Source organism: Phodopus roborovskii, unplaced genomic scaffold (genome assembly GCF_943737965.1).
Source record: "Phodopus roborovskii unplaced genomic scaffold, PHOROB, whole genome shotgun sequence".
In the NCBI taxonomy this organism is placed as follows: domain Eukaryota; kingdom Metazoa; phylum Chordata; class Mammalia; order Rodentia; family Cricetidae; genus Phodopus; species Phodopus roborovskii.
Window position 1 is genome coordinate 9,196,017 of NW_026126525.1, and position 144,179 is coordinate 9,340,195.

The 144,179-nt window shown below is 40.5% G+C and overlaps 2 protein-coding genes across 3 annotated transcripts; one reads left to right on the forward strand and one right to left on the reverse strand.

Moving 5' to 3' along the window:
• Positions 1 to 12,562: 12,562 nt before the first annotated feature.
• Paqr3 (progestin and adipoQ receptor family member 3) lies at positions 12,563 to 36,768 on the forward strand. Of its 2 annotated transcripts, none has more exons than XM_051198313.1 (7): positions 12,563 to 12,922; positions 15,804 to 15,966; positions 20,487 to 20,642; positions 22,520 to 22,717; positions 24,879 to 24,969; positions 28,511 to 28,659; positions 36,351 to 36,768. In XM_051198313.1, the coding sequence occupies exons 1-6, from the start codon at positions 12,738 to 12,740 to the stop codon at positions 28,651 to 28,653; spliced, it is 936 nt and encodes a 311-aa protein (XP_051054270.1). In that variant the 5' UTR covers positions 12,563 to 12,737; the 3' UTR covers positions 28,654 to 28,659; positions 36,351 to 36,768. The 2 variants fall into 2 exon arrangements, with proteins under 2 accessions (XP_051054270.1, XP_051054269.1); XM_051198312.1 differs by lacking the exon at positions 36,351 to 36,768 and adding an exon at positions 30,353 to 31,161.
• On the reverse strand, positions 35,127 to 117,769 carry Bmp2k (BMP2 inducible kinase). The gene is made up of 15 exons (XM_051198311.1): positions 117,533 to 117,769; positions 91,908 to 92,026; positions 88,263 to 88,368; positions 81,783 to 81,925; positions 80,318 to 80,439; positions 78,126 to 78,207; positions 76,476 to 76,608; positions 72,541 to 72,644; positions 70,568 to 70,647; positions 68,906 to 69,066; positions 65,495 to 65,727; positions 63,892 to 63,990; positions 62,428 to 62,630; positions 58,241 to 58,398; positions 35,127 to 37,748 (listed from the first exon to the last, which is right to left on the reverse strand). Exons 1-15 carry the CDS (start codon positions 117,702 to 117,704, stop codon positions 36,379 to 36,381), a joined length of 3,285 nt encoding a protein of 1,094 aa, XP_051054268.1. The 5' UTR covers positions 117,705 to 117,769; the 3' UTR covers positions 35,127 to 36,378.
• Positions 117,770 to 144,179: the final 26,410 nt, after the last annotated feature.

Genomic DNA, 144,179 nt, shown 5'->3' on the forward strand with positions numbered 1-144,179 from the left:
ACTACCACTGCTTCGCTTTCTCAGTTTCAGACTAGCAGTAGTGACAGCCCACAAATGCCCCTGCATCACCAGGTAATCTGGACACACGCTGACACAAAGTTGGGCCAACTGCATTCCTCACTAGGTAGGTACATTTCCCTAAGTTTCTGATTATCTAGCCATGCCATCCCTGCTCTTGCCTGGCTTTAAAAAGTCCATTTAGACTCCAAAGACTGCTGAACCACATTCCCACTGTGATCTGCGGTGTTTGTGGTGGCATATGAGTTTAAGACGTGTTGCCTTTGTTTTTGCTGTGGAATATTTGTTTAATGATGCATGGATGTGTAGCATTCTTTTGTGTTGCATTTGTTTAACTCTGTGAAGCTATGCTAATTTGCCTGGCTGAAACACCTGATTGGTCTATTAAAGCACTGAACAGCCAATCCCCAGGCAGGAGAAAGACAGGTGGGGCTATCGGATCGGGCAGACAGAATAAATAGGAGGGTAAATCTAGGCTCCAGAAAACAGCAAGATGTGAGAAAAGAGGTAAGATGGGGTGCCTGCCACCCAGCTACACAGCTAGCCCTGGAGTAAGAAGGAAAGGGAGCTATATAGAATAAAAAAAGAAAAAGCCCAGAGGTAAAAACATAGTTAAAAAGAAACAATACAATTTAAGTTAGCAAAACTAGCTAGAAACTATTCAAGCTAAGGCCAAGGATCCATAAGTAAGAATGTCTCCATGTATTTATTTGGGGGCTGGGTGTCCACCACCAAGGAGTAAAAAAATAAAACCAACTATGGGTGTCTGTAAATCACTCTTGACCTGTGATCTTGGACATTTTTCCATGTTGGAATTTGTTTAGGATTTTAAGTTTGTAGGTAGAGACCTTGTTACTAATCAAATGTGATTATTAAAAATAACAACATATCAATTGGATCAAATTAAGAAACACAATTTGTTCACTTACTAGAAGTAAATAGTTGTTTGTTTGTATTCATTACCAAGAAATAAGGAGTTTCGAAAAAAAAGATAATTTTGCATCCAAAAAGTCAACATTTTTGTTTTCTTTATATTAATATTGATCTCTAACTATAGGAAGGCCCATTGACAGACTGCACCAACTGTTGTTGAATATTTGACCTCACTAGCTTTGTTTAACTTATTCTTTCCAGTCTCTTAAATCACAGGGATCTCCTCAGACTTGTACAAATTTATCAATGAACTTTGGAAATTTATTCATCAGAAAACTTAAAAGGCCACAGCAGTAGGAACTGAACACCTTTTCTATAGCTGATGCTTGGTGTATGTTTTCATTTACTATTACAAGTCATTGAGTTGCTTGGAATGATGTTCATTTAACAGATGAAAAAAAGCAAAGCCCCTCTTTATAGCTGGTAAAAGTGATATTTGTCAGATTTTGGTATAGAACGCATGTTCCCTCTTTGATACTGGAAAACCCTAGTAAGTATTGACTATGAGTGTAAAATGAAGGTAGATTTGAGGCTGGAATCTGATGCTACCAAGACAAGTACCATAATAAAGAAACATATAAATTAAAAGACAAGGTCTCTTTCCTTGGCACAGACTGGCCTGGAACTCACAGAAATCTTCCTGTCTGAAGCTCCCAAACTCTGGGATTACAGGATAAATTAACACACCTGGTTTAGGGAACAAAAGTTTTTTAATCACTTAGTGTAGCTTTCTGATTAACTCAAACTGTGTTTATCATTTGTGAGGGAACTTAATGCTGAAAGTTGGGCCATTTGGAGATTAAATATCATTGTACAATGTGCGTACATCATTTATGATGCATAAGACCTCCCTGCTGCTCTAATAACATGTCACAATAAAAGGCACAACTCTTGGAGTGATGAAAGAGCTTAGCATACACAAGCTTTACTGATTCCTGCTCTGTGCTGTGTTTCAGTGTAAAATGTCCCCAGATGACGGGCTGTGACTTGTTAGATTAGATAAACCCTCTCCTCTGGAAGTTAATTTTGGTCACGGTGTTTATCATAGTAACAGAGGTCAAACTAAGTAAACCCAGACTCAACAATGAAGAGGTGGTGGTCCACACCTACAATCCTAGCACTCAGAAGACTGGGACAAGGGTATCAGGAGCTTGAGGGTGGCCTGAGACAACACAGCACAGCACTGTAGTGTGAAATAAAGTGTAACAAAGAAAAATGAGCAGAGAAGCACTGCTGCACAGCATGGGAACACACACACACACATACACACACACACATATATATATACACGCACAAATATACATATATATGCACATACATACAAGCATGTATGTATGTGTATATATACACACATGCATACACACACATTATATATACATACACAAATATACATAAATGTACACACATACATATGTACACACACACACACACATATATATATATATATATATATATATATATATATAAAATATCATCTCAAAAGCAGATCAACAGAGTGGCAGGGGGCAGATCTGTAATGCCAGCACTCAGAAGGCTGAAGAAGGAAGATCATGCATTTCAAGAGACCCTAGGCTCCATAGCAAAACTCCTGACACAACTAACAAGCAATAATAATAATTTCTTAAAACAGACAAAACTTGTAATGGGGCCACTTACACAGAATAGACTAGTTTGGGAGCATCCTCAAGACTGGAAACCAGCTATTACCCTTTCATCTTTTATACTTGTGACTGTGCTTATACTGTAAATAATTTATGAATAAGTATAAAGACCACTTCTCTTGACTAAAGGTCCTTTCAGTATCAATACTCTGTATTTCATAAAGATGACATTTGTATAGATATGGCATTGGCCTACATAACTTGACCCTCAAAATTAACCCTGTGAACTAAGCCCTGTGAGGTAGCCCCCTTATTACACTATTATTATTAAGACACTATGAATACAGAGTACAGGCAGTATATTGAAAACAATACATGATAAACACTAAGCAACATACCTAACAGGCCCATCAGAGTAACAGTAGATTAATCAACTGAAATTTTAAAAGCAGGAGTCCTGTACAGATGTATTTCAAGTTCTGAAATACAACTGCCAACCCAGATTAGTATATCTAGTTGAGCTATCTGTCATAACTGAAGGAAAAATTAAAACTTTCTATAGCAAAAATAGGCTAGAGGGATTTATGACCACTAAGCCAAATCTACAGAAAACAATTGAATGAATCCTTCAGACCAAATGAGAAAATCAAATCCATGCATGAAAGAATAAAAATAAAACCTAAACCTCAACAAAATATTAGGAATCAATACATGACTCTTCAATAATGACTTTCAAAATTAATGATGTCAAATCTCCAATCAGAAAACACACACTAGTAAAAGCAGGGATCATGTAACTGCTGCCTTCAAGAAATGTTCATCACTGCAAAAGATAGATAGAACCTGAGGATGAATGGATGGGAAAGTGCATCCCAGGCAGAGAGGCTCAAAATCAGGCAGGTGTCACTGTTCTAATATCTGACAAAATAGACTTCAAACCAAAACTGATGAGAGATAAAAGTAGTCACTTTATATTGGTTAAGAAAATAATCCATCAAGAGGATGTTACAATTCTAAACATACATGCTCTGAGCACATCTAATAAAACAAGAACTATTAGATGGAAAGACACAGGTTAGCCCTAATACAGAAGTACTGTGTGACTTCAGTACACCACTCTCACCAAAAGAATGAAATGTGGTAATTAAATGACAACAAATGGATTTAACAGACACCTACAGGACATTCCACTGAGCTGCTGTGGGGTCCACATTGCTTCAGCATCCCATGGAACTGTCTCTAAAATAGAGCATTATTAAGACATAAAACAAGAATCAACAAATATAGGAAAATTAAAATAATACTCTATATCCTACCTAAGCATGATGGTGTAAGACTAAAAGTCAACAGTTACAAAACCTTAGAACATACATAAACTCATAGAGATTAAGTAACGCACTATTGAAAGACTAAGAGGTCATTGGTGAATTCAAGAATTAAAAAAAAAATCCTAAAAGGAAGTAAATTTGAAGGCTAAGCATATCAAAAGGTATGGAATAGAATCAAAGCAGTAAACAAGCCAAACTCCAGATGAATACATAGAAAGAAACTGTTACAATCAGAAAAGAAATTAACGAACTGGAAGCAAATAAATAATATAAGTAATCAATGAGCAAGCGGTTGATTCTTCAAAAAGTGAACAAGCCAAGTGTGGTGGTGCACACCTTTAATTCCAGCACTTGGGAGGCAGAGTCATGTGAATCTCTATGAGTTCCAAACTAGCCTAGTCTATAGAGAGAGCTCCAGGACAGCCAGGGTTATAGCAAGAAACCCAGTCTCAAAAAAACCAAGGGGTTGAGGGGAGAAAAAGTACAGAAACACTTAGTCAAACTAACCAAAAGAAAGAGAAGACTCAAATTAATATATTAAAGACAAGAGGTAGCCATTAAAACAGATGCCATAGATATTCAGAATATATAAACAGATACTCCAATAAGCTGGGACTTTTTAGAGAATTGAACACATTTTTAAGCACATATGACCTACCAAAATTAAACCAAGATTAGATAAACAATTTAGACAGATTTATAATAAACAATGGGGCAGAGTTAAAATTAAGCCAACTTCAAACAGTTTGGCCTCAGATTGATTCAATGTGAATTTTCACCTTAAAAGAAGAGTTAACACCAAATGCCTCTCAAGTCATTCACAAATAGAAAAGGATGGAATCAACAATGCTTTTGACAAAGCTATGGTTACACTGACCTAAAACAATGACCCAATAAAAACAAAAGCTACACACTGGTTTCCCTGATCAACTTAATGCAAAGATTCCCAAGAAAATACTTACACACCAAATTCAAGAAAATATCAAAAATGTCTTTCACCATAATAAAACTGGATTTACCCCCAGAGATGTAAAGCCGTTTTGGTATATGCAAGTCAATACATGTCTTATATGTTGTGTGTGTGTGTGTGTGTGTGTGTGTGTGTGTGTGTCACATCACATATATATATATGTGTGTGTGTGTGTGTATATACATATATATATGTATATATACATACATATATATATATATATATATATATTTCTGTTCTCAAGAACAGAAATCACATGGTCATTTCAATAGATACAGAAATGCTTTTAACAAAATCCAACATACCATCACATTAAAAGCCCTAAAGAAACTATGAATAGAAGGAGCATATCTCAACATAATAAGAGGCTCTATATGCCAAACCTACAGTCAACATCGTATTAAATGGGGAATATCTCAAAGCACTTCTACTAAAATCAAGAGTTAGAGAAAAGTTTGCTTGCTTTCTCCCCTTTTATTCAAAACAGTACTTGAAGTCTTATCTACAAGATAAGACAAGAAGTGGAAATGAAAAGGATACATATAGAGAAAGAAGAAGCCAAAGTATCTTTTTGAAGATGATATGATCCTCATGGCAAAGCCAGCTTCCCTCCCTCTGGTGGACCATCTCACAGCCCCTTTCTAACACATCCCCATTCCTTTGGGTCAGCTGCCAATACCTAGAAACAGGTTCTGTCTATCTAGGACCCCTGTGAACTAATAACAGAGTCTCAGATGCACCCCCTGCAGACAACCCACAGCCACCATATTTTCTTAAGACCCAGAAAAGGCAACAGAAATCACTGGATAAATACAAGACCAGATACCAACATCTAGAATTATAATTATTCCCAAACCCAGATGCCAGTGCAAAACATAACTAATAATATCCAAGATAATATGCCTCTATGAGAGCCCAGCAAGCATACCACAGTAGACGCTGCGAAATGTAATTTAGCTGCAGCACAAGAGAAGGACTTCAAAACTGTTATTATGGATAAGATAAAGCACATTGAAGAATGTGTGAATAAATTTGTTAATTAAATCTATGAAAACAAACAGTGGAATGAAATGAAGAAAACAGTACAAGACAATCAAGGAGGGACTAGAATCCATGAAGAAGATTGAGACTGAGGTAAAACTGGAAAAGAAAAATTTAGGAACTTAAACAGGAACCTCAGAGGCAAGCCTCACCAACAGAATACAAGAGATGGAGGAGAGAATTTCAGGCACTGAAGACAAGATAGAAGAAATTGATACCTTGGTTAAATAAATAAATACTCCAGGCACAAAACATCCAAGAAATCTGGAACACTATGAAAAGACCAGATCTATGGATAATAGAGGAGGGAGAAGAAGAAAAAACAAAACACCTGAGTCAGAAGCACAGAAAATATTTTCAACAAAATCATAGAAGAAAATTTCCCTAATCTAAAAAGGAGTGCCTGTGAAGGTGCAAGAAGCAAACAGAACACCAAGCAGACTAAACCAGAAATGAAATCCCCAAAACATAATAATCAAAACATTAAACATATAGAAGAAAAAGTCTTAAAGCTGCAAGAGAAAAAAGACCAACTAGCATATAAAGACAGAGCTATTAAAATAGCCTCTGGCTTCTCAATGGAGATTTGAAAAGCCAGAAGGACCTGGACAGATGTTCCATAGATTGTAAGAGACCACAGACACCAACACAGACCACTATACTCAGCAAAACTTTCAACCACAATAGATGAGAAACAAAAAACAAAAACAAAGAACAAAGTCAGGTGGTAACTATTTACAAATCCTGCACTAGGAAAACTTCAACTGGAAGAAATTAACCATACTCAAGAAAGCATAAAGAATAAATAATCCCAGACAAGCAAATCAAAAGAGGGAGGAAAAAGCCCCATACCCCAACAACAAAATAACAGGAATCCACAAGCACTGATCATCTATAATTTGCAACATCAGTGTTGTCAATTCACCAATGAAAAGACACAGACTAACAGGCTGAATTAAAAAATGGGATCCATCCTCCTGCTGCATCCAAGAATTACACCTTAACATCAAGAATAGACATCATGTCATGGTAAATGATAAAATTCAAATGGACCCAATAACCAAGCTGGTGTATCCACTTTAATATCTGACTTCAAACAAAAGCTAATCAAAAGAGATAGCGAAAGGCACTACATACTCAAGTAAAACACCCACCAAGAGGATATTGCAATTCTAAACATGTATGCAGCAAGCACAGGGCACCCGTATTCATAAAACACTACTACTGCTAAAATCACATAGTGATAGTGGGTGACTTCAATACCTCCCTCATGCCATATACATGTCATCCAGACAAAAACTGAACAGTGAAATGCAGAAGCTTACTGATATCAGAAGCCAAATAGACCTAACAGATATTTATAGAACATTCCACATACACACAAAAGACTATACCTTCTTCTCAGCACTTCATGGAACTTTTTCCAAAAGTGACCACATAGTTGGATACAAATCAAGCCTAAACAGATTCAAGAAAATTGAAATAATTCCCTGTACCCTGTCAGACCACCACATACTAACGCTGGATATGAACAACACAACAGAAAGCTTACAAATTCATGGAAACTGAACAACTTACTACTGAATGAAAAATGGGTCAAGAAAGAAACTTAAAACATTTTAGACTTGAATGAAAATGAAAACACAAGATACCCAAACTTATGGGGCATGATGAAAGTGGTTCTAAGAATCAGTTCATAGCACTATGTGCCTACATTAAAATATATGTGTATATGTCTTTGAGAGATCACAAATTAGTCACTTGGCAGGTCACCTGAACACACTATAACAAAAGAAAGAAATAACACTAAAAGGAGTGGAGAGCAAGAAATAAACTCAGGGCTGAAATCAATAAAATAGAAACAAAAAATAATGCAAAGGATCAATGACACTAAGAGTTGGTTTTCTGAGAAAAGCCAGTAAGAGTGACAAACTCTTAGCCAAATTAACTGTTTTAGTGTTTCTATTGCTGTCATGAAACATCACTCCTAAATGCAAAGGTGGAGAGGAAAGCGTTTATTTGGCTTACACTTCCATGTCATAGTCCATTATTGAAGGAAGTCAGGACAGAAACTCAAACAGGGCAGAAACTCAAGCAGGGCAGGAACCTGGAGACAGGAGATGAGGCAGAATCCGTGGAGGGTGCCTCTTACTGACTTGCTCTGTATGGCTTGCTCAACCTGCTTTGTTATAGAACCTGGATCCACCAGCCCATGGACTGCACCACCCACAATGGGCTGGGTCCTTCATGTCAATCACTAGTTGAGAAAATGCTCTACAGCTAGATCGTATGAAGATATTTTTTCAGTTGAGGTTCCTTCCTCTCTGATGACTCTAGCTTGTGTCAAGTTGACATAAAACCAGCCAAGACCTTACCTAAAAGGCAAAGAGAGAAAATCCAAATTAGAAAAATTAGAGATGAAAGGGGGGGATGTAACAACAGATACCAAGAAAATCCATAGAGACTCACAAGGACATACTTTAAACCCTGTACTCTTCCAAATTGGAAAACCTAAAAGAAACAAATAATTTATCAATACATGCCACCTACCAAAGTTAAATCAAGATGATATAAGTAATTTAAACAAATCCCTAGTGAAATAGAAGCAGTAATTAAACGTCTACTAAACAAATAGAGCCCAGGACCAGAGGTTTTAGTGCAGAATTCTACCAGACTTTCAAAGAAGAATGCATTCCAATACTCCTCAAACTATTCCACAAAACAGAAACAAAGGGACATTGCCAAATTCTTTTTATGAGGCCAGAGTTACCCTGATACCCAAACCACACAAAGGTCCAACAAAGAAAGAGAATTACAGACCAATCTCCCATATGAACATAGATGCAAATGGGTTGGTTTTAGTTACTTAGGGTTGGGTATGGAAGGTAATGCTTAGACTTGGGTTTGTCTTTTGGATAGAAATAGGATATGGTTGGGGAAGGTATGGTTAGATGGATATAGGTAGATTACCCTATCTCCTTGTGAATTAGTATTATACAGCTTACATTGTTATATTTCTTATTTGTGGTAAGCTATGTAAAATTAAGTTTATATTCCCTTCCCGGAAGAATGGTATATTATATTTTGTCATATTGTGTGAAATTTCCACTTATGATGTTTTATGCACATTATTCTTTCCATATTCTATATATGTATACTTTTGCTTGTATTCAAGACATTTTGTATATTGATACAATTTGGGATATTTATCATGCTGCCCTTTATAGTTCTACCTCTTGTCTAGACATTTCTACTCTACCTCTATTTTAGGGATTGATATGTATGTATATGTACATAGTTATATTGTCTAGGTATTTGTCCCTGCTTTACTCAGGGAAGTTTCAATCAGTTTTTTAGCTAAGTTCCTGAGTATTACAGATTTTTTTCACTCATGTTTCCTTTACCTATGAGATTATTCGGACATAGATGCTTAATCTTCAATCACTTCATAGACATGCAGAACATGACATTTAAATATTTTAATATTAGTATTCTGTTCACATGAGACACTGTTGCTCCTAACAGCACCGTGCACTCTCCCGAAAATATGTTGGACACTGTTGTTACTCCTGCTGGAGTCCATTCTCGCCTCAGCTAATGGCCTCTTGGGCAAAGAATTGCCCCCACCTTGACCACTGATTTGGACATGCAGTCCTATATGCTTGCAGGAGACAAATATAGAAGACTGCTGGGCCTTGCCAAGTCAGGGTAAGACAGCCATTCTACCTCCCTGCTGTTGTTGTGGTCTGTCAAGTACTCTAGGCCTTAGCCAAAACTGGGTGTACCAACGTTGCTGTGAGACCTTGGCTGACCATCCAGGTAGCTTGCTGTTTCTGTCCTCGCTGCACCTTTTGGAAGTTGCCCATCTGCACTTTCTGTCTACCCTAGTATCATTATTTTCCTTCTCATGTCTTGATGAGGTTGAAGATTAAAGTATCACAACTATTATTCTCTCTTCCCAGTTAGATATATTAGGTACTAGACTTACATTTTCCAGCTTAGGACAACTCTATTGTAAACTCCCTTATGCCTTCACTCTAGGACTAGATATGTAGGTCATTTTGTTCTCAATTTTCCTTTTCTTAGAGCACACTTGTTATTCACTGTTTTGTATATAGTTTTGTATCAAGCCTAAATCTTTTCTTTAGACTAAAAGGGGAATTGTAGTAGGATATTCACTTTGTCTCCTTCTGTGGCACTGACCACGCCCATTGGGGGTGGAGCCAGGGACAGAAGTGACCTGTGGAAGGAGGTCTGAAGAGGAGCCCTCTTGCTGGTGGGACGTAGCAAGGAGAGCATCCCGTGGAAAATGCTGGTGTTCATCTGTCTAGGTTGTAAGTTATTTCTCCCTGAGTAAACATCTATTCGGCCTATTTGTTTATCCTGATCCATATTAAACCGCAATAGTAAAGTATTGGGGAATTGAATACAAGAATACATCAAAAAGATCATTCACATTATATTGGAAGGTGCTCTGCATGCTATCAAAGGAGAAAAGCAAACAACAACTCAGCTCCAATCTACAGTGGTGACTGACATGGAAGATGTGTTAACACAATAGTCGCACACTTGTGCGAGTAACCAACCAACATCTGGATGGATTTAAGGTCACTTCAGTAGATGGAACCCATCTAACACACTCAGGTGTCAAAAAAACCAAATCAAATAAAAGATTACTACTAAAAGAATGTAGCAATTAAGTGACTCCCAATGGCATTTTGCTATACTCATAGATCAGTGTCTAACTTAGCCATCATCAGAGAAGTTTCCTTCTGCAGAAGATGGGAACAAATATGACTCACAATTGGACAATGTGCAGAGAGTAAGAGAGCTTGTAACACTTCCTAAGCAAGATGTCTCCATGATGTCTCTTCCCTCGGCCTCAGGGAACACCGTGGAAGATTGTAAAAGCCCGTGGGAATGGAGGACACAGCACCACAGACATGCATATGAACTCACAGACTGGCAGCACACAAAGTTTTCCACCAGACTGGGTACTAGATGCCTGTTCTGTTTTGTTTTCTAATAAGAAAGAGAAAGAAGGGGTGTGGATTTGGATGGAAGGGGAGGAGGATCTGGGAGAAGTACGGGAACCTTAATCAGAATATATTATATGAAAAATCTATTTTCAATAAAATAGGGGGAAAGACTTTTTTAATCTATTTATTTATTTAGAGATAGGGTCTCGCTATGTAGACTGGAACTGGAACTCACTTGTAGGCTGGCCTGGAACTCCCAGAGATATGCCTCTCTCTCAACCTCCCACATACTGGGTTTAAAGGTATGTGCCACCATGCTGGGCAAAACAAACTGTCAAAGAAGAAACAGCCTACAGCATGGGAGGAATCCTTTACCTTTTACTGAAAATAGAGCAAGGCATGGAATTCAAAAAGTGAGGAGGTGGAGATAATCTGAGAGTAGATGGAGCAGATGAAAATGTGATCAGAATATGTTGTATGAAAAAAAATATTTTCAATTTTTAAAAGTACCATGGTTATTCTACAAAAAAAGAAAGAAAGGAAGAAAGAAAGAAAGAAAGAAAGAAAGAAAGAAAGAAAGAAAAGAAATCAGAGTTAGACAGTTTGGACTAAAATCCACTTTTTTGGATTTCATGATTGGTGGTATCAGGCAGTCCTAGCAGTCTATGAGTTCAAGGTCAACCTGGTCTACAGAGCTAGTTCCAGAACAGCTGGGGCTGTTTCGAAGAGAAACCCTGTCCCAAAAACAAACAAACAAACAATTAGTCTCTTTCCCCATTGATAAAGTTTCTCACCAATAACATATGTATTTAAATTTTCATGATCTTCCCCTCAATACAAAGATAACTACCAAAGGCGACTCTCACTCAATAGTGACTGTCCCTGAAGACCTGACCAGATCTCTGACCTCTTTCAAAAGTACTTTAAAGACAGCTTTCAAGTTTAACCTTGCCATTATAAAATAATTCCTGTTTATGACTGTCCCAGTGTTTGAGTATATGGTTAGATATTTGTATGAATTGCTATGAGATGCATCTTATCTTGTTCTAAATAAGACTTTAAATTGTTAATAAAGTTAGTATAAGAAAATAATGTACCTAGTTGTAAAAAGGAAAAGAAAGAACACCCCAAAGGTCCCTTCCATGTTCATCTCTCCAATAATACACTACCCAGATACTTTCGAATCTTGATATTTAAAATGTAGTAAATATTACTTCTAATGAAAAATTTTTTTACCTGCAGCTAAGGAGAGCAGATTTGGCCGGGCCAGGGACGGGCCAGGTAAATTTGGGCAATGGCAGATCTGGCAGAAGGTTAGGGCCAGGGTCAAGACAGCTGAAAGGTTGGGATTAGCGGCTGAACCATTGGAAGATTGGAGAGGGGATGGGGCCAAGGGGGGAGCGAGCTGGCTTGGAGGGCGGGGCTAGGGGCGGGCCGGGTAGAAGGCTGGAGACAGGGGCGGGTCCGGAAGGAGCGAGGCTCTGAGGAGCTGGGCACCTAGCTGGGCGGTGCTAGAGGCGGACCGGCAGGTGAAGGAGGAACTAGGGCAGGCACAGCCGGGTAAAGGGCGGGGCAATGGGTGGGTTCCGCTGGTTAAGGCCGAAAGAAGGGCGAGCCCACTGGGTGAGGGGCGGAGCGCTAGTGCCCGATGGGGGCGGGGCTGGGGCGGAGCCACACGGCGCGCTGACGTCAGAGCAGGCTGCGACGCCGGCGGTGGGCCAGATCCGAGGCGGTGGTGTGTAGCGGGGCCGGGTCTGGGCAGCCGCGGGCCGGTGCACCTGGCCCAGCATCGGCGGCTCCGGGGCGGGGGCGCCAGCGGCGAGGCCCCCTCCCCGGGGAGGCGGGACCGAGCCGGCGCCGGAGAATCATGCATCAGAAGCTGCTGAGGAGCGCGCACTACATCGAGCTGGGCAGCTACCAGTACTGGCCGGTCCTGGTGCCCCGCGGCATCCGCCTGTACACCTATGAACAGATCCCCGTGTCCCTTAAAGATAACCCCTACATCACAGACGGCTACCGGGCCTACCTGCCTTCCAGGCTGTGTATCAAAAGGTACAGTGGCTGCTCTGTGCGTGCGGCGCGTCCTCTCCTCCCCTCAAGCTTTTTGTCTGGTCTCCCCGCCTTTCTCCGCTTTCCTCTGTGCGCATCATTTCCTCACCTCTGGGCCCTTTCATCTGCTGCCCTAGCTCTCCTCTGGGGGTCCTTGATCTACGAGATAATGATACTAACAGTGGTCATCGCTGCCTTCTCCCGTAGCCCTTTGCTGTTTACAAAACGCTTTTACATCTTGTATCCCAATTGGGGATGCGGGTTGGTGTCTACCCCACTGACAGTGGCCGAACCTTACTTGGCTTTTGAGTATGCCTGAGCTTTGTGACTAGACCAGCACTGTGGGAATTCAGTCGTATTGGCCAGATAAATGTCCGTATAATAGCAGGCAAGTCCAGGTTGCTGTGCGTATGAATGAGGAAAGCCTTGACTCCTCCAGTCATCTAGCAGATGCGTGTGGAGCCTCTACTAGGTGGCAGGCACTATACCAGATCCTGCAGGAGGCAGGCATGACCCTGGTTCCCATGAAGCTACTATAGCCGAGCATGAGTGGCAGACACTAACGAGATAATTACACTATTACATAGTAGTCATTGTGGAAAATGCTGTGTAGGAAAAGCCCTGTGGCAAAGAAAGCTGAAAGGGTGCAGCCAGTCTCCAAGAGAACACTTTGGAAATATCTGGATTTGTCGTTTTAGGTCATTAAAACTAGAGTCCCAAAAGCCTCTTTAAAACCAAAAAAATAAACAAAAACTCAAATAAAAAATGTGCTTTTAGTTTTTAGAGTAGCCTTCTGTCAGAATTCGCTATATATACTAAAGTCATCACGCTAGCAGAAGTCCAGTACAGCACTCCAGGCCCCTGGACTGGGGCAAACCCTACTTCCAAAATGTGGGTTGTTGGATATTGATCTTCCCCATACAGCCTTTCCACATTCTGTTTCCTTTTGTGCTACCTGAAGGTATCACTGTTACTTCAATGGATGACCACTTAGATGTCACAATTTGACTCTTAATTTCCCAGTGCCTCTTGTACATAATTGCATAAGAAATCAGAGATAGGCCCTGCTCTGGAGGTGGAGAAGGGCAGGCCTGCAGTGAACTGCTGTAAATATTTTGTGCCTGCCTAGCAGTGGTCCACTGTATTCTGATGTCTTTTGAGTCTAAATCTCAAGGCCATAAAATGTTAGATCTTGAATTGTTGAGTCAGACACAAGTTAACAAGCCCAACTCTTAGCAGCTTGTGAAATTTGAGCAAGTATTAACCTGTTGATTTTGAAGATAAACAGAATTTATGGGTGCCTAGCTTTTCTGGCAATAATAGTTTAGCCTTTAATGGGGATATTCTTTCTACAATATCGATCTTATTATCCAGGTTGGGTCTTTCAACTTTCAAGAGTCCCCAGGGCAGATTGTACCTATGAAGAGAGGTTTGATGTGTGCATCTGTTCTATCTGCAATCTGTTCCTGGGAAGGGATGCGGTTAGAATGTGTTTAGTTAATCAGGTTATACTGGGTTTCATAAAATGAAAACTTCTGAGGCAATAGGCAGAACGTAGTGTTGATTGCCAAAACAGTCCTATAATTAGATGCTTCTAGAACATTCTTTTAGTTCCTCCCCCAATTACAGATAGTCTTTGTGTCTGATGATAAGCAAGATAAAGTCTGTGTTTCCAGACACAAGGTATACTTTATTCCTGATCACTTGAGACTTCACTGTGTTTTGCCTTCATAAAAATAAGGGTGTGAGAATCATGAGGACTGATGCAAATGCCTAGTGGTATGTTTGTGCTATTAAGGACTTCTGATTCAGAGCCTGAGGAGGTGGCTCAGTACTCAAGAGCTTTGGCCACCCTCCAAAAGTACTTGCCTTTGATTTCTAGCACCCACATGGCAGCATACAATCATCTGTAACTCAACTTCCAGGGGATTTGATGCCTTCTAGGCTCTGCAGGTACCGGGCTCATGTGTGGTACACAGACATATATCCAGGTGAAACACCCATAGACATGAAATAAGAATAATTCAACCTTATCCCCCCCCCAAAAAAAAAACCTGATTCATTCGCAGTCAAGGCCTTTGTCTAACAAAAGAAACGATTTTTCTGAGACGTGCAAGAGTATTTAAATCTCCAATCATGTTATCACCTTATAAAAAAGAAAAGCCATTTCCCAAAATGGATATGGAGCTGAAGAAAGCAGCAACATCTAACAAAACGCCTTTCTTTATAGATGAAACCAAGGCCTGGTCAGGGTAATAGATTTTCTACCAGCGTGTGCTTCCAAGACATCTTAAGAGGACAAATAGTACCTTCACATAAAGTCACCTCCTACTGTTCCTAAAAGGAATGAACTCATGCCACCTGGAAACAGATTTCAGAACTTGCATAGCAAAATGCTCTGGCATGCCTGCCTGTCTTCAGGACCTTTTCAGTGGGTTAATCTGTGTGTATTTTGCTTCTCCTGGATGCACTGAACTCTCTCTGTGTGTGTGTGTGTGTGTGTGTGTGTGTGTGTGTGTGTGTGTGTTTAACAAGTGCTTAAAGATATTATACTGCTGAGCCATATCTCTGATAACTAACTGCCCCTGACAGTTTTCTAGCTAATGTCCAGTGTTTGTCTGCACACTTCATTTCTGTAGAAAGTGAGGAATCTGAGCAAGGGCTCAGCTTAGAAAAGTGATGCAGTAGGAGGAAAGAAATAGTAAGAACACTAAGAGTTGAACACCAAAAGCTGTAGGACCCTGAATTAGTGCAAATTAAGTGATACTTGTAATCTTAGAAAGGCATGGGTGGGGCTGAGGCTAAGTAGCCCCTGGATCCCTAACCTTAGAATGCTGGCACTGAGAGCCATGTGAATCTGAACGGATGTTTGTTTACTTTATAGTTTGTTTATTCTATCCAATGAGACGGTAAACATCTGGAGTCATCTGCTGGGTTTCTTTCTCTTCTTCACCCTGGGAATATATGACATGACATCCGTGCTGCCTTCAGCAAGTGCGTCCAGAGAAGATTTTGTAATTTGCTCCATTTGTCTTTTCTGTTTCCAGGTGAGTCATGTCACAAACACTGTCCAAGGTGAAGAGAACTTTTGTCAGGCATGCTTGGGCGGGTGACTTTACTTCAGACCCACCACTTTGAAGAATCCTGGAGGGTACATGGGACAACTTATTTGTTTTTTGAGCACAAGCACAAAAGCTGTTGCTCTCATAGATCTAGAAGTTATTATTACACCATGTTTGAAATCCACTACATTTCAAAGATGGTGGGAACTGTTTGTGTTTTTATTTTTTCTCTCTCCTGTACCCACACCCTCTTGAGCCAGAGCCTTATTGTGTAGCCCAAGCCTCCCTCCTCATGAAATGCCAGGATTGTAGACACGTATGCCTTGCTTTTTTATCTTTGTAGACATCTTGTTTGTAAGATCAACACTAGGATATGAGTTTGCCTGTACTAGGATCTATAGAAATACCTTTAAATTTAACATTTAATTTTCAAACAGATAATTTATTTATTTTATATTGAAAATAGACTTTTGTAGTTGGGTAGTGGTGATGTATATTTTTAATGCCAGCACTCCGGATTCAGAGTTTGAGGCCAGTCTGGTCTACAGAGCGAGCTCCAGGACAGCCAGGGTTACACAGAGAAACCCTGCTTCAAAAGGCAACAACAACAAAATTGATTTTTGTTTATACAATATATTCTGATCACCATGTCCCCTCCTTCATCACCCAGATCTTTCCCAATGCCCAACGTATTCAACTTCATGCCTCCTTTTTCTCTCTTTAAAAACAGTCAAATAAGCAAAGGAACGAGAAAATAACAAAACAATCAAGGAGAGGAAAAAAGCAAAATAAGCTCATACACATGCTCACACAAGTGGAGAACCCATAAAAACCATAATATATAAGCGAAAGACCAGTAAGGTTTTAAAAAAAGTAATGCCCAAACAAAGTATTATAAGACAAAAAAAAAAAAAAATCTCCAAAAACAACCATTGAGTTCATTTTGTGTTGGCATCTGCTACCGGGCATGGGGGCTGCCTTTAAGTGTTTTTTGTATATCTAGACAGACTCCTCTGGAGAAAACTAATTTTTCCTTTGTGAGTGTTGTGAACTGGAGGTAGCTTCTGGGTTAGGAATGGGAGAACATATCTACATCTTCTCAGTGCTAGGACTTCATGTGGCTTAGGCCTGTGCAGGCTGCCAGAGTGCCAGAGTCTCTGTAAGTTTATATGTGCATCAGTCCTGTTGTGTCTGAAAGACAGACAGTGCTTCCCTGGTGTCCTCCATCCCCTCTGGCTCTTATTTCTCAGGGCTCCCTGAAACCTGAGGAAAGGGATTTGATGGAGACATCCCATTTAGAACTGGGTGTTCCAAGGTCTCTCACTCTCTGTGTATTGTCTAGTTGTGAGTCTCTGTACTTGTTCCAATGTATTTCAGGAGGAAGCTTCTCTGATGATGGCTGAGCAAATCACTAATGTATGAGTACAGCAGAATGTTGTTGTTAGGAGTAATTGTATGGCTGCGTTCTTTAAACAGAAGAGTAGTATATGACTTTTCCCCCTATGTCTATGACCACTCGGGCAGTGTCAGGTATGGGTTCCATATGATGGAGTCTGCCTCAGATGGCGGTATCTGAAGTCCAATCAGATACCTGTCAATTACTCCCAACACTTTTAAGCTCTGCTGATTGCACTAGCATATCATATAGACAGAGCACTGCTAGAAAATGAAGTATTCAAACAGACCATTTTAAAGCATGAAATAAATGTAAGCCATACGTACACTGACATTTTGATAATAACAAAAATACAGAACACAGAACAACATGAAAATGGAAAGAAAAGAGTCACACCACATTTCCTCCCGGCAGTTACTGTCAGCACCCTGCACAGGAACCTGTTCTGCCCAGCTGGAAAAGAGATCCTAGGAACTAACCACATAGATGCTCTCACTACATCTCGTGTTTCAGAACCTTGTCATTTTGCTCAAAACTTTGGTCCTAAAGGGAAACATATGAGAAACATCTCTAATTTTCTTTTTAGTAATTTCAATTTTAGTGTAACAAATACTTATTTAATGTCCCTATATACTTTTAGGCCCTGTAATACTGGGAGTAATACTCCAGCAGCAATATGTAAGGCTGAATAGAATAAGCATTCAGCGAGATCAAGTCATGTATGCGAGAGGGCAGAAAAGTCAATCTGGGCATTTAAACAGAAAAACTGCTATGTAGAGGCCCAAAAGCAACAGACACCTAGTGCTTTCCTGACTTGGAAGTGTTTGTCTTTCCATTTGAACCCTGGGATAGTAGAGGAGGAAGGAAAGGCAGGCAATAGATAGACACCAAACCATGGCATACTTTCTTATCCTGACAATGTGCTGATACATGTTTGATGTTCACTGTAATCATCTTCCCACTTGGATAGTGCAACGTGCCATGGGGTGCTTTCCACTTGACCTGAAACATAGCAAATATGCCAAAAAAGTTTAATCTTGCAAGGAACCCTTAAGAGCATACACCTCTTCAAACAGAACATACAAAATAGAGGTTTCCCTTTTAAAACTTGGAGTGCTTTATCGACATAATTTTCTTTCCCTTTTGATACCATAGTTTTTCTCCCTCAGACTCTCCTTTCCACGATGAGATAAAGTTTATTACTGATTTTCATAATCACACTATCAGCTACTGTATACTCACATGGAAATTCAAGCAGATACAAGTTTATGAAGGAAAGCAAGTCACTTGGAACCCACTTCCACAGGCAGCCACATTTGACATTGCTGTTGGGATAGACAGACAGCGTGCACACATGGCTGCCTCATATCTTCCTTTCTGCCTGTCCACTGAGTACTTTTAAGCAAGGTCACTTCTGCTGGCTGTTTGCATCATTCTCTGTGACAGTGAGATCCTTCTCTCACTCAGTGAGTTCCACCGAGATGCTCTCCAGGTGTATGGCATGTAAGCACAGGGGCAGCAAGAGAATGCAGCCAAGCTGGTCCATGTAATTGTGACGGCGGGTGAACTAAATGTGTGCTTTTAAGCGTGTCATTATTGATCATGGACACAAAGTCTATGCAAGCTGGTTAGGCTTGCTTAACCAACAAATAACTGGATGTGCGTTTTACTGTCTTGGCAGCCAGCTGCTCAGCACACATCTGTCAGTTGGCCATACTTCATAACAGTTCTGTCTTCTCCACCCCCACTGTCATTGACTTCATAAACTCGTTGTTGTTCCCCATGGCCATGTTGGTAACCTCTCAGCTGGTCTCGTCTAACCCTCTGTAAAGGTGTTCTCCATGCCTAAGTTAAAACACCTTGTTGTGTGGTCACTTTAATTATGGCATGAAGAAAGCTACATTCCATTCTTTAGTGGTTTCCTAATTTTCATTATATGACTTGTCTTTATGGACCCCTTTCCCTGAAAAACGTACGGACTTTTTTTAATGACCCCTGATGAACGCCAGCTGAATGTTGAGCTGCAACTCAAGAGTCAGCTCGTTCATGACGAGTTTTCCGCTCTGTTAGGTACACCTGCAGACACACTCCGTGTACCCACACAGCCAACTCCTGCTTTCCTGGTTTTTTTGTTTTTGTTTTGTTTTTTGGTTTTTTTTTTTGTTTTGTTTTGTTTTTGTTTGTTTTGTTTTTGTCTATACTGACTTCTCCTATAGAACATGTTATAAACAGTGTTTCTCCAAAACTTACCTTGAGAGTAGAAGAACACACAAAAGATACTTGATAGTCAGAGAGGCTCTGCCCTGCCTTATTCGTCCTCAGAGCCCCTGTCTACATCATCATCTTTGCTGTCAATCTGGAAAACATACACATTGTATTTTTTCACGGATATAATAAAGCCATATTTACTTCATAGTGGCACATACCTTTAAACCCAGCACCAGGGATACAGAGGCGGGGGACCTCTGAGTTCCAGGCCATCCTGGTTAACTTAGTGAGTTTCAGAACAATCAGGGCTGCATAGTGAGACTCTGTCTCGCAACAACAAGAAGAAAGCACATTATAGACTAGAATTATAGTAAGTTCATTTGATCAAAGTCTTTATCATGTGTACACATATGCACCACAGGTCCTTAGGACACATGTGTTACAGGGTCATTTAACATGTTATCAGTGGCCACTTCTAAGAAATATATTGAATGAGAGGGGCTTATATTTTTTGCAGCATACAATTCTATATCCTTTGATCTTTTTTAAGGAATGTATATTAATTCACGAATCAGAGTAACCTTAGGAGGCATTATGAAAGTATTTGTATTAAAACCCATTTTCAGTGTATAATTTTTTCCAATCTTTTGCTGTTTATTTACAGTTTATATTTTAAAATAATTATAATTTTTATATTTGTAGTGATTGTGGTCCCATTTTCCTGATGAACTCATGAAGCTTAGTAGCAGTTTGCCCTATGATGAGGTACAATTCAATGAGCTAAAATTCAAACTAAAGTGTCCCTAACTTGAAAGCCTGGCATCTCAGCCAGATCTCAGAAGAACATTTAGGATTTCTTTTTGTCTCACTTTGTTCTTAAGGTCTGCTTTTCTTTTTGTAGGTCTGTATGCTTTGCTCAGTGGGCTATCATCTTTTTTCCTGTCATCGGTCAGAAAAAACTTGTCGAAGATGGATGGCATTGGATTATGCAGGGATTTCTATTGGGATCCTGGGCTGCTATGTCTCTGGAGTATTTTATGCATTTTATTGTAATAATGTAAGTGTTTAGAACTTTCACACTCTACCTTTTATGTAGGATTTGGGTTTTCTTGCAGTGGTATAAATATACAAATGCACACTTGCCTTACAAATAGAAGAGTCTTGTTTGGGCACAAACTTCAATTTCAAAAGGCTCCTGTGATCTTTAATATCTACTACCAGTTCCATAGTGATTTTGTTAATTTTCTGGTGGAAAGGATGACAATAAGTATGGAGACATAGCACACAGAGAGTGTAGTGGTATGTGTATATACTCATGTAACTCAGCACAGAGAGGCGCAAGATCTCTATTTCCAGGCCAGGCCAAGCTACAGTGCACAACCCTGTCTCAAAACAGTGAAAGAGAGTTCCATCAACTTCACTCTCCTGTTACACTCCTGAACTTTTATTTTACTTTTCTCATCTGACCTCTTCTTCAGGAGCAGCATACCTGCTCAGAGTGTAGTTCTTTTCCCAGTGAACAAGCCTCCCCTCGCTGTATAGTGGGTCCACTCAGATGCAGGCCTCACCCTGGATTCTGGGAACACTGCAGCTCAGGAGTCTCTGTTAAGGTTGCTAAGCAGGGTCCTGGTCTCTACACAGTGAGAGAGAATTATTAGGGCATTTGGCTTATAAAACTGGTTTAAAGTCTTCCAGAGGACCAAACGTTCATCCCCAAAGCCACAAGTCAGCTCACTACAACCTGCCTCTATTTCTAGGGGCTCCTACATCCTCTTCTGACCTTTGTGGCATCAGGCATGCACATGGTGCACAGACATACATGCTGGCAAAACAAAAGACACATAAAATTTAAAAATAGATATATTTAAACTACCAAAGAAAAAGTCATAAATTAGGCTTGAGTATGTTAGGACCATTGTAAAATGCCAGTTTCTCAGGCCTACTTATATTATGACATAGTGTATAACTAATTATGTATGTAATTAAAGTGTAAATTGATTGGATTTTTACTAGAAAACTGTTCACGTTTACTCAGAAGTGCACAGCACTGTTCTGTGTACAATTCTGCATTCTTAAAGGAAAATATGGAAACGGGCTGTCAGGAAGGTTGTCATGTAACTGAGGAGGTTGTCATGCTGTCAGTCATACTTAAACTGCTGTTAGCCTGTGTACACACACACACACACACACACACACACACACACACACACACTCCATCCCAGCCCTGCCCTCTGTTTGAATGAACAGTGCTGATGTCTGTCTGACCTGCTTCCTCACGCCTCTTCTGAACTTTTGTCTCAATTGCCACCCTCTGGAGAGGGTTACAAGCCCCTGCCTCCACATGCCACGTTTATCCTGCTCTTTAGTAGCTCCCAGTGTGTTGGCCTGGTGGAGTTCAGGGTTAGTCTCCCTTTGAGCAGCCTCTTTCCAAACCTCCATGTCCAGTTCTGCCTCTTCTCCCGACACACTGTATGTGTGTTCCTCAAGCCCAACTTACATGTTGTCTCTTCCGCCAAGCATCTTTAGCAATCCTGGGTAACACTGACTGTTCTTGCTTCAATCGTTCACAACATTCTATTTGTGACTTAGTCACAGAGTTATCATTACACTATCATCATGTTCACAAGGCTGCCCCTCCCACAGTCTGAGCTCAGTCACTGGGAGAGGCCTTGCCAAAGCAGCCTTGAGCCTACAACATTTTCCTCATGCCTAGCATATAACAGGTACTCAGAAAATGCTTTTGTAAGAAGAAGTGAGTGTGGTCTTCTACTAGTTCACTTTTAGTTTTGGGTTGTCATCCTTTTCAGAACCTTAACATTGGTGTGGAACACTCCAGAAGGGGATGGAGAATCTTGTATGGACATTAAAGCCAAGTGAATAGAGCCTGTGATGTTTAGTGTAGAAGTCCAGATGACCGTCTTCCTTTCATTCTAGTATTGGCGTCAAGTATACTTGATCACCGTGCTCGCAATGATCCTGGCAGTGTTCTTCGCACAGATTCATCCCAATTACCTCACACAACAATGGCAGAGGCTCCGCCCTATCATCTTTTGTTCTGTTTCGGGGTATGGAGTGATCCCTACTCTCCACTGGGTTTGGCTCAACGGAGGAATCAGTGCTCCTATTGTACAGGTAGGCTGAGTATGGTCAGCCTTTTTTTTTTTTTTTTTTTTTTTTTTTGGTCTTTCATTTTCATTTCTCGGTGAAAATGGTGTAGTGAGGCTATGTGGTAGCTCTGAATCCTCTGGGAGAATGTTTTTAGATACATATTAAAACAGTTTTTACAACTATATAAATAAGCATACCTCTGAAAACTGTAAGTTAGTGTCTGCTCATTTCTGATGAGTCACTGTATGAAATAACATCATTCTTTTCCTGTCTCTGTATGTAAGTACACATGTCATTCTGGGGATGACTTCTGAGTTTGCAGTTCTGTCTGCTGTGCTAGTGATAGCACCATAGACAACATGGTCTCTCTTGAGGGTAAGAGATGAAGAATTGAGGAAGAATTTATGGTTGGACATGTTGAGCCATAGATATGTAAGGGATATAAATAAAAGTAGACATAGGGTTTGAATTGAGGATAGAGTTGGAGATGGGTGATAAATATTGACAGTAGCATCATATTGGTGGCTGGGACTGGAGGAATGTATTCAACCCACCAAGAAGAATAAGCTGAGAAGTAAAGGAAGAGCTGTTGTTTCTATTGGTTCATATCCTGTGGAGACAGGTTATATCCTAGAGGAAGAACTCCAGTAGGACTCCATCTTCCTGAAGACCATGGAAATGAATTTCTGTGTTCTTAGAAGTTCTTAGAAAAGGGTTCCAAGTGTGTGCCAGAGAAAGAAAGAGAAAGACACAGAGAGAGAGAGAAAGGCAGAGAGAAAGAGAGAGAGAGAGAGAGAGAGCTTGAAAATGTTTAATGTTAAGTAAATATGGCAAGAAAGCTGGTGTAAGTCTCAGCTGTCACAGTGCCCTCTGTTTGGACTTCAATGGAGTCTGTTGTCACTTCCAGGAGAATTAGTTGACTACAATAGGAAGGCCTGTCACTTCCAGGAGAATTAGTTGACTACAATAGGAAGGCAGTGATAAAATAGGTAGGCTTGCTTTCAGTGTGGCACAGGGGAAAACACCTGGAGAGAAAGGTGGTTTTGTGGCAGACTGAAGTGAGTGGCCTGGTGAATCATGGGAAAGTGGTACTTTTCCTAAGACTAGGAGGGCAATAGCTGTGATGAGCGAGGAGAGGCATAGCTGACCTACTATATAGGAAGACACCACTTTTCTGGTAATTTTGGGTCCCCAAGAATAAGATGATAGAATGAGAAACTGCTACCTACAATTTAATTCTAACTAGAGAAGGATGACTGGTAGATAATAGAGAAGTGACTGAATTCAGAAGTAGTAAATTACAGTTAGGATTATAAGTTTATAAGGATAAAAAGGACATAAATTTTAGAGTTAAAGGATTTTAGGAAAGTTTGAATATTCCTGTATGTCTAAGACCTAAGACAGAAAACAGGTGTGTAAGTTCTTAGAAACAGAGTTCTAGTAAGATCCCCGGTCATTCTAGTGAGGAGGCGAGGAGGCTCTCTTTGTTAAGCTGGGAAGAGACGCCCCACTAAAGATGAGATTTCCAGATGGGTTAAGCCTGACAGATGGTTAAAGGTTGTTCTAGAATGGTTAGAAATCGGAGACTGATGAACCTGAAGAATATATGGTTGTAGAAGGCCAAAGTCATTCTCACATACTTGAAAAGAGAAGTTGTCTTTAGTTCTTACACAAACTGCTCGTAAATTATGCAGGCTTGTAAGCCAGGTAAGGAACAGTACATATGTTTGAGCTCAGTAGAGCTGGGAGAACTTGGGTCCACACACCAGCAGTGAGATGAAGTGCTTCATATATTCATATAGCAATGCTCAGCGCATTGATCTGGGATGTGGGAAGCTGTTCTGTCTTGGGAAAGGCTGTTCATATCTGCCTTTAATCTCTGCTGATTCGGCTCTCGTACATGTGGCACTCTGTAAGCACTTTGTAGAGGAGCTGGCCAGTCTCAGGACTGTCACCAGTGTCAGGACTGTCACCAGTGTCAAAGCTCAAGCTCCATAGGTAGCTGAACCCTTAGACTATCACTACGCTCCATTGCTGTGGGCCTCTTCCCATGGAATAAGAGCAATAGACCATTATTATGGAGAACATCTCAGGATAGATGGGACTTAGCAGTCTTTAAATCCCACCTCAGCCCCAGATCTCAGTAGCACTGGGAAAATGTTAGCAGATACCCTTTGTTTTTCAGGACTTTGCACCCCGAGTAATTGTGATGTACGTTATCGCTCTTCTTGCTTTCCTGTTCTACATTTCCAAAGTTCCAGAACGGTACTTTCCAGGTAGGTCCCTGCTCAGCATGGTTTTGTAGCTTCCTTCTGAAAATACATTTGAAGTAAATTTAGATTGTTTCTCAGTATTGATTATAGAATGATTCTTCCATTGCTAAGCAATATCAATAACTTTTTCACCAGGCTTGGTGGCACACACCATTAGTCCCAGCACCCAGGAGGAAGAGGCAGGTGGATCTCTGTGAGTTTGAGGCCAGCTTGATCTGCAGAGTGAGTTCCAGGACAGCCAGGACTACACAGAGAAATCTTGTTTTACAAAACAACAAACAAAAGAAAACATAACTTCATAGACACTTCCTGCCACCCTCGCAGTATGATTTGGGTCCAGGGTCTGGGTTTGACACTATTGTACAGTTAGGAGTTTGTGACAGTGCTCATCACATTCCAAGGCTCATGTAGACTCCTGGTCCCTGATCAACATGAGGCACTACCTTTAGTTACCGTGCTCTTACTTACCAACTTGTTCTTAGTACTTTTCATATGCAGTGATGCAAGAGGCAAGAAACATAAGCCGCAAGGATACAAGGACAGTAAAAAGGAGACAGGTGTAGAGAAGATTTTCTGTATGTTGGGGCTTTATCTTTTATTTCAGTTGCCAGAAGGAAACCACTCCATAGTGAAAACACCACCATCAAAACTTTTATTATAGTATATTGTTACAATTGTTGTGTTTTAATCTCTTCCTGTATATGATTTGGAAATTAAACATAATTATCGGCAGTCATATAGGGAAGGAGGTATTTATAGGACTGAGTACTCTGAAGTGTTAGGCATCCTCGGAGGGCTCTTAGAATGTATCCTTAGGGGTTTGAGGAGCCTGTATGCCACACACAGTCTTCACAGTAACTCAGGGCTACCAATCTGGCTTGGCACTTGCTCACACCACTGCTAGAGTGAACACTCTCACTGCCCCCAAGGTCCTCAGGAGTCCCTCTCAGCAGGAGGAAGATGTCCCTTCTTCAGGCCAGCATTGAGGAGCTTTGGTGGAAAACACCTAGAAGTCACAGGGAATGGTGAGCAACCTTCTCCAACACAAGTCCTCTAGTGCACTGTGCAGTTAAATGGCCTGAGTTAGAAGCCACATTAGCCATTTACTGGTGGCACGTGCTCCAACGCACATCAGAGACAGAGCTGCAGTGTTCTGTCTCCTGTGGCTCCCATGAGGATGAGATGAAGATACCCCACACCCCAGAACAGCACAGTTCCAGATGGGCAGTAAGCACTCTGGGAATGATGGCACAGTCTTGGTCATGGAAGTAAAGGAGGAAGGTTAAAGGAAAGCGAAACGAAGTGCAATCAAGTATTAGCCTGACTCAAGAATAACGGTTAGAGAACTCACAACAGTGACTTCAGTTTGGAAGACTGGAGCAAGGAGCAGTTTCCATCTAGGCTGCAAATCTGTCTCCCCCCGCCCTTTCCTGGGTTAAAAATCACTTCCATGGTACTTGGTCAGGGGAGATACATGACCATACATGTAGTTTTCCCAGGCCAGAACATGTCTATTGTCTGGGTTTGCTGGTTTCTGACTTCTCAGCATGTGGGGAAAACTGGCATTCGTTGTAGGGGGTGGAGCTGTTCGCATTTTCCCCTAAGAGAAAGAACCACCTCTGTGATGAATTAGAGGCGGCATGGGACCCTCTTCCCATGCTTTGGAGAGGGAGACAGCCCAGAGGATGAGTCTGCAAGCATACCTCTGTGGACCTGGGTCTTCATCACTGATCTTTCAGTACAAATGGAATGCAGTGAGAACCGGAGTGTGTGATATCAGGACATGAGGACATAACCAGGACATAGCCCCATACTGAAAAACCACAACTTTGGTATATTTTCACTATTAATAATTCTTTTGAAGATTCTAGAGCTAGAGGTATATGTAACTCAGTGGTGGAGCACTTGCCTAGAGAGCACAAGACTCAGAGTTCAGTCCTGAGTACTGCAAACTAAATTAAAAATAATTACATTCATATATGATTCTATTTCTTTATTGCACACAAGTACAAACACTCCACACTATGGAAGGATGACCATATGGCTTTCCCTTAGCATTTTCAGTCAGCTGTTCAGAGTTCACTTGCAAAAGATTGTGTTACATACCTTTTCTCCATGGTGAGCTCAGGAGATGTAGCCCTGTAGCTGTGAGGCTGAGGGCAGGGACATCAGAGCAGAGGCGGCATGGGCACTAGGAAAGCTGAATCTTTGGAAAGGTGGTCTCTGATGTTAAGTATGTATCTTCTCCCATGTCTGAGAGAAACAAGGGCAGTGCAGACTGTGAATAGTGGGTAAGAAATTTAAAACTCTGGGGCTGGAGAGCTAGCTCAGCGGTTAAGAGCACTGGCTACTCTTCCAGGGTTCAATTCCCAGCACCCACATGACAGTTTACAACTCTCTGTAACTACTGTTCCAGGAGATCTGACAACTTCATACAGGTAAAACACCAATGTACATAAAATACAAATAAATTATAAAAAAAAAATTTAAAACTAAACGCAGCTCTAGTATACGCCTTGAATCCTAGCACTAGGATTCAGTACACACACACACACACACACACACACACACACACATATATATTAAATATATATATTGAATTCATATATATACATATATATATATTGTGTGTATGTATGATGAATCTAAAGGCTTCATTTGGAGTTGAGAAAGGCTAAGAGCCTACCCAGAAGGAATCCTGTTGACTCAGACTTTTAAGCCTGTCTTCTGAATTAAGGTTTCTAAGAAAAAGTGAGCTGAGAGGACATTTACACGACACCACCATAGCAGGACTTTAAGGAACAGCGGACAATTGTTCCGGTGCTGGTTTTTGTGACTAGAAAACATCAGGAAGCTTCCCTGTGTTGGTGACTAATTAGTCCTTCCTACCTGTGCAGAAGGGCTCTTAACAGATCCACGTCTAGCCATACACTGCTTCTGCGCTGGCAGATTCATATCTAAATCACACCCTCATCAATCCTGCCTTTCATACAGTATTTTCTGCCCGTTATACCAAATATGTTGAGATGTGGAAAACAAAATATCAAATTCATGAAATTAAATGTTCCATTAGTCTTTTTTTTCCACATTGATCATGCATGTGTGCGCTCCTGAGTGGGGGAGTGGGTACATGGCACAATGTTCCTGTAGCAGTCGGAGGATAGCTCTCAAGGGTCAGTTCCCATCGTGGGAACGCTCTCTTGTCCTGTGGATCTGAGGGACAGCAGGGTCCTTCAGGCTTGGTGGCAGGTGCCTTTACCCACTGAGCTGTTTCACTGGCCCCCACGTTACATTTTAAAAATGGTGTCTAAGGGCATATTATCCAAACACACATGATCTCTCCTAGAAATAGTAGGACATGGTATTTCTGAAATTCACTGAATTTCTGAAATTGCACATTTAAGAAGTAAAACCTGAAATGTGAGTTCCTCCTCTTAAATTATTTGAATCTGAATCTGTAGTCAGTCTAGCCAGAGGTAGAGTGTATTTTTCTCAGAAATACTCAAATAATACTGTCAGCCTTTGTTTCTACTCTCCGTTCCAGGACAGCTGAACTACCTCGGGTCAAGCCACCAGATCTGGCATGTCCTTGCAGTAGTGATGCTATACTGGTGGCATCAGTCAACGGTGTATGTCATGCAGTACAGACATAGCAAGCCTTGCCCTGACTATGTTTCACACCTGTAAATGCAGGTACGGCCACCTGGTGAATCTAATCATTAAGCAATACAAAGTGGGTTATTTTAGATTCCATTATTTCTAAGGTTCCTTTTTTTTTTGTTTTTTCCTTTTTCTTGTTTAACGAGTCATAATGCTTTATAAAAATAGAAAAATATATGTGGATCTGTAGTAAGAGCTGTGTTTGACCCTTGCAACTATGGTTTGCTCTTTGTACTGATGGTGAAAACTAGATGTGGTGAGACATCAACTTCCTGATAGTATCAGCGGATATGAAGTTACTCTAAAAACAGGGCTCATTCTACGTAAAACTAACTTCCTTTTCTTAAGAGTGGCTCCTGTCTGTTACATTGGAGGCATCCTGTATGCTCACCCTAATAGAAGACATTTTGATTAAATGAGCACATTTGTCTCTTCAGGCAAGGGTGTTACAGCCTGTGCTACTCCAAGCTAAGCAGTGCAGCTTGTGAGAAACTGGCCCTTGGATCATTCCCTTAGCCACTTTCTCCTCCCCTTAGGAACATTTGATTTTTTTAATTAATTATTTTTAATTTGCTAACAAAATTTTAATTCCTCCCCTGAGAAAGGTATTGAGAAGAGAAAATAAGCATGCATTGCTGTTTTTTAAAAAAAAAGATCATTAGATTGGAAACTATGGACAAGACTGAGCAACACATAATCAGCTACCTAATTTTATCCCAAATGTTATTTAATTCCTTATCATAATTGGATTCTTGACAGTGTATTTTGATTCCAGTTTTCCCAAAGAACTTTCACGTCTGACTCCAGCCCTAAGTTTCATGATGATGAGTTCAAAACTATATGGGTGCTACTTTGAAGGCCATGAGATCTGAGTGGCCCCGTCTTGACCTTGAAGTGAACCGTAAGCCTTAGAAGTCATGCAGATGTCTCATTTGATAGTGAGATTATTCTTTCACCGCTGCTCAAAGCCTGCTTATACTTGTACTAACATCTCATTGACAACTTAACGTGTATATAAATGCCATGTTCAATTCAGAGCTGAAGCAGTAGTCCTGTTAATAGTAGATCTTATAATCGAGTAACTTTTATTCCTTGATCTAAATGCATAAATTAAATCATTCATAGTATTCATAAAATCTTCTGTTGTTCATTGAAATATAAAGTATGACCTAAGTTTCTTAATAAGACTGACATAGTTTCAAGGAAGTGGAATTACCTAATAAATCGTAAAGTTTTTCTTGACATTGATGTTTATTCCCTCAGTGTACTTTCTCCATTCAGTATTAAGAAAATTGATATGCCTCATTTTATGCCTCTGCAGAGTGTTTCTTTCTAGTGTTGTGGTTTTGGAGTTTAAAATTTCCCATGTTGGTATGCCAGAAAAGAACTTTCTCCAGTGGGCTCAGTGAAGGCCACCATATAATAAGCACTGCTGTGATGGAGTGCTACTTTCAAAGTGGCTGTTGAACCTTAGGTCACAAACTCAATTCACATGCTAAACTTCAGATGATCTGGACATAATTTTTCAAAAAACACCCTTTATTGGTATATGTTATTTCTGAATACACATTTCATCATTTTGTCCAGAACAAATATACTAAGTTTTTAAAGTTAAAAAACGAGGAAAATCCAATAAAGTAATTTTAGGTGTGGAGCCATTTTTATTATGAACGCTTCTCCAAAAAAATCCAAGTCTTTTAAGTTTAATTTTTTTCTCTTTTTTCAGACAGGGTCCCACTCTATACCCCTGGGTGGGTCTGGAACTTGCTATGTAGACCAAGCTGGCCTTGTATTCATTGAGAGAGACCCACTTGCCTCTCCCTTCCAAATGCTGGGATTAAAGGCATGTGCTACTATGCCCAGCCCTATAAGTTTTACTTTCTTAAAATGTGCAATTTCTTTTTGTACGTGAATTCTGTAATAATTGTGTATGTATAACACATAAAAAGAGCATACTTTGACTAGGTCTGATTGTAGAGACGGTTATTCTGTGTTCTCTGAAAATGTTCAGTATTATAATTAAAACTATTGTCTTCATCTTTTATCTTTATATTGTATTTATTATAAAGGAATGAATGACTGTGGATTGTTGTCAACTATAAACACTTATGTATGTCAGCATTTATTGACTGACCATCTACTGTGTGCATAACACTACTGATAAAAATATCAATTATTCATATTAAAGAATATTTGACAACTGCTTAAACCTGAGTTTTATAATAATGTATATTTATTTTTGTTTTTATCAGTTTATTAAAATAGGTTGAAAATTATATTTCCAGCTACAGCATTTAAAAGAAAACAAAAGCAAGTCTCACTTTTACCTATGTACATACTATAAAAGCTAAGACTTTAAAAGTACATTTTAAAACTATCTCTGGCATAGAGTTGTAGTTAACGCAGTAGATAGTCTTCTTTCTCTATAAAGCCATTTTTAAACAGCAAGGCACTGGTCATCTTTGTTTTATACTGAGTGCAGTTTGGTAGCTGCCTGGCAAAGTATGCATATGTAAATAAATGGGGTTTACTAAATGTGTGATGCTTGTCATTCTTTGTTATACGTTACAGCTTTAAATCACATTTTAGTGTCCAATGATGCACCAGGGACCGTCACAGCTTATGATCCCAGTGGACAGAGTATCCACTTGAAGATTGTGCTTGATGAGTATAGAGCTGCCCATCCCTCCCTTGTTAGGCTGCCCCCTCCCCACCTGCCCCATATTAAATGCCAAGGGGCATGGCCTGCACTTGTGGGTCCCTGCCAGTTGCTGAGGAGGTCCCCATAAAACATTTGGTCTAAGTCACCTTAGCTGTGAGGGAAGGGGCAGAAGGGTCTTTGTACACATTATCACAGTTGCATTCACACTGAAAAGAACGCAGACACTATAGCACCCAGCCTGAGACTTGACTATATTTCTGTGGTGTGATGAATGATCTGGAACTGAAACTTACCCTTTAAAATTTTTTTCTGAAAGGAGAGAAATAACAGTAGGGCCCTCTGAGGAAAGTGAACTTCTTCTGTACCTTGCACAGCTTATGTGAAAAGCCACCAAGGCCCTCGTCCTGCCTGCTCTTCTAATGCAGCATGAAACTGCTGCCTGGCGTGCAGGTAATCTCAGCTCTGCCAGCCCCAGGCTCTCCTAACATCCAACAGCTTTAAAAGACTGTGCCGTCAGCATGAGTGTTAGCTGTGCGACAAGTGATGCTTGTGCCAGTTTCTCCAAACAGGAACTATTCAAAACAAACAGCTCAAATAGTACCATATGTTCCTCCTCGGAGAGATTAATCATAACCAAATCTAAACAGTGACTGCTTCCCACTGGCTACACTTCAAAACAAAAGTTCACTCATACCAAATGAAATGAACCCTGTTCAAAGTCTAAGAAACTGTCACAAGGCACCAATCCATACTCTAGATTGTGGAATACTGCATTCTAAGATAACACTGCAACTCTGTTGTCAATCTAATACACAGGCCATCTCTTTAATATGCCAAAGCCCCTTTTCTGATAGAGGCAGGAACTAAAATACTTAGATATTGCTAATGCTAACTGCTTTTTACAGCTGAAAAAAGAAGTTATAAGTGAAAACCTACGCCAGACAAGTTTGAATTAAAAAAGCACTCTAAGATCTTGTGTTCTGACCTTACAATCACTGCATGAGTGAAGGTGTGGCAACTATGCTATCAAATGTTCTTGTTGTACAAAAATGATGCCAGGTGCATTTTCTTACACCCTAAACCATGAACTATTTGGAAACAACTGAGACAGAAATGATGGTAACAATGAAAGAACTAAGTAGAAGTTTATAATGAAACTTTTAATGAGACAAATAACAATAATAATAAAAACTCCAAAGGCATTGATTATAAAGAATAAGCAATCCATTTGGAATTTATTGCATTTAAAGAAGGCAGATTATTAAAACAGTAGGTATGATAAATACAGTAAGAAAATAACTTTAAATCTCAAACAAAATAGTGAACAGAATTCAAGACTAAGCAATGTAATAAAGGCAATAAGGTAATAAAATTAGTGCTTACCTGGGTACAGGGGAAGCAACTCAATTCTATTTCATAAGTTTCCCAGCCACATTTGAGGACTTAAGTTACTTTAGCAAATATGTTTTATAACAATTAGGAAAGTAACTAAAGGTATAAATCTGTTTTTTTTTTTAAGATTAAAGTTATTAGTGGCACATAAAAGGCTTCATAAAATTCAAGTTTAACAAAAATGGAAGTGTAATCACAGAAAGTGCACTTAAAGCTGTTTGCCAGCAATCAAAAGGGAGCTTCCAGGCTGGAGGTGTAGCTCGGCACTAGAGTGCTTGTCTAGCACGTGCAAGGACCTGGGTCCAGTCCCCAGCACCACAGAAGAAAAAAACAAGTGGCTACTACTCCTTCTACTGGGCGACTTTTCATTCACAAAAAAAAAAAAAACACGCATTGTAATAAAATCAGTTCTCTTCTGAAAGTAGCACTGTGAATTTTAAAATTAAAAAAAATCTAAAACAGACCCAACCCTCTGTATTTTCATCTACTTCTTCCTTTTAGTGGCTTTTATAAACCCTCTCTAGGAGTGAATGTGCTTTAAGAAACAAAAACAATAAAAACCATGATTGCCATTTTAAAATTCACATTAATTCCCCACTAGAGAGCTGTGATGTGCATGTGCGTGTCTTTTTATCTTAGTAGAAAACACACTTAGTATAAAAGTTTTCCAACAGTCATTTACTATTATCACAGTAGACACGTCATCTCACAGTAGACTGTCAATTCAATTAACTAGACCTAAACTGATAACTAGTTTTGCTAAAAAGGAAAAAAAAAAAAAGAGGAAAAAACTGACAAAGTTCAATGCACATTTTACATACACTAAACAGATGTATCCAAAGTCCCCTAAGCCGTGATAGTAATGCACATTCAAACCTAGACCCAGCTGAGTGGCTGCCCCTCAACACCAGCACCAGAGAGTGGGCTCCACCAGCAAGATGACAACAGTAGTCCAGTAGTCAATCCTGGTTAAATGGCTGCAAGGTGCCCAGATCTGAGATCCAAGGGATTTCCTAACCATGCCCTACTAGACATTCCCAGGTTGGGAGGGGGGCACCCACTTCTTAATATTCTAGTCAGTTACTGGAAAATTTCTCCCAGCTTACAATAGACCTTTTCTCCAAATATATATATATATATATATATATATATATATATATATATATATATATATATATATATACCAACCAAGCAGCTTCTGTGTCTCGGCATCTACATTCTTCAATGCCATAAGCGATAATCTTTGAAATAGTAATGTTATTAAATAGTAAGCAAATATGGGCCACTCTTTCATAGATGATTCAGAGTTAAAAGCTTCTAAGAAACAGTTTTGGCCTCGGATCCTTTCGAGGTCTCTATATGACTTCCCTTTGATGTTCAAGTTTAACAGGTTTAGGACTACTCTGCATACTTAGAAGCACAGGACACACCCAAATGGCATTCCTTAAGCCAGAACTGGGCCATCCCAGGACAAAGCCAGCCTTTTGGTGAGTGCTATGTGCTAGAGCCTGTGCTTGGCAGCTTAATTCTCATAAGGGAATTAAGTCTCTAAGGCTCAGATGTCCGGAGACTAAAAGAGTGAAGTGGAAGTCTCCACATGTTAAGAAAACACCTCTAACATCAACACAAAGGAACTGGCCTACTGGATCTCCAGATAAATACTCCACCCATCCAATGAGCTGGTCTCCAAAGAGGAATGTCATCTGGCTGGGCTATAGTAGACATGTAAACATTTTAAGCTGTGGTAGAGTGGTTTCCTAAGAATTTATCCAGCATAAGCCAAAGAGGCTATGTCAGTGAATCACTTCAAATTCCTCAGTGCATTGAAAGTCAACTAAAACTACAATTTCATATTCACATCTCAGGAGATCACCAGTTCACAGACTGCCTTCTCAGTGAGTTAGTTCCTCTGTAGATACAAACCTAGTGTGCAGGTGTTGAGTATAGCATGTGTAATTAACTCTTCACTTTTAAAGGAAAGCATCGCTGAATCTGTGTTGTAGTTTGAAGGATCTACTACCATCTGTATTACCGATTGTTAATCAACCTGAGAACGACAAAAAGGTGCAGACACAGTCTCTGCCCGTGGCACAAGGTTCGAGGTGGTGACGTAATGCTGGGCGGCTGCCTGTTCACTTTTCACCTGACTGAGCTCACAGAAGAGAAGCAATAAAAATGACTGTGGCTTAGCTGGATATTCTGCTTCTTTCCAAGTTCCAAACTGTGAAAGTAGGCAAATAATTTATCCTATCAGGGTACTAAAATTAAGAGGTTTTAATAAGATTATTCATAAAAACCACTAATTGGAGACAAAGAGTTAATTTAAAGTATAGCTAAAGTTCCAACCCCTTTTTGTAAATAACTATTAATCTAGAAACTTCTAATGCTAATAGGGTTAAAGACAATTATAACTGAAGACAGAGACACATTAAGCACAGACAGTGTGTTCACATTAACTGATGTATAGCTTGCTACCATTAAACACGACTCCTACAAAACTTCAAGTTTCTAAATATGACTGGTGGTATTTTTTAAAAGGCAATTTGGTAGCTTGGTTCTTTTCACTAATGATGCAATCAGCTAGCAGAATTCAAGTCCCTAGTCCCATGATCTCATTCTTACATCACCAACAGTCTGGCTGTCGGTGCAGAGGGACTGGCATCAGGAGGCATGTGTCCCTGTAAGGCTGGTCAGTGTCACTAATGGAAACTGCCCCCCCCCTCTAAACCTGAGGGAAGGGACTGCTCATGACTCAGGAGTGTTGGATAAGGGTGGTGATGTAATAAAGTACAATAGTAAATGCAACATGATTTTACATTGTAAACATCTTAAAAATTGTAAGTTCCAGCTAGTTTTTCCTGAAGTTAAATTTCTATATGACCTCTGTCCTCCCACTTTTTATCAATATGCTTGCTTCATTAGGGACATGATGATAAAGATTTTGGCAAAAAATCCATTCAGAAACAACATATTCCTAAAGTACCAAATGTTGCTTTTCTGTCGACGTATAATTGTTTTACATTTTTCAAATGCCAGATATTTCTCTTTACATTTTTGTTCTAGGCTTCTATTAAGCATTCCATATTTTAAAAATCTGACAGATTAAAAATTGCATATATATTATCATATACATGATTTGATGTATATACCATAGAAGGGCTAAATTAATACATACATTATTTCATATAGTTTTCATTATAGAGTCCATTATTAATGGCACTTGTTTTTTTTTTAAATGCAACTGAGTTTTAGGCACAATAGTCAGTTACTTCTGGCTCTACGTTACAGGCAAGTGTATGAACTGAACAGCACATTCCAGGTCTCCTGGGTTTCCTCCTGGGTGCAAACATTCAGTCAGCCTGGCTTCATTTGCTGGACCTGGGGTGTGCACCTATGTGACATGATCCTAAGTGATAGGCTTTCCTGTCCCTCAGTGGCAACACACCTACGTTCCCAGGAAGCCCCACAGTTGTACAAAAGCCCTCAGAGCTTTCCACTTAGGACACCTCCTGCTTGAAGAAGGCATGTCCTCACTACCCTGTACAGACATTTGCATTTGGTTTTAAAAAATCACCTATAGTCATTAACCTGTAAGAGTGAAGGACATAAACAACTATACAAATAAATTTTCTTCCAGATTCATAAAACTATTCATACTTTTTTGAAACAGGAGTTATTGCCGAGTCCACCTGGAATATCTACTGTTTAGAAGGAAACGGAGCAGCACCAAATGGGTCTAATTCAACTGGTTGGGGCTGTTGAGACTCACGTGGTGCGACAAGTTCTGTAAAGGGTACGGCACCGAAGTCATCCATTCTCAACGCATCTGCACTATGGAATGACCCGTGCACTGAGTTCTGTCTTGGCCTCCCAGGCAAGATGGTATTGTGATCAACACGAATGTCGCTTAGGCCCTGATGGGATTGGTGCCACGACAAGTCTGAAGGGTGGAAAGGCTTGGCACCAAAGGGGTCCAGCAAGGTCTCCTCAGGCTGAAGGGCACTGCCCCTGTCTTTGCCATCGGTCAGTGCAACGCTGATGTTCTCCTTCGAGTCGGAAATGGTTAAAAACTCACTGCTGCTCTGCGAGTCTCTGCGGCCCACCTTCTTGTGTCTACGGGTCCTCTCCGGGGTGCGGTAGGGAGGCTTCAGGGGCTTCTTGGTGCTGGTGGGTGTGCCATGGTGGCGTTTTCCGTTGCTTTTGGACACGTCCTGCTTTGTGCGCCTCTGGCGAGAAGTCAGTTTCTGCAAGCTGCGCTGTTTGACTTTCTGCTGCTGACTCCCAGTTATTTCCTCGAAGGGCACGAGCCCAAAGACATCCTCCCTGCTCTCACTTCTACTCACTGACGTGGGAAACGGCTGAAAGGGAGTGGAACCAAACATATCTACACTTTTGGGCCGTGCAGGCAGCGGGCACGTGTCGGGCCCCGCTGCAGGCCAGTCTTGTACATTTACCTTCTTGTTGAAGGGTGCCTTGGAGAACACGTCAAAGTCCTCCTGCTCTGGAAATGGCTGCTGGGAGAGGTTCCTCCCGTTGCCCCTGTGCTGCTGCTGTGGAGCGCTCACCGCGAAGAAGGGAACAGCACCGAACACATCAAACTCCTGTCCAGGAGTCGGCGCAGCAGTTGGTGAACCGGCTGCGGAGAGGAGTGCCGGGTCAGGGGCTGGCCTCCGCCCCGCACCAGGCTCGCACTTGGCTTTAGCCTGTTCATACTCCGAGTCAGAGCTGTGTTTGTCCTCCTCTTCCTCATCTTCAGAGTCCATGAGCAGAGGCCTGTGACCCAGGTTCTCCGGCTCGGTGTCGTCATCATTAAAGTCCCCGTGCTCTCCCTGGGCGTCCTCATCTTCTTGTTCTTCTTCACTACTCTTAGGAGAAGGGGGGTCCGATTCAAAATCGCTTTCAGACTCGTCATGCCCCTTCTGCGCCTGACCGCGGACCGCGGGGTTCTCTGAGGTTCTCTTTACAGCCCGCTCGTCTTTACATAGTAGACTTGCGCTGCTATTTTTGGTATGGTTTGCAGTGACATTTTTTTGATTTGGAGAACGTTCAGTTTTCTTTTCAGGAGAACCTAAAGGTTCAAAGAAAAGTCATTACGGATTTCAGAGTTTCAATGTCCACTGGTACTAAGCATGTGACAACTACAGATCTCTCCAGTTCCCCTCCTGAGGAGAGCTGTTCCTTCTCTGACCTTGTCTTGGGTAGGTGGTTAGGCCCTGGAATGCAGGCAATGTGACATATGCTCATTTCCATAGGCTTGGCGTAGCCCCCCACTACAAAGAAACTGCATTCACAGCACCTGTTCGACAACAGGACCCTCAACAGGACAAGGACATTAACAATCTTTTCTACTGCCAAACCCTGTGACCCACTCTCCAGACACGGTTTCTCCTTACTGTACATATACAGTCTCTGCCTACCCACATGTCAGCATGCTGTTCTGTGTTACATCAGCACTCTGCTCTCTAAAATCAGGTATTTTATGTTGGTACCCATGTGTCTCACACAGACTGATCAGAGCTGAGAACCAACCCTGATCTGATCTGGCACAGCCACTATCAAAGACACTTAATGAGACTGTACCAAAGCTTCGTGCCTTCCAAGGCAGGCATATCTTTAACTAAGAAACCTTAGTTTATCTGAGAATAAGCTACTGGTCCTCAATTTGTACTGATCCAATTACACATACTTATCTCTCCCTCTCCTTATGACTAAGGGGTTTTTCCAACTACTGCGGACTGGAAATATACTATGTAGTCATAAAAACTAATTAGCTTCCGGTGGAGGAACTACTGCTTTCCATTATGCACACAGTGGCCTCTGGTCTCAGTTATTTCTTCTCTCCAAAGTCCACACTGTCTGTCACGTCTACAACCCTGTAGACCTCTTTCTTCCACTAACACCTTAAACACCTTAACTCCGTACGTCCCCAGAGTTCTACCTCAGCTGTTTCTCCCTCCATATTCTCTCAAGTTCTTAACTGTACAGTGACTGCCTTCTACACCAGTAGTTCTGGTTGACATTAGTCTTCTTAACTCAAATCTTAATCCTAAATTCCAGTCTGACATCTCTAGTACTTAGCTCCCGAGCCTATGCATCCTACCAGTATTTGAAAGGCGGGAATTTCAAGACACCGCCTCCCCTTTAGGATGTATTCATCTCCAGTTGCTTCTAAATTAACTGCACATCCACTTACACAGGCCCCTGGCCAGCAGACACCCAGGCCATCTCTGTAACCGGCTTTAGTTTCTTGGATCTACACCATCCTCTCTGGCGTATTCATTCCTGTATGAGCCCTCCAGGAGCCACTGGGCTTCCCAGTGTGCCTCCCCTCCTCAGTGCACACCTTCACCTCTCCCCACTATGTGGCCAGCACTCACAGGACTCGAGTGGCTCTGAAAACGTTCTGCTGTGCGCGTGCTCTGTCCTGCCATGTCTTTAGCTACAAACACCAAAGTCTTCTGTGATACTCTGTATTATACCCGCAGCCGGTCTCTAGTTCCTATGAAAACTCAGGAACTGAGAGCCACCCAGTTCCTGAAAACTTGGCATCAGGGTCAGGAACACAGCAGACTTGAGGAAGTCCAGAGAGCTTTGCTGTCTCAGCATCTCTCCTGCTCTGTAATACTGCACCTCAGTATGAAAGCCCTTCTACCTCCCCCACAAGCCACCTGATAGACTTGTGAACATAGCTGCACGAAAAGACCCACTCCATGTGACAGCCCTTCAAAACTACCCCTGACAGGTGCCCTCCACACTTGGTGCTTCTGAGGGACTCTTACAGCCCTTCATAGCAACCCAATCATTACTTGTCACATCTCACTGATTAACCTCTGTTTCCTAGCACTGTACACAACGGTTACTAAAATGACTGATAAGGTCAGCAACAATTATCTATATAAAGAAAAATGATGGAAATCAGTCACCATCTGGAGGCATTTTTAGCTCAGAATCAGTCACTTGCATTTTCTTATTACATTTAACAGCAAAGCACTTTACTATGTGCTATACACCTTTATGATGCATTAGCAAAAACTGCTGTCTGTTTTCAGGAGTTTGCACTTGTATTGTCAGTCCTCAAATTTTTCAGTATGTGCTCTAAAATCATAGTAGAGAGAATGTCTGCATAAACCTGCCACTGGCAGTCAGCAAAGGCCTCCCTAAGGAGAAAAAAGGACTGAAGCACGAAAGAGAGCCAACCAGGTGGAAGACAAGCTGCTAGCTGCTCCAGATAAAAAGCACTGGTACCATGAGGCTGTGAAAATGGGAATGTGTGACTAAATCATAGCGGGAAAGGAAGGCATGTGCTTTGTAAACTCAGTACTGGGGAGACAAAAGGCAGGTCCCTGGTACTCACTGGTTACAGGACAGTGAGAAACCGTGTCAAAAAGAAAGACAGAGGACAGAGAAACGGATGGAAAGACAACAGAAGAAAGGAAGAGGGTAGGTAGGACCAAGGGGGTAGTTCAGTGGGTAAGAGTACTTGCCACTAAGGAATGACAACCTGAGTTCAGCCCTGGGATCCCCAAGTTGGCCTCCACAGGGGGGCCATGACAAGTGTGTGCATACAAGCTCTTCAGATAACTAACTGTGGTGACATGTTAAAGTAGATGGGGCTTGAGAAATGGCACTCATGTTGTTCTCAGCCTCCACGTCGGGTGGAAGAATGAGACTTGAAAGAGAACGTGAGCTAGACGATGCTACTATTTACATGGAAAGAATGACTTGGAAGATATTCAAAGCATGGTTTGGAACCTCTGGGGTGCTTGTGAGGAAGCTGCGAAGACACAGGTTGTAATATGAATTTTAGTTTTGGCTGAAGGAAACAGACATGGAAGCTACTACTGTGTGGTACAGGGTGATGACAGAAAAAACTACAGGGTCACCACCTGACAGTGTGCAGAAGAAAAAGTTCCAAACAAGCCCGAGGGCACAAAACCAAACGTCAACCAAGAAAAAGCAGCTGCAGCCAAGGCAAGGTGAAAAGTAGCAGCCACACAGGAGCAGAAGCAGGTGAGTGGAATGCATGGACAAAGAGTGTGCTTCCAGGGCAGTGACAGCAGCTGAGCCCGTGGCATGGCTCTAAGAAGAGGGACGAAGACAGCCCTCAGGGTCTAGTCATCTTTCAGTTTGTTGATGAGGCAAAGAGTGACGGGTAGGGGGCAATGCAGAAAGCCACACTAGGTAATACTTCAAGACAGACACTGTCTTCTGCCTAGTCCTTAAAACTGGCAAAGGGCTGCCAATGTTGTCTGTTACCCTAACAACCAGGACCAGTCAGAGGCAGATGCTCACGTTGACTGTGCTCCCCATGAAGCATTTCTTTGATATTAAAAAAACAAAAGTGACTTTTATAGAGTAATGGTGAGATTTCCACGGATTTTTAGTAAAAACAAAATGCAGAGTCCCATTGGATTCTGACTCAACCCTCACTCAACGTTTTCTCAAATAAGACACCTAGGCCGCTCACAGGCAGCCATGATGTAGCTCATGCACTGCTCAGAATGAAACAGTGGTCTCAGGCAACCAAACCCATGGAAGAATGAATGTACCTGACATTCTGCCTTCATTTTTCCTCACCTGCAGTATGCTACACAACAGAATCTACTTTATGAAACCTATATACCCCAGATTTGCTGCTCTCTGCTTTCATGTACTTGTAACATGTCAACCTATATAAACAATTAGGAAACAAGTACTTGGATAAATCCACTTCCCAGCTCTTCTAGGAAACTCTCCAGCTCCAGGGAACTTAAGTTTATCCCCGGATGTCAGACACTGTTGGTAACCCCCCCCCCTTAAGATTTATTTTATATTGCATGTGTATGGGTGTTTTGGGTGTTCTGGCTATATGTTATATTTGTGCACCACATGTATATAGTCCTCAAGGAGGCTAGAAAAGGGCACCAGATTCCCCAGGTGGTTGTGAGACTCCATGTGGGTGATGGGGAATTGAACTCAGGTCTTTTGGAAAAGCAGCCAGTATTGTTAACCACTGAGCCATCTCTCCAGTTCCCTTTCTTAACAAAGCAAAAGAAGTAAAACCTGTTACCATCCTATTTTATTCAGGGGGTTAGAGTAGAACAGCTGTCATCCTGGCAGGATAGTTTTCTTAGCTCTTTGTTAATTATACATGGGGGAAAAATTATAATAAATGGCTAACGTGAAAGTGAAAGCTAGAAGTCCTTTTTCCCTTTTGTTCCCACAAGGAAAATGCATGAACCATGTTCTTCTGATGTACATGTGGGAAAACTAGGAACAGCTGAGGTGTTGTAATGATAGTTTGGATGTACATTCTTCCCCAGGAAACCACTTGAAAAGAGGCTTGGAAACAGTTGAGTAAAACAAGGGGAAAAAAAAAAAAAAAAGCAACAACAAATTTAAATCCCGTTTCAAAAGTAGCTCTGCACAGCTCTTTCCACTGAAGGTGTTTCTGTTGATTTGGTGTTGTCAGCTGAGGAAGGAGTGTCAGAAGGAAGAGGGGAAAGCAGCTGTACCCACTACACAGTCCGCAGGCACTGGGGAATACACAGTCATCTTAGTACAGAGTGGATTTGGGAAGCCAGAGTACTGGAAAGGAGCACTGGACAGCACCCTCCATATGGAGTATCAGCTGTGGTAAGAGTTGAGAGACAGATGAACTCTTTGTCATCGTCTGCAACAAGGAGCAAGTTAAATTACTTCACCCACCATACTCAATTACCTTCTAGTAACTTTTGTAGGCCAAATGAGAGGGAACGTATGAGACAGCAAGAAGTAAAGAAGCAATTCTTGGATAATTAAAAAAACAAAACACACAGGTCTACCAGAGAACTGATCAAAAATAAAAAGCAAACATATCTATATACCCATTCTGGAAACTACAACTCATCATTAAATATCTGTACGTGGGAGACAGCGTAAAAAAAAAGGGAAAGAAATGCTTTCAAAATGAATAGAAAGGCACACCCCCACATATGCCAACACTGGAAATGGCTTGCAACAACAGAAAAGTATTTGTCAAAATCCCTTTCCATCCTGGCATCCTTTAAATGGCTCCCCCACCCACCCCACATCCCCCCCACCACTACCCCCTCCGGTGTCTGCTCCTTTGCAAGCTACATGAGTCCAGAGCCGTCTGACCGGCTGTGAACCAGGTTGGAAGTGAGGCTTTGTGAACACATGAGGAGTTCCCCAGCGTCCACCTCTCTAGCCAGCACCAGCTTATGCAGTCAGACTTCTAGCACCACCTGCCGAGGAAAAGAAGCACCAGCTGCAAGTCCCAGCAATTATGGACAAGGTCAGTTTCCACAGCAGTAGCTACTCAGCAGCCTTTTCTGTGCAATAAGAGGATTTTACAAATAAAATGAATTTCAGGATCCCCTGGCTTTGGAGTTGCTAACTATTACCTCCTGCAGCTACTCAAACCCTGACACTCGAGGTTCTTATGAACAAGGAAAACATGTAGAACGTCCTCCTGAGTATCTTGTCACCTCTACATTAATGTATTACAGTAACACATCATCCATGCTACATGCATGGTTGTTTGGTGTGGTGAGAGTATGCCAGATACTTTGATATTTTTTAATCCACAGTGGGCTAAACCCAAGGGTACAGAGAGCCAACTGCATCTCACAGCTTTTAGCCCTATCCCATAGGCACGAAAACAGTTAAAAAAAAAAAGAAGTTAAAAAGAATAAAGCTGGTTAAAGCTGTATGCCATACAATGCCTTTATACACAATACACACACACACCTACATGGTAACTTCTGGCTAAAAGCTGCCTCAGCACATACAAACCATTTCTTTGCCTGAACACATTCCTCTAAAAAGGAAAAGAAAAAGAAAAATGCAGGTGCTGAAATAAATACAGAATCAGGACAATGCCTCAGGTATCCCTCTTATTTGCTTCTGGGAACAGATTGCTTCTTCCCAGTTGTTAGATTAAATAATACATATTTGATTTATTATGAAATTTAATCAGGATTATTTCACTGCTAAAGTTAATTTCCCAAGAGTATAGCCCAAATATGTTGTTTTTGGATTTCAATATCTCCTGTCATCATAATCTTCTAAGATTTGTGTTATTAATGTAAAAATGGCTGTTCTGAAGGAGGTGGGAGAAATATAACCCACGGTACTGACAGCACAAACACCCTGAGAATGTGGGTCTTCTCTCAGTTATACTGTTAGTAACTCACACGGTCGAATCTTTGATTTCATATACTGAGCAAATGACTTAATCTGGGGTCTAATTTTCCTCGTCCTGAACACTGCACAGTGGTGCCAAGAGCGCCCAGTCTAGACATTCTTTATTCTTGTTTTATGCCTGGGAACTTTGGCTAAAACCCTCAGGCTTTTGAGTATCTTTGCAAGATATATGTTGATCAGTAACAGTAAAGCAAGCTTAACAATGTGTGTTTAGATTTAATAAGCAAAATGGCAGAAGGAAATCTGTAGATACTTATTAGTAAATATCAGCAAAACAATCAATTGAGAGCTATTGTTTCAAATACTGTCTCCTAAATAAGAAAATAAGTAAAACTTGGTTGAAACATATTAAATAGCCTTTTAATTAAAAAATTAAAAATAGTGAATACATTAATATATTTCACATATCAGAAAGAAAAACATGAATTTTTAAGTTAGTTCAGATCCAAAGTAAGAAAGCTGTTCCTACTTTTAAGAAAGAATATTTTCAAGAATTCAACACTGTAGATTCAGTAATGAACCCTCTGCCTTTAGAGCCCAAAGCAAAACCATCAGCTTCCATGCATGTTCAAGACTACAGGAATTCTCTAATTACTAATGCTCAAGTGCAAAGAGCCTTACCTCTGAGACTTCAGAGGCACCTGGACTGCAGTGGGCTCTGGACACAATGCATGGGCAGAAATCTTTCTCTCCTGGTCTCCATTGTCAGAAATAAGAGAGTATGATCATTTTGTTAGGCTGGGTTTGAATCCCAGAAATTGGGGAAGTCACTCAGACCAAAAGCCTGAGAATGTGGTGACTAAGGTAAGCAGAGCAGATTTGGGTAAATGAGTAGGAACAAAAACCTAAATTTTAGTGTTAAATCTCTGATTAGTTTATAACATATCCTTTGGGGAATTCTAAATTAGTACACAAACCATGAGAGAGCCAGGAAAGTATTACTGGGCACACATCAAGAGAACAAGCACATAGCCAGTGATCACATCATACACAATAATTCTTCTTCATTAGCAGAAGGCGCTAAAGAAATAAATACCCTTTGAACACTATTATTTAGAGTTCCGGGTTAATCAGTAATTTACTTTGTTCACCTGTCAAATGTATTTATCAGTCTCTCATCTTTCATTGGGGATTAAAGTGAAGATGCATAGGAAATGTGGACAGCAGTTCTGGTACTTGTAGAGTTACTGTACCTAACTACCACATTCTGATGGTAGTAAGAACTGAGTAATAGAGTCAAGGAAGTGTTATTTGGTGCACCAGTTCTCTGTGTTATCTTTTAACTCCTTACCACTAAGGAGAGAGTCTGGAAGGTTTTCTATGATCTTTGCTAGGGATTTTTTTTTTCCTTCTCCATTTAACCACATCTTTAAAACTTATTTTCCATGTCAATGGATCACCATGCCCTTCCTATATTTTCAAAATATGTATCAGTACCACAAAAAAATTTCAATTCTTGAGCTTTCTCTTACATCTTTCCACTGTTTTGTAATCATGACTCTGCATCATAGCTTCAACTACTTCCTGAGAATTCACGATAACAAGGGCTTCCCAGAGCTTTAGTCCAGGCTCTCTTTACATAAGTAATGTGATAGCTACCACATATATTACAGCCACGGTGACTTCCCCTGCTGCAGACACTATCTTCAAACTCTGACCCATAAACCGTAAAATCAAACTACTGGTGGAGTAGCATCAGCAGCTTACCAACGCGTTACTAAGTACAACCAGAAGCTGGCCTGCCTGCTTCCACTCTGCCCTTTATGATACCATGCCAGAGCAGGGCAAGGGACTACTGTACTGGTCCTTGTTATTTCTGTTTTAACAAAGTGTTTTTGTTGAGCTGCACTTTATAGTCCTCCAAAGATTAAGTCTTTGTAGTATTTTATGTCTTTCAAAGATGGTCATTACTTGACTTCAAAGCTCATCACCTTAGCAACCCTTGAGACACTGTGCTCCTCTACGTATTCTGAAACATAGAAGCAAGAATTACTGGGTGGTTCTGAAAACAAGTTTATCTCACCAAACAGACGCAAGAACAGGAAATCACTAAAAGAATGTAGGAGCACAAATTGGACAATTCTGGGTTTGTAAGTTTTCACATAAGACAATTTCTGAATGTTCAAATTTCAAGGATACAGTCTTGCACAACCTAAATGAGAACTCTAACACCAAATCCAAATTTGGAGGCAATATCTATCACATCATCTCTTTGGCTAGATTTCTATACATTTGTTATAAGATTCTCTTAAATGTTTCATTCCTAGTTAATGAGTCCTGCAGAGTACATACTCTTAAATTCATAAACTAAACCAACAAGCACATCACTGACAAAGTCCCCTCTGTGTGGAGAAAAGACAGCCACATTCTGTCTACATTCCAACTTTACTCATTGGGTTTCCACTCAGAGGGCAAACAGTTGGTACACCTTTAATCATGTAAGAAGCTTCCAATGTAAAGCAAATTTTGTTTCAATGCTCTTTTCTTTGCTATCAGATTAGAGAGGATAAATGGCTTCAACTGCTATTGTAATTACATGCCGTCTGTTGTCTCATTATTCAGGCAGAGGGGAGGGTCTGCGTGTTCTAAAGCACCCTGTGAATTGGTAGCATACTGCCTGCCATCATTTCCCAGCAATTTACCATGTTAGGCCTCAGGATTAGGGGATTAGGAAAAGGTTTTATCAAAATGCACCACTTCTCTGAAGGCAAGCCAAATGGCAGCAGAGTCCAAATGCAAGAAGACAACCATACAAGCTGTGAAGTACTTGCAAACTCACAATGTCATAAAATAGGCCATTTTCCTATGTGACTCATGGTATAGGTTGTTATTTTGTTTTGTTTTGAATTGCCTACCACCATTTGTGCTACTATTTGGATAAGAATCCAGCACTGGTGCCAAATTCTTATGAATTATGAGACCTAAATCCACTAACCGGCACCCTCTGAGCCTCCTTTTCTATAGAACAAACAACAGAATTCAATACACATAACTAATAATGTGAACATCTTGAGAAAGGGAATCCTGACCCTCAAGAATCTAAAGGGATGAATTATATACCTCATCACCTTACAAGATGGCCTAACCTTTAGATCCAAGTTTCATTAAACCTCAACCAAATTAAAAATGAAAAGCAAAGTATGAAATCTAAAACTTCAATGACTTAATATGGCCGTGAGTGGAAAACCTTCAAACACATTTTCAGAATTTAATAACCTCTTGTATGTTTCAGAATTAAACAGGACCATGTACACTATAACTAACTCACAGAGTCACATTTCCTGTGTTTCTAAAGCTGATAGGGACCAGTGCCCTGAGAGGAGGACCAGAATCCAAAAATTAATATTATGTCTGAGGCTTTTTGTTTTGTTTGCTTCTCAGACAGCGTCTTGCTATGTAGCCCATACAAGCCTTCAATTTGGAATCCCCTACTTTACTTTGATATATTTTTTGGAATGATGATGTAATTTGATCATCATCTCACTGAGCCAGAATAGCATTTCTATTAGTGACAGGAGTTGTAAAGAAAACGAATGGCAGTTATAATCTTGACTGCAAAAAACTTTGCAGACCCACTAAGGCAAATTTTAATATGAATACTATTAATCAGTGTATTGTTAATAATTTGCAACTAATAAAAACTATTTTGTGCAACAAGAGTACATTTGGCAGTAAGATGATCCTTTTACTGTATAAAACTTTTAATGTTGTATTTGTTTAAAAAACATCTGAGCTAAATCTCATCTTTATCCCAGATTCGATTAATCAATCTAATCTACAAATCAACTCATTCTAACCAAGCCTTACTTGCACTTTTTCTGAGACCATGGCTCCTATAGGTGTGCTTCTATAATTCCATCACTCAGAAGGCTGAAGCAGGAGAAAGTTTGAGGACGAGCTGTGCTATTATCAAAATCCTGTCTTAATCTCTCCCTCCACCCAAAGAAAAAGGATCCATTATTTCATTACTATATTACCATTTAGTTCAAGGGAATCCTCACCTAGGTTTTAAAAATACATTCTAGTCAACCATGGTAGTATGCTCCTTTAATGCAAGGACTCTGGAGGAAGAGGCAGGAAGACCTCTGTGAGTTCTGGGCCAGCCTGGACATCATAGTGAATAGTGACACTCTGTCTTAAATATTAGTTAATAATTAATTCAAGTATCTGGAATGTTAACCTTCAATCAAAATAAATTAGCATGTGAGAAACTAGGAACATTTTAAGTGAATGACAGAGAGCATTATTAAAATATATACGCTAAAATAATACAGTGCTGAAAAAAGAAATCTGTGAGTTAAGCACCTGCACTTTAAACACATCAGTGTGGGGCTTGTAGAGGGCTCAGAAGGAAAGAGCCCCTGTCACCAGACCTGACAACCTGAGTTCAATTTCTGGGACTAAAGGGACCAATTCCTACAGTTACCCTCTGACCTCCATTATGAATGCCCCTCACACACAATAAAAATACATGCCAAACCAGATCTGGAGATGGTTCAGCACCAGACCACGGGTCTAGAATGTGGGAGGCTCTGGGCTCTAATCCCAACACTGAGGGAAAAGTATAAAACCATGTGGACAAGCCTTACTTAAGAGGCTACACAAATAGCAAACTGTCCCAAAATAAGGAGAAGAAGATGTAGTAAAGAGCAATAAGTTCAGAGCTCATTCTAGAAAATTGGTACACTTGATCTGCCTTGAAGTGTGAACAGGTCACATGGGGAAACATAAATTAGAATCAGAATAAATCAGGATGTTAGAGGAATGAATGGCATATCATGAAAAGCTACCAAAGAAGCCTAGTCAGTGTCCCACATGAAACAGGAAAACATGGGGTAGGAGAAGCACATTTCACAATTTGCACCAGAAAAGGATGAATTCATTAAGAACCATCACATGTATTAATAAAATGAAGTATCTACTTGAATACATGTATTGACAAGAAGTACTTAAAAATCTTCCCCCAAGAAAATGTGAAGCCCGGACAGCTTCTCAGAAGAATTCCTCTCAGTACTTTAAGGGAAAACATATGGAGCCCATACTACCTCCCGCAGAGTATAGGAGCAACATTCCCCAACACACTTCAAAAGACCACAAAGCTGAAGAAACCCTGAAAATGACCCTGAAAGAACAGAAACCAAGGTTATATCCTCCATAAGGTAAAAATCCTTTAAAAAGCTGAAACCAGCAATATATCTTTAAAAAAAAAAAAAAAAAATTCATGGTAGAGTTATCTAAGGAGTCCAAAGTTGTTTGCTCCTGACCATGGGTGTGTCTCCATTCTCTCCATTGTACCACAGCATTTTGCACTCCGTCATCAACATGAAGTTAAATAACTCATAACTCTGCCAGCCTAGAAAATACTGCATCTAAGAACTAAGAAGCAGAACTCCTCCTGTTCAAGTTCACTTTAATGTGGGACATGAAAGACTGGCATTCATTTGCTGGTATTCTTAAAATGAAGGATAAAGAAATATCATGACAAAAAAAAAAAATGTGCAAAACTATGAAGTATTCCTTGAAATGAAAATATATCATATCTAATAAATATGATGGCAATTGTAATTAGAAATAATAGGAAATAAAGGGTATTTCTAAGATGCAAATAGAGAAAACATTGTGAATATTTTAAACTAAAATATCAATCCACAATACCCAATATCAAGTTTAAGAAAAGACACAAGACACAAGAAAAAAATATATTTCAGACTGAAAAGTCTTACTAGGTCTCCAGTATAGTAACTAAGAAAAAAAAAAAGATTTACACCAAAGTACTTTGAAGACTACAAGTTAAGATGCTAAAACTGTTTGAGGAGAAAAGGAAAGGGAGGAAGGGCCGAAGGCATCACACTTCTCAGTAAACTTGGCAGAAGGCATAAGTGAGAGAGGACATCCAAACTCCAAAGACAACCCCAGCCCTTGGAAGGCTGGGACGGGAGGGTCTGATGTGTAAAATCAGCTAAGGCTAACCACCTAAAAAAAAAAAAAGATTTTTAAAAATAAAAAACACAGGGAAAAAAATATGCACCCTGGAATTACTTTCTCACCCAAACTATCAATCAAGTATCAATATGTTTTCTGAGGCAGTGCAGCTACATACATGAAGATCTCAACTTTGACCATGGCCTACATATCACAGAAATAAAAACTACAATAGAGGAAAAGATGATAGATAGGTGATAGAAAGACAGACGATAGATAGGATGGATTGATGATAGATAGACAAACATACAGACAGGACGGATGACAGATAGGATGAATGGATGAACGGATAATAGAGATAGATAGATAGATAGATAGATAGATAGATAGATAGATAGACAGACAGACAGACAGACAGACAGACACACACACACACACACACACAGACTCACAGACACACAGAATGGAAAATAGATAAGATGAATTGATGGACTAATGAGATAGATTAAGATGGATGGATGGATGGATGGATGGATGGATGGATGGGTGAGTGGGTGGGTGGGTGGATGGATGGATGCCACAATTCCCTAACAAAACCAGTATAAGAATACTAGATTTGGGATGTGGTTCCTCTTAAATACACATTAGTATTAGACTTAATCTTTATAGCATTCTGGTTCATGGTTGTACTTGTTTTAGTACTTTCTGTATGGTTTACTCAGACTGTATCTAGCAGATGCAAGGACAATGGTTAGAGAACCTGCAAACTCTCCAGAACTCACTGCTCTCACTTTCTTCATAGAGCACATTTTTACTAGAGAGTTCTTCCGCCTCAGGCACATTTCTCCTATGCCCATTTGCTCCTTTACTTAGTTTTCGAATCAAGCCATTCCAGTATTAACAATGCTCATGCTATGCAACAAGTTCTAGAGTAAGTTCTAGAGTAAGGGCATTTTTATCGGAACTGCCCTAGCACTAAGGCATACTCAGGAGGGCCTTCTGTAGACAGCCATAATGTTTTCATACAATGACCACTAAGTCATTATAGGGTTGGTTACCAGGCAAGATCAAGCATAAGTCATGCCTTCAACCCTCCAAAAACTTCAAATCTAACAGAGAATGTATACAAAGTTAAATAAAATGACAAAGTCAACCAAGCTCAAATTTGTGAACAAATTGTTATTACACAATCCCCAAGTCAACATGAAAATAATGGTATGTGCAGAAAAGAGCAGTCAGTGTCTGTCATCCAATTTCTGACTTTCAGACTCATTCTCCCAGGGCCCCTCAGAAGTGGTTTGCATGGGTATGTGCAAAGCCAGGGAGGGGAATGGACTCCAGCAGAAGAACAAAGAACTAACCCTGAAACTGCTTTCTGCATCAGGACCTCAAGTCACTAGATCCTAAGGTTCTTGAAGACTTATGGTCAATTTAAAAATATAATTAAAGAAAAATAATGCACTCTCAACTTAAGACTGTAGCAGTGTGAGTAACCACACAGAATGGATGAAACAGATAGATATATAGTTAGCAATCTGTCCCTGTTAAGATGTTATGTTACCCATGAAACTGACGACTGAAGAGAACCAAGAAGTAATGTGACAGCAGACTATCTTCAATAACAGCAAAGAAAAATTATGAAGTGTGACAGAAATTAGAAACAATAACGATTAATTTTCTATACTAGACAATTACTTTGAAATTACTATTAGTATTAGAATAATTTTACATAGTGAATAGCATCAGCATTCAACTTCTGAACTGAAATCACAAGAATGAATATAAGAAGATAGTTAAAACAAACTGATGGGCCAAATACAAAATCATTAAGACTAGAAAAGAGCATTGATTTGCTAGAAAAAACACCACGTTTTTAAGCAAAAGCTAAGTATAAAAATATGTTTGTATTTTAAATATAGAAGATATTTTCATGTACCATTTTTTTAAAAACTAGAACCCAATAGCTGGTGAGAAGACTTATGTTTCTACTGTGTGAACCAGCATTTCCCCACATTGGCAAAGATACAATACCAACTCTATAGGTCAAACATTAGGAAGACAAAGAAGGTTAATAGTTACTGCTTTCTCCTTTCTGAACCTAACATGTATATATTAATTCTTTAAATCTATACAGTTTTGCTGCTGTTGTTCTTGTACATTTCAAGGACACTGATACCACACATGTAACTTGCCTGAGTGAGAAATGAAAGGGACAGAACCAAAAGGGTCTTCCGGAGGATGGTTATGTGGTGCAGAGGGTGGGTCTACATTCTTATCTGAGGGTGCACTCTCCTCGAGCCTGTCTGCAAAAATAAGATCAAACAAAACACAAAATAAAATAAAATAAAGATGGTTTAAATGAAAAGTGATATACAGTATAAATCAAAGTAAAAATTAAAGCAATCGCCTTTTTGAAAACTATAATCCACAGCCCTGTTCTTATAAGGGCTGAGGCCTTGTCCTAATGTTTATCTGCTGCTACAAAAGCAAACTGAAGGGTATTAACCAGTGCTAGGTTACATTAAACACAAAGTACTTAATTAGTTCGGTTCATGTAATACTAGCTATCTACAGTTTATAACATATTGTACTTAAGTTTAATCTGTGCTTATTATACAGACATATTTAGCAGACGTCCAACAAAAACCTACAGAAAAGAAAATACTTTAAATGGTTATTCATTCATAAAATTGGTAACTTCTAGTCCTCAATAGTCAGGAAACTAATTCACTATTTATTTCACATAATTAGTCATTTCTCCTAATACTCTGTGCTGTTATTCTCTCTCTCTCTCTCTCTCTCTCTCTCTCTCTCTCTCTCTCTCTCTCTCTCTCTCTCTCACACACACACACACACACACACACACACACACACACACACAAAGTGTATTTACTCATCCAACAAATATGTGAGTATTCAGCACACACTGAAGGACACCATTGTTCTTAGCAATTAGAATGTAACATAAAAACAAAAGGAAGACCCCCCCACCGACATTCATGTTGTTTACATGAAAAATAAATAAGTAATGGATACTGTAAGAAATGTACACTGTGTTTGAAAACGAATAAGCTATAGAAGAAAGTGTAGAACAGAGAAAAAGAATAAGGGAGTGGGCAGTGACAAGAGTGACCCTACTAATTACCAGCTGGGAATGGAGACCTCATGGATGAAAGGCAACATCTTTCTCAAACAGCTATGTTTGAGAAAGAATTTACTCTCTCCATTCCCTGGACATGGCTTTATTCCTGTGCACTTAAGTTGTCTTCAGTGGGGTTACTTACACACACCAACTAAGAATTTCCTCACTTTTTTTTATTCTTAGCAGTCAAAATTATACTAATTAAAACATCACAAAATAGATTTTAGGCATTCCCAGTAGACACTTGTTCCATAGCCATTAAAAAAAGAAAATCAAATTCATGTTCATTCTATCTTGTTTTCAAGAGTTCTTTTGGTGAATAAATTATGTTGCATCCAATAAATTTTCAGGGACTAAAGAACAGGGAGAAAGAATCCAACAGAACTGAAATTTCTAAGAATGAACGTACTGCACCTTTTTTCACCCTCTATTGTTAAGGCACCTATTAAGAAGCTAGTTTCACAACATCGTTCTGGGAAAAAAAAAAATATGACGGAGGGCTCCCATTTACTGTGGTGGGAAGCAATGACTACACATGAAGGACAGCCCTCAGAGTCTCTTGGGGGTAACTATAAACCAGAGATTGTGCACCATATCCAAGTCCTCCTGTACCAAGTCCTCAGTCTTCTATAAATCTTCTAGAGTGTATCATATAAGAGTGGGGACAATGGAAACAGGAGTACAAAAGAGGCTAAGCCAAGTGACAGCCACAACAGCTGTATGTCAGAAGGGCAGTTCCTGAAATCCATACAGCATGCAGGAACTTAAGTCTGAATTAGGAACAGCCTTCCAAAACATCTGCATACTGCCAGGGATCTAACACAGGGCAGCCTCTTCTCTTCTTACATAGGCCCGATGAATCAGAATGTCTAAATGTGGACACAGAAGTTTCCACAGTACAAAACACCATCCATCATAACAATGGCACCCAGATTATGAAAGTGCAAAATCACTATTACACTCTTTGAATCGTTTTGCACTCAGTATATAATCTTCAACAATCAAGTAAATTGTGGTAAACATATAAACAGCACTGTGCAGTCATAGCAAAGAAACAAACTTCGTGTGGGAGTGAGCTAATCCTTATGTAGGGGTCTGCCTCTATGCAGAAAAATACACGAGGTACTGTTATATGAAAAACTCATTTACTCGGTTATTTTCAAACAGAAATCGAAATACATTTATAACAAAATGAATCATGTTCTCATTGTTCACAAAACACAGAATCAATTTTTAATGGAATATTTTTTAAAACACTTAAAGTTTCTAAAATTCACATAATCTGGGTCTCAGAACACAGAATACAAAACAAATACACATTAACTTATTATACAATCAATTACATGGAAATAAAAACAAAGTTCTTAATGTGAAGCCACATTTTAAAGACCTGGTTTCAAACGAATGGTTTTCTCCCAATGGAACAAGGCCTGAATTTAATACAAGAAATTTACCTCACTGTGCCTTTCAAAAGAATTATGTTGGCAAATAAAGATGGATTCTTTCCAAGACATTTAATTGATAGAGATAGTGAAAACACAGAGTTTTACAATTCTGAAAGCAAAGTACTCTCCATAACATTACCACACAATACTCTAGGAGGTTATTTTAAGTTGTAGGTTAAATGGACAATGACCTCAAGCAAAGTTAATGAATAGGGCTGTAAAAAAGCAGTATCTATAGATACTTTGGAGCCAATTCTAAAGTAATTGGAAGATTGTTGCTCTGTGTTTAGGACATTGGAGCAGGTCTGAGGGAACCCTAGCAAAGGGTGACTGCTGGTATGTTACCATAAACTAATTAGAGACCCTGACATTCACAACTATTTCACTGTGTCTTTAAAAATTATACAACATACTCAGTAAAACTGCAAACCAACCAGTCTTTTGAGTTTCTATTATTCCTTTTAGTTATTTTTGGTGAAATTTTAAACAGAGAACAGTAAATCTATTTGCCTACCAATGAACCTCCTATTGTTCTTAATTTATAATTACAAGTATACAGCTATGCAAGTTTCGATTTTCCCCAAACAGGTGGTATTTCAATTACTGTTTAACATATTGAATATGACAACTAGACTCCTGAGGCTTACAAACTAAATTTGGATGCTTTGGTACAAAACACAGTGACAACAGCAAGTTTAACTTAAAGATATCACTGAGACAAACTTTATTACTAATGCTTAATTTGGTTTAATGTATTGTTACCAAGAAAGAGCCAGTAAAAGATTCTGAACCATAAGTTACACTCATTTACACTGAAAGTTAAAGCAACAATAGTTTAATTTAAACATTAAATGCCTGCTATAGGTAATCAAGGATTTTCCTAAAGATCACAAAAAATATTAATTACCTAATATTTTAGTTTTAATAACTCAAAATGTTTCTATGACTTTAAAACTGCTTCCTATATGAAGTACACAAGTCATATATATTTTAGATGGTGTTATCTTTGTTCTATTAAACAAATAATCATATGCCACCGTAATAGGAAAATCCTGAATGGTAACGCAACATTGAACTGTGGTCATTCGCAACCAACCTATCACTTACAGGGACAGTGTTCTCAAGAGCCACAGGAAGATGGCAGACTCTCTTCCAGAAAGGATTTTATCAATCTAACCCATTTGCTTTTACAAACTCTGGAAAACTGTTAGTAAATATGTGCCAAGAAACAAGTGTACAAACAAAACTATGTGGTATGCCAAGGGCATTAATAAATTATTTCTTCATTTTGGAGAAGGTTGAGGAGACAAGAACCAAGCAATAATGAATACCCACTGCACAGTCTTATACCAAAATTAAGGTTCTAGAAGAGGCCCTTGCCTATCAGAATGACTTAGACTCTACCCTACAAATCAAATGTTGGATACAATACTGCTGTACCTAAATTAAGTATCAAAGATGACCTCTACAGCTAAGTAAAACTAGGGAAACAAACGTTTCTATACATTATCAACAATCTCTGAATTTCCACAAGGCACTAACTACTTCTCCTCTCTTAGAACACCAGCCCATTCACTCTGTGTTAAGAGAATGGAATGTTTTCCACCTGCTTTCAGCTGCCATCCACCCATCTGCAGTTAGCATTGTACCCTTGACTCATTTAATTTTTAACTTACCAAGACACCTCGTGAATTACATATAATTTCAAAATGCCAGCTAAATGTCTTAAGGTTAGGAGTGATGGCCCTCGTTCCCTGCGTCTAAACCTAACAACCCTGTCCCATCAATCCCAATGTGGAAGAGGGGAGGGTGAAAGTGAGGGCAGCCAAGTGACCTCAGTGGGACTCTACTCCAGTGAGATGCCATCCGAGGCTACATGCTGAAAGCTAGGGCAGAAACCCTGTGATAGTGACACCACCACTCAAGGCTACTGGGTACTTTGCAAAGGACAGTGGTTGCTCCCGCCTGACTCCCTGGGCTTTCATTTGGGACCTGTCATCTTCTAATGCAGTGTGATGTAGTCTAAGCTGCCTTTAAAAATAGGACCACAAGTACATGTGAGTCACTGATGCTTCCTAGCTTCAAATTTGAAAACAGTTGTTCCAAAATTTTAAAAAGACGAAATTACACATGCAGGTATGTTCATATACAGTTCCTGCCTATCCCAAACAAAGAGCACATTTTATAAGACACAAAATAGTAAAATCCTTTACCTGGCCCTAACTTTTTGAAGAAGAAAATAATGATTTTTTTTTTAAACTTAAAACAGTTAATATTTACTTAATAGTCCCTTATCAGAGCACATTGAAACTAGGACTGTCTCCTTCTAAATTAATCCTAGGCTGGGGAGATGGCTCAGCTAACACACATAACACACTTGCTGCACCAGCGTGAGGAGAGACTCCAGATCCCCAGTGTGGATGCCAGGAGGACATGGTGGTCACTATCTAACTCCAGGGCTCAGCAGGCAGACAGGCAATTCCAAACAAGATGACTAGATGCACCACGTTTTTATTTGTGGATTCATCAGAGAGATTATCCCTCAAAGAACAAAGTGGAGAAGGACCAAAGGTGACTCCAGACCACCACAGCATTAATGTACACGTGTGTGCATACACACACTCATAAAACACTAAAATAATCCTATAAATGACAAGCACATAATGACCTCCTGCATCTCCCTTTACTATTCTTCAAGATATCATTTAAATCCTTTTCTTAAAAGTCGTGCTTTTGGGGCTACTTAAACTCTAGGAAAAATGCCAAACAAAAATGTTGATTTAAAAACATTTTTTAATATGAGGTAAGATTGGTTTTTATCAAAGTTAACAAATGTTTATCAGGGGCTTGAAATTCATTTTTATATCCATATTTACTCACCAATATACAAAATACAAGTTTAGATGCCAAACATGAATACCTTACAGGAATCCCTTACATGAATGCAGGTCATCTATAAATTTTACATAAAATACACACTAATTCAAACAAAGCATTTCATTTTCTAAATGTGTTCATAAAGCTAGTTACCTAAATAAAACAGAAATTAGAAACTGGGAGTTATTTACTAGGTCCTTCACTTCATATGCAAAACAGGGAAGCACGCTGTGTATTTGCATATGTACACACACCCATATACATACATACATACACAAGCCTCAGAAACTAGAAAATCACCTACATTCTCTACAAAATAAGTTTCTTGCTCTTATTCTGCAAACCTCTTCAAAACAACCACATTCTTCCAAAAAAAAGATTACTTCTAAAATACATGTAGCAAGTCTTGACGTATTATTAGGTAGTTTGAGAAAAAGTAATGATTCCAAGTAAAAACATTGACATATCAGATTTAAAGTGGCAAAGAATTAATTTAGCTTTGGCCATATCAGGACAACAAAGCAACCCCTTTATGTCACCACTCATTAAAAGGAATGGCACAACATTAACATAAAGTAGCCCATGTTTTCTCTGGGCATTTTCAAGCATGTCTCAGATCCACCATATCTTCTACTGAGTGTACAACAAAGAGCTGCAAAGTGATTAGTAAGGCAAGGTACTGATAATGTCTTTTCTACTTGAATATCTCCCATGTTTTGAGAATAATATGAATTGCACATTCATAGATAGTAGTTTTTATGGGTTAAGATATCAGCAATCTCGAGTTTATTAGCTACTGTTAAGCAACTAATTTCTAAATGTGCGACACAACATAGTTTAATAGTATATGTAAGAAAGCGACCTGAATTTTTTCCCTCAGAGACACAAAAACAATTGTTCACGCCACCTGGAAACAGTCTTTGGCCTTGCTGAATTATAGAGCTGTACTTTACTGTGAAGCAAAATAAGCCTTCAAGTGTCCCTTACTTGATCTGAGAAGGTCGAACTCTCTGTCCAGCAGTTCCTCTTCCGTTAACTTGGAGAAGTTGTCTTCTCCGAAAGGGTTCCACCCTGACATATCTGGTGGGTGACTGGCGGCCTTCTCATTTGTGAAATGCGTGACTGCCTCCTTCTCAGTAACTGGCCTGGTTGAAAGAGAACAGACAATGGATGAAAGGAATGACGCTACAATTAAGAAAACGTCGGTGTTCCACTCTACACGTTAGAAACTCTTAGAAAACAAGACTTGGGAGTACAGGACGGACAGACAACAGCTGCAGTCTGAACTACCTCCACAAGGCACACAGCTCAACAACCGTCTGTGTATGGCACACCTGATATGTTCCTTTCTTAGCCCCTTACGCCTCAGTATTCTGGTCCATGAAAAAGAAACACAGCAGCCAAGCTGTGGTGGTACACACATTTAATCCCATTACTGGGGAGGCAGAGATGGGTGGATCTCTGTGAGTTCAAGGCCAGCCTGATCTACAGAGTGAGTTCCAGGACAGGTAGGGCTGCACAGAGAAACCCTGTCTTGAAATAAATTAATAAGAAAAAAGGGAATACAGCATAAACTTTAATTCAGCTACTGAAAAGAGTAAATAATTCAGTATATGTAAAACCAAAACAAAACAAAAACAAAAAACAAGTAGTTGGTATTAGTTACTCTCAAAGTTAACAAGCCCTAAAGTGAAAGTCAGTAGCCACACCCAACAGGACCACTCTAAAACCACTGCTGAATGTGGTAAAGTGACCTGATACGTACCCTGTATCATATGATGCTATATTGAGACACCATAATAAAAATGATACTCCCTACCAAATATACCTACCTAAAAACATGACCTGCTAGTTCTGCCTTATGAACAGGCAAAGTTAAATAGGGGTTCTTTTGTAGACACATAATACATCAGTTGCCGTGTTCAAGTGTGGTCCTGGGCCTGAGTCCGCTGGTTCTATGGAATTTATCCAACAGGCTTGTTAGGTTTTAAGAGAAAATCCCAGCCTAAAGGTATCTCAACCTAAGGGGTACCTGGGTACCTCCTCACCCCAACCAGGAGGCACAGCACAGAATGAGGTAAAAGAACAAAGTTATCAGGTCTCCAGCAGCAGTTATTGAAAGACTGAGAGTGGGAAAGACTCTCCATTTTGTTAAAGAAATGGCTTAATGTTAGGCCTTAGCTCATCTCCTGAAATCACTGTCATTCCCAACACACAGGCTGTAGAAGTGAAAACAGAGAGCAAAGGATGTTCTTAATCCCTAAACCCTGGCCTGCTTGTTACATTTCAGTCAAAATAAGAATGGTGAAACAATTATTGAAGTCTACAGCACACAAAAGGGAAATAATGAGTTATTTACCTACAACTCAACAGACTTACTTGGTAAATAGAACGTGAGTATGACCAAGTCATAAATCTACCTTCATGTGGCAGAATTTCATCTCTACTTTCAAAGTGTTTTGGACTTGCTAGGTCCTTAAGACGCACAGCGGATGGGAAAACTCAAGAGAGCATTTCCCTTTTGCAGACAGCTTTTCAAACTGCCTGGCTTCCTGTGTGAGCCATTCTCCTCCCATTCCTGGGATGAACTCAGAGACTGTTTTTGGTACACTACTCAACAGTGTCACCTTAATCCACAATTTAAAGACATATTAAATACAGCTGCAAGGCCAGGGGGTCCAACACCACACAGAGCACTCAGGGCTGGGAGTCAGGAGGTTAATTCTTTATACTTCTATCCAAAAAGAATGAAACCTAATCCCTGATCCCACATGACTTTCTCACTATAGTTACAATTACTTACTTTACCACACTGCATTTCTTTAAATGGCATTTGATTTAAACAGCTGTAAATAATTAAGAGCATTTTAAACAAATTAAAGACATGATGAATTGGTTAACAGCACTTCCTGCTCTTGCAGAGGATCTGGGTTCAGTTCCCAGGACCCACATGGTGCCTGACAACCATGTGCAACCCCATTTCTAGGAGACAGTGCCCTCATCTGGCCCTACGGGGAACCAGGTCCCTACATGGTGTGCATGCATAGACATAGGCAAAACATTCATACACATAAAATAAAAATGAATCTTTTCTTTTTCTTTTAAGTAACAGAGAGGTTGGAGGCACAGGTTCACAGGAAAAATAGGCACTTGGCATGCCCAAGGCCCTGGCTTCAATTTCCAGACAGATGACAAGTGCAAAGATTTCTGCTGTGGAGTGTTTAGCTTTACTGACTTTAGCTAGACATGGTGGCACATGCCTTCAACCCCAGCACTTGGGAGGCTAAAGCAGGTACATCTTTAAGACTCAGGCCATCCTAGTCCAGTAGCAAGCTCTGGGACAGCTAGAGCTACATCATGAGACTGTCTCAAAAGGACAACAAAAGACACTGACTTTTGAGGCTCCCACAGTAGGGACCGCTGGCTTTTAGGGCTATTGAGACTTGTATAAACTTATACTTCTGAAGGGTTGTCAGTCAGCCTCTGAAGTACACCATGCACAATGAGTAGTACTGACAGTGAAACCCTGAATGAGAGGGTCTGTGTTACTGCTGCACAGCGTACACACTATCTGAACTTCATTTGTGTTTTGTTTTTTGTTTGTTATTTCTGTTTCTCTGGGCAGTGCTGGAAAGTAAATCTGGTGTTGCCATGTGGATTTCTAATAAAACCAGCAGCTTAATGAGCCTATACCAACTACAACCAAGCAAAATATGAGATTCTAATTTGCTTCAAGGATGTGGTTTAGGCCTAAATTTTCTTAAAATAATGCTACTAATATATTATAGAAAAGTGCTAAGCACATGAACAAAAACTAGAGTGAGCAAGTGGCAAACACTTGATTTGTACCTTTAAATTCTGTTCTCCATTACACGAATTTGGTCGAACTAATGTACTATTTTTGAAGCAAATACTTTTGCTTCAGAAAAGCATCTCATTATTTTTTTAAAAATCTCCTTCCTGGTGTCACCCCAGTACATAACAGATCCCTATCATTCTTCTCCTTCCTTCCCTCCCCATCTCCCTCCCTATCTCCCTCCTCCCTCCCTCTTTTCCTCCCTCCCACTCATTCACACAACACTATGACTGACTACCTTCTTTGATATGGTTGTTCCTCACGCCCACTGTCCACTCAAACTCATATACCCTCTCTCAGCTACTGCTTCAAAGCCTGAACTATAAGAGCCTCTTTGGTGTCCGGGTAATGAGTTTATCAGCTAATTTCAGTCTTGAATTTGTCTTGAATTTACAGATGTCCACAGGGATCACTTTGGGCTGGGAGGGGTGTGTCTTTGTGTGCACACATACACTTGTGCATGTTTGTGTGCATGCACACATATGGGGGGAAGAGGCCAACCTCTAGTGGTGTTCCACAGGGGCTGCCCACCTTGTTTCTTGATGCTAGGTCTCTTAAATGGCTTGGGCTCATCAATTAAACTGGGTTGGGATCTCCACACATCCACCATCTCCACCTCCCCATCACTCCCGCTTTAACAGGCCCTGAAGATAAATGCAGATCTTTGTACCCGCGTGGAAAACACTTTAACAAGCTATCTCCCAACCACTTCACACTGACTCAATTCCAAGATCCCAAAGTACTCACTAATATTAATGTCACATCCAAGTGTGAGAAACTTTGTAATGACTTCCCATATAAAGTACCCACATAATAATTCTAACCAGTGTACCTCAATAGTTAAAATTCACTATTCCCCAACTATACTGAGTTTGCTATGCATGACATAATTAAAATGTTTGTCCCTGTGTTAAAAAAAAAAAATGTGTAAACTTTATGAATAGTCAAGTTAACTGAAGGTAGCAGTAACGCATAAGTAGAAAAAGTCTACATGACTACACGGGTTATTTTCAACTACTAAAGTAGGCTTCCGGTATTTTGGTTGTGCTAAAATTAAAAAGAATGCTGTGACTTGCACACCAATACATTCCTTACCTAAATGTCCACATGTATGGATAACTTTGTCTGAAAATAGAACTGGCAGAAGTGCTAGATGGCAACAGGAGGAGGGAAGGCACACAACAGAAGATTAGGGAGAAACAAATCAGCTCAACATGAAGATCATCTAAGTCAATTCAAGAGCCATGTAGTGGCCCTTCCCATCAGTGTCACCCACTTCCACAATGAGTCCCTTTGTCGTCAATAGAAAAACACTTGCCTGTTGGCACTGAAAGAGGAATCCACCATGGGTCCAAGCTGAGCTGGAAGGGAGGAAGCATAGGAAACTAGGGCTGGTGAGAACTCTTGAGGGGAGGTAAGATACTCAGGTGATGCCTGCTGCAGAGGTTGCTGATGGTGCTGAGGCTGCTGATGGTGAGCTAGCATCTGCTGCTGCAAGAAAGCCTGGTGATACTGCTGCATCTGAAACAAGACACAACATACAACCCACATTCAAGTCACCTCAGCACTACACCTATGTGTTCCTTCCTCTTCCCATGGAAAAGAAACTGGAAATCCAAAAAAAATATTATGTATCTGAAGAAGTAGTTGTTATCAGAGAACTACATGGCAGTGATTTAAACTCATTTAATATAAAAAAGCCAGAATCCCTTGGCCAGATTAAAAACTCCTCCTTTAAGGGTTTTATGAAAAAGACAAAGGATTAGGTTAAGGTAAACTGATTCTCAGGAAGAAAGGGGGGGGGGGGGCAGAGGAGGAGGGAAGAAGGGAGGGAGGAATAAACTGCCCATTGGAGCAAATACATTGTACAGTCCTTCTATGTTTCCCTTTTACTCAACAGATACTTGCTGAATCAAATATATATATATATGAAAAAAGGAATTCTTACAAACACAAGTGTCATCAGACAGTTATAATGTGACACACTCAGATGCAAGAGTTTACCTGCACACTGCTTGTGGATATCTGCCTTCGATGAAAATGTATCACTTAAGTAATATTTTAATTTGTGTGTATAAATACATTGGAGGGGCCAGGGTGTAAGTACATGTGGAGGCCAAGACCAAAACCGGATGTTTCTATCAATCTCTAGTTTGTTTTCTAAGACATGATCTGTCACCAAATCAGTTCATCAATTCAGCTAGAAATGGTTGGCCAATGAGCTTCAAGGATCGACCTCTTTCTAGCCCCACCCAGTGGGATGCTGGGGAGCATGTGCTGCTAGCTTTCTACTTCTAATTAGGGCTTGGGATCTGAACTCAGGTCCTCTAACTTACATAGCAAACACTGTTTATTGAGCCATCTTTCCATCTTCCCTCAGTTAAATAACAAACCAATTTGCATGTGTGTAGACAGAGGTTAAGATTTGGATGTTTATCTGTCATGACTTCTACACTATTTGTTGAGACATGGTCTCTCACTGGACCTGGAGCTCAATGATTCAGCTAGACTGGCTGCCCAGCAAACCCCAGGTTTTCTATCTCTGCCTTCTTATAGCTGGGATTACAGGTGCAAGCTATTTTGAGGCCAGATTTCTGAATGGGTGCTGAAGGTTAAACTAGGTCCTTATACATGCATGACATGCATTCGCTGGACTGACTCGTTTCCACAACACCCAAGCTGACTGTGGATCATGAGAGCCTACATGCCGCCACGCATACTGTAAATTCCAACTTAGTAATACACACCTGTAGGGAACATCTAGATATTACACAGCCCTTACCATTGTAGGATACTGTGATGCGGGAGGTTGTGGCTGATAGACTGAATGCATTAAAAACTGTTGTTGAAGTATCTGCTGCTGCTGCACTGCATGTTGATACTATGATGGGGGAAAAAAACAGAAATCAATACTATGGTGGTTTGAATGAGAACGGCCCCCACAGCCTCATATGTGTGAATGGTATTCCCCAGTCAATGGTACTATTTGGGCAGGATCAGTAGGTGTGGCCTTGTTGGAGGTGTGTCACTGGGGATGAGTTCTGAGGTTTCAAAAGCCCACTGCAGGTCCAGTCTCTCTCTCTCTCTTCTAGAAACATGCAGATCTCTCAGCAACTGCTGCAGCACATGCCAGCCTGCCTGCCTGCCTGCCTGCCACATCACCCACCATGGTGACCATAGAGACCCTCGTAAACTGTTAAGCAAGCACCCATAGACACTTTATGACTTGCCTTGATCATGGTGTCTACTCAGTAATAGAACAGTAACTAAAACAAACAATATTCATACCTATTCAATGCCAGAGGATTTTTTATTATTATTATTTATTTTGTATGTATGGGTGTCTTGCCTGAATGTCTGTCTGTGCATCATGTACATGCAGTACCCAGAGAGTCCAAAAGAGGGCACTAGATTCCCTGGGACTGGAGTTATTGATGGTTGAACCATCCATCATGTGGGCACTAGGACTTGAACCTGGGTCCTCTGCAAAAGAAGCTAGTGCTCTTAACCAACGGGCCATCTCTCCATCCCAAATTCTGTTTTTGTAAGTGATTAAGAAAATCAGATCTTAAAACCAACATAAGACTGCCACTTTATATATGTTTATCAGAATTAGTTTTAAGGTAGTAACAAAACAAGAGTCTAGCTAAACCTGTATGAGCGAGCGCAGTTTACGGATGCTTGGAGCAGAGCTAGCACACACTGGTCAGCATTTCCTAGTTGATGAAGATGGACGGCCTTCAGTGATCTCTGCTTCATTACAGAAGCTCTCCTGTGCTCCCTGCCCTCGCTCTGTCTATCAGCCGATAGTGCAGGAAGTGACACAAAGGCAAGTGTCATGTGCACCGTTAGCTCACACACACCTCACCCAAACATACAACACTTGTGCTTACAGTACTTCCATGTAGGAAAGTTTAGTGAGACTAGAATTGGGAAGGGTTCTATAAAGCAGAGAGCAGAATAATGGTTCTTTTTTACTCTATTCCAACACAGTCAAAACTATTGAAAATTAAAAACAGGATTACAGAAATGACTCAGCAGTTAAAGACTATGCTGAGAGCCAAAAATATAAATAAATAAAATAATAAAAAGACAATGTTACTTTTGAAAATACATCAAGGTAGCATGGAATGAACTCAAAATATAACAAATTTCTGAATACCAAATAAGCACTTTTGTTTCATAAAGCCATGATGTGACTCTCTTCATTTAGCATCAAATGAAAATTAATGAGATATTCTTCCCTGAGCAGGAAACTCAGGCAAATGTTTATTTGAATACAGTTCACATTATACTAAGCCTATGACACAAAAGTGAATGCAATGATACCTGACTGTTGTGTGAATTTCACGCTACTTCCCTATCTAAAGTAATAAAAACCCTACCTGCTGCAAATAAGCATTTTGAAGTAGCTGCTGCTGCTGTTGCAGCTGCTGTTGTTGCAACTGCTGCTGCTGCTGTTGCTGCTGCTGCTGGTGAGGAACTCGATGCAAATGAAGTTGCTGTAATCTCCAATCTCCCTGCTGTAACTGCTGGAGGACTCTATGTTGCTGTGGTGGTTGCTGAGGGGTTCCCTGACCCACTAAGACTTCAGACCCGTTTCCAGGTCTCAGTGCGCCTGTAGTTCCAAAACATTAATACACACGTAATTTCAACAAGATGGCTGGATTTCAAGGTATTTAATTAAGACATTTCTATAGCCTTACATTACACAGTCTAAACTAAGTACTTATTGTAATTGTAACTGCCCATGAAATGTAATTTTGTCATCCACAACTCCAACAATTAAGTATCTTATGAATGCACCATGCATTGGCTTCATCATCCTCCCCAGGAAGTAGCCACACACACATGCACTGCAAGTCCCACTCCAGCATACACCCTGATGAGCATGCATCCACACCAGCAAGACTCTCTGGGTCTTAAGGCTTCACTCTCATCTACCGAAATCCCACTATTTAAAGTTTAGATCAAATATCTTTCTTGTTCCTTCACCTAGCATTTCCTCTTAATTTATTTCATTCCACGGAGCTCTGCCTTTCACATATTAATGGCTTACATCGCTGTTTTCTTTTACTTTCCTATTATTGCAATATATTTTTCTCATAATATATATATATATACATATATATATATATATATATCCTGTTTCCCCTCCCCCTCCCCTCTACTCCTCCCAGTTCCTTCGCACTTCCCCTCACATCTAGATCCACTTCCTTCCTACCTCTCACTAGAAAACAAATAGGCTTCTATGGGACAATAAAATAAATTATAGTAAGATAAAACAAAAACTAACACATTGGGGCTGAAGAGATGGCTCAGTTCAGAGCAGTCGAGAGTACTGCTACTCTCCAAGAGGACCTGTGTTCAATTCCCAGCGCCCACATGGCAGCTCACAACTGTCTTGTCACTATAGTTCCAGGGGACCAGACACCTTCACACCAGTGCATATAAAATAAATAAATTTTTAAAAAAAACTAATGCATCAAAATTAAACAAAACAAAAACAAACAGAAAAGAGCCCAAGGTACAAGAAACACAGATCCACTCACACACTTGGGAATCCCATATAAGCACTACACTGGAAGCCACACCCATATGATGGCTCACACCCATCTAAGATGGCAGTCTCAGAGGCTCTGAGACTCCACAGGCACCATATCCAGTCATGCAAGCACCAGGCATGCATAAAACACCTACACACATAAAATTAAAGTAAATAAATCGGAGGCAGAGACAGAAGGAGGGAGAGACAGAGGGAGGGAGTAAGGGACTCCAGCAGTACAGCAAACCACCCTGAGAAAGACAAGCAGAACCGCATGAAAATAAAAGGCTGTTCTGCAGTAGAAAATGAAGATACTATCCACATATGGATTTACAACTAACCAAGAATTTACATATCCATAAAGAACACCAAAAATTAGGAACCAAAAGCCCATCCAATCAAGAAACTGACTAATGAACTGAATAGACAGCTCTCAAAGAAAGCAATACAAATGAAAATACCAGAGGAAGTGTTCAACATCCTAACCCATCCAAGAAATACATATAAAAACTACACTGGAAGTCTATCTTAGTATAGTGACAATGGCTAACACAAGGCCGGGGGGGGGGGGGGTTGACAAATGCTGCTTTGAAACTGGTGCCCTCAAGTACACTAATGTGAATATAAACTGGAATAGTCACTATGGAAATCAGCACAAAGCACCTAAAAAAAAAAAAAAAAAAAAAAAAACCTACAAATGCGGCTGAGGAGATGGCTTGGTCAGTGAAGTGCTGCCCCTCACCAGCACCCACACAACAAAGCCAAGCCTGCAGTCCCAGCACTGCCTGCAACTCCAGTTCCAAGGCATCTGATGCCCTTCCCGGCCTCCACCACCAGGTGTACACGTCACACACATACATACAAGCAGATGAAACACCCACACACAGAAAATAATTTTTAAATGAAAGGGGAATTGTATACGAATGAGGTCAAAATGTCATCATCTCTTTCCCGTGGAATTAATATTCCAACAGATGTACTTAATATCACAAACTTATTGCAGCAATATGCCAGGTAATGCAAAGATAAACATCACCTTCTCTGAGCTTGTACTTAACAATAGTAATAGTAAATGCCAGTCAACATTGCATAATACTTCTGGACCACAAGTTACATTAAGCCCTCATTTAAACTTCTCAGGAATATGATTAGATAGGCACTCATGTTTTTATTAGATACGTTAGTTTTAAAAATGGGGTAAATATAACTCAAATCAGATTCATGAGAGTCAAAATATGTGGTCCTAACCACCACAGTACCTGTAATAAAAACATTTCAACAATAAAACAAGACAAATTTGTCAGGAAATATTACACGAATCAGGCTTTCCTGGAGGTGGTGATTCTTCAGATTACATCTTTGACAACTATTAGAGATATTTCCCTGTGGGAACATTTTTTAGGTATTATAACACTTATCATAATGCATTTAAGAAACAATTTCTCAAAATCAAATAAGAACAGTGCTTATGCTGTGATATCCATATTGTTCCTTCACCAAGGCTCTAGAGACTTGTAACTCTGCAAGGACGGAAATGTAAACTACTTCCTGTCCAATGCAACACAGAAGCACCAATGCTTTTTAAATGTTACTGCCACCCTCAAACCTACTAGGTGATGACTCAGAGGATGTGTTTCTACTTATGTATCAAAGCAAACTGATGTATCTATACACATTAAAATTACTAGCAACTCTGCCTCTTAAAACACCTTTAGAAAAATAGTTCAGCTTATTAGACATCAATAGACAGGTTCTTGTGGAAAACAGGGTGTTTATGACTGTGTACACATATGTATGTAGGTGTGCTCACACACACAAGTAGAGGTCAAAGGGGGATCCGGATGTCCTGCAATCATTTTCCCATTTTCTTTTCTTCTGACACAAGGTCTCTCACTAAAGCTAGAGCTCTCATTTCAGTCAGACTGGCTGGCTAGCAAACCTACAAGCAGTCTGTCTCTATTCCCTCACTACCCCCAAGCTCCTCCCACCTCTACCTCCACCACCCCATACTGTGGCTATAGGAGCACACTGCCACACCCATCTATTTTTACTGTGGGTGCTGGGAATCTAAGTCCAGATCTCCACATTTGCGCAGCAAGCACTTTACTGACTGAGCCATTTATCCAGCCCTATTTCTTAAAGCATTGTGCTCTGTGCTTTACCATATTAAATTCACTTATATTCTCAGGGACTCAAACCACATCACGTTAATCCATATCATGAGGAGGTCAGAACTGCAAAGGCTAATTACCTTTTGGTTTGTGGTTACTGAAATCACCAGGGGCAGGGACTTTAACAGGTGTTGCTGAGCTCTGAATGGTCAGCACACTGGAGCTGGCAGTAGTGGAATTGGCCTTTGGTCTTTGCCTTGGTGCAATTGAGGTTTCTGTTGGTCCAATGGTATCTGTTATTCTATAATAGAAAAATAGAATTCACTCCAAATATTGAGACTATTTCTAGTTTACAATTCATTTCTAGCCATGTTAGTTACAGATGACCACATTAGTCCCTAAAGGATGGCCTGAGCCTGACAGAATACAAACAGAAACCCTCTCATGAATTTTGTGACAAAACTGAGATTCAGTTCTTTAAAAAGACACAAGAAATAAACCCCTTAGCTTGCACTGGAGCAGTAAAAGACAAGACACAGTGCTTGTCGGGTAAGGCTGCTGACTCACCTCCAACCTCTGTTCTCCTAGAACACTAAATGAGAATTATGAGAAATGTCTGACTAGGACACAGCATAGACCCCAAATGCAGACAGTACAGTGCTAACACGATTTTTAAAGCAATACGATTAGCAGACATAGGTGAATTTTCAAAAAGAACAAACAAAAACAGAAAGTAAATAATTATTTTTAATACCTACATATTAAAAAATGTGTCTGGATCAAATACAGTGCCCACCACCACCCCTCCAACTCCCTCCCTGTCACCCTCACAACTTCATGTGCTTTATTTTTCTAGCAATCCCAGCACACACCTACAGCTCTTTCACAATTCCTACATGTAGCACAAGAGGGAGCCACCGGAACAATTATCTCCCCAAAAGGAAAAAAACACTGCATCACAAGCTTTAGAAAATGACATGAACAGTATTACAGAGGGACTGGCTGGGAAGTGGGGGGAGGGGGGGGGCGCCAGTGTGGAGGGGGCGAGCAAAGGATGGGAGTGGAGAGCACATATGGTCAAAACACTATAAACAAGCAGCAAATTATCCCAAACAAATTTAAGGCCATTTTCACCCAGAAATTGTGTGAATATATTGTGGGTATGCCATCTTGTAAAAATAATAGGCAGGGTGAGCAGCATGGTAGAATACAAGTCTTCTAAAAAAGTGTAACAAAGATAAGTAAGGTCACTGATAGCCATAGCCAATTACGGCTCATTTTAATGATACTCAAGACACCCACAAGACCATTATGTATTCTTAATGGCTGAATCATCTCTCCAGCCCCAGATTTTAAGGCTCACTCTACATAATAGAACTCAAGAAATAGAGTATGAATGAAAAGTAAGGTTTCAAATTTAATTCTTTACCAAGCTTCCTAGTTATACACACACATATATTCAATAATTACAAACACAAATATCCTGTGACAATTATTATTTCATTTCTTAAATATAAACAATAGGCCTAATGGCTATCAACTCAAATCTAAAGTTTCCTGAATTAAGAATAGTGAGTGATGAAAATGACAGCAATCACAGAGGCCCACAGCAACATCAGCAGTTAACACTCTCACCTACCCAGATGAGTAAGCAGTTCCTATGACAAGTGGCAAGCCCACTACCTTTGAAACTTACTCTGTACTCACTCGCTACAGTACCACAGACTGGACAACACCGCATTTCGGGGAATGGGATTGCCACAGTCTTTTCTTTTACAGAGAGCCTGGTGCTTTCAGCCTACCTGGCTTTCATTTGGCTTTTCCTAGCAGCCGCTTCACTAGCGGTCATCGGTTCAGGGAGAGTTGAGGGAAGAGAAGAATTCTGGAGGGAAAAAACACATTTTTCACAATTAGTTTTTAATTTGAGTTGTAGTCATTTTTTTAGACTATAGTAGGCTAATAAACTTTCAAAACACTGCCTGAGATGCTACTGTTTTCATGATATGCATTACAAATTATTCATGTACTCCCCTGGTTTAATCTGGAAACATGACGTTACACAACTGCCATCTTTATATTGATGTTCACACAGAGATCTTTGGAGGATGAACACAGCACTACTGTATACAGCATTCTTTTCAGTAAATCTTGAGTTTGTAACATTTGAGATTATAACATTTTGTACTTGAGAAAATAATTACACAACCAGAATAACAATTGTGTGTTTCTATACTACAGACAACTGTCATGATACTGTCAAGTCTAGAAAACGGAAATGGGAGACAGTGCATCTTTTTATGTCACATCTGTTTCAGTCTGGGTACTGTGAGCATGAGCTAAACAGAAAGCTGAAACTCAGTGAAACCTAGGATAAAGCTACTCTCCTCCCTAAAACATCAGAACATCATAAGAGAAACACTAAAGTGATACAGTGAGGGCTCTAAAGAGGAGGAGAAGGCGCCACAGTTCTTCCTCTGTCCAAGTAGGTAAGTTACACATGAAGAAAAGGTAAGTCAGAACAGAATGACCTCTACGGTGTTAGGATGTATTACACTCAATGATGACCTAAAAATCTGGCATGTACAGCTCATTGTAGTATGCAGGAAGGGAACTAGAAGTCAAAGCCTTTGAGGCAGGCATGACAGCATACATATTTAATCCCAGCATTCTGAGAGGCAGAGGCAGAGGCAGAAGCAGGCTGGAATCTGTGAGTTTGAGGCCAGCCTGATTACATAGTGAGTTCCAGGACAGCCAGGACTATGTAGAGAGAGGGAGAGAGAGATGGAGGGAGGGAGGGAGGGAGGGAGGGAGGGAGGGAGGGAGGGAGGGAGGGAGGGAGGGAGGGAGGGAGGGAGGGATAGATATATGGAGGGAGCGAGGAAGGCAAGGGGGAGGGAGAGAGGGAGGGAGGGGGAGGAGGGGGAGGGAGAAAGGGAAGGAGGGGGATGGAGGGAGGGGAGGAAGGAGAGAGGGAAGGAGGGGGAGGAAGGGAAGGAGGGGGAAGGAGGGAGGGAAGGAGGGGAGGATGGGGAGGGAGGGAGGGAAGGAGAGAGGGAAGGAGGGGGAGGGAGGGAGGGAGAGAGAGAGGGAAGGAGGGGGAGGGAGGGAGAGAGGGAAAGAGGGAGGGACAGAGGGAGGGGAAGGGAGGGAGGGACGGAAAGGGAGGGAGGGAGGGAGAGGGAGGGAGGGAGGGAGGGAGGAGGAGGGAAGGAAGGAGGCCTTTTGAGTAAAATCAGGTGACCCCAAATGAGCACTGTACTTGGCCTAGCACTGGGCTGCTGTGCTATTTATTAGCTACAATCATAAATCCTAACCTAGTTTTTACAGGGGAGAACGGGATCAGCCACCATGAAGATATACAAGAAATATCTGTAGTCAGTTCTACAATGCCTCTACTATTTACATCAAAGGATCCCAAGGTTTGCAATTAACACTGTGCTTTGAGTCTGCCCCAGTAATGTCTGACCATACCTCTTGGTTAAAAACCAAAAACCTAAAATCCTGTTCTCAAATGCTTCAGTACTTAATAATAACAGCCAATGCTCTGTGACTGACACATCATGTTCTATCTCTCTCCGCAATGCCAAGAATCCTGCAGAAGCTCTCCAGAACCCTGAGAGAAGTCTAGGAAATGAAGCTTCATACACAAACTATCATACACTCTCAAGACCACCTGTCAGGAAACAAGTAGCTCTTAAAGCGTATACACAGATATGTAAACACACTCATAATTAAAATAGATTTTAAAGTCTTACCTACTTGAAAAACTACTTACATTGATGTTGGAGACTGGACAATCCTTTTTGGCGAATTTAAATGCAAAGTAGGATACTTGAAATATATCAGGTCTGAGTTCTGGATCTGGTTCAAGCATGAACCCTGTAATAACAGGTCCAAAGATTATGATGAAAACTGAAGACAAACACCACAGAAAAGCATATCACGGGGGTCGGGAGGAAGGATCTGTTCTAGGATGAGGTCAATGACTAACTGATTTGGTAATGCTTAGAGGAAATGGCACAAATTTGTTCTGTAAATGAACTTAACTATGAACATCTACCTCTGTGCTGGGCAGATGGCATGTATCATTATACTCTTAAAAAGTGACACAAAACAAAAGCTGAATTGACAACATAAAACCAGTGACCTTAGGGAATACTTAATTATTCAAGAAGGCTCCAGGGTCTCACTGAGGAGATGGACGGTTCTGCTAAAACAATTCCCTTTAAAATAACCTGCATAGGACCAAACTAGGACCTCTGAACATGGGTGACCAAAGTGTGGCTTGGGCAGTCTGTGGGGCCACTGGCTTGAACTGGCTTTTTGGAGCCCATTCTCTTTGGAGGGATGCCTTGCTCGGCCTAGATATAGGGAGGAGGGCCTTGGTCCTACCTCAAAGTAACGTGCCAGAGTTCGCTGACTCCCCATGGGAAGCCTTACCCTCTCTGAGGAGTGGATGGGAGGTGGGGTGAGGGGCAGCAGGAGGAGGGGAGGGGCAGCAGGAGGAGGGGAGGGAGTGGTAACTGGGATTGGTGTGTAAAATGAGAAAAGATTGTTTTTAAAATAAAAAATGTTTGAAAATGGGCCAATTTAAAAATATAATTCTCACTATTAGCTAAAATATCTTTATTTTGAAATTATCCTAATCACTGAGAAAAGGATAAGTATGCACATTATAATTTATTTAGCAGAGCAGCAGAGGATTGGCACTAGAGTTTTGAGGGGTTTTTGTTGTTGATGTCGTTGTTGTTGTTTTGTTTTTGTCTTTTTTAAGAAATGCCTTCTTGGCATACTAACAATAAGGACCACAATTCTTTGTTTCAATATTCTTTCTCATCATCATGGTCAGAAATTTGAGCAGTGTTATAAGGACTAGTAACATACTTACATCAACCTTACAGCACATGTCAAGTCCCTAAGATATTCTGTCTAACCAAAAATGACCATTAACCACCATTTATTTTTTGAGTGATTTATATTTCAATTTTCCAGTGTTGAAATTTATATCCAATTATGTAACCAAAAAACCTTGAGTTGTATTAGAACATCTCCATGGCCAGCCCTACTTCATTACCCTTAAAATACTTCTAATGCTTAAATTATATAAAATATGTCTGAAATGAAAACTTACATTAGCTATTCTCAGCTTTTCTAGTGAAACAGTGAGTGTCCACAGTCACAGGACTAAGATAGAGCTACATGTCAGAACAGACTCAACTCCCATCTAAACCTAGTGCCTTGAACAAAGTATCATAAACAGTGACTCCAAGGGACAAAGCCTAGCTCGTATCAGGAAATTATGAGCTTGATTTCAAAAATGCAAAAATTATCCATGTAATACGAGTTATATATTTTAAAAGCTAGTTTATTCTTTAGAGTTTTATTATCATTATTAGACTAAAATAACTAACATTTAATTAGATTATTTGTTAGTTTATATTCAACCCTTATAATAAAGACCTGAGAGATCTACAAGGTATAGTATCTCCTAAAATAAGTTATATCTTAATACCAAAAATATTGAGTTTTACCTAAAATTAATTTAACAAAGTAAAATAAATTTAACATACTTTTAATAGTGTTTAAGAGTTTAATATATAATATAAATATATATCATTTATTGGTTTTTTTCTTTTCAAGCCATCCAACTAAAAATAGAACTAGTTTTAAAAGCTACAAAATGTCATTAAGACATTAAGACCTAGTCACAGGTACCTAGATGGTAACCTGGACAGCCCAGACAGGCAACTCCAACTTGACTGGAGGCTACCACATGTCAGAAAGCTGGAGCAAACAATGCTGCCCGGTGCTTAACCATGGAGATTAAAGTGGAGGTCTGGCTCCGTTACACAGGGGCTTGTACATACGATGAGCTACACAGAACTGTAGGGAGAATGTGAAGCCCTGAAGAAATATGCATCATGATATTTCCATGGATGCTGATGTCCTACATCCATAGGTTCAGCCCAGTGCCTCGACCCTGTGAGAGCAGCAAAGCTGTCCCCAGACGAGGCTCAGAAGGATGGCAAAGCCTTCCGGTGGGGGCGGGGGGTGAATACTGATGGTGTGTCCACAAAGTGTCCACTGTAACGTCCTCTCACCACTCCCCAGCGAATGTGTACAGCATGAAGACTGCTCCTACTGAGTCTAGACGAACCCGCCTCCTTGTTCAGCTATATCTAACAAGGTACTGAGGCTTCTCCATCAGAGTCCAGACCACTGATCATCCCAGCATTCCTGTAAGTCTTCCTTACCCCTGCTCAGGGTTCCATGAGCCAAGTCAAGCAAGGCCACAGCACACCTATTTAATGCGCTCATCATTAAGCGTGTGGCTGGCAGTGTGCCCTTTCCCCAGTAGCTTAGTCTGGTTCCCCTTGCCTGAGAAAAGTGTTTCATATAATGCAAAGCACTTTGTGTGTGTCAGGCTGATATGATTCTCCAACTTCCAGTATCTGTGAGGAAATCAGTACCACAGAAATTCTGTGCTTTAAGAGTTATTTGTGTCCTTTTCTCTTGGATATCATGACGAAATATTTCACCATGTAGCCCCTTCTCCTTGATTTACACAAGACCTATACATTAGCAAAGTTGACTACTTCTCAAATAAGTAATAAGTATTATTTGCAATTTATGTGAGCATTGCTGAATTGGGGGATTTGGTGGGCGTGGTGCTGTCGACTGACCCCTGAGCCTCAGGCAAAAGAGGCAAATGTCCTACCACTAAGCAATATACACCCAGCCCGTGACTTTTCTGAGTCTTTCCTACTGTAGCCTGGACCTGGGCACGGTATTCTCCTGCATCTGCCTCCTAGTGCTAGAATTACAGTCATGCCATCTAGGCAGATTTAAAAATTTAAAGTTATGTCACTGGGTTATCTCTTACACCTCCCAGAATTGAGGCCCTACATTTTCTACATTCTAGACATGTGATTAAATTCATACCTATTTTCTTTCAGTGTATATTTTACTTTTTACATTTAAGTATTTTATTTATGTAAAGCTTTAACAGAAAAGATAAAGACTTTGCTCTATCTTTGTTTACAAATGGTTAAGAAAATTATCTATTTCCATAAATTTTCTTCACTAACTTTAAGTACAATCTTTATCATATGAATAGCAAATAAATTTGACACAGTTCTGTGGCACAGAGGCTACAAGAGGGTGTTTAAAATGCAGAACACAGTGGAAGCGCTAAAGGCACTTTCTTTAGTCAGAACTGCTGACATTAATACTGCGGCCACCTAGATGATACTCGACCACCTGCCCAATGGCTGTCTCCTCCCCAAAAAGGATCTTTCTCAAGTTTTACAATGGACAAATACAAAATGTTAAATTACAGTATTTTTTAAAGGCAAGAAAAAGCCTGGAAAGAAATCTAGTTACTTATTAACCACATGGATATTTGGTTTCAAAGATACAAAATTGAAGAATTAAATGTTGTTATGTTTTCCCAGGATTTCTGATTGTCTTAATTATGTAATTGCTGCCTTGTGCTATTAACTCTTATCCAGGAGGTTAAAAATATCCATGTATTCATTGGTAATTAGACTGCTTTGGCCTCCACAGAGGTGAATAACCATTTTTAAATATTTGACTATAGTTTATAAAATTATATGAAATTCAAAGTCTAGACTTAAGAAAGAATATAAATAGCAGGCCCTAAATTATGGTATCTTTAAAAATATTTAATACATCTTTCCAAATACTTACTTATCAAACAATGTATGTTGTGGGAATACCGAGAACTGTCTGGGATGGTGAAGCTGCCATCACAGATAGCAACCTGACTCTCACCAAAAGGAAGAGTGAAGAAACAAAGTTTGTACAGTAAACATCCCAGGGCCTGTAAAACAAAGAAACAAGAACGTCATCAGGGCTCAACAATCAACCACACAACACAAAAATAGCCAAGACCAGAGCTGGGAACGGAGCTAAGTGATAGAGCATTTGTTTAACATAAGTAAGGCACTAAGTATAATCCTCAGCTGCACGAACAAGAAAACCAAAAGTTAAACATGCTATTTAAAAACAAGGAAGTTGAACACTCCTATTTTGTATCCAATTATTACTTACAAGTTACCATGTTCAATGTATTTAAAAGCCTTTAGCGTTATTGTTTGGTGTTTCTCTGCTGCATCTGTGACCAGTTAGATAAGCTGCTTTGGCTCATGAGTAACTAAACTAAACCTGGAGGGTTCCTTTGGAGAAAATAGTATCTACTTGGTCCTGTCCTCACTGGTACTGTCAACTTGGCACAAGCTACATCAGAGAAGAGGTCTCTATCCGAATGCCTGTAGGCAAGTCTATGACGGTATTCTCTTAATTAGCAATTGATGGAGGAGGGTCCAGCCCACTGTGGGTGGTGACCACCCCTGGGCTGGTGCTCCTGGGTGACATAAGAAAACAGGTATTACAATAATCGGATAATAAGATCCCAAAGATTTGATTGCCCTCCTAGACTATCTGTCTCTTGGGTTTTCCGTAGCCTCCCAACCCCAGGAGGGAGCAGGCTGGGGAACCAGCAAGGAGACAATCACTGGTTTGCACTCATTACACATGTGAGGCTGGCAAGGTGACTCAGGCAGGGAAGGGAGGCACTGGTTGCTAATCCTGGAGACCGGAAAAGGAACCCTGAGACCCACATGCTATAAGAAGATCAACTTCTCAAAGTTGTCCTCTGACCTCCACACACATGCTGTGACATGTAGCCTTACACACAATAGTAACTTTTTAAATAAAAACATCAAAACTATCTTAACTTCTTTTGTAAGTTCTAGAATTATATTCCTCTATTGAAAATAAGTTCATGCAAATCCAGCTAATAATTAATGTTTATGCATTCAGATTATACAATAGTTTCTTAGACTATTAAATACAATCCAAAATGTATTTTACTAGCAAGTTTGAAAAAGATATGAGACTCTAAACAAGTTTTTCTATAAATTAACACTATCTATTTGTATAATTAAATCCAGATATATATATACTAAATGATAAGGACCTTCAATAAAAGAGTTAGAAAACGTTTACCTTTGTTAGTTTCCAATAAAAAAAAAAAAAGTTACACTGTAATTGCTTGACAGTTACATCCAGATTTTCTAATTCCACTCATTCAAAACTGAAAAATGTGAACGTTCACTTACAATCTAAAGCCTAAAATATATGTAGCATGCAAATGTCCCCTTTCCTGAAAACAGGCACCAGCTCTCCTAACTCAAAAGATTAAACATTCCAGCTTTCTCCTCCTGAGGAAGAAGCTGCTTTCTACATGGGAAGGATGCCTCTGGGAAGGCAACAGTCAAGGAGGCGACTCAGCTGAGACTCATCTAGTTGGAGCAAAGGTCAGCCCTCCAGCCTTACCCAGACATCAGCCTTGGTGGTGATGGGCCTCCCGCCATAAAGGTTGATCATTTCCGGGGCTCTGTATGACAGAGTCGTGTATCTGGCAGCATGAGGGAAACAAAGGACAGGTGAGATAAGCTTCTCTAGAAGATGCAGCATGAAAGGCTTCTGGGCTCAAAACTATACACAAACAACACTGTCTTTAAAGGCTTGTTACAAGTCTATCAAGAATAAAATGAAACAGTATCTACAGACATTTTACTCAGCAGTTACAAAAGTATCTCAATAATACAGAAGCTGAAATTTCTTTACTAATAAAAACTTAAAAGACAAACTATTAGAAATATTTCTGTTGCTTTATATGAAAAAATCCAGTCTAACTATCACAGCCTCCTTATCAAATATTTTCAATTATTAAAAGTAAAACTGCACTATCAAAATTTTAATCTCTTTCCTAAGGAGTTTATTTTAGAAATGATAGTATACCCAGTTGCACACAGTATGTAGTAAATGTTTTGAGTTTTTATAATTGTCTTATAAGTATCTAATTACTACAACTCAATTATTCATATTATGTATGCCTCTAACATGACTACTGATCTAAGCTCTTTGGAATAAAAGACACTGTAAATAAATATTCACCAACAAAAAAAAATTTATTAGGAACAGGAACTTTTAATTAAGTAAGTGCTTGAATCTCATAGCAGAAATCGTAAGAATATAAATGGACCACCACTAGCACAGCAAGATTCTTTTTCAGTTTAAACTTGATGTTACAAGAAGAATCTTAAATCACATCACTCTAATACAAATTGCACTTACTGGTAAGGCTGTCCAAATGTACTACTACAGAGAAACCAGAAAACAAATTGCACAATGGCAGAACTCCTATCACTGTATCTCAGCACCAAAGGCAGGGTTGGACCTCAATAAATATGTTAACTCAACTAGACCATCCATCAACTCTTCAATTCAGCCATCCATAAACTCTTTAATTCAGCCACAAAGAATACAAACTCTTAATAAGCTTACATTGTCATATTCTAATCACCATAAAAATTTAACAGAGCCTTAACTATATTCCACAATGCAACAAATTAAATGTTTATCAGGATAGAGACAACTGAGAACTCAGGCACCCAATAGAAATCTTCATCCACAAGATGTTTCAATTACATGGATGTTCATGGATCCCAAATAGCCAACTTGCAAGGCTACTACTCTTGTGTTCTCCAGGATGTTTATGTTACTATGGGTTCATTCTTACAGAATCAAATGCCATTGTTCTAAGTGGTTTCCTGAGTAGAAACATGCAGTCCACAGTATATGTCCCTGCTTTACAGTCTACATGACTGCATTCTTTAATGGGTCAGTCCCCGCTCTTTCTCACCCTAACCCAGGAATCTATGAGGGTGTGATAAGGACCCCTATCCTGACAGATCTAAGACAGTATGCTGCATTATCTGAAGCTAAAAAGCAAAAAGGTTAGGTTCTCACAACAAAGACAGGAGGATTAAGAAACACAAAGCAAGTGTGACATTTTCTGAGAAAGCTTTTCAATATAGCACTGAAGAGTGACTTCATACATACAGTCTTAGCACTTAACACTTTTCACAGTTTTCAGTATGTATGATACACACAGCTAACCTATTTTGAACAATTTACTTTTGCAAACACACCACTGCCCTGTATCAGTAAAGACAATGACACTATGCTGAACTCACAATCACTTAAGGGATTGGAGAGGCGACTCAGTGGTTAAAGACACTTCTTGCTTTTGCAAAAGACCAGAGTTCAATTCCCACTACAACTACCCATAACTCCAGTTCCAAGGGATCCAATGCCCTCTGCTGACCTCCACAGGCACTACACACACATATGTGGTAAACAGATACACACACAGACAAAACATTCACACTCATGTAAAAATAAATCTTATTTTACATTGCTTAAAATTCTCTTAATGGACCTATTAATTACTACAGTTCATTTTACAAGTTTCTTTATTAATCTTTTTAGCACATAGACAAAATTTATCATTCATGGTTTTCATCAACTATTAGATTCTCCATTCATATATTAATCATTTTCTTTTTGAAAGAGTCTACTAATGGAATAATATAAAATTTGTATTAATGCAGCTAACTAGTTACAGACCCAAGTTAATCAAAATGCCTGTGAGACAAAATGCAATAAAGTTAAGGACTTACTTTTTAATTTCTTCTTCTACTACATTAACTCCATCTTTTTGAGGATTAAGAAATTTATTAGTAGCACTGCCGAAGTCACAAAGTACATAATTTCCAGTATCATTTAGCAAAATATTTTCTACCTTAAGAAAAGAAAATCAATAATTACTATTTCCAAAGTGAACATTGTCCTTTAAAAAAAAAAAAAAACTGTTTTGATCAAATGTTATGTGTATATGTGGACATAAGACACCTCAAACCAGAGACAAAATGAACCAGAGAAGGTACTGAATTATTTCTAAGAACCCCAGAACTCCAGAGGCTAAGACAAGAGGCCAGAAGGGTTAATAAAAATGGCCAACTCTAATGTCCTAAATTTTCTCTATGAAGGAAAACTATTGGTGGTCAAGGTCCTCTTCCAGTACATCTATATCTTTCTCCATTCCAAAGAGTCAGCCTATCTGGAGACAAGGAGTAATGGAGAACATTCAAACTCCATTCCTGATTAACATCTATAGGTTGTATATTAACATGCAAAATGCTTGAGACCAGAAGTGTCACTGGTTTTGGATTATTTTTTATATTGGAAGCAAGACTCAAGAATAATTCTAAAATTCACTCACATTTCATATACACCCTATACATTAAGTCTGACAATAATTTCATACAATATTCTAGCTGCAGTCTGAAGCATATGATAAGGTACAGAATTCCACACTCATGGCATCACCATTGTCAAGTCTCAATACATTTAAGAAAGTGGGCCTTTTCAAATGTGGATTTTCTGATTCAAGATACTTAGCCTATAACACCATTTTTATTTAAAACTTCTACAGTGAAAATACAAATTTAAATTTATAATTTAACTTGGAAATCAGAATTATAGTAACTAAAATAAATTATGAATACTCCAATGTAGATTCAGAGAAAGCCCTATCTGCTGCTTACCAGTGTTTACATCCTTGGACAATTTGCTTAACCACTCCTCTCTCTGGTTATCTTATCCAGAAAAGAGGGAAGATAACAATTACTACATGACAGGTTAGAACACTCAAGTACTGAGAACATGGACTGGAATATATTAAGGACCAATAATTGTTATTACTATGGCAATGCCTTTTGTTATTATTTTTATTTCCATTACTAAAAAGCTAATAAAGTTTATTTTAGGCTCTCATAATTATTAACAACCTACATTCTACATTTCATAAGATATAAAATTATATTTAATCAAAAGTCATTCACTTGTTTATTACTAAACAACCAGTGAGCCTCTGCTATACATCACGCACTGTTCTAAGAGCTTGGACAGATCACACACACAAAACAACCAACAGCAAATGCCTGGTAAACCTCACCTACTAGCTGGGATAGCAGACAATACGCTCTAGGCAGCAGGATCTTGGGGAAGGGATAGGAGCAGGGAGAGAAAGAAAATGGCATTTTAAATTCTAAGTGCAGAACAAGAGTGTTACACGGTTCTTACCTTCAGATCCCGGTGGATGATGGGAGTCTTACACTGATGCAGCCTTGCAACAGCTTCGCAGGTATCACAGAAGATCTGTAAGACTTCAGATTCAGTGAAGCCCGTGTGCAGCTTCTTATTCATCTGATTCACCACCTGCCCAGCTAAGCAAAGAAGCAACTCTGAAGACACCAGAAAGAAATACCCAGAAGCCCCCTTCCAGCTACTCTCAACTCTTATGAGGGTACTTAAACCTGGTGCACTGAGGCAGTGACACACTTTCTTACATTTTACATCTCGGAGATTAGAACAATATCTTGCTAATAACTATTTGCCATTTTTCTAATATTTAACTATTTCTGAAATTGCATTTTTCCCTATGATTAATGATGTATTTCTTTGAGGCAATTCAACACTGTTTTTGCACTGGGTAAAGTGTGATAAACAAAAATAAGGTTTCTATTATAGAATACAGTGTTACAAGGTTAAAAATAATGACACAAGTATGTGACTATAATTGAGGGAATTCAAATTGGGGAAAGGATGGGAAAAAAGAGTGGATCAACTTAGGCTTATGTAAGTGAGACTCCTGCTAAGACAGAATGATTACAGATTAACAAGGCAAAGATTTAGGAGAAGGTGTAATAATGAATGTGTATACAAACATCTCCTGTAGGTAGGAATTTGCTGACAACACGTAACAGTTAAAGGGATGGTGCCAATATGGCTAGGGAAGCATAGAAGGATGAGATGGAAAGATGTAAATCCCACACTGGCAGCTATATCTCACATTTTTCTCTTGAAAGCCAGCCAAGGAGAACTATGCATCTGACTCTTTAAAATATTGCTCTGATTATAGAACAAAGGGACGTAATGGGTAAAGTCACTAATGCTTTACTCCTGGTAACAAATAATAGGACTCGGGATAAAATCAATAATCTTCCTCAGCTGTGGACTATGCATACCATGGACCTGCCAGACAAGAGTTGCCACCTAGTGTAACAGTGCCATTACTGTTAAAGGTGCAAACTGCTTTGTGATTGGATCTAAGGCTGCTCCACAGGAGGGAATGGTGCTGTGCCAGGCTGAACTCAAACTCATGCTCACCTCAGCGTCTTCAGCATATCCTACCAGCATGAGACAACACATCAACCACATGCCTGATACCACAGACCTAGTCAGAAGGTCATTGCTGGGAAGATCACCATGGGTGGAGAGAGTTTGTTACTCTGGAGGCATGCTGTCCACCTACCTTCTACACACTCAGGGTATACCCAGACTTGCCCAGAGAAACTCCTTTCTCTTTCAATGGCAGTAGTTAATGCAGACCCCTAACTTTCAAGCTTCCAGAACACCTGCCTGTTGAGTGCTCAATCCTAAAAATCACTCCATCTCACTCCTCTTACACACACACACACACATACACACACACCACATACAGACACGTACACATACACACACACTACATAGACCCATACACAGCACACACACACACACACACACACACACACACACACACACAAACACCGGCACGCACAAGACAGACAGACAGACACACACACACAGACAGACACACACACACATACACACTGCCTGCAAAGCCTAAGGAGCACCATGGAAAAGAAGACAAAGAATTCAGAACTTGGAGAGGGGAGTACTGCTATGAAACACTGCCTTCCAGGCATAGCATGGATACTGCACTCATGAACTCACAACAGCTGTGATTACCTGCACAAGACCAGATCCGGCAGCACTCACAAACAGAGCAGGGGTTAATGAGGGCCCAGCGCTCCCTGGGCAGCTACTGGCAGGTAGTGACTGCTGGGAGAGGGGATCATGTTCTTCAGTGGTACTAAATGGTTGGCTACCCGTGACAGAGCAAATAATCCCCAACACATGCTCTTGCAACTATCCCTGATATGACACAGAGTGGGGGGGGAGGGAGAGAGAGAGGGAGGGAGAGGGAGAGAGGGAGAGAGGGAGGGAGAGGGAGAGAGAGGAAGAAAAGAGAAAGAGAGGAGGGAGAGAAAGAGAGAAAGAGAGGGAGGGAGAAGAAGAGAGGGAGGGAGAAGAAGAGAGGGAGGGAGAGGAAGAGAGGGATGGAGAGGGAGGGATGAAGAAGAGAGGGGGGGAGAGAGAGATGTGTGTGTGCTCACATCCAAGTGAGAAGAGGCTCCACTGGGAAGAGGGCTCAGGTGCCTCTACAGGCCTCTACTTCTGCCTCCATAAGAAAATCTACCCCAGGACAGCCTACTACAGACAAGAGCATCAAAGAGGTGAAGTAAAACTACTCCAACTAATCACAATTAACAAATCAGCATTGCCACCCAGCCCACCAGGCTCAGCCCACAGCAGCTGACGGACAGACCCTCAAGCAATAATAAGCAACTGTTGCTTTATGCTACAAAATTTTCAAGTGTTTTATTATTAAGGAAAAGCTAACAGATACAATTACAGGAATTAATATAAAGCAGCTTCTAAAACAAGCTTAGAAAGTCACAAATTGCCATAATTGTCCATAAGTTACTCATAAAACAATAGAAATATATTCAAATTAACCATACTGATATCCAGAATTCTAATTCCAAAAATACAGTATCTCTTTAAGTCAGTGGCTCTCAACTTTCCTAATGCTGCAACCTTTTAATAGTTCCTCTTATTGTGGTGACCCAACCATAAAATTATTTCCTTGCTACTTCATAACTGTAATGTTGCTACTGTTATGAATCATAATGTAAATATCTGTTATGTAATTATGACCCTTGTGAGAGAGTTGTTCAACACTCAAGGGGGTTATGACCCACAAGTTGAGAACCACTCTTTTAAGTAATTACTATGTTGGAATCTGCAAGTTAAGTAATAACAAAGCATGAACTTAGAGGTAAAAGGCAGCTGCACTGCACAGAAAATGGCAGTAAACACTGAGAACCTGAAGCACGGAGCAAGTGATGTACAGGTCACACAGTGCATTCTTCCGGTTCCCAATGAGGGCTATCCCTATAAGTCAATGTGTGAACTGTCTGTTATATTGGTTCCCTGGTCTTAATATACAAGGGGCTTCTACAAAAGAAGGGCAGACAACTCATTCTCTCATTCTCTGCTCCTCTAAAACACTCCTCCACATGGGAGAGAAAGAATGTATCTATTTGATTCATATGAGAAAAGGAGTATTCCTGCTCTGGCCTCTGGAGTGTTCCTCCTAAGATAAAACTGCCAATCCGCAGGGTACATTCTGATCTCTCACAAAAGACAAGAGAGAGTAACAAAGCAGAAGGATCTGGGGAAAGTTAGAATAAAGAAAACAATACTTTAAATATTTAATTAACGGAAAAGAAGATTTACACCTAAAACAAGAGCAACAGGTTTTTAATGAACTAATGAGAAAGGATTGCTAAAAATTACATAGCAAAAGTACAAAATTCTATAGAAAACCTTCATATACACTTAAGGAAGCTTCCAACAAAATCAAAAGTTAAAAGGAAATAAAATGAAAAGATAATCAAAAGAACAATCACCACAGGAAAACAAATATCGATTTCAAACAAGTTCCAGAAATAACACAAACATACAACAGAAAAAGCTTGGTGTCTTACAAAACCTAGCCAGGAGGTGGCACATGCCTTTAATCCCAGCACAGGCAGGCCAATGTGGGTTCAAAACCAGCCTGGTCTACAAAGCAGGACAGCCAGGGTTACACAGGAAAAACCTGTCTCAAAAAAAAAAAAAAGACAGACACAATGAAGCATACATATTGTTGTAAGATTTTAATACACTGAAGATAGAGAAAAGCTCCTGGATAGTGTGTATGCATACTAGTAGAGAGAACAGGGAACAATGCAGTGTATTATTTCTATCCCAAAATCTTTTTCTCTGACCAAATTAACAATCAAATGTGGGCACAGAATAAAGACATGTTTGTCCATGGCCACCCCACACCCCGAGAGTGCCCAATCTCACCTGACCTCAGAAGCTAAGCAGTGTCAAAGCTGGCTAGTACTTGAAAGGGAAAATATATATTTACAAACTGAAGATCAGAAATGCTCCCACCCATAAGTTCATTATCAGAAAGTTAAAGAGCGTGGAGATGCAGCTGAGAAGGGGAACCCAGCAAGGGGGGGGGGGGGGAGGGAATAAGCAGTTAAGAGGCTAAGAGAGAAGGAAGTAAAGAATTCCATCTAAATCCTGTTTAAAATCAGACAGGTGAACCTAAGTCTCTTTGAAGAGTGTCTCCAAGAGAGGGAGAAAAAAGAAGCTCACACAAGTGCTATCATGTTTAAGCTGCCCACACAGGGACTTGGAATTTCTACTGAGGAAGATGGGCTAAAATAACAACATGCCTGACAAAATTAGGCAAGTGAAAAATTGGGCAATTATTAACTGCAGGAAAACCTCACTGTACAAGAAAGAAAATGTGGTTCTACACCTGCATGTTGCCCCTGAATGGTAAACAGCACAACGAAAACACAGACTTAGTCCAAAAGGGAAGCACATGCAACCCTGGGAGTAAATCTCATCTTGCCTTGGAGACGCTGTCACAGAACCTAAAAGAGCACCGGTAATGCTTCTCACAAGCGCCTGCCTGCTCCTGCCAGGACCCACTCCACACTGGCTGGCTCGGTTCCTTCACCCTCACGCTTTCACACGCTCCCTAAGACAACCTAGAAATAGGGAGGGACAATTTGAGAACAACATCTCATGTGTCTTAAACTGAGTCTCGGGGGACATGGGGTCAATGGGCTGTCAATCAACCACGGCTTAGTAGACTGTTGGGCTTCTGCTGTCCCTGCTGTTTGGCTCTGTTTCCTTTTGAGACAGACTCACTAGGTAGTCCTGGCTGGCCTACAACTCTCTATATAAACCAGGCTGGCCTCAAACTCACAGAGATCCACCTGCCTCTGCCTCTCTAATGCTGAGATTAAAGGCAGGTGCCACCATGCCAGCTACTGGGCTTTTTGACCGTACATACAAATTACTTTGCTTTCTCTTTCAGATTTAATTTTATTTTGTGACTGTTTTGACTTCAGGTGCACATGTATCATGCATGCTGGTGCCTGTGGAGGTCCTAAGGGTGTGTGTTAGAGCCCTGAAACTGCAACCGCAGGAAGCTGTAACCCACCACACAGGTGCTGGGAACGGAGCCCAGGTCCTCTGCAGGTGCAATCAGTGTTCTTAAACCAGTAAGCTACCTCTCCAGACCAACTTAAATCACTTTTGATTTAAAAATTCCTATGAAACAAACCTTGATGATTCAAACACTAGATAAACATTTCTTTTTGAAAAAGCTGAGTAAGAGACACTGATTTGTAGAGAACAGACTAAGTGCTCTCTTCCTCACACATTAAGACACAAGTCAGGGATAATTTCTATTTGTTATTACTGTTAAGGCATGCTATGCAAGTAACCATTTATTTTAAATACAATGTTAAGTCTAAATAAAATGATTTCCTATTTTCTGACACAAATGAATCTTTAAAAACTTGAAGATTATGTATTAAAATGCAGGTTCTATGGGGCTGGAGATATGACTCAGTGGTTAAGAGCACTGGTTACTCATCAAGAGGACCTGGGTTCAATTCCCAGCACCCACCAGACAGTTCACAACTGTCTGGAACTCCAACTCCAGGGAATTCGACACCCTCATACAGACCTACATGCAGACAAAACACTAACGCACATAAAATAAAAATAAATCACTTTTTAAAAAATTCAGGCTCTCTAACTTGAAAGGAGAGTCGGGAGTTCTCAGAAAGAGAAGAGAAATAGTGACTGAAGAGACAGCTCAGTGGGAAAGTGAGGAGCTCAGCTGGATCCCCAGAGCACATGCAGAAAGGTAGGTATGGCAGCAAGTACCTCTAACAACGCTGGAGAGGCAGTGGCAATCGTACTGAGATACCCATCTCCAAAAAACAACATACTGCCAGCAGGACAGCTCAGTGGGTAAGGCACTGGCCACCAAGTTTACTAGCTGAGTTTGATCCCCAGGACCCACGTGCTAGAGAGACCCACTCTCACAAGTGAGCCTGTGACCTCCACATACACACTGTTGTGTGTGTGCCCTCATTCACAAACCCATACACACACTCACACACAAATAAAAAAAAACAATCAAAAATATTTTTCAAATCTCCTACAGGCACTACACACCTGGACACTCACACTAAGGAAACTAGCATGTTTTGCCTAAGTTTGATAAATGTAGTATGTTTACAGTACCTCTTTCAACATTAATTCTTGGTTGGATTACAGACAAGAAGTGTAACTTCACTTGCTTAGATTTCTGATCTCATTCTCACCTTGTTTAATTCTCCATTTGCAGGCTGCTGTCTTACTATATATTATGATTAGGTTTTAAATAAGTGCTAACAGCATCTGTAATTAAGTCATTAATTGCAGTACAGTATCTAGAACAGGTAGCAGCTGCCCTGGGAGAAACCATAGAACCTAGTGCTCCAAGAAAAGGGCTCTCTTTTCAGTACACCACAAATGAAAACAGACACTTACCTCGGCAATATTCCATTAAGATAAGCACTTCCCACACATTATCACTAACTGAATTGACAGCACAGTCCAAATAACCAACAATATTTTTGTGGCCAGATAGTTCTTTCTGTGAAAAAGAAATAAGATCTTTAAAACTAGAAAATATAAAGCCTAAGCTTCTATAAGTAAAGGTTGTAAGCCTGAATAAGTAGATTTAATAAATTTCTAAAAGTAAGAATAAGACATGAGGATATTGTAGTTCAGCCAGTGGTTTTTTTTTAAATTTTTTTATTTAATTTATTATTTTACATGTCGATCCCAGTTCCCTCTCCCTCCCTTCCTTCCTCCCTCCCTCACTCACTCACTTTTACCCTCTCTGCCCTCTCACATGCACCCTAACCACCCTCCCCTCCCATCCCCCAATCCCAATTCCATATGTAGGGCAATGCCATCCAGTTGGGGTCGTGTAAATCTGACAGGTCATGTGAAGTAGGGACTAGAGCTCCTCTCCTGTCTCTAGATTAAGGCAGTTATCCCTCCATGGGGGATGTGTTCGCAAGGTCCTTTTGTGCACCAGGGATACATCCTGGTTCCACTGTCTGAGGTCTCTTAGATTGCTCAGTCTTTCTGGCTGAGACCCATATTCAGGGGGGCCTGAGTCAGTCCCATGCTGGCTTCCCAGCTATCAGTCTGGGGGCCAGTTAGCTCCTCCTTGTTCAGGTCAGCTGTCTCTATGTGTTTCTGCTGCCTGGTCTTGTCCTTTCCATCTGCATCTGGGTTCTAGTTCAACTCAGTGTTTATGTATGGGTGTTTGCTCCTGTTTCCAACAGGTATTAGATGAGGGCTCCATGGATAAGTTAGTTGTTGATCTCACTATCAGGGAAGGGCATTTATGGTAGCCTTTCCACGGATGCTCAAATTGTTAGTTGGCGGCAGTCTTGTAGTTCTCTAGACCTTTCTTTGGGTTCAATTTTCTCTTCAAACCAATATTGGCTCCCTCTTTTATGTTCTCAGCCAGTGGTTTCTACGGTGAATTTTTCATTGGAAATTTCAATGTATATGTGACAGTCATTATCTAAGATAAACAACCAATGACCATTTGTTTATAAGTTCAACTACAAGAAAGTGATAAAAAGCAATAATCTACCAAGAGCTGGCAACACAGCTCATCCCATAACCACACTTATCACTAAGATCTGAGGACCTGAGTTCAATACCAGGGACCAACCTGGTGGAAGGAGAAAGCCAAGCTCGGCAAATTGCCCTGACCTCAACTCATGCTGCCCCCAACATGCCCACACAAAACAAACTGTCCCAGCACTCAGGAGGCAGAGGCAGACAGACCTCTGTGAGTTTGCAGCCAGCCTGGCCTACAGAGTGAGTCCCAGGATAGCCAGAGCTGTTACACAAAGAAACCTTGTCTCAAAAACACTGATAGGTAGAGTAGATAGGTAAGTAGGTAGACAGATAAAATTTAAAAAATAATCTACCAAAGTAAGTGTATGATATAGTCCTCTGAAATTCAAGAATAAATTATTAGAACTCTAACTAAAGGAATTAAGCTCTAAAGTTAATGAACTACTATCATATGTTTTTCCTAAATATGTTACACACAGTAGAACACTTCCACAGACTCACGGGCACACGTACTTTTCACTACATCTAAAAGAGGAGCAAGTGGCCAGAAGACATTTGTGAGAAAGAACCAAAGATTAAAGATAGCACTAACGATGTGTTCAAGGAAGTAACAAAATGGAAAATCTAAGAACTTTTTCCTCCTTGTATAAAATGGTCAAGGGAAACAGCTCAATGGGAAGAATGGCTTAGCATGGGTGATGATGGGGGGGGGGTGGTATATAGCATACAATTATTTTAAATGAATTTACAACTACTGTCATTAATAATATACCAAGTTTCAACTGTGCAAAGCAGTCTGTGGTCAGAACTATCTGAGGCATACCTTGGAAGATGGGTCACCTAAAAAAAAAAAAATAGTTGAAGACTATCACCACTCCAAAGGCACCATCTCCCTACAATGCCCTGTTCAAAGGCAGAGGAGCTGACTGCTGCTGTTGCTATCATAGCGTCACATGTCTCATATCTATAGAAACTCTACCAAGCGAAAGATTACGGCAGAGTAGTACATCAACTAGGGTCAAGTTAGACAACTCAATCTAGACTTAGCCATTATCTTCAAGTAATTCTTTTTCAATATTTTGGCCAATATTTTTACCTTCAAAATGTCTCAAAATGTCTCTAAAATATAGCTAAGGAATAAAAACAACTAAAATTTAAAACTTCAGATCACATAAATTCACTTATTTTGTAAATGCTGGTAAAGACACTGACATAAAGTGAAAAATCCCCCTTAGCTGTGAGATTTATGGGACTGGCACTAATTAAAGCTGCTGATGAGGGCACACATGAGGAAGACTAGCTCTTCCTCAAAATTTGTAAAAAGAACCTAGGTAGGTAACCAAAGGAGAAAAACTGAGGACTCAAGAACATAAGCACACACGCATAGCAGCAGCTAGTTACAGAAGCCAAAGAAGCAGAAACTGCCCAAATGTCTTATCAGTTTTTCTCCACTAACAGGTAAAACTGTGGAGCTGACAGAATGTAATTTGGTGACAGAAAGGAAATTAAACACTGACAAACACTAACTACAATGTCCATGAATCTCAAAGGCATTGGGAAAGTAAAAAGGGAAACCCCACTTATAGGAAATATTAGAATAGAAGTTGACAAACACAGAGAGAAGGGTGCTTGCTAGGAGCTAAATGAAGGGAAATGGCATTAACAGTAAAGTGGGTAGGGTTTTCTGGGGTGAAAAAAAGGTTTGAAACTAGACAGAGGTAGTGATTATACAGTTTAATGAATGTGCTAACTAAATTAATGAATTTTCTATTACCTGAAGTCTAACTAAAAAGACACACACGTGCACACCGGTGTACAAGGTAAAAAGCAAAGGGGAAGGAAAGAAATATGAGAAGCACAAGGCACAGAGAGCTCTACTTACAGAGGAGGAGCAGGAGGAGGAGGTGGCCCTTCACAATCATGCTGCACTGTGCACTCACTCACTGATTTCTCTACTCTCTACTTTCACTCAACCTAACCTAGTGTTTACTGACACTTCCCTTGCTGAAGGACAGCTAGCCCTACAAGGCACATTTCACAGGAAAAGCAGGATTGCTAAGTGAAAAACAAAACTACTGTTTGTGGGTATAAACATGAGATGAATGTAGAGTGTGGACAGCAACTACAATCACCACACTCAGGATGGAAGTCTCCTGCTGCACGAGAAAACAGTACCTAGACACAATGGGGCAAGGAAGGGGGAAAGCTCTGCGGTATCTGTCAGGGGGATAAACTTGATGTTTATCATGTAGTTCTGTGAGTGTTCTCTCCTCCCAACAGCCCACAATTACAATGAATTTGAAAGGAAAGAAGAGCCTGGGAACCTACACACTGAAGGCAGCCACTGCACTCAGCCCCAAGTGTGGCCAGGTGCAATGAACTGCCAATTATAACACAAGAATTTAACTGAATGATTTTTTTCAAATGTGGGTAAACTGATGCATAACATGCTTAAAAATCTATGAATGTTGTAGTATAAAACAAAAAGAAAAGCAACAAATTTCTAAAACAAAATTTTCTCTCACTTACCATAATTGTGATTTCCCTTTTACAAATGTTGAGGTCAGGTGTATTATTGACATACATTCGCTTCAGTGCACACCGGATCCCACCATGAGTCCGCACCAGGAAAACAGTGGAGAATCCACCTACAAGACCCAATTAATTTAAAGCAATTAGAGACTACCATCAAAATTATATACTATTCTATCATTTTTATTGGGTGCGGTGGTGCACATTTTAATCCCAGCATTCTGGAGGCAGAGGCAAACAGATTTCTGTCAATTCAAGGCCAGCCTGGTCTACAAAGTGAGTCCCAGGACAACCAGGGCTACATACTGAGAAAATACAAAAACAAAAAAAAACAAAAAATTAATTGGAATTACACATACACTCACACACATGTGTACACACATACACACACTCACATGTACTCACACACACCATCATTAGTAGCAGAGGGAAAGAGTCAAGGACAATGTTTAAGCCAAAAATAGTAAGTACAAAAAACAGTTTATTGACTAAGAGGCAAGTCTGGCTTCCTGTGTCAATCAGGAACAGTACTTACAAAGCCACACGATTCTCAAATGACTCAGCTTCCATTTTAAAGAACAACATACAAAAACTTTCTTTTCCACAGAAACACCTGTGACAAGGTAGTCACAAATGCCCTCATACTAGTTTGACAATACTATCATTACCCACCCATCTTGACGATAATGCACAGCTACTATTTAACACTCAACAGAGCTAAGTTGGGACAGCTGGACCACCCTCCGACTGCAGGGATGAACTCACCATATTCTCAGCCAACCATGGGATCTCTCTGCTTATCAGCCACCTACTTCAGGGTGGATACTGACCAGCTCTAATTCAAGGTTATATGGCAGGTGAATCCACTGGAACTGTAGGGATGATTTTCCTGCCCAAATCTATGTGTGGCAGAGAAAGTTCACTATTCTTTCCCACTTCAGTGTAAGATGATGTTTGAGTGTGATGTCCATAGATAGCCAGTGGCCATGGTGACCAGAAAGAAAACGGCTCAGAATACTAACAGGTAGGCTAGTGAATGAGCCAGTCTCCCACCAGAACTCATGAGATGGTAAGTGCCTTTATCTACACCTTCACCTACTCTCTACTGCATCCGGGAAAGTCTTCATTTCAAGTTCATACTTAGACAATGCTATTGTCAGATCTAAGATAAGATTCTCATATTAAATCATGAAGACTTGTTTTTGGTACAGACCATTCTATAATTCATGTTTTTTAAAGGCATATCAATTTTGTTAATACTATAAAGGCATGGTTGTTAAATTGGTGCTATGGTTGGAAATTATGAGACAAGGGTATTATGAGATACTGTGGACACTTTGAAAATGCACAAGAGAAGAATAGCAAATAGAAACAGACCTGAGAGATAACAGGAGAGCACCCTGACAGAAGTAAACGTGATAATGAGAGTAACTGCCATCTTCACTAGGTTCAGTCCCTTCCCATCTTAGGTATACTCTCAAAAACAACCTAGCTCTCTCAAGGCTCTCAAGTGAAACAATCCCATGGACACCTCCTCCCTCCTTACCTCTCTCTATACACAATCATTAATTAAATGATGGTGTGCTTTGTTAGATACTTTACAAGCTGTTATATAAACACACAGGTAGTAGGGAGATCAGCTCATAGTGAAAACTGCAAGTTTCTCACATATTCTGCATGGAGAAGGGGGAAGATGTTAAAAGAAGACTGGGTTACAAGGCAGGATGTGACACACTGAGGTAATGAAGGCGATGAATAAGAGGGCTTGGAGTTAAGTATGAGAAAACAAAGCTGACCAGGTGAGACGTGGGACAGGCAGGGCTCTGGGCCACTGACAGCTGGTCAGGTGACCACCACAAGCCCTTGAGGAACACAGAATAAGGCACAAGTGCCTGTGCTGGCTAGTTTATGCCAACTTGACAGAAGCTATTGTCATCGGAGAAAAAGGAGCCTCAACTGAGAAAAGGCCTCCATAAGATCTGGATTTGGCTGTAGGCAAGCCTGTAGGGAATTTTCTTAATTAGTGATCGATGAGAAGAGGGGCACTAGGAGTGGAGGCTAGTGGTCCTAGGCTCTAGAAGAAAGGCTGAAAAAGCCATGGGGTGTGGGGGGGGGGCAGTAAGCAGCACCTTTCCATGGCCTCTGCATCTGCTCCAGTCCCCAGTCCTGCCCTATTTGAGTTCCTGTCCTGACTTCCTTCAATGATGGACTATGATGTGAAAATGTAACTCAAATAAACCCTTTTGTCCCAACTTGCTTTTGTTCACCTGTTTCATCACAGCAACAGAAACCCTAACTAAGACAGTGTCCTTTCTCATTTTCTGATTTCTAATGCAGCTAACTGTGATGGACAGAATTCTAAGTAAGACTGCTTCTAACCTCCACCTAGGTGACCACTTTAGACCACCTCTAGACTTGGAGTTAATGAGGTAACCAAGAGAACTGCAGCTACATCCTGGCAGCTGTGAGAGGCAACTCTCTACCATGGAGGAGCTGTGCACCTCATTATATGAATGTGAGAACAAAGAAATGGTCTAATTCACAACTGTGAAATACAAGGTTGGAAGTCATGGTGTTACCCAAGTGACTAACAGCACAAAGCCAAGGTCAATAACAACAAAGCCTGAGTCAGAGACTGACAAAGGCAGCTCCAACCACCCCTAACTGGGCAGCCAGCACAAAAACAATGCATGATCATCTCCCTGACTGGGAGCACCAAGCACATGGCCTTCCCTTGGTTCAGCCTATGTTAGCCCGAGGACCTCCATCTTTGTCCAGCTTTCCTACAAAAACTCTAAGCAGGAGCTCAGTAGCTTTTTCCTCTCTTGGAAACTCCTCCATCTCTCGGGAGTCTCTCTCTTTTCCTTGGCTTCTCACTATCTCTTTGTCCTACAAACATTAAAGTTCGTTTCCACTTTGTATATTCTCACATGAGTTCAAAGTCTTAACTTACATTGGCATAAGACAACATGGAGTCACTACCTCAGGTTGACCTTTGGTGACCATTGAGTACCGAGTACCTTAAGACCCTGGGTCATGAAAAACTGGCCAAAGGGTTCCATCACATTGAAAACCCCTGTATCAAAATGTGATAGGGGCATTACAGAATTTCTCATCAATGTGAGAACAAACATTTCTCCTGGTTGGTTGTTCCAGTTGATACACTAACTGTGTTTGAAAATGAAAAGCCAGTGTACTATTGCTTCTATGAACATGAGGAATAGCAAAAGAACACAACACAGGTGTCCGCCTGCACTGAGCAACGGAGAAGAGCATCACTTTTCCTTCAGAGGCACCAAACTGTTAGATGTTGTGAGCTGTGTCTGCAGAAGCTTTTCAAAGGAAGATAAAACATTTTCCCTTAGGCACATATTAAAGGAGGAGGACAATAACAATAACCTTAAGCTTGAGTACAGTGGGAAAGCCATACTGACTTAAACACCTTTAGGATGATTGTGTATCACGTTTAAACAGTAGGAAGGTTTAAATTTGCTTAATTACTGGTTGATGGCAAATATCTTTTTTTTTTAAATGTCATTTCTGAATAAAAAAGATGTGTTTCTTCAATAGTTGGTACAAAAAAAAAAAACCTCTATCCAATTCTAACATGAACTACCCATTGTTAGCATAAGCTGGATTGATTACAAAATGTTAAACTTAAGAGGAGTCATGGAAACCTTAAAATTTGGAAGTCAGTACAAGATATCAGAAACACAAACAGGTAATACAGAATTGTCATGTACTTGATAAATACTGATATGATCATACAATTAGACTTCCTTATTCACTGCATGATTTTTTGATCCTCACCACTTCCTGTCTGTACCACACAGCACAGCTGGTGCTATTTATTAAGAGAGGGATTTCTTGAATCCCTTGTTAAAACTAACATTTATCAACTACTTTGTCATTCTCTAACTGTAAGTAAAAATTTCTGAAGAAGTCCTCACTTAAAATTAGCCACATGCAAAACTGTACAAAGGAAATGTGGTAAAGTAGAGTTAGTTACATCTAGATGGCAGGAATGAGGCTACTCGCGGCAATATGTACTTTCCACCTCTCTGTAAGCTTTTGAGGTTTCTACCACTGAGCTGCACCCCTAGCCCTTGGACTTTGACACAGTGTTTCAATATGCAGCCCAGGCTGGCTACCGCCTCCTAAGTGCTGGAATCACTGGTACAAAGAACTTTCTCTTTGGAAGCTGGAGAGATGGCTCAGCAATTAAGAGCACTGGCTGTTCTTCCAGAGGACCCAGGTTCAATTCCCAGCACCCACATGGCAGCTCACATGCGTCTGTAACACCCTCAGATGGATATATATATATACAAGCATATTACCAATGCACATAAACAAAAACTGAAAAGAGAACTCTATCCCAGTCTTAATCCATCCTTTCATACTTACACTGGGCAATCAGTGGCATGGTATATTTTTCTGTGTTTCCTCTCTTGCCACCCAATCATGTCACCACCACTAAAAATTAACATATCAAGAAAAATACTACTGTTGATTATACACAAGACTTTCCCAAAGGAACTGTAAGTCTCTTGTGACAGAAAGTTTATGGTAGCCTAGAAACCATGAGCTTTGACATCCCAACACAGAAAACACTGCATGTTTATCAAACACTTGACGTAGGTGGTGATTCCTATGAACTAACTGTATTCTTAGGGAGAAGAAAGAGGGGAGGGAAGTTAACATGTGATCTTTTTTTTCTTCCCTGAACATTTTACCAGTAAAATAAAGACTGAACTATCAGCAAATCCTAGCTCCAAACATTGCCAAAGAAAACAATGTGACTTTGACGCTATCTTCAAGATAAGTTGGAGAGACATTGACGCGCATTTGTGCGATTTGAGGCCTGAAAAGTCCTTCCTCCCACTGACTACCCACCTCTGGAACAACAGAGTCCCAGGTCAAGTCAGCAAATCCAAGGCTTTCTCCTAGAAATGAGGTTCTTCCTAACAAGGAATGATTACTAACTTACATCCTTGCCAAAGTTAGTTATCAGTAAGTGCAATGAATCAGAACTGAGGCGGGAGACACTGATCATATTTCATTCCTGTTTTAACTTATTTCACTCCAGCATTTAACTTATTTCCATTTTATAGATGAGAAACAGACCAAACACTGAGGAAGGAGGCAGACAGCCAGTCTAATAAGACAGAGCCAGGTCTTTTATTTCCCCTATAAATTTCTTGTTCTAATGATTTTTACAGCCCACAGCTACCCATGAAGGTGTATGCCCAACCAACAGAAAATGTGTAATTACAAACAGAAGGGGTCTAGAAATAACAGAATTGAGGAACAAAAGGCAAATGAAGAAATCAATAAAGAACAATGTCCTGACCAAATTTTCCTTTAAAAAAAATTTTACTTAATAAGCACAATTCCTTATACATAAATAAGACAAACCATGTTTAAAGTGGATTATGTAAAACCTTTAAAAAAGAAAAAAGCAATAGTACCCACGTGTGCCTATAATCCCAACAGCTTGAGAAATAAAGCAGGAGGACCAGGAGTTTGAGTCACCCTCAGCTACAGAATTAATTTAAGGTTCAGCTGGGCCACAAGAAACCCTATCTGAAAACACACACACTAAATGTCCTTATGTTGCTATTCTGCGTGCTCATATGTGCAAGTGCTATTTTCTGCACACTGCTTGAGTTCCTTCTCCATCACCATCCTGCTCACCCACCGTCCACCCTCCCCCCCCACACCCCCACTCACCCACTGTCCACCCTCCCCCACACCCCACTCACCCACCATCCACCCTCCCACCCCACAGACCCCGCTCACCCACTGTCCGCCCTTCCAACAAGTGCCAGGCCAGTAAAGGCTACTTTTTGACCCTGTCTCAAAAATAAAAAGCAAAAAACTAAAAGCAAATGAATACAGACAAAAACCCTGACATATAAAGCGTAAGTCTATGACTTATCTACAGAACAAACAGAAGTGAAGAGAAAGAACCCTGGGCAACATCATTAAGCTGTAAGAGGAGCAGTTTGTCCTCTCAGGAGATGGCAGTCGGAATGAACTAAGGGTGCTCTAAGAATCTCACTTTTGTCTCAAGTCTTGCACAGCAGTCTCCATTAACTGACCAATAGTGAAACAAGAAAAACTTAATTTCAGAGCAATACAGGACAAAAAACCAAAACAAAGCCAGGGAAAGACTAAAATGACAGCCAGGGAGCACTGTTTGGGAAGACTAATGAGGGCTGGGGGTAGAATCCACAGACAAATTGGAAACTTCAATATTAAGAGAAAGTTCCAAAAGGGTATTTCAATGTTTTCTGACATTTAAAAGTATCTCAATAGTGTGTTATCATTCCTATAATGTAGGCAAGAAAGCAGGACTATACAGCCACAAATTCTCAGGACTTATGTTTGTAAATTGATCATATGGAGAATTAGTGGAGGAATAAGCAGGTAAAATATCAGCACAAAGTAAAGAATGATCAGTTAATTGGCATTACAAAGTATACATGTTCATCTTAGAATATTTTGGACTTAAGTAAAAAAAAATCATGAAATTCTTTTAGAAAAAAAAAAATCTTGAAATTCTAAAGTATTGTGATATATTCATCATCCAAAGCCTCACATGAAAATAAAATACAATTTAGCATTTACAACCTTTAGATATTTCTTGTACAAGATTAATGTCATTCAATCTGAAGTTCATTACTGTAATTGCTCAGCTTACCATTTTTTATTTTAAATGTTTAATTTATAATAGATGTTCTATTTTCACTAGGCAAGATTTTCCCTCCTTTGCTTTTGCTTTTGTTTTCAGTAGGACTGGGAACTGAAGGGATGGCTTCTCAAGTGCAAAAAAAAAAAAAAAGTGGTGTACCAATGAGCTAAATAAATACCAGCCCTGCTTCAGAACTGTAGTTGCACTGTATAGGTTAAGCCACTCCAACTTGAAGCATTAACATGAAATGATCCCAGGAAATAAACTCATTTAGGAGACCTGGAAACTGAGCTAACCTGTCATTGAATAACTTCCACACACAACTACAGTTAAATATACTGACAGACTAAGAAGGCTAGCAAACAGAAAGCACAAACATATGCTGGCTAAACCCAGGGTGTGTGGTAATTTCACATGTAATAAAGATAAACTTTTTTATGTCGGAGAAGACACAAAGTACAGTGAACAGGATATGTTCACTGTTTTTATCACTCTCCTGGCCCAACATGCCAATGCATATTCTGGCACTTTGCCAAGTAAACACAGTCGCCTGTAATGACTTCAGAACAGGATACCAAGGACCTCAGGTTGAGCCAAAGCCTCAGCAGAAGACCTCTATCTGTTATACTGCACACCTGACACTAAAACCATGACTCAGAAAACACACACATTTTTCCCATTCTGTGCTGGCCCAGGGAAAAGTACACCCTACAGTGTTTCAAATGCATTCATCTTGATTTTACTGAACACAAGCAAGACTTCAAACTGAAGAAGCAGTCTGTACAATCTTCCCTTAAAAGAAAGCTCATCTATTTGCTAACTGATTGGTTGACAGGCACAGGGAGCCCATTCACTAGCAACTAATTCCCTGTGCTTACTATTCCACAGAATCTGGGTTCTCCACCCGCTGGTAAGAAGTGGTGCCTACACTACTGCTGCTTTCCAACAAAAGTGGGTGAGCAGGCAGTCTGTCGACAACCACTGAGCCGTCTGGAAACTAAGCTAAGAAAAACATGAGTTGGTACCTGCTTGGGTAGCATATTTGTGGCTCACCAGTGTGATCAAAGCACTTCAGTTGGGTCAAGCTAGTCAACTCCTCTGATGGTCACATTGAGCCTAGGCACTGCCTTACAAACAATTTATGCACTTTTTTATAGAAAAGCCAATCACTGCAGCTGGAGAGATGGCTCAGGTGGCTTCCCAGTCCTCAAAGGGACAGTTTGTTCCCACAACAGCCTGTAACTCCAGCCTCAGGGAATCCAATGCCTTCTTCTGGCCACCACATGTGTGCATACACACATAGATGATGATGATGACAATATTATTTAAAAAATAGTTTAAAATACTAAATTTTCTTTTTTTAAAGCCAGTCATACTGAGATAAAACTTGTGTAGTAAACACACACACACACTCAACATTAAAATCAACATCAAAATCTCTACCAATGAAAAGCTATACACAAGTAAGACACTGGAGGGGGGCACGACACAGGATGACAAAAGAAACCTTCTTTATATAACCATGATTAGAAATGTGTACAGATACTATGCAAATAAGCTGGTACTAAAATATCTGAACAGCATTTTAAATCATGAATGTTATATGAATCAGAGTATAATACAAGAGCCAATTACAAAAAAAAAAAGGGGGGGCCATGAATTTTAAGGAAAAGTGAGTAGGGTGTATGGGAGGGATTGAAGGGAGGAAAGAGAAGGGAGAAATGCTGTAATTAAAATACAATCTCAAAAATAGTTAGCTACGCTTACTTTTTATATACAATTAAATTTATCTACATATAAATTTATTTGAATATGTAACCAACCACTTTTTCAAAATTCCAGTTCCGCGTATTTATCCCCTTCTTTTAAACTGTCTATTCAACTACTTTTAAAGGTTACCCAACAGGCACAAGGCTCTGGGATCCATCCCCAGCACAGAAAAGGGGAAGACGACAGGTTAGGATTCAGAAAGGCACACAGCATAACTGCTAAACGGGTACAATATTAGAACTCCTACAAACTCACTGCTATAACCACAGATCAGAGTTTCTCTCACCAGAGACACCCCTCCAATAGACAGCAATTAGCAGAGACAGTCAACAGGTCAACATGCAGAGAAGAATGGCTGCTTAGTGCTCAGTCCTAAAGGGGGCATCTGTCACTATCTCAAGGCTGTGTAAGAACCAAGATGGTGAATGACTGAGAAGATACTGTTTTCCAGACACAACTGGGCAAGTGCACTCTGAACTCACCACAGTTATGACAGCATGAACAAGACTGCCCAAGTTCAAACCAGACAAAGTTACAGTGTGGAGAGGGAAGGTCAGTGACAGGTCCCACCCATACCTGAGGAGCTTACTAGCATTTGACAGCTGCTGGGAGAGACAGTCAAGAATTGTATGGCCCTGATAGGTTGGCCATCCTCCCAAGCAAGCAGGACATCCAAGAGTAATTAAGTAACATAAACTGGACTTAATGGGGGGAGGGGTAAACAATGAATGGGGAAGTTTCTAGACAATTACAAGTTTCTATCAAATGTTCCACTATAAAACAGTGATAATACTATCACTGACATCATTATCTGTGTGAGCACAGTAGAAAAACTTTAAATTTTCAGACAGGACTAGGGTACAGCTAGGAGGTACAATCTTTACCTATCATGTACACGCTGAATTGGACTCCTGACACTCCCAAAATAAAACAAAATTTAAAAGTTAAAATTTTGGACAGAACCAAGTGTCACAGACAGTACAAACTCTGTGCAAACTCTGGTTCGCAGAAGGCACTTCACCTACAAGACCGATCAGCCACATACACTTCTGTATAAGATTACAGGGAAGTTCTGTGAAGTTGCTGAGTAAGAATTCACTGTGACTCCCTAAAACATCTGAAGTGCCAGTCACCCATGGGAAGAAGGAACATGGTCTGCTTTTCTAAAAGCAAATTATATCCAGGATGAAACAACTTATTTTATGTGATAGAAAGCAACCAAGAGCAGGCAGTGGTTCTGAAGGCCTTTAATCACAGCAATTGGGAGGCCGAGGTATGTCACACAGTTCTAAGAGTTTGAAGCCACCCTGATGAATTCCAGGTCAGCCAGGGCTACACAGAGAAACCAAAAAGAAAAAAAAAGAAAGCAATCAAGAAAGGAAATGAAGCAAGTCATTTTCCACACTGGTAAATTTTTCTATGGCTAACAATGTTTATAAAATTATTCCTTTAACCTCCAAGGTGGGACATGTCCTTAATGCCAGCATTCACTGGACAGGAGGAGGAGATGGCTCTGAGGCCAGCATGGTCCATGGCCAGTTCCAAGCCGACTGGGATTACTAGTGCAGACTATCTCAAAAAGGAAAAGAAAGGAAGGAAAACAGTTCCCTTGGTAGTTGGATAAGAATCCTAACTTGTCATTACCTGCCTTTATCCATTCTCTATTTCAGAGGCTGGTTCCAGTGCAGCCTAGCCTGGCTTTAAACTTCTATGTAGCCACAGCAGGCCTTGAACACCAGTTCCTCCTACCTTCACCCAACAAGTGCTGACATTACAGGCTTTCCCCTCAGCAGTCACCTGCTTTCAAACTGAATTAATTCTGGGAAAACATCTTAACTTTGCCTTGTTCACTCTTTTTTTTTTTTTTCTGATGTATTAAAAAGTGTTTTTCATACATATATATATATATATGAAATAAGCCATCACAAACAGACACATACAATATGATTTCAATTATACAAACCTTGTATCATAGTCAAATTCAGAAACAAAAAGAATGGTAGCCAGCGTCTGGGTTAGGGAAGGACAGGAAGGTAACATTTGACTAAATAAACAAACAAAAATGAATAGGTAAAAACTTAAAGGGTTATTTCCATAACCTGAAAATCACTTAGTGGACCATCTCCTTTGACCATAAAGAGCCCACTGCAATGAAGCTGAGAAACTGTGGAATTCGGGTTGGGTTTCTAGAAGACACCCATTTTCTTTTGTTTCCTTCCACCAAATTTTTAGAAAATTTAACTTTTTACAATTTTGACTTAAGTATATTTTTCCCTACCACCATGACTCACTTTTACTCAGGGAAATGCTGTATGATATTTTGTTTCTGTTCTGACAAAGCTTGCTTAGAATCAGAGGGCAGAGCAAGGCACTAGTTAACCATGGAGATCTGGAGGTCTGTACAGAGAGGCGACAGGAAGTATTAGGAGATGCCAATAGAAGATCCAGGCCCTTTTGATTGGATGAGCCCAAGAGGTAGGAAATGACTGAGGCCACTGCTCTGCTTGCTTCTCTGATCTTTCAGGTTTTTACACCCAATTTCTGACTCCTGGTTTTTTACCAGGATGAATTAGATTTATGCTTCAGGGAAACTAGTCCACTAAAAACATCCAGATGAGACATTCCTAGATAGGAACTGTCATTTTATCTTTGATTATTGGACCTTAATGTAAAACTGTAAGGCTACATAACCAATCAGGGACAAATTACCATCTCTGAAAATCAGCATCATCAACATGACTTTTTGCACTGATGACAGGTTAATTCATTGATAATATGTGCAAATAAGCTTATGGAGCTGCACAGAATGAATTTAAGGAGAGATACAAGCTGGGCATTGTGGCTCACACAGTAATCTCAGCCTGAGTAAGGAATGCCTGAGTAAGGGTCAGGAGTTCACGAGCAGCCTGGACTACATGCTGAGTTCCACAGAAACCTGGGCTAAAGTGTAAGACCCTGCCACTACTACCCACACACACACATCAGAAGGAGAGAGCAAAGGGAAAAAAATTGTTCCTACAAAGGTATAATCAATACTGTGAATATGACAATTCCTTTATTTATACAGTTCTCGTGTAATACCAACCAAACTCCCAACATTAAAGAAATATCTAGAATACTTAATAAACCTAAAATCTTCCCCTAAATATAGAATTAATCCTCTTGAGATTTAAGACCTGGATGAACTTAATGGTTGAGTTGCTGGAAATGGTTATCACACCTTTGATCCCAGCAAACAGGAGGCAGAGACAGATGGATCTCTGTGAGTTCCAGACTAGCCTGGTCTACACAGTGAGTTCTAGGTCAGCCTGGTCTACACAGTGAGAACCTGTCTCTCAAAAACAAAAGCTTTCCTCACTACTAACGATTCACATCAAGGCCACGAACAGAGCAGAGGAGAAAGTGGCCTGTGACACAGAAGCACTGACATCACCTCTGTACGTGCTAGGAAGACAGGACCTCAGGCCCCACACAGGAGCTGTGGCTTAAGAAGGCCCAGGTCATTTACACAGTCCTCAGTTTGAGAAGTATTTTGTCAAAGGCTGGCAGAATCCAAGATAGCATTCTTAAAATGTAACACAGCTACAACAAGCCAGGTACTCAAAGGATAGGGCCCTCCTCAATAGCCCCATTTGCAGCTTGAATGGAGCCATATATTTCGATTTGCTTCGACTCTCAGGTAAAACTTCTCTATGTTTATCTGAATTTTCTTTCCTACAGTGGAATAGTCACTTTTAGGATTAATGACTGAGTTGATCACCTTCCCATAACTGTAGCAAAATACCTAAAGGAATTAACTAAAGGAAAGGAGTTTTCATTGGTCCCATGACTGTTGGAGAACATAACAGTCTTTTCGGAAAACTATGGATATTATTCTTTACTACTCTGGCAAAGCATGACAGTTCATTTCTTAAAGACCAGTTGCCATGTGGCATCTGAAACGGTATCATTGATATTGTTTTTGTACTGTTACATTTAATCTCCATGTGTTCGGACTAGGGAGCTGACCCTCCCCCTTATCAGCTGTAGCACTCAGGAAATCAGGCCTTGCTCCTTCTCCCAGTAACACAGTAGAGCTGACCCTGATGGTGTGGGTGTAATAGAGCTGCCCCTGAGGGCTTGAGAGCAGGAGAACTGGCCCCGTGTGTGTGTGTGTGTGTGTGTGTGTGTGTGTGTGTGTGTGTGTGTGTGTGCGTGTGTGTGTGATTGTGTGCTTCGTAAATAATGTACTGGAAAATACCTGCTCAGAGTTATACAGCTGTTCTGTTAAACAATTTTTAAGTTGCATTTGTTATCACCAATCTCCTCAGCCATTAAAAGTAATGAGGCTGCCAACCTTACAATGGCACATACATGTTTTCCAAAATTGTAATTGTGTTTTGGAAATTCAAGATCCAACATTAATAACACCTGTCATTTGGGGGGGGGGTTGTTTGTTTGTTTTGGTTTTGTTTCCCCAAAAAGACACTCACTGGGGTACTTGAGAAAATCGGTTGCTAGATACCCAGATATAAAAGAGTAATCGGTTTGTCAGCCATTCCTTCAAATAAAAATGGTATTCCACAAAAATTCCAAGTTCTTTTTCTTAAATATTCACCATACAGTGTAACACAGGAAAAGCATTTTTATCCATTTCTCTTATCTTCTCATGACACATAAATAGCCAGTAATGAAAAGAATCACAAATGGTTGGGGAAATGTACACGAAAACCATGAGACATCAGTAGGATACACTAATAGAAAGCTGAGGATTGCAGCGATAAGAAAGTTGAAAAGCCGGAATCACTGTGCACTGCTGGGACTGTAAAATGGTACAAACAGTAAGAAAAACAGAATGGCAGTACCTCCAAAAACATAGGCACAGGATTCTCCTATAATCTAGCAATTCTAGTTCTACAATACAACAAAAAACTGATGGAAGTAGGGATTCAAATATATGTTTATTTATATACCCAGTAATGGCAGGCAACCTAAAGGCAGAAATGACCCAAATGCCCATGAACAGGTGAAGGCAACCAAATGATACAAATGAATGACGGACAGCACGTCTGTAAAAGGTGGTGGTTGAGCAGGGCTGATGGATGGCACATGCCAGTGATGCCCCCACTTGAGAGGCTTAGGCAAGATGACCTTGATTTTCAGTAAGCCTGAGCTAACTGATGAGACACATTCCCTGCCTTTTAAAAAGTAAAAATAAAAGAGTGAAACGCTAACGCAAACTGTAACCGCACTAATCTTGAAGATTCTATGTTAGAAAACCAGGCAAAAAGGACCACACTGATGGGAGAGGTCATTCTGTAAATGTGTTTCTCTTATTTGTTAATGAATAAAGCACTGTTGGCCAATAGGAAAGCAAGATATGCGGGACTAGGAGCCAAGGAGAGAGGAAGTAATAAGGAGGAATCAAGATGGAAAACGGAGAGAGCAGAACACCGGCCCCTCCCTCTCTCTCTCTCTCTCTCTCTCTCTCTCTCTCTCTCTGGTAAGATAAGACCACGTGGAAATACTTATATTAATGGAAATGGGCTAATAATTAAGACAGAGCCTATAAGAAACTAGTAACTGGCCAACAGAATTATATCTAATACAGAGTCTCTGTGTGTTAATTGGGGCTGGTACAGCAGTGGGACCAGACTGGTGGAAAACTTAACTCCTTACACACCAGTCTCTGCTCCTACTTCTGGGGAAGTGCCTAGACTAATCAAATTCCTAGAAACAGACTGGTGATTATCAGAGGGTGAAGGAGGGACAGGAGTTTCTACTTAGGATGAACTCTGCCCAGTCCTTCAGCAGTCCCCTTCCCTACCCAGACCAACAAGCTACTGCTCTGCTAGACTTAGCTGATGAAACTGATGCAGTTTTACACTACTCACCATAAAGATCACAAGTATACCATTTCATTTTGGACAGAGCTTCCCTAGCCTGAGACAGAAGACTAATTCAAAGGAAGCTAAATGTGATGGTTTCAATGAGAAATATCCCACAGAGTTTGATGTGTTTGAACCCTTGGTCCCTAGCTGGAGGTGCTGTTTGAAAAGGCTACAGAATTTCTAGGTCATGAGCCTGGCTGGAGGAAGTACACCAAAGTATCACTGAACTTTATCACAGTGACAGAAAAGCAACTAGTACACAGGGATTTTAAACTTTTCAAATTAATCATCATCTTGTCTCAAAAGTTGTGCCATCTGATTTGATGATCTTCAAAAAGAATAAACAAGTTTTAATTTTGAGACTCAAGACAAAAACGTTTAGGAGCATCCCATACTCCTCAAGCTTTAATACTCTAGCTATCTCCAAGATACCAAAGCCCTCTGGTCCCCTGACATCAACTTGCAGGTCCTCATCTTCATCGTAAGTTCTATGTACGCACAGAGCCTCTGAGAGGCATACACATTGGAGGAGGTTCTAGGCTAAGCTATGAGACCTAAAGTCTACCGTCTAGCCAACACCAGCAGGGTGGCTCTGGACTCCATCACTTCCTCCACTCCCCATAGTTAAATACGGGAATGAAAATTAAAACATCAGTTCAAGAAAGGGATGGAGTAATAGCATTTTTTAAAGACTGTTAGTCTTAAAATACTAATTCCACTTAACATAAAATTTAGAACATTTTCAAAAGCAGGCTGACATGTTTTTGTTAATCCGGGGCTTCATACAACAGGCAGGAGCCCTATCTCTAGCTTTCCAAAAAGTGAAAATTAACAGAACTGACCCAACATCATAGTGGCTCTTAAACTTTGACTATGCAATGCTCCATTGGGTAATTCAATACTCTGTCCCAGCTGTCAGCAATACTTAGAGAGGGTAGATGCTTCAGGCAGGGAGGCCACGGGAGGTACACTTTTGAAGGTATACAGGGTATTTGGTCTCCCCTCGTCTCTGGCTCCTGTCCACCATGAGCTGAGCTGCTTGCTCTGCAGTAGCTCACACTCTTGTGTCTCCCTGATGTCCCAGAAGCAATGGTGTCAGGGAAAAAGACTAAAACCTCTGAGGCCATGGGCCAAAATAAGTCTTCGTTCACGTAAGTCATCTTCTTGCACCTTTTGTCACAGCAATTTTAACTTTTTGAGATGCCTGTAGAATTTATTAAGAAAGAATCAGTGCTAAGATGCAAAAAACAAACTTGAACTGTTAATGTACCAGAAATTCATGAGAGATTAGTAAAAAATCCAATTCTGAACAGCTAAAAATTCATAACTGTTGTGCCTATATGTTCTTTGGGTAAAATTATCATGAACACAGATTAAAAGAAATAAAAATCCAGACTTGTGGGGGTTTTTTGGTTTGGCTTTTGTTGTTTTGTTTTGTTTTGTTTTAGGACGGGATCTCACAATCAAATTCAGAGCCATCTTCCTGCCTCAGCCTCTTGAGTACATGCTCCGACAAGCCACCATCTCTGGTTACTTGCATGAACTCTGAAATCAGCATTTAAATAAAACGAAAAATAAGTATTCTAGTATAAACAGGAAGTACTTGGGGGGGGCACTCATGTGTTGAAGGCTTGGCCCAGTTGGAAATCATGGAGGGATGGATTCATGGACTCCTACACATGGGTTAATCCACTGAATTGTAGTCACATGAATCAGGATTTGTAGGAGATGATTAACTAGGAGTTGGGCTGTCTAGCAGGAGGAAGTAAGCAGTGAGGCTGTGTGATGGAGGCTTTATCTGGTCCCACATCCTTCTGTCTTGTCTCTGAGATGAGTAGCTCTGCCTCACCAGGCCCAGAAAGAGTCACAGGCTGACACAGTGTTTGAAACCATGAGCCCACATCCATCCTCTTCCCCTTACATTCTTTCCCAAGAAGACATAGCACAAAAATAGAACTATAGCACTACCTTTGCTAAAATAAAAACCATTCATTTGGGTTGAGATTCTCAAGTTTCTCATTTGGAATATATAAATAGCATTTTGGCAAATGGTTAAAATGCCAGATATTTAGCAATCTATTTGTGAGGCTCTGAACCGGGTTGGTTGTATGATAGATTAAAAACTTACTCCAATCCTAATTTTGGCCATATATATGCGCCTCATAAAAATTGATTTCTACATTCTTGCAATTAACTCTTACAAATTTCCTATAGCAATCACACAAGACACCATCAAAAGCCTATGTACATCTGAACACATGTTTACCCTAATTCTGAAAAATTCAGAGTACACACCCTATTGGTTATGAGGCAGCACCATCACTTCCCCACCCAAAGGATAGGACGTTAACATCCAGTTGACATTCAGAGTCTAGGATGCAGGCCACAGAACAAAGTGGGTCTCTGGGATGCACAATATCACTTCCTGAAAAAACAATTGACAGGAGTCAGTAAGCAAAATATTTCACTATTTTGTGTAATGGTTTTAGTACCAACATCTTAATGATTCCAAAGTGAACAGTAAAATCTAAACTACTGACAATCTCATTCACAAGAAAACAGTTAAGTATGTAAAAAGTCCAAGTCAGTCCTAGCAATGACCTAACCAAGTCCTAGCAATGACCTACAGCATTTGGGCAAGGAAGGTGTGTGTCAGAAATCTTAGGTACCAAAGTGCCAAAGAATGTCAAGATGATGATGATGACATGCCGTGAAGAAAATGGTATAAAACACGGTTTGCTACCCTCTGGACCTTGTGCTAAGATCACAGTGTTCTAGTGTAACAGCAAAGTCAAGATCTACATAGAGAGGAAGTACAGCCCCCTTCACTTAGAGGTCCCAAAGCTACAGGACAGCCCTAAGACAGACATTTTTTTTCCTCTCACCCTCTTAGTCACACATCCTATCTTGGCAGTAACCAGGCAAGAGACAGACACACATCTAACTGACCAGGCTCCAAAGGGCCCTTAGGAGAGTTGCACCACCCAGTGAGAACCACCCCGCTCCTCTCTATACCACTGTTAAGTAAGGACTCTCCAGTGTCCTGATATCAGTCAGGGGAGCTCCAGCAAGAACATTTGAAAGTCACACCTAATAAAAGCCCAGAAAACAAAAATTAACTATAAATGTAAATAGAAAGAAAAAATAACTCTCATAATGTGTTTTTCCATCTAGATAATACTATCCCTGCACTATTATCAAATATTTTCTTTCAGTTCCTTCTTATTTTAGTTTCTACTAAGGGACATAAAAACAGGGCTGTGGGTTGGAGCTTGGTGGTAATGCTAACCCTGTGGGGTGGGGGGAGAGAAGGGCAGGGAAAAAACACCAGCTGCAACACATAACTGGAGACTGACACATCAAATATGACTATCTGTTCACAGTAACTTTAGGAGACCTTCTGATCACTTTCGAAGTCAAATACTGAACCTTTTACAAATACACTGAATAACTACAGTGAATACAACACTATGAGAGATAGAAATGCTTCCAAGCCAAGTCTTCAGTGGGATAAATTTTTAAATAAAAGAAAAAATTTTACTGGAACGGAACAAAACTGAGTTAAATGCTAGCTATATGAGCAACAGCTGCCACATACGGTGTCAAAGGTTGCAGACAGGTTTCAGAAGCAAACAAAAGATTTGAAGAAAGTAGCTGTATTTTAAATGCCTCCTACAATATCAATTTCAGCAAGGGGCAGGGAACACACAGACAGCTATCTGCATTCTAGGCAGATGTAACAATTACCACAGATTGAGTGACATACCAAGGAGGGTTTCTTAAGCTTTGTCCACTTGTCAGCACCTCCTGCCTGAGAGACTGTCATAACCTCGGGCACACGGTACACAAAACAGATACTCAAATCAAATTTTACTGACTAGTTACACAGAAATGCAAAGGAATCTCCCATGCATAGGTTCCAATTTATTAAAATAAAAGTAAATGCATACATTAATGAGGTGGGTGTCCTCATTTGTTTTTACATAAGAAATTATATCTTGCTAAATATTTAATATTGCAGGACACAGAATATTTTCAATGTTTTTTAAGAAATTAATATTTTTACTTTATAATCATTAATGCTAAAAAAACTGCCACATCTGGCAAATGTGAGTTTAGAACCACTTCAGACCTTGCCAAAGTCTGCTCCAGACCCAAGTCAAAATTCGCTAAACAATTCTTTTACAAAACTCAAAACAATTCAAATAACAATTTTTAAACATACTAATCTAACATAACACAATCCAAACATAAACTAATTTGATATGAGGCGCAACAATACGAAAATAATAAATCTTTGTTTTTCTGTAAAGTATTGTGTTTCTAGAAAAGCAGAAACATTGTGTGCAGTCAAAGCACTGCAATTCATGTCAAGTTTAAAATCAAGCCAAGATGTTTCAGGCAGTGCTTGCTGGTGTTGCATGGTAAAACTGTATGCACCTTGCCAAGTGCACGATCTGTGCTCAGAACCCAGCCTGCAGTGGTGTCCCAGGCATGGAGAACAACTACCAGAGCGCCTAAGATTCAGGACACATTTGGTTCTGAATTCAGTTTTGTTCTTTGGTCATTCATAAACCTTTCACTTTTGCCAAATTTTTTCACACACTCCCACACTCTTATATAACCCCTGGGATGATGACCCACAGTTTAAGAAGCTGTAATATAAACAAAAAATTCATTTCTCACAGTTCCAGAGACTAAGTGGCCTAAGATAAAGGCAGTGGCAGATTCAATGTAGTAACCAACACAGGGTAAGTGTGGGGCCTTCTGAAAGCAAATTATCACAGTTCCAGAATCAGCTTTCACTAAAAGCTTAAAACTAAACATGAATCTAAGCTCCACCCACACTTACTGACCTCTGGCATGCAATGCATTGTTGGATACTGTCACACATTTCCTTCTTCAATCTTCCCCAAAACATTAAATCCATGTTTCAGGAGAGGAAACAATGTTTCCTAAGAGTTTAACTCAACACATACAAAAATAAAAAGTAATTACTGGCTATGTACTAGAGAGGAGCCAAGGACAGGATGCTACAGGATTCTACTGCACTCAAAGGCACACCGTAAATCTATCTCACAGTTCACAGACTGTACCTCCTATGAGCTTTCCTTGTCTACACTTCACTTTTTTAAAAAGCCACCTCTGTAGAATAGAAAAAAAAAAAACCAAAAAAACAAAAAACTATGTCGGTAGACTAAGGTGACTCTGAAGGGACCTCTTGGCTATTCTTTAAAGAGGTTAAGTGAAATGGCACTTTGAATTGACTTGCCTTCACAGAAATAGAAAAATTCAGGGTCCCCTGGCCCAAGTAAAAGACTTTGATGGTCCAGTAAAGAACCGTTCACTGGTAGTTTTCAACTTGCAAATTAGGTCTTTAATTCTATTAAAACCATGTGGTTTAAACCCATGTGATTTAAAACAGAAACCAGGGCTCTCTGAGATCCCTCAGAGGGTAAAAGCACTTGCCCTGAAGACCTGAGTTCAATTCCCAGATCCTAAAAGGTGTCCTCTGACCTCAACACATGTGCTGTGGCATGCACCAGCACTCTCATGTCTACAGTAAAAGTGAATAAAGGTAAATACATTTTTTTTAAAAGTCAAACATCATCACAGCTGAATGACCATGGAGAAGTACAGCAACTTGCAAACAGAAGAGCAATTAAGAGAGTCTTCCTAGTCCCCCAAAGCTTACTATCTTCTCAGGGAGGTAAGAGAACAACAATAATTAACGACCTTAATTTTTCTAAGTGCTAGCATAATAACATCTCGAAACAAAAGATTGAGTGTGATAGAAAAGAAAAGCGCAAATGGCCACAAGTGTCCAAAAGAGGAGGAAGCTAGCATGACCATTAGTTAGGGAGCAGGGATTACAGAGCAGAGTGACAGGCAAACACAAGAATGAGTCACAGAATAACAGGAAGCAGAACACACTGTGGCTGGAGCAGAGTTCGGGGGTAAAACTGTCAAGGTGGGTCAGGAGCACGAACAGTTGTGACTGTCAGGCCAAGAAATGGATCAAGCAAGCACAACTCCACACTCCCTGTCTTGAAACAGCCCGGGTTTCCAGGCATCAGACCCACACCAGTCTCTGCCTCTTTCTTAGTCTGCTTTGCCTGTTCTAAATCCAGGGCCCTAATGGGTGGCTCCAGATGTTTCAGCAATGGCATCAGGGCCTTGGCCAGACAAACTTTAAAAAGCAGCCTCAAATTCTGTATTTTATCAAGTTCTCCAAATAATTCTGATGATTGAAATGTGTTAAGGTCAGGGGCTGGCAAGATGGCTCAGAGGTAAAGCACTTATCAGGAGGCTGATGACCTGGGTTCCACCCTGGAGCCAAAACTCTGACCCTCACATGTGTACTGTGGCAAGTGCACATCTCTATGCCCAAACATCACTGTCCAGCTTCAGACCATGTACCCAAGTTCCACTAGGCATGTCCTCTTAGACACCTCAACCCAACAATTCTGGAACCACTCAAGAACTTCTCAATACCTCCCCAAATCTGCCCTGCACTTAATTTAGCATATGCTACCTCTATCCACAAGCTGCATAAGCAAGTCATGTTAACCCTTTCTTCTCACCTTCGGCACACTCCTCCAAGGCCCTAACATTTAAACAAAGTAAGGCCCTAACACTTAAAGTAACAGTTTAATCACTTTCACTGTTATTTTTAATCATCTTAATTTACATTTCTCAGCCCCTTTCTATCTAGCAATCTATATAATCAAAAGAAAATCAGAGTGGACCAGTTTAAATTGCTCAATATTTTCCTATTACATTTCAGGTAAAATCCAAACTCAGCCTGCCATGCAAAGCCCAGTATCCTAGTCCCCTTATCAAGATCACCTTAGAGCCCTCTCCAACATGACCATCAACATGGTCCACATGGCCCTCTCAGACATGACCATCAACATGGTCCACATGGCCCTCTCCATCACGACCATCACCATGGTCCACTACTCTGAGCATATCTCAGCCCCTAATAGTCTTCCTCACATAGGACTGCTGCCTCCTGGCCTTCACATATCACCTATCTAATGCTTCCTGTCCCTTTGCTTCTGCTAAAGTGTTGAGAGGCTTTTTTTCAATTCCCTGATCCAAATTCAACTATTCTCTCTAAAAATAAGCTTTCTCTTCGTTTTTAATCACATTAACCAAATGCTTTTTGTTTTTTTAAACATGTGTCTTCTACATTCACTACAAGTTCTGCTGAGCTAGAGAATGGCTGCATTCATTGTATGAGCAGCACTTAAAACAAAGATATGAAACAACACCAACCATGGATATTTCTGTGAAATTCTCCCCCTCGGTCCTTCCTGGCCTCTCTTGGGAACATTAACTTAAGTCTCTGAGTAGCCATACATGATTTCTGCAAGGAAGATACTTAAACTCATCATTTCCCTACTGACTTTGCTGCAAAATTAAATGTACATGTGTTACTATTTTCCTGAAATATTGTGAGGAGCAGTTAATATTCACTCACTCCAAACAGTTACTGCTAAGAAAACTACTCAGTTACATTTACAGAATTCTAAGCTCCTTCCTCCTGTTACTGACAGAGTCACCACACTCTCAGTGCCATTCCCACTCAGCCCAGGTAATCTCAAGAGTAATTATCTCAGCACCCCAACAGTGTTCTACTCTTGACATCCCCTCTTTAAGACCATTCTACACACTAAATATGGAGGTGGGAAAAAAATAACAGTCATGGAGAATCAACTTCTTGAGCACAGTGTAAGCACATGTTTGCAATCCCAGCACTTTGGGAAGTGTGGGCCAAGAGTTCAAACTGAACCTCAGCTACACAGCAAGTTTTGAGGCCAACCAGGACTACATGACCCCCAATTCCAAAAATACAAAACTGAATAAGCAAGCATTCTTCCCACTTTCAAATTCCCTACACTAGCACTAAAACCTTTCTTTTGACCACACAGATGAATAAACAACCAGCCCTACCTTTTAATGAAAGCTTAAAGACTACCCTGAATTATCTGTGCTTGACAGTGGATGTTGTTTCAAGCTAACACTGGCATGTGACTCTGCCTCATCTTAAAGCCCAACTCCTGAAACTGGATCATTTTTGAGAAAACACATGAGTATGCCTCACTGTGGTATCAGCACTCTAAATTTTCGAGAGAAACTGGAAGGGTGAAAGTTACAAGCATTTTCAGGTATCTACATCCTTGACTAAAGAGACAAAATGTTTATACCCCTGGAAATGCTTTCATTGTAACTATAGTAGTATACAAGTCCATACACATACATGTAAGACAATAGGTGACCATCATTTAGCATTCCATATCTGTCACTTTGTCTATATGCTAAAATTTACTTTAATCCTCAAATCAATACACACAGCACAGACGGTTATTTACAGATATACACAGTCAACAAAGTGACTCTCCTGACTTGCATGCCCTTATTTTGACCCTCACACTGTAAGTGTCCTTCCCATGGTAAGTGTTATCTTTTCTCATCTGCTTTTATTGGTGATTTCTATGTTGAAAATAGCTCCTGGGCACAGAGAGGTCTAAGGTTCACAAGTGCAAGGGAGGCTATGCGTTCCTTACAAAGAAATCCTGTGTTAGATAATCTCCATTTTGGCCTCAGTTAGAGATAATGACATGCTAATGAATCACTAATATACATTAAATAAGGTGTCTTTAAACACAGATACACACAGGACAAGGCCAACAAAAATGCCCTGAACCATGGCTTAAGTAGTATCTAACCTGTCATTTCCCCTGGAAGCAATGATTCAGTATCTGCTAAAGCCATGTTCTGTCTGACTTTTGGAACACAATTAATTACATGGAGAATGACAGAAACTGGTTTATTGAAAAGACAGGCTCACTCTAAATGGAGAACCTCTTCATACACACCTCAAATGACAGGCAAATCTGCCAATTACTGACTAATCACACTGAAATGAGAACCAGCCTTGTGCTTACACATCTTGTCTAACTTGCAGAATCACTAAGAGTAACATATTTCAATTGTGTATTCTACAAAGAGAACACCTGCACATGGGAAGGGAGCCTGGGTAGGCCCTGGCTGTTAGAGACTTAAACCTGGTGGTCCCAGGAGCCATGGTGTAAAGACAGGAAATTCCATCTACCACTCCATCACTCATTAAAACTAAATAAGTAGGTATCTCGTGGTTTTTGTGTTCTTTGGTTTTGGGACAGGGTATCTCTCTGTAGCCCTGCTGTCTTGGAACTTGTTATGTAGACCCACAGAGATTCACCTACCTAAGATTAAAGGAGACCACCACCACACCCTCAAATTAACAAAACAAATTTTAATGAGGCAGAAATCAAAAGATGAAGTGCTTGTCAAACAGACATTAGGACCTAAGTTCAGATTCCCAGCTTCCATATAAAAGCTGAACCCTGGGGCCTTCTTCTGTAACCCAGTGCTGGCAAGAGAGGAAAGCAGGTGGACCCCTGGAGCTCACTGGCCAGCCAGCCCAGTAAGACATATGGGTCCAATGGCTGAAAATTTAAGGTGGAAAGCAACTGAGGAAGATACTTGACATTGTTCTGCACTCATGTGAATGCACCCAGAGACACACAAACATGTACACATGAGAAACAAACAAACACTTAAGGGAATAGTGGAAGCCATGTTTGTTGATAACAACCATCGTGCAATCCCAGCGCTGGAAGGCTGAAGCAAGAGGGTGAAAAATTCAAGGCTTGCCTAGTAACTTAGCAGGACTTTGACTCAAAAATTTAAAAGGTAAAAGTCTGGTAATATGGCCCTGCCTTAAATCTCTACTAACACACACACACACACTCTCTCTCTCTTATAACACTGAGATCAGTGCTGTGTTACTGAGTATGAGGTACCATAGGGCTATGTTAAAATTTGCATTCTATTGATAAAATGTCAGTAATGCCTTAATACTAAATAGAAGACTTAACCTGAAATTCAGCGAGGAGGGTAGCATTCAAGCTATACTTCTGTGAACTACTAAACAACTGAACTATAGTGTGTGTGTGTGTTAATAGCCACCAATGCCCAACACCTACAGCCCAACTTAACCAACACCTGAAGTTCACATGGAAATCAAGAGCTAGCTAGCAAAGTCTGCAATGTAGCAATCTATCAAAATCACTCACAGATGAGCTCTGGAATCTGACAATCCGTTCCCTCCACTTCAACCAAGGTTAAGAAAGGGTGGCTATTCTGACCAAGTGCTTGCAACACCATGACACACACCCCTGATAATGTAAGTTTGCTTTTCCTGTATTTTATAGACTTGAAACCTCAGCTTTTTCTCACACTGATTTCCTTTTGTTCATAGAATTTCAAAAATACAAGTGGAATCTGTCTTGTTTTCAAACCATGTCAACATCTAACTGGCAAATCGAAACTTCTCCCTACAGTCTCTTTTTTTCTTAGCTTTATTTGTTTTCAATCATTTGCTTACCACCAAGAAGTATTTCTCGTGGATTTTTCAACGTATTTCTTAATATCCTGCACTCAAAACTTCAAAGTCAAGGCATGCAGTAAGAAATTAGAAAGTATTCTCTACAAACCAATTACACCAGAAAAACAAAAACTAAAGTCTAGCACTTTTTAAAACATGGAGTAAACTTTTTTTTGTAACTAGACTTTTACCTGCTGTCATAACCTCCATCAGACAATGAAAGGGCCATCCAAAACCTCACAATGGAAAGTTAAACTGTTCCACTTCGCCTTTTAAAGTACTAACAAAATGACAGACTGGGCAGACAAAAACAGGACCTTGTCCCAGGGAGAAGATTCTAAACAACACAAATAAACGCGCTTCACGTCCCCCCCCCACCCCCGCCCCTGCCACAAGCAACCACTTAACTGAATTTGGGGATGATGCCAACACATATACACATTATCTGCATGCGTACAGCCATATACACTGGGGCTTGGGAGTCCTGTTTTGTTCTGGGGTTTTAGCAGAAACAAACGTACTACCCTGAGTGTCATGTCGGGGAAGCTCGGACCCGAGTGCAAGGCAGGACAACCGCCAGAGCCACAGCTGGCGGAGCAGTGTCCCAGCACTGCTCCATCTGACCCTCTCATGAGTCACGGGTCCAATCATGACACCACATCACTTACTGGGACGTCTTCTATTTCTTCCCCCGCGCCAGAAAGAACAGAAACCGATTTCAAACTCCCGAGCCGACAACCGTGCTCGCACCGGGGCGGCCGGCGAGCCCCCCTCCAGCCCCCGAAGCCGGCCCCTCAGCCACGCACCCGCCACACCCCGGCCTCCCTCACCTGCCTCCCGATGCCCCTACCTTCGGCCAGCGACTCCTCCAGGGTGACCTGGTAGCGGCCGACCGAGAACACCCGGACCCCCACGGACGAGCCTGCGAAGCCGCCGCCGCCGAGCCCGGAGCCCGCGGCCCCGCCAGCCGCCGCCCCGCCGCCGCTGCCCTCCGACTTGGGCATCCGAGAGAACTTCTTCATGGTCCCGCCGGCGCGCTGGAGGGCACCAGGAGGGCACAAGGGCGCGCGCGACACGGAGCGCGGAGAGGCGCGGCCGACCGTCCGCGTGGGGTTGCCGCCCTTCGCGCGCGCGAGCCAGCGAGAGAGCTACGATACGCAGCGGCTTGCCGCGCCTCGCATTCCGCGCGTCCCGAGCGCGCAGCCCCAGCCGCCCGCCTGCCCGCTCGCCCGCTGCAGCTGCCCCGGCGCCCGCAGAGCGCGGCGGGGAGGGCGGGGCAGGGGCGGGGAAGGGGCGGGGCCTGGCGCGCGGGGCGCGAGCCTCCGGGGAGGAGGGCGGGGCCGGCCGAAGTGGGCGTGGCCGCCCGGCCTGGCGGCCTGCGCAGCCTGGGAGACCGCAGCCCGCTGGCGTCCCGTTCGCACCGATGCCGCCTGCCCGCCTCTTGCGGCAGTTGGGGGTGAGGGGGTGCGGCGCCGGTGCCAACCTCTTGCAGAGCCGGGCTCCTCGCGCAGGCGCGCTGCCCGCGCCGCCGGAAGTGACGGTTCCGGCCGGTGTCACGTGGAAGAGGAACGGGGTGGGGAGAACATCGTGGTGGGGCCTGAGGATAAGAGTGATGTCCCGGGTCCCGGTTAGGAGCGGGAGGTGTGGCCCGCGCGGGTGGGCGGGGATGCTAGGATCCGGATTGTGTGTGTCGCTCGGGGAGGTGGGGGGGCTTGAATTGCCGCCCTCGACGGCCAGTCGCGTCCCGCGTCGAGTCCGTTTTGCAGACTCTCCCGGGAGCATCGGTTTTCCGAGCGCCCCGGAACGTGGGCGGAGGAGCAACGCGGAGCTCACGGGTTCCCGTAAGGCGACTTGCAAAGCCCAGGTGTGCTCGCACTGTGCAGGATGTTTGCTCTCGGAAGCGTTTTGCGGTCCAAGAATTACTTAGGAGACCGCTCTAAGGGCCTTCTAAGCGCCGTGTAGGAGCCGTGCAGTTGTGTTCAGAACAGGTATTAGATCGTTTTTGAAGACCATTCGTCGCTGTAGCCGGGGGAAACTTTAACCCAGCCGCCCAAGGTCATGCAGCTGGTTGGTAGTGGCCGGGAGCATCAGAACTCTTAGTTACTCGCTTTTGGCCAGTCTGAAAAAAAGTAGGTAGTATCAGATTCTTACAATCCTGTCAGGTTTAGAACTGCTTAGAAGCTGCAGTTTCAGGTCCCTGCCTAACAAGATTTGCCTATTTGAAGAAAAGAATTCTTCGGTTGCTTCACTTTGATAAACTGCAGGAGTCTCTCATGCCTCTGCGGAGCCGGCATGTGGATAGAAGGCGTTTGGGAGTGGAAGGGATAGCAAAATACAGAGAATATGGAAAGAGATGGGAACTCTGGCTCCAGCCCACTTTCTGGTGGTTTTATTTTGTGGAGATGGAGTCACAGGTAGCCGGAGCCAGACTGGAACTCGTTACATACCCGGAGCCGGTCTTGAATTTGTGACCTTCCTTTCTCCACCACTGTGCCCCAAGTCCTGGGATTATGATCAGTGTCACTACCAGGCCCAGCGTGACCTCCTTTGTATATGTAGAAAGCAGGTGTGGTGATGGAAGCCTAATCTTGAATGAAACAGGAACACCACGAATTCAAAGCCAGCCAGGACAGCATGACAAGATCCTAATTATTGAAGAAAAAATTGTGCGGAAAGTTTCCAATTTCTGAAGCCAAAAACTAGATTTTTTTTCCACCTCGAATTTGGCGTTTCTCCAGTTTTCCCAAATACAGCCTTAATAATTTTTCCCTACTCCCCAGCACACCTGTGAAAGGATGACCACGATACTACTATGCCCAGCCATTTTTCTTTAGCTTACTTTTAATAAGATACAGGCAGAGGCAGTAGGAAATGTGATTAAGCAAAAGACTTTCAGCTTACAGCCCTCCGTTCTTTCTTCCTCTCTGCTATTTGAAGACAAGCTGTTTCTCCAGTTCTCAAGCACTGCTCCAGATTTAGGCATTTCTGCTGCGTCGTAACCCTCTAAACTGCCATTCTTCATCCAAAGACCTGACCTTTAGAGAACATTCCAACTCTGCAAGTCGGATTATATGTCTGAGGATTGATTGCTGTGGCACTTGGGAGTTTCCATTTAGAAATGAGCTGGCCATGTTCCTGACTCTGAGGAGTCACCACGGCCTCACATTTCTGACAGTTAGTTGAGTTGTGTTTTTCGGGCAGAAAGTTGGAGAAAATTAGTCATTTCGTGCGATCCAGAGCTGTAGTCAGCTTAACAAGCAGTCAGGCCTCATACAACTTAACCTCACCAAAACACTAGCATAAAATCTATAATCATAATGTTATTATTTTGGTTAGGAAAATCACTTTCTCAAACCCACATAGCCTGACTTGGAGGTCTAGGACCCTGCTGAAAACTGGACACCAACAAGGCATCTGCTAAGTTATCAGCAAATAGGAAATTCTAATGTCCTCTGATCATTATGGATTATTCTGTAACAGTCGATAAATATGTTATTTAAGATAATCCTGTCTTAGTAATAAATATACCCAACACTTACAAATAGTTTTAGCAAAGAAAAAAAAAATGTTGGTACCTGTTGTCAGGCAGCTCTCCTAGTAAATTTGTGACTTAAAAGTGTGTCTTTTTAAAGCCAATTTGTAAGTAAAATTGACATTGCTGGGAATGATGTTCATTCTGTAAAGTGGCTAGCCCTCAAGAATGAGGATATGGGTTCAGATCCGCAGAACTCATGCAAAAAGCTGGTGTAGTAATGTGAGCCTGGCACACAAGCCCTGGTGGGATGGAGACAGGTAGGGTCCATGACGGTCTTTGTTCACCCAGCATAACTCAATCATGGAGCTTCAGGCTCATTGAGAGAGCTTGTCTCAATACTAAAGAGTGGGGGCTGGCAAGACAGCTCAGTGGGTAAAGGCATGCAAGCCTGACAAACAGATCAGTCTCTGAAATCTACATGCTACAAAGAGTGAACCAGCTCCTACAAGTTGTCCTCTTACTATACACACACACATACTCCCAATACAGAAATGTTTGAAAATATTTTTTAATCAAAAGGTAGTGAAGCCATTGAAATGGTTCAGTGCAAGCCTGGTGACATAAAAATGTATATACTACTAAAAGATTAATCTGAGAAAGGTTTAAGATATCAAAGTACTCACAGATATTGATAGAAAAAAAAAAATGACACAATGGCGCATTTGTCACTAAATGTGTTTCTGCAATAGAACTTCTCCTGTATCCTGACCTGGTTTTACCACTTAGCTGACAGTGTGAACCTGGGAGAGCAGGCCTAAAAATGAGATGGTCAGAAGTCTCATGCAACAACCAACTTTATCAGAACATCAGGCAACTTACACTCTGATGACACATGAATAACAACAGCTGAAGTAAGCTCATTCCTATCCCCTACACCTGGGAGGAGCATGAAAACACATTCCACAAACGAGTCTGTTTTGAAGAAACTCCTGTCTTGTTTTCTTGGAGTTTTTCTCACAAGCACTCAGAAGTCCCCTCACATGACTCCATTCCTGGACTGTGTTCCCACACTGACAGTATTATTGGAGGGGGGGTAGTAATTGCTGTGCGTGTATAGATGCTTTGTCTACATGTATGTCTGAGCACCATTTACATGCCTGGTGCCCAGAGACCAGAAAAGGATGTTGGGCCCCCTGGAACCAGAATTATACACAGTTGTAAGCAGTCAGGTAGATGCTGAAAATTGAACCCTGTTCCACTGGAAGAGTGCTCTTAAACACTGAGCCATCTCTCCAGTCCCCTGACCATGCTTTTAAGAACAATTCTATGGGGTCAGCAACTTCACCCCACATGCCTGATCAGATAGTGGTAGGGAAGTTCTGCCACCAGGCTATATGCATTCTGTTATCAGCCATAACTCCGAAGGAGACAGGTGTCCTAAGCTGGAACTATAGCTACATGCTGCCGTTTTCCTTAGTAGTCTTGCTTCCTCCTGTAGTGCACTGGGGATGTAGCACAGCCATTCTAAAGTGATGTGTGTTCATTAACTCAGTAAGTCTTCATGACAATGTTGTAAGGTAGATTCAATTATTACTCATAATATGCAGATGAGAATACTGATACATAAGGGAATAGACCACATGCCTTGGGTCCTTGTGACTTGTAACAAGATTCAAAATCGGATCATTATGACTTCAAACTTGCTCTTAACCATATGCCAACTCCTTCAAAACACAAAATATGTAGCATGATGGCTGCATTTTTGAAACAAGAATGTACCTCCTACTCTGGCTGCACACCCAACAGGAGTGCCCTGTCACAACTCAGGGAGTGAGATTATTTTTAGTTTCCCATTAGCTAGATACTTAATTAACAAATACTTGTTGTGTATCTTCAATGGCTGGTTATGTTGAATAAATTCAGATTTCATAGTTTGCATTCTTAGAATACAAGTATGCACCGGAAACATCTAATAGAGATGGGCAGATTGGCCTGTAAGTATTATATTAGGCATGAAGGAACACACTTGGAATACTAGAACTCTGGGTTCTGAGGCAGGAGGATAGAAAGGAAAAGAGGGGTTGGGGAGGGAGAAAGCTTCTGGCTTTGGAAACAATTAAGCTCTTCCCGTGGAAAATTTTTGAATTCTGCCCCACTGTGATGAATCACATTTGTGCACTCACATAGATATACACACAATTCTACTTGAGTGTTTGTTTTGACACCAAATTCAGCTTTTCTTCCAGTCTTTGTCAGAATCCACACCTTACTCTAACCAAACTTCCAGCCTCTACTATATAACTTTATGGGTTTGAGCCATTTGTTAGGTGTTATGCAAACTGTTCCATAATAAGAACCCTACAGTATGTCAGGAGTCAAAGGATGGCCACAAGTGTAGCTTGGCATCTAGAAAGTGGGTGCCATGTGCAAGACTCATGAATTCAATACCCAGCACTGAAAAGAAAGACTAGGAGTTTGGGGAGGAGGAGAGGATGAAGGGAAAGTACTTCAGCCTGCTCACATGTTTTCTTAGCACTCTACATGTTACTTCCTTATCCTGTAAGGAAGAGAGTACCACTCAGCTGCCCCCACCTTTCAGCAACTTCACTCCAGTCAGCCTTCAATCACTTTCATTTCTTACCAAGCCATTTCAAGGTCCAGGGTTCACTCAGGCTAAACATTTTTGTTTGCAGCCACCTGACTCAGTGGGTGACTATGGAACTGCAAAGCCACCTCCCTCCCCTGTGAGGACTCTCCTGACCTCTGCCACCGTCCAGTCCCAGGTTAGAATGTACTGGGTTCCCATTTGTACTTCCTACCTACCACACTTTCAGACCACTAGAACTGCACCTAGCACTTCATGACAAGGCTTCCCTTCCATGCCTGTCTCGTCCCAGTGTATACCTACTGTTACAGGCTTTATTAAGGGAAAGGATTGGACCACAGTGTTTCTTGAAAACCCCATGCCAAGCAGCAAACCTAAGATTACAGTGGCCACTGATAAATGAATGACTTGGCCAAAAGTCTAGTAAATGGTAAAATTGGAGTTTGGGAAGAGTTGAGACTGGGCTCAAATCTCAGCTCTATCTATGACTCCAAGTTTACCCTATTTCCACATGAATTTTGGAGATCTTTATAATTGGGACTAATCACCTCACCCCACCCAGTGCTGGTGGTGAACTTTTTGTGTTTTGTTTTCTGATGTGGAGGCTTTGAGGTGGCCTGCATTATAAATATTAAGAAATGAGTACCAACAACAGTGCTGAAGGTAGCATAGGTGACTGAAAGAGAGAGAGAGAGGAAGGAAGGAGGGAAGAAGCAGCTCTTCCCTGTTCTACGTGACCTTGATCAAAACCATACTTGAAATGACAGAAAAAGAAGCTGAACCACCCTACCTGGTCACCCTTCATTGTCAGCATCTCAAGATCTGTGTGAGTTTCAGTTTTCTGTCATTTGTTGGTTTATTTTTCTCCGTTTTGATAGATTTTGAACTGCAGTCTCGGGGAGAATGAGACAGGGATGGAGCCCCTCCTCTGGCTGAAGGCTTCTGGGTAGTAGAACTATGGCGTTCTTAAGTCTGCCCTTCCAAGTGATAAAAATTCTTCTACTGAAGAATACTGGCTGTTGTCAATCTGGACAGCTTCCTAGGTCTTTTGAGAATGGCCTAAGAGCAGATAAGGCTATGAAATTAAGAAAGAATATTCTAGGATGGGGTGGGTTTTGGCTTAATTGAAAAAGTACTTGCTTTGCATCTTGAGGTCTCAAGTTTGATCCCTAAAACCCACCTACAAAGCTAGACCTGATGGCACATACTTGTCACCCCAGGACTGTGGAGGTAAAAAGACAGGAAGAATCTATCCTAATTGGTGAGACTCTGTCACAAAAGAGGTGAATGGCATTCCTGAGGGTGACCTCAGTTCCCTATACACATGAACCACATACATGCATACATGCACTCACACATGCCTCGAATGAGCACACACACATTATCTGCATAAAAAGGGAATTATATTCTGATTCTGGAGTAAAAACCGTAAGGATGTAAACATCAAGACAGAATGCCGTAAGCAATGTTATCTGCTAGATGAAAATAAGTGAAAAGCTCTGAAACATGAAGTAAAACTAAGAGAACCCACAGGGAAGCGGTGAAAACCTGGTCCCCACAGCTCAAAACCCACAGGCCTGTGTGGCACTGATGGATTGACTAAAGTATCTCACCCTTGTCCCCCAATTCATTCTTGCTTCTCCCCTGACCCTAAGCATTCATTTCTGCCTCTTAACCATCTGTTCGACACATTCAGCACTCCATCCTGACATGCCTTCAAGTAATTTCCCCGGCTTTCTCACTTCATAATACAGCATTTCTTAGGATTCCTGTGGCCATTTGTCAGCATTCAAAGTGCACCTTATGCTTTTTAATTGGATGGTGCATGCTTGCAAGTAACTGTCAAGTAAAATATAATTCCTGGTTTCTTTCGCCACCACTCTCCTTCCTCCCTGCCTCCCTCTCTTCCTCCCTCCTTTCCTCGCTCTTCCCCCACTGTCTCTCTTTCTTTGCAGTACTGATATTAAAACACAGGGTGTCATATCTGAATTTTAGAATGCCACTGTGACAGCATCACTGTCACGACTAGAAGACATTGTCTCACAGCAGGCATCCTGGTCCTCTAATTTTCACTTTTCTGCCCCATCTCCTGAGCGGTCCCTTGAGTCTTAGGTTGAGAGTTGTGTTGTAGATGGGCAGATACAGCCCATAGTCATTACCCTCTACATCTAACCAGTCATGAGTATCTCCTGGCCCTGCCTTCTACAAAAAGAAACTTTGAGAATGAGAGGCAGAGCTGTGTATATCTATGAGTAGAGGGACAAGTATTTAGAATACAGATAGGAACAAATAAATGGTTTGAGAATCTGCTGTAGTAAGTTTTTCTCTAATGTCTATGACCTCTCCAACCATGAATACTTTGCTAGATTTACAATATAAGGCATAAATTCTCTCTTATTAAGTGACCTTAAGCCTAATGAAATAGCTGTTGGTAACCACCAATATATAAGTGGCACTATTATGCTGTCCTGGCCTTTGTGGTCTGCAGGCTTTATAGCTGGGTAGGACTCTTTTCCTTTGGTAGCTTGCACCCTGCCCTCAGGGAGGAGTTTCCAATTCAGGCCCAACTCTAGTCCTCCAAATCTTTTGCCTGAAGTGTGTGTTGTCTTCAGCAATAGGGTCCTACTTTCAAGTTCCAGGAAGAAACTAAGCAACAGTGGTAGCTTATATTGTTAGAGAGCCTCTTGGCTGCTCCCAACAACTCTACAGCATTGTCCTTTGCCTGGCAGTGGGGTTTTTATTAAATAGTCTATGGCTCCTAAGGGGGATTATTATCACTCAATGTGATGTAATCCCATTTAAACTCTATGTATACACATATATGTATATTTCAAATATGTTTTAAAATAATGTTTCTCTGTGGCTTTTTCAATATCCTGAGTGTTATTTACCTCTCTTCACTCCCTTTCCCTCTATATTACCACTCTTCCTCGTCTAAGGTAATCCCTTCTACACTGTTTCCCACCCACACCACATTATAATACCTCTCTCTCTCTCTTTCCTTGCCCCTTCTCCCAGGGAGCCTTTCTTCTTTCCTAGCTTCTGAAGTAACAGATTATATATTCAAATCTAAAGATTCTGAGCTAGCATCCACAGATAGGAGAGAACATATGGTGTTTGTCTTTCTGGATCTGGGTTACATCACTCAGTATAATATGACATCCCAACAGTATGTTTGCCTGCATAAGACCTGCATAATAACTGTACAAGCTGACATGCCAGTATGGAGCAGAGCATTTCACAACACCCCACCCTTACATGAAGAGGTGTAAGTAATAAATGACCACTGAGAGAGAGAAAAAATCCATTTTCTGCAGGAATGAGCCCCTGTTAGGTTATCTAGTAGCATGTGGATAAACCAATGGGGTTATAGACAGTAATTGTAGAAGAGGTCATGAGCTCAACAGGGAGTGGCGGGGACACAGGAGAAGTTGGAAGGGTGGGAATGGTGTAAATACAATATATTAGTGTATGAAGTTCTCAAAAACTAAAAAAAATTCATTTTTTTATTTTTACTGTGGATTCAAAAATAAAAATAAGCACATGCATTAGGGAGACAATCAGTATCAGTCAGGGTGTAAAGAATAATTCATTGGGCTGTTTGTTAAAGAGACAAAAAGAGTTCTAACTATAGATGCTTCCTCAGAAATAAATACCCCTGTAAAGTATAACTAGATATTATGTAAAGTGGGATTTGTCATTTGTTTTTATTATGGTGAAATCGGATACTCCTAAGTACTAATTCTAACCTAAAATACATGTTGTATCTATTTACCCACTTCTTAAATTGTGCTATGTGCAAATTCCTTCTTGTTGAATGTCTTCAATTATGCTATTTGCATGTTGCCATAAAAGTAGTATTCAAGATAATCACTCTATAAAGGCTAAGTATGAACAGTGTGTGGCAGTAGCTCAGGACTTAGAAGGCTGAGCCTAGAGAGCTGCCCCAAATTCAAGGCCAACTGGGGTTACATAGTAAGTTGTATGCCAACAAAGTGAGACACTGTAAAAAACAAAACAAATAAGTAAACAGTATGTCTAAACAATGTTTGGTTTTTTGGTTTTTGGTTTGTTTTTTGTTTTGTTTTTATACTTCAATATCACATCTGCTTCTGTACCCTCTCTTATCTCATAGCAATGGGCCTACTTCTATGGACAGATAACAAAGGTGTTTACTGTAACAGCCCCTGCTTGATGTTGACTGATAAAGTAGTCCCTAGTCAGGGCCTCTGAAGATACAAGGGCAATCTTGCTCTCTGTAACTTCAGTTTGGCAAGGGGAAGGAATTTATATGTTCTTCACATTTTATTAAAACTGCTTTTGATTCTCATGCAAGCATATCATCTGTTGAGTTCCCATGTTGGACCAATATTTTAGGTAGGTGTGTTTACTGTGGTCTCAAATCTTAGTGAATTTAGTCTATTTAAATAGGTGTGTGTTTAGGAAGCACATTAAATATTCTCATATTGTAGACCAAATCCCCCAGAGGGACCTGGAGGCAGGACAAAGCACCAGGCATCAGCTGCCATTCCTGCCTTGCCCCTTCACCCTCCGGTAGAGAGTAGAGAGAGAGGAGAGGATAGAGCCTTGAATCCATACCCACCAGGAGAGGGAGAGAACCCACCTGTACCCACTGGAAGAAGAGATGGGAAAATGACAGTATAAGAACATATCTACCAACAGAAAAATTTATATGACACCACCAGAGTCTAGGAATTCTACACAAGCAAGACCTGAACATCCCAATGCAGATGAATCAGAAGACAATGACCTTAAAAACAACTTCATGAAAATGACAGAGGCACTCAAAGAGGATATGAGAAGATCCCTTAAAGAAATGAAAGAAAAAACAAACCAAAAAAAAAAAATGGAAGAAATCAACAAATCTCCTAAAGAAAGCAAGGAAAGCCAAGAAAAAAACAAACAGATCATGGCCTGAAAACTGAAATAGGGACAATAAGGAAAAGAAAATATTGGAAATTAAAAAGCTAGGTAAATGATCAGGAATTACAGATGCAAGCATACAAGGTGCAGAATACAAGAGATGGAAGAGAAAATCTCAGGCACTGAAGATATACTACAGGAAATAGATCCATCGACAAAATAAAATGTTAAATCCAACAATCCTTGACACAAAATATCCAGGAAATGTGGGACACCATGAAATGACCAAACCTAAGAAGGTAAAGAAACCCAGCTCAAATGTGCAGAAACATATATCAACAAAGCATTGAAGTAAACTTTCCCAATCTGAAGAAGGACAGGCCTATGAAGGTACAAAAAGTTTACCAAACAGACTGAACCAAAAAAAAAAAAAAAAAAAAAAAAAGTCCTGTCGACACATAATAACCAAAACAGAATAAAGAAAGTATATTAAGAGCAGCAAAGGAAAAAGGACAATCACTATAGATGAAGAAAACAAGATACTCCATGACAAAACCAGATTCGTATAATACATATACAGACATACAGCCCGACAGAAAATTCTGGAAGGAAAACTCCAACCCAAGGAAGTTAACTCACAAAAACATAGGCAATAGATAATCCCACTTTGCCAGAAGCAAAAAGAAAAAGGAGGGTATGCCGGGCATTGGTGGTACACGGCTTTAATCCCAGCACTTGGGAGCAGAGACAGGCAGATCTCTGGGAGTTCGAGGCTAGCCTGGTCTACAGAGCTAGTTCCAGGGCAGGCTCCAAAGCTACAGAGAAACCCTGTCTCAAAAAAAAAAAAAGAAAGAAAGAAAGAAAAAAAGGAAAAGAAAGAAAGAAAAGAAAAAGAAAAGGGAGGGTAAATCTACTCCCAATACCACCACCACCAACAAATCTAAAACAAACAAGAATTATCAATGGTCCTTAATTTTCCTCAATATTAATGGTCTTTACTTGACTATAAAAAGACACAGTCTAACAGAATGGCTATGAAGACAGAATCCATCATTCTGCAGAATACAAGAAACACACCTCAACTTCAAAGATAGATGCTACCTCAGAGGAAAGGGTTGGGAAGAGATTTTCCAATCAAAAGGACCAAAAAACAAGCTGGAGTAGGTATCTAACAAATTAGACTTCAAAGTAAAATCAATCAAAATGGAAGAAGGTCATTTCTTATTCATCACAGGAGAAATCCATCATGAAGAAGTCACAATTCTGAACATCTATGCTACAAATACAAAGGTATTCATTCATAAAAGAAACATTAATAAAACTCAAATCTCACATAAAACCTCACACACTTACAGTGAGAAATTCAACACCCCATTCTCACCACTAAACATGATCACCAGACAGAAATTTGTTAAGAAAAAACTAAAAGAACTAACAGAAGTTATGACCCAATTATGTTTAACAGACAGCTATAGAATATTCCATCCAAACATAAAAGAATATATCTTTTACTCAGCTCCATATAGAACCTTCTCTAACATCAACCCCATACTCGGCAACACAGTAAACTTCAATATATATATATATTTGGAATAACCCCCTGTATCTTAGCATACCACCATTCTTTAAAGTTAGAATTCAACAGCAACATAAAATGCAGAAACCTTACAAATTAATGGAAATTGAACAGGACACAATTGTATCATTTCTGGGTCAAGGAAGAAATAAAGAAATTAAAAACTTCCTAAGATTCAATGAGAATGAAGACACAACATACCCAAACTTATGGGACACTTTGAAAGCAGTGGTAAGAGGAAAGTTCATATCACTAAATGCCCATATGAAGAAAATGAAGGATAGTCACATTAGAGAATTAACAACACAACTGAAAGCCTTAGAACAAAAATAAGCAAAGTTACCCCAGAGGAGTAGATTCCAGGAAATAATCAAATAGGTAAAGTAGAAACTAGGAAAACAACACAAAGAATCAATGTAACAAAGAGTTGGTTCTTCGAGAAAATCAACAAGACAAGCAAACCTTTATCCAAACTAACCAAAAATCAGAAAAAGAACATGCAAATTAACAAAATCAGAAATGAAAAGGGGGACATAACAGACACTGAGGAAATCCAGAGACTCTTCGGGTCATACTTTGAAAACCTGTACTCCACAAAATTAAAAAATGTGAAGGAAATGAACAATTTTCTGGATAAATACCACTTACCAAAATTAAATCAAGAACAGATAAGCAATTTAAATAAACTATAACCCCTAATGAAATAGAAGCAGTCATCAAAAGCCTCCCAACCAAATAAAGCCCAGGGCCAGATGGCTTCAGTGCAGAATTCTACCAGAAATTCAAAGAAGAGCTGATACCAATACTCCTCAAATTGTCCCACACAATAGAAGCAGAAGGTTCATTACCAAACTCTTTTTATGAGGCCACAATTACCTTGGTACCCAAGACACAACTAAGAAACAGAACTACAGACCAATCTCCCTCATGAACATTGATGCAAGAAGCTCAATAAAATACTGGCAAATCAAATCCAAGAACACATCAGAGAAATCATCCACCATGATCAAGAAGGCTTCATCCCAGGGATGCAGGGATGGTTTAACATATGAAAATCTATCAATGTGATCCACCATGTAAACAAACTGAAAAAGGAAAACCATATGATCATCTCACTAGATGCTGAAAAAGCCTTTGACAAGATCCAACACCCCTTCATGATAAATGTATTGGAGAGATCAGGGATAACAGGAACATATCTAAACATAATAAAAGCAATATACAGTAAACCAACAGCCAACATCAAACTAAATGGAGAGAAACTCAATATGATTCTTCTAAAATCAGGAACAAGACAAGGCTGTCCACTCTCCATATCTGTTCAATATTGTACTTTAAGTTCTAGCTAGACAACAAATAAGACAACAAAAGGAGATCAAGGGGATACAAATTGGAATGGAAGATGTTAAAATTTCACTATTTGCAGATGATAATATAGTTTTCATAAGTGACTCAAAAAACTCTACCAGGGAACTCCTACAGCTGATAAACACCTTCAGCAAAGTGGCAGGATATAAGATTAACTAAAAAAAAAACAAATTCAGTAGCCTTACTATATATAGACGATAAAGGGGTTGAGAATGAAATCAGAGAAACATCACCCTTTACAAAAGTCACAAACAACATAAAATATCTTGGGGTAACACTAAGCAAATGAGTAAAAGACTTGCATAGCAAGAACTTTGGGTCTTTAAAGAAAGAAATTAAAGAAGATACCAGAAAATGGAAAGATCTTCCATACTCTTGGATAAGTAGGATCAACATAATAAAAATGGCAATCTTGCCAAAAGCAATCTACAGGTACAATGCAACCCCCATCAAAATCCCAGCACAATTCTTCACAGACCTTAAAAGGACAATACTCAACTTTATATGGAAAAATAAATGATCCAGGATAGCCAAAATAACCCTGTACAATAAAGGAACTTCAGGAGGCATTACCATCCCTGACTTCAAGCTCTACTATAGAGCTATAGTCCTGCACAAAAATAGACAGGTAGACCAATGGAATCAAATTGAAATCCATGAATTAACCCACATATCTATGGACACCTGATTTTTGACAAAGCAGCTTAAATTATATAATGGAAAAAAAGAAAGCATATTCAACAGATGGTGCTAGCATAACTGGACACAGGCATGTAGAAGACTGCAGATAGAGCCATATCCATTGCCATGCACAAAAACATAAGTCCAAAAGGTTCAAAGACCTCAACACACTGAACCTCTTAGAAGAGAAAGTGGGAGGTACCCTTGAACAAATTGGTACAGGAGTCTGCTTCCTGAACATAACACAAGTTGTACAGACACTGAAATCAACAATTAATAAATGGGACCTCCTGAAACTCAGAAGCTTCTGTAAGGCAAAGGACACAGTCAACAAAACAAAATGGCAGCCCACAGTATGGGAAAAGATATTCACCAACCACACATCTGACAGAGGGCTGATGATCTCTAAAATATACAAAAAACTCAAGAAGCTAGTCACCAAAACACCAAATAATCCAATTAAAAAGTGGGGTACAGAACTAAATACAGAATTCTCAATAGAGAAATCTAAAATGGCTGAAAGACACTTAAGAAAGTGCTTAACATCCTTAGCCATCAGAGAAATGCAAATAAGAACAACTCTGAAATACCATCTTACTCCTGTCAGAATGGCTAAAATCAAAAACACCAATGACAGTTTATGCTAGAGAGGATGTGGAGAAAGGGGAATACTCTTCCACTGATGTTGGGAGTGCAAACTCATACAGCCTCTTTGGAAATCAGTATGGTGGTTCCTCAGGAAAATGGGAATCAGTCTACCATAAGATCTAGCAATTCCACTCTGAGGCATGTACCCAAAAGTTACACATTCATGCAACAAGGACATCTGCTCAACTATGTTCACAGCAGCATTATTTGTAATAGCCAGAACCTGTAAATAACCTAGATGCCCCTCAACTGAAGAATGGATAAAGAAAATGTAGTACATGTACACAATGGAGTACTACTCAGCAGGAAAAACCAATGGAATCTTGGAATTCGCAGGCAAATGAATGGAACTAAAATAAGCCATCCAGAGTGAGGTAACCAAGTCACAAAAAGACAAGCATGGTATATACTTATGCATATATATGGATTTCAGACATAGAACAAATGATTACATGCCTACAATCCACACCATCAGAGAAGCTAGGAAATGAGGAGGACACTAAGAGAGACATACATGGTCCCCACAGAAGGGGAAAGGAACAGGATCTGGCAAATTGGAAGCAAGCAGGCAGAGGTAGTGGTGAGGGGAGAGGGAGTTAGGTGAGAGAGAAGGGGGAAAGAGGAGGGGAGAGGAGAAAATGAGGGAGCAGGGAAAGAATAGAGGAGACCAAAAAAAGAGACACCATAATAGAGGGAGCCATTATAGGTTTAAAGAGAAATCTGGCACTAGGGAAATGTCCAGAGAGCTATAAGGATAACCCCAACTAACAATCTAAGCAATAATGGAGAAGCTATCTTGAATGCCCTTTCCTGATAATGAGATTGATGACTACCTTATATGCCATCCTAGAACCCTCATCCAGTAGCTGATAGAAGCAGAAGCTGACATCCACAGCAAAACACTGGAATCCAGTTACAGAGAGGGAGAAGTGATGAGCAAAGGGGCTGGAGAAACCCTCCAGAAACAGCTGGCCAAGTGGGAACTCATGGCCCCAAGTCTGATTGCTGGGAAACAAGCATAGGATTGACCCAGACCCCATGAACATGGGTCTCAGTTAAGAGGCTTGGGAAGTCTATGGGACCTCTGACAGGGAAGCCAGGATGTATCCCTGGTACATGAACAGACTTCAGGAACCCACTCCCCACTGAGGGATACTCCTTTAGTAGAGACATGGGGGATGGCATAGGCCTTACACAAATGACTTGACAGATTTTGATGATCCCTCATGGAAGGCCTCACTCTTCCTGGGGAGTGGACACGGGAGGATGGGGGTTTGGTGGGGGCATCATGGAAGGATAGGAGGCAGAGGGAAAAATATTTTTTAAAAAAATTTTAAAATGATCATGCTGTATTCACAGGTACCTGCTTCAGATTTTTACACATGCATTAACACACTCTGAAACTTCTCTATTAGCTGGGCAGTGGTAGTGCATGCCTTTAGTCCCACCATTTGGGAGGCAAAGGCAGGCAAATTTCAGTGAGTTCAAGGGCAGCCTGTTCTACACAGCTATTTCCAAAACAGTCAGGACTGTTAAACAAAGTAACCATCTCAAAAAAACAAAAACAAAACAAACAAAAAACTTTCTCTAATAATAACTTTTATACTAAAAATGATTCCTTAATTATAAATTTAACTTTTTCCTTTTTTCTTTCTTTCTTTTTTGCTTAGGGATTGGCTAAGCATATATTCTACCATTAAGCTACATCCTCAGCTTAAAAGAAAAAAAGCAAAAACAATACAAACGTTAAACTTTCTTATATGACATCACATAGATGATTAAAACATTGAAAAGTGAAACAATAGTCACCTCTATTTTACACCACTCTTATTTTCTTTTCATTTATCCTCTTTTTTGGTGGTAATCACAGCCCCAAGAACAAAAAGTACCATACATTTAGATAATCCTGTGTAAGTTATTCAACTAATTAAACACTTACTTGATGCAGAACTGTGTACACACATGCAGCACTATACCAACCAAAGTGGGAAAACAGAAAGAAACTTCTTCAAGAGGAAAAGGTAAGGGCATTTTCCAGAAGAGCATCTGTACCGGGTATCCACATGCTGAAATTACACATTGGAATTAGAATATCAGGATTATCTCCTATGAACCACCCAGCGCTTTTCCAGTTCATGTCCAATTTAGGATTCACTAGTCAGCCAACACTTACTCACCATCAGTTCCGTGTGTGACTCTGCAGGGGGCAAAGTGATTAATAAGACTCATTCTTTTCATTAAGGAATTAACACTCTAATGAAAAGATGGAAGCATTCACAAGGCAGGAAGGGTTCTGGGAGCAAAGCAGGAGAGGTTGGTGGTTAAGAAGGTACCCAGCATCAGTCTAGGATGAGATGGCCTGGGAGAAGGTGTTGGAGAAGAGCTAGATCCCACCAGGTGCTGCCTACCAGATGGGCAAAATCAGCCCAGACCTCCCTTCTGATTCCTTCCTTCCTTCCTTCCTTCCTTCCTTCCTTCCTTCCTTCCTTCCTTCCTCTCCTTGGTGGGAGGGTTGAGACAGGATTTCTCTGTGTAGCTCTGGCAGTCCTCAAACTTTCTCTTTAGATCAGGCTGGCCTCAAACTCAAAGATTTCGCCTGCCACTGCCTTCCCAAGTGCTGGGATTAAAGATGTGTCCCACCACAACACAAGCTACTTTCTTCTTTTTCATAGCTCTCATAATGCATTTTACATTTGTCATGTTTACTAGTTGCACTGAACTGTGCTCTGACATTCATTGAACTACATATTTTCAAGCTACAAAATCCTTGCTCATAGGGATTAGAAGATAACTCAGTAGGTAAGGACCAAGATTTGATCCCACGGAATCCACATAAAACCAAGCATGGTGATGGGCTTGTCATCCCAATATTGAGGAGACAGGGAGATCCCTGTGGCTCATGGGTCAGTCACCCTAGCCTACTTGTTGCATGATTTCCAACCTGGTAAGATACTGTACTGGCTGGTTTTGTGTGTCAACTTGACACAAGATAGAGTCTTCAGAGAGGAAGGAGTTTCAGTTGAGGAAATGCCTCTATGAGATCCAGCTGTAAAGCAGTTTTTCAACTGGTGATCAATGGCGAAGCACCCAGCCCATGGTGGATGGTGTCATTCCTGGGCTAGTGGTTCTGGGTTCCATAAGAAAGTAGGCTGAGCAAGCAAGCCAAGGGAAGCAAGCCATTAAGCAGTACTCCTCCATAGCCTCTGGATCAGCTCCTGCCTTCAGGTTCCAGCCAGGATGGAGTTATGGTTTTGACTCCTCCAATGATAGGCTACAATGTGGAAGCCAAATGAACCCTTTCCTCTCCAACTTTCTTTCTGGTTATGGTGCTTCATTATAGCAATAGATACCCTAACTAAGAAAAAGACTCTGTCTAAGAAAGGGAAAGGAAAATAGTCAGCAATGTCCGAGAAGCAACGCGCACAAGATCATAGTCAAGCTTTTACAAGGACACACAGAAGTAAATGCAGGACTTGGGCAAGGGGAGAGAGCTAAGGGAACGTAGGCAACGGAGTACACCAGTAAACACTGCACTACTTGTTCTCTTATTTCCAATGGAGACCAATTGCTCTGTAGCATGAGTAAATGTAAGATTTCCAAAGATGAGGCCGGGTGGCGGTGGCGCACGCCTTTAATCCCAGAACTCGGAAGGCAGAGGCAGGCAGATCTCTATGAATTCGAGGCCAGCCTGGTCTACAAGAGCTAGTTCCAGGACAGCTTCTAAAGCAATACAGAGAAACCCTGTCTCGAAAAGTCTCGAAAAATAAAAAACAAAGCAAAACAAAAACATTTCCAAAGACAAGACTACATTACATTTCAACACATTTGCATATTAAGTCATTGTCCTTGGAAGTAACAGGTGTTGCTGGAAGGCAGGTGTCACTGGAGGCTTTGAAAGTTACAGGTAATACAGTAATATTTAATGGGTAGCTCATATTAATTTTCACAGATGTTCCTGGGGAATCACCAATTCTAATGAATCTTAGAGACAAGGAAGTTGGGATGTGTGGCAGACGAGGCTTCAAATCAGCACTCTTGATAATAAATACCACAACAGGAGCTGAACTCTTGCCATGACAGTAAGTGAACACTGTGAACTGAATTCTGCTACTACAGAGTAGGCAACTGTTCTCAGCTTACAAGGGAAATCAATTGCTACTCTATTGCCATTTAATAGCACTCTGGCTCAAAAACCTCTCAAATGAGAAAATTTGAAAAAAATAATTGCAGAAATCAAAGCCGGGGCAGAATACTCTTCACTGCAGGGTTTCTTCATTTCTTTCTTGAATGCAAGAAGCGTGTGAAATTCCACTATAAACCAAACCTAGATATACACTGGAGGCCAAAAAAGAAAGTTAAGGAAAGATCTTTGATTTGAAACAGATTTCACTTTTGTGGATTGGCAGCCATGGTGTTGGCTTTGGTATCTCCTATACAGTAGCCCTTTCATTAGATTATCTAATCAGATACTGATCTAAAAATTTTCAGGAGAAAAAAATTCTGATAAAATAAGTAATGACTCCTAATGGGCCATTTCCATTGGACAGAGAGAGTGAAATATGAGACAGCAGTTTAAGGAGAAACTTTGATACCTTCCAATCCCTGGTGAAATGCTCCTCAAAAATACTAGAGACTTTGTGCCTTCTGTGTGAGAAAACTTGTGCTAGAAAAATAAAATAAAATAAAATAAAAAGAGTAAATCTAGCTTCCTAGTCAGGGTAGTCCTGTAAGATCCTGAAATTCAAGTTCAAAGTCAGCCTGAGACTCCCACACTCTCCTTAAATAACGCTGGCCAGGACATCTTTCTCTTATCAGTGGAGCGGCTCAGTCCTTCTGGAATGTTAGGCCTGGAGCAGGACAGAACTGCGGAACAGCCAGAACTTCAGATAGCGGAGCCGCTTGGCGGAAGTCCAACCTGTTCTATTAGCTGGCAGATCTGTATAAAATGGAAGTAGAGGGGCTGAAGGAGTAGCCTGGTGGTGGATGGAGGAGGGCTTACCAGGCACAAGGCCTTGGGTTGGCTCTCAGTATCACAAGAGATAGGAACTGAAAGAGGAAGCCTCAATCTCCTGCTCCAGGCTTGGCGGCCCACCCAGGGATGGAGCTAGCTAGGCTGTGAAAGCAAAGGGGTAGCCTCAGGCACATCTTCAAAGCTATCACCTTTCCTCCAGAGGAGGGAAGAAAGGCAATGAATGCTCTAGCCCCAGGTAGTGAAGGAAACATCTAGGAAGTCACAGGATTCCATGTACGTTTTCTTCAGGAATCGGATTCAGTTTGATGTTTCCCATGCAAACTCAATCAAGTACAGCAGCTGTTTGCTGGGGCTCCTGGGGTCCTCCTGTAATGGGCTTTTTGGTCTGCAGGGTAGATCAACTGCCCTCAGTCTGCACAGCCACCTCAATGCCTGGCTTAGAGAAGCATCAGATGAGTTTTTTGTTTTTTTTTTTTTTTTTTTTGTTTTTGGTTTTTTGTTTGTTTTTTTTTTTTTTTTTTTTTTTTTTTTTTTTTCAAGCTCTTTGCTGTAGAGATATGGAGGACAATGAGATTTCTTGAAACAACGTACTAAGACTATGATTCTATTTTATGTCCATCTAATTACGAGAGAGAGAGAGAGAGAGAGAGAGAGAGAGAGAGAGAGAGAGAGAGAGTTCAAGCTGGTCTTTTTAATCAACGAAGATGCCAATTGTGGATACAGAGGGATTTGGAAAGGCTGGGCACACCTTCAGTCTTTATTCAAATTCTTGGGTCTGTGTTCCTAAACAAGTAGAAGGAGACTTGTCCAGGTTGCTGTGGGTGGTGAACTTGCCACCCCTCCCCAAAGAAAGTACAATTCTGTATTGAGTTGGATTCCCTGGTAGCAAATGGAAATAGAAAATCCTTTCAAACGCAGACAGTTTGGGAACATGTCAAATGAATGATAGTCATTTTAAGTCTGTTACTATATGAATTTTATCTGAATTAGCATGCTTTCATTTCACATCTGTGTTTAATGGCTATCAGTCAAAGCAAATGGCGTTGTGGAAGTTACTCATGGCTAACCATTTAAACGAGTCCTCAACTGCTTATTTCTAGAACAAGAAACGATGTACGTTCTCCATGTTGTGGTGAGTGCTGTAAAACTAGAGATTCATTTTCTTAATAATCAACTTTTTGCTAAGTGCTTACTATGGATAAAATGTGGGGTTCAAATGAACTGTGTTTGGGAAACATTCCCTTTGTAGGTAATCATTTGGCTTGGGCTGAGTAGTTGGCTGGACTAGACATTATTTAACTAATCTAATGAGACTGTGTTTTTCTTTGTTAACTTCTTTCCTGTTTCCTGTAATGGTCATGTAATATCTTTTGCTTTACATAAGCATTTCCAAGGACTGGTAATAGACAACCGTGTGGATTTTAAAGCAGACACTACCTCTAAATTTCCCCATTTATTAAAAGAAGGATGAACTTGAAGTTCTCCACCCCTGCCCCCTGCCCCCTGCCCCAGCCTTAGCCTCCTAAGATTTTATATGCTTTTAAATGCTGATTCTAATAGAAAATATTTTGAAAGCAAAGTCTTAGGAAGTCATTGATAAAACCAAGGTGACAGCATTTATGTTCTCTGAGTTCCCTAGCATTTCTCATCTGAATTTTAGTGTGGATCTCAACCATAATGTCCCCACTCTGTCTCTTCCAGAAGGAAGAAATGAGGAGGGTGATCACAGCTGTGCCACTTAGTAGCTCTATAACTTGGAGTAATTTATCCTCTAGGCCTGAGGCCGTATAAAATATGGATGCTCACAGCACATAGTTATTGTGGAGATTAAATACAATATTGATTATATAAAGCACTCAGCACATTAAAAACTAACAAAAAGTTGCTATTGATTTTGCCACATGAAGCCATGAAATTAAAAAAAAAATTGCAATATCTACCAGGAGAGTCATTTAATAAAAGAAATGACATGGTACCACACAGAGGAGGACATGATAATTCCTTGGGGGCTTCTCTAGGAATTTACCATTTTAATGAAAAAAAAAACTGTTTCATTGCTCTTATTTTTCATGATTTATAATAAATCCAGTTCTTTATCTTGAACTGTCACTTGCAGACTCAATTCTGTGAATTTTTCATATTCATTTTGTATCAAAGTTTATCCTACATTACTGTCGTTTCCTCAGAGCCCAGCTCTTTCCTAGCATGGTACCTGACTCGTCTTTATAGTGAATGTTGATGGCTTGATGTAGTCACCTTTTCAAAATCACATGTATGTCTGTAGAGTGGGGACAGGGTGTTATCTAAATAAGTGATATTAGTGGTAGGAATTTCAGACCAATTTGTATATTCTTGGAGGGGTTAACATGGAAGATGCACATCATCCCCAAAAGTTGGCCTTGGGATAATCTAGGGACAATGTACAAACACAATAATGACTTCCATGCCAAATGTTTCAAGAGCACATAGTGAACGTCAGTACTGGTGAGGTCAGGGTTGGGGTCTCAAACCTGAAAATACTTGTTGGCTGTGGCAACTTGTTAATCTCTCCAAGTTTCACTTTCCTGAACATTGAGTCAAGAACAGTACACACCTCACAGGCTTGGTGGGAGGACTAATAAGTTAATTCATGTGAAACGCTTCCACAGAGTACCTGCCTATGGGGATCGCGTAGTTAATCACAGCTCTACTGTTGCTATGGGTACTATAACAGGATGTGCCCACCTTGCTGCTATTCTACTTCATTAACCACGCATACTTGGTATTCTTGCTGTTTTAGTCAGAATGCACTCTGAAATGGCAAAATATGCAAACTCAGGTCCAGATTGGTACAAATGCAAGGCATATCTTGGAGTTCCCCTTTCAGTCGCTTCCACGGAAATCTCCCAGCATTTACTGAACTTTATTCTACTTCCTCAAATCACCTCTCACTTCTCTTTTGTTGCTTGCTAATATCAGTCTTGTCTCACTAGGCTTGTTTTTTAAAAGAGAACTTGGTGTGTGTGTGTGTGTGTGTGTGTGTGTGTGTGTTGGGGGTGTGTGATTGATAGCACATTCTTTAGCCATGAGCAAACAAGGCTTGAGTTATCTAGTGAGAGAAACATCTCAATTCACATTGTTTCTAAAGAGTGCCACTTGGCAAGTCTATCTTGAGATTGCTAGGTTTCATAGTTACAGTCAATTTTCAGTTTATCCACATAAATAAAAGACTGTCTATCTGGATAACAGAAAATTACAGATTTTAAAATTGTGGCTAATCCAAACAGCAGGGTGAAGCCAAGTTTCTCTGTATACTTAGGGACCATGCCAACTGGGCTAAATGAGTGTAGCCTCTCCCAGCAAAATCTCCTTTTTTAAAAGTAACCACTTCAAGTCAACCCTTCCAATAAAAAGGTGGTCCTGCATTCCAATAAGTCACAGGTTGCAAGGCTGGCTGTGCTCATTGCCTGGACCTCACTCAGTCAGTGAGCAGACCACACAGTGAAGCTGTGATACCTGGTGCTTTCCAATGAAGACAGCCCAGACACACCACTTGCTTCATGCTGCTAGGGCCAGCTTTGGCACACATTGGAGGAAAAATGGCATGACTGAGGTGGCCTGGTCAGAAGTGGCACCCAAGACTGCTAGCCACGCCTTCTTCACAAGTCTCTTCTAGTTCTCACCACTTGTTTCATCCTGCCGGGGAATATGGGTCAAATCCATTCTCCTCTGGTTGTCTGGAGGAAGCCATCCAATTCTATTAATCACCCCCAAGGCTCTGATCTTGCAGAACTCTTGTTGAGAAATATTACCCCGTAGCAGGCAATTTTAGGAAACAATTTTTAATTAAAAAAAAATGGTTGTCACTCAACACTGTTCTTTTTCTTTATATTAAATAGCATTTTCCCATGGATTTGTTAGTAGATTTCATGGGATCATAAGTCAGATGTCTATAGAAAACTTCTTGACTCTGAACTGAAAGGAATAGAATATTATAGAATTACATGCATGAAAACACCAGATGGGGACAAAAGAGTAAATAAACAAGCATTGCTCACTTAGATAGTGCGTTGTCTAAGCTCTGAAGGAGTTTGGACATACATTGCAAGCATGATTTACCCACAAATTTCCACTGTTCGGCTATTATTTATTCTTATTCTAATAGGAGTGAAAGGAAAAGCATTTTTGAGATGTTCTGAAGAAATTTGCTCTTTCTTGCCTTCATTAATGGTGTCTGGGATGATGGAAACTCAGACTTGAAATCTTTGCACAAGGTGAATTGAGTTCATCTTGGTCATAGAGATGAATCATTTAATCCAGTCCATTCTTTTCTCCATCTCTTTCATTTTTCATCATATTTACAGTCTATCTCCCAGTTCACATTAATTCTGTGGCAGGTTTTAAATTGTGCTTAAAAATAACATGGGTAATTTCTTTTCTAGTTCCATTCATTTACCTGCAAATTTTATGTCATTTTAATGGCAGCATAACACTCCCTTGCATAAATTACCACATTTTCTTTATCAATTCTTCTGTCAGAGGACATTTAAGTTGTGTCCAGTTTCTGGCTATCATAAATAGAACAGCAATGAACATGGTTGAACATCCCTGAAGCAGGATGAAGTGTACTTTGGGTATATGGCTATGAGGGGTATTGTTGGGTCTTGACGTAGATTGATTTACATCTTTCTGATTTCTAGAATGGTTTACTAGCTTTCTTAACATGATTTGTGAGACTATAATTCATTTCAAGGTTTCTAAAAAGCTAAATGTTTCAAAAACATTAATAATTACTTTATAATTCCAATGCAAATATTTCTCTTTTAAAATAATCTAAAGTGGATATACAAAATTATTTTCAAACATTCATTTTAGCATTATTTGTAAGAAAATGCTGGCAGGGCTAGAGAAATGGCTCAGTGGTAAGAGTTTTGACTGCCCTTTCAGAGAACAAAGTTTCAATTCCCAGCACCCATATGGCAGCTTACAGCTGTCTGTAACCCCAGTTCCAGGGGATCTGACACCCAGATACACATGCAGGCAAAACATCAGTGCACATAAAAAAGTAAATAAATTTTTAAATAAAATAAATAAAATAAAATAAAACATTGTCAAAGATATATATGATGATTTAAGACATTGAGTGCTGTAGACTAAAGGAAAACTAGTTGCAAATATTATTGAAGGGGGGAAAAATGTAATAGACTAGAGAGATGGCACTGGTTGTTTATTCAGAAGAGCCAGGTTCAATTTCCCAGCACCCGTGGTGGCTCACAACTGTCTGTAACTCCAGTCCTGGGGGGCTCAGTGCCTTCTGACTCCCATATGCAAACATAAACTTGGTGCACATATATACATATAGGAAAAACATGCACATACATAAACTAAATAAGTTTCAAATTAGAAAGTAAAATGATGCATGTAATTTTATCTCAGTTTACTTAAATGCATCTATAATTCATGCATACAAAAATCCAAAAGACAATAAGAATTCACTTATGGTTGTGTTTGAAATTTGGGTTGATTGGTAGTTATTCTGTGTTCTTTGGGATTTCATTCTCATATTTTCCTATATTTTTCCTAATGAACATGTCCCTCTATGATTAAAATGAAATAACAACAAACATTGCTTTAATTTACTGAATATTCTTCAACTAACCAAAACTTTGTTTCCTTATGTGACTGAAAACAAAAAATTTGTGTTGTTGATTTAAGACATAGAATTAAGTGGGCTCCTGAAATAATTTAAGTATAATTATATGTTTAATCACATAATTTCTTCTAAGAACTATTACAGATTTCAGTAGGAGATCAGTTCCATATCCCTTTCTTAAATGTGCAGATACATATTTTTTTCACCTAATAGGAAATATTCTTCTAGAACTAAAAAGCTAGCCATCAATTTTCATTTTATAATAAGAGTACATAAATTAATGCCCAGTGTCATGGCATATAGCTTTAATCTCAGCATTCAAGAACCAGAGGCAAGCAGATCTCTTTAGTGTATTTGGATTTCCAGGTTAGTCAAGGGCATCATAGGGAAACCCTACATTCTGCCTCATGGCTTTTTACTTTTCCTCCATTCTGTGTGTCCAACTCCCTGTGTCTCACTGGTGGCTCTTGCATGCCTAGATTCTAACCCTCAGAGTTTCTCTTTCTGCCTGGAAGTCCAACCTGTTCTCCCCTGTCTAGCTCTTTGCCATTTAGCTCTTTATGAAACCAATCATAATAAAACAGCAACACATTTTCACACAGTGTAATCAAATATCCCCCAAAATTTCCACCCCTTTTGCCTAAATGAAAAAGAGAGGGTTTAACTCTAACACAGTAAAACTATATGTACAGTAAGAACAATTTTCAGGTACGAATTACATTCACAATATCCAGTTCATTTGTATTTGGTAAATTTGGAGAAAGTACTCTATTGTCTAGCCTATATTAATGAGTTCAAATTTTTATACCTAAACTACTTTCTAGCATAACTTCTATTACCATCCTAAAAATATCTTTTTAGAACTTAAAACATTTTCTTAGATAAACAAATTAAGCTTTTATGTTTTTCAACCTTATAAACTTTACATCCGTTCTACAGGCTTCTGAATTTGATAAGAAGGAAAGCTATAAAGCCATAACTATCTAGTCTTTAACCCCATCAGAGACCTGACAAGGCTATAATATTACCCAAGTATACAGGAAGTGCAGAGAAAACAACTTCCAAAACTAAGAAATGACAAAGACATTTGACTGCCTGGACAATTACCCAAGTTTCCTCTGCAACACTGGGGCATCCATTTTCAGCCTACAGGCATAGAATATCTGACAGATTTTTCTGTGAAACAGAAATTTTGAAGGACTGTCCTATCTTGTTTTGATAAAGTCCCTCAGTCGCTTTCTTTTGTACCCTGCTTTTCAATTTGGACAGCATATTGTCTGCAGTTGAGGCAAGGGCTGTTTCTTGCCAGGTGACTAACTTTGTCACAATGAAAGCAAATTCCATATAGATGTCCTTTGATGCCCATCCTCTTCTCTGAAGTAAATTGGTGTTTCCAGAAGCAGATGTGTCTCACTGTCATAAAAAGCCTTATGTTATTTGTGGGGAAACTAAGCCTCAATGGGCCTGACAGCTGGCTTAGAGCATGTGCAGTAGATATCTACTGACAGCCAGCCTGGGTCTGCCAGAAGGCCTTGAGAACAGCAGACAAGAGATGAATGCACTATGGACAGTGATCCTGTGGACCTATGCAACAGTTATTAAAACATTAAAATGCCATGTTCTGTAGGTCTCTGATGTGTTTTAAGACCACCTATA

Coding starts and splice junctions, on each gene's coding strand:
- Paqr3 (XM_051198313.1), top strand. CDS start 12,738: ATGCATCAGAAGCTGCTGAGGAGCGCGCACTACATCGAGCTGGGCAGC. Junction 12,923..15,803: donor TCCAGGCTGTGTATCAAAAG/GTACAGTGGCTG, acceptor TTTACTTTATAG/TTTGTTTATTCTATCCAATG. Junction 20,643..22,519: donor ATGCATTTTATTGTAATAAT/GTAAGTGTTTAG, acceptor CTTTCATTCTAG/TATTGGCGTCAAGTATACTT.
- Bmp2k (XM_051198311.1), bottom strand. CDS start 117,704: ATGAAGAAGTTCTCTCGGATGCCCAAGTCGGAGGGCAGCGGCGGCGGG. Junction 80,440..81,782: donor TCATCCACCGGGATCTGAAG/GTAAGAACCGTG, acceptor TCTTTTCTTAAG/GTAGAAAATATTTTGCTAAA. Junction 72,645..76,475: donor CAACATACATTGTTTGATAA/GTAAGTATTTGG, acceptor CTGTTATTACAG/GGTTCATGCTTGAACCAGAT.